The following is a 144,179-nucleotide window of genomic DNA, read 5'->3' as shown; positions in this document are numbered from 1 at the left end:
ACAAGAACTGAATATATTTCTGGAAAAGAACAATTGAACCTAGTGAGAACAAGCTGCATAACCAGATGAGGATGAAATGTTAGCAGTTGACAGCAAAAACATTCCATTTCGGAGACTTGCATCTCAACTCTAAGAAGCTATATAAATTGTTTATTAGGTAATAAGATTAGCTTGTGTGATACATTAGAAATATGTATTAACTAAACAATCAAGGGTTAGAAGCCCACTGATGAAGATGTAATTAATTACCAAAAACAATTTGGAAACAATTATTTAAGCTTACTTAATGGTCTACCAATATCAAATGAACTTATTGCAGAAAGTAACTCACCCTTTCTCTAAGTCTAATCATCTTCACCAAATCATGAACCAAGGAGCACCTCACTAGGCATCAGGTTAATGTTAAGTTTCAGTGCAATTAATTAAAATGTCAGCCAGAAATGAATTTTCTTTAGTAAGATAAATCTGGTGACAGATGGTTCAAGAAAGATAGAAGAAATAAAATCCAATGTCCATTCAGTATGAACAGGTGTGATCAGAAGCCCAGCTGGTCATAATATTTAATTACATAAATTTAACTAAATAGGTTACTCTGACCCACATCTCACCATTTTTACTTGCTTTTGTTTTGAAATGTATCAAGCTAAAATTAAGAGGTCTCAATATATATTTTTTAAATGTTTAGTCCTCGCTGAGGATTAAAACTAAGTTGGTTTTCAATAGTGGCAATGATGGGATTTATGCCAGCTGGATACGGTAGATGCAATCGAAATCAAATGGTGATTAAACTTTTACCCTTAATAATATCTCAATCATCATACTATTACAAATTTGCAGAAAAAATGAAATATATTGTGTTTCATTTTGCCAAGGAATCAATCATCATTGATATAAAATGATTGCACATATCCATCAAATCCAGTGATTTGACAAAATAATAATTATTACCTGCCTCCAGATCCATTTAACAAACTTTGAAAAATTTCCACACTTCAATATGTGTGAAATTAACTTATTTAATGATAGCAAATCAGTTTAATACTTATCCATTATTTCCCTTATTTGTCTTGTTCAGTTGAAAGGGTTGATTCTCTACTTGTAAGGATGGGTCCCACTGGCAGAATACAGCCACCCAGTGACCTGCAAATTGGATGACCAATCACATTTCAACACAATATCCTTATACCAATTCATTACAGCAATTTGTCTGTTAGGTTTCATGGTGTCACGATTTTCACTTGCATATCCAATACAAGATCATCTTTGGCCTGTTTGAAAGCAATGTTTCTTCTGTAAATGTTCCAAGCAGTTTGATATAACATGCCACTTCTTCAATACATATCAACCCCCTTTTGCCACCTACCACACAGCAACATATTGTTGAGATGTCAGAAGTATTAGGAGCATGTAAGGAGACACTTCTTGACTGTTGTGGAATGGGCTTATATACAAGCATCCATGTGCATCAAAGAATTACATTTTGTTGGTAAGACATTTTTGGTTGAAACTCTTTTATGGTGTTATTACGTTTGGTGATTAAGTGAATGTTATGCCTCTTGAGTAGCCTGCAGGACCTGGGGAAGAAAATTAACTGCTAACTATCCATATCCATGACTATTCAGATGAGTCATGATATGGTTGGCTTAGTTTGAACATATGGGGTGCCAATGGAGGATACTCCTATCTTGTTCTTGTAGGATGAGCATAAACTATGATGAGATCTTTGATCTATGATGTGATGATTCATGTGATCTTTGATCTCCAAAATGTGCAGAAAACACAGTATGTTCGATAGAATATCTGAAGATTCTTCTGAATTGAGTTTCCTTTAGTCAATTCCACAGATGGGAGTTAAGGTCCAGTTTGAACAAGGTCAGGTTTACTTCAATTTTGAAATCAAATCAAAAGGCTGGAATTTAGCAATCTGCACCAAGTTACAACCAATTCTCAGTAAACTCCCTTTAAGAAATAAGTACTTAAGCTATTACACTCTGTGCAAGACTGTTGCATTATTGAGCCAGCAGTTAATTTAAACATACTTCAGCTAAATTAATCTAGCATACCCCAGGTATGCAGTGTTCAGGATAACAAGTAATTTCCAGCTATGTGAAGCAAATCTGTAGAAGAGCTCAATTTCTTGTATTTTTTTCTCTACAGATGCACATCTGTTCTCTTGGTACCATCTAGTCTATTATTGGTGCTAAGGATCTATTTACCAGTCAGGGAGATCAGATGGTATGTATTGTACAAAGGCCAAACAATCCCTTGCAGCCATACGTGCTTTGTTGACATTACTTCCTTAGAATTGTTTGGCAGGATGAATTAAAAGGAATCTGCAACTAAATGAGAAGAGTGCTACAAATAGGCATTCATCTAAAATCAACAGCATGATATATGCAAGCTTTCAGGGGGATAAGGAGAAACAGTACTAATATTGCCTGAAATTTCCTTGGAGCTTTGCCTATATAGTTTCAACAGAAGTGTAGCAGCAACCATAATTACACATGGAACAGGACCAACAACAAAAAATTCCAGTAATAACCTTACTTACAGTAATGATCAACAGAAGTCTACAGGGGAGCATAAATGCTCTAAATTAGGTGGGAAGATATTTCAGTTTCAAAGATAAATCAGGTCATATGTGTTTGATTCTGACTTCTTAAAATTCAGCTTGGATCTCCTCACTTTTTCAGAAAAGCTTGTGCTTGTTGGCTCTTTACCTCAATCTGCCTCGAGCAAGCTTTGGCTTTTTCACTTCTTGGTCCAAAATCTTTTTCCATTGTTTTGAAGATTTAGACATTTTGATTTTAGTTTCTTTTATTTTAAATCAAATCTTTTTCCTTGGCTGATTCCCTTTTCACTGTGTCATGCTTCAAGTGCTAAAACATCTGTAACTTGATTTTAATCCACATTTATTTCTTATTTGTCATTTTTTGCATCTTTCCTTTTCTTTACAGTGCCACTGTTGGTCCAGCTTTGGGTTCCTGCTTTCAATTTTTATTTGATTGGTTCTTTATTTAGAATTTCACAACTGACTGCTAAGTTATGAGACTTTTCTGCTCTTTCTGTGTTATTCAGTTTACTGTAATTTTTTAAACCTTATCTTTGACTGCTGCCTGCAGAAGCCTGTGGTCACACAAGATCACAAGACAAGGGAGCAGATGTAGGCCACTCGGCCCATCGAGTCTGCTCCAAAGAAAAGGGGAAAAAAAAGAAATGAGAAATGGAGGGGTGGGGGGCAATGAGCAAAAAAAACCAAAACTATTCTAACCCCAATTTCCGGCCTTATCCCCATATCCCTTGATACCTTGACTAATTAGATATCTATCTATCTCCTCCTTAAACACCTCCAATGATCTGGCCTCCACTGCTGTACGTGGCAAGGAATTCCATAAATTCACTACCCTCTGGCTAAAGAAATTTCTCCTCATCTCTGTTTTAAACCTGTACCCTCTAAGATTGTGCCCTCTGGTCCTGGACTCACCCACCAAGGAAAATAGCTTGGCCACATCTACTCTGTCCAGTCCTTTCAACATTTTAAATGTTTCTGTGAGGTCCCCCCTCATTCTTCTGTACTCTGGTGAGTACAGTCCAAGACCCAACAAACGCTCATCATATGTAAGCCCTTTTCATTCTGGGAATCATCCTCGTAAATCTCCTCTGAACCCTCTCCAACATTAGCACATCCTTCCTAAGATATGGGGCCCAAAACTGTACACAGTATTCCAAATGAGGCCTCACTAGTGCCCCGTAGAGCCTCATCAACACTTCCTTACTTTTATACACTATACCTCTCAAAATGAATGTCAACATAGCATTCGCTTTCTTTACCACCGATACGATCTGGTGGTTAACCTTTAGGGTATCCTGCACGAGTACCCCCAAGTCCCTTTGTACTTCTGTACTTTGAATTTTCTCCCCTTCTAGATAATAATCTGCCTGTTTATTTCTGTTTCCAAAGTGAACAACTGCACATTTCTCAACATTGAATCTCATTTTCCATTTCCTTGCCCATTCTCCTAAACTATCTAGGTCTCTCTGCAACCTTCCTGTCTGCTCAATACTCTCCACTCCTCCACCTATCTTAGCATCATCCGCAAACTTAACCTCAAAACCATTTACTCCATCATCCAAATCGTTAATGTACAGGGTAAAAAGAAGCGGCCCCAACACCGACCCCTGCGGAACACCACTAGAAACCGGTAGCCAACCAGAACAAGATCCTTTTATTCCCACCCTTCGCTTTCTGCCAACCAGCCAATGCTCCACCCATTCTGTTATCCTACCTGTAATTCCATGACCTCTCGTCTTATTAATCAGTCTCTTGTGCGGCACCTTGTCGGAGTGCTCTTGAAATTCTAAATACACAACATCTACCGCCTCTCCCTTTCTTCAAAAAACTCCAATAGGTTGGTCAGGCAGGATCTTCCCTTCATGAAACCATGTCGGATTGGACCTATCTTGCCTTGCACCTCTAGGTATTCCATTACCTCATCCTTGAGGATCGATTCCAATAACTTTCCCACCACCGATGTCAGACTAATAGGTCTGTAATTTCCTTTATGTTGCCTCCCACCTTTCTTATACAGCGGAACTACATTTGCCACCCTCCAGTCCTCTGGAACCATGCCGGAGTCTATCAATTCCTGGAAAATTATCACCAATGCCCCCACTCTCTCTAAAGCCACCTCCTTCAGAACCTGGGGACGCACCTCATCCGGTCCAGGAGACTTATCAGTCTTTAGTCCATTTAGTTTTCCTAGCACCTTCTCTCTAGTAATCTTAACTGAACTCAGTTCCATTCCGTGAGACCCCTGACTAACTGGTATATTGCTGATGTCCTCCACAGTGAAGACCGATGCAAAATACTCATTTAGTTCTTCTGCCATCTCTTTATCATCCATTATAATCTCTCCCGCACCGTTATTGATTGGTCCTATATCAACCCGTGTCTCTCTTTTACTCCTTATATATTTAAAAAAACTCTTAGTATCCTTTTGAATGCTATCTGCCAACTTCCTTTCATAATTCATCTTTTCTTTCCTAATGACCTTCTTAGTTTCTTTCTGCAGGTTTTTAAAAGTTTCCCAGTCTTCTGTTTTCCCACTAATTTTTGCTTCCTTGTATGCCCTCCCTTTTGCTTTTATTTTAGCCTTCACCTCTCTTGTTATCCACATTTGTGCCTTTTTTCCATTCAAAACCTTTTTTCTTGGAATAGATCTATCCTGCATTTTCCTTATTTCTTGTAGAAATTCCATCCATTTCTGCTCCGCTGTCCCTCCAGCTAGCTTACTCTTCCAATCAATTTGGGCCAGCTCCTCTCTCATACCACTGTAATTTCCTTTGTTCCACTGAAATATCGATACACCAGTTATCAGCTTCTCCTTTTCAGATTTGAAACTGAACTCAATCATATTGTGATCACTAGTTCCTAATGGTTCCTTTACCTTTAGTTCCTTAATCACCTCTGGTTTGTTACACAGCACCCAGTCCAAAACAGCCGATCCCCTGGTGGGGTCATCAACAAGTTGCTCCAAAAAGACATCCCGTAGACATTCCACAAACTCACTCTCCTGAGATCTACTGCCTTGCTGGATTTCCCAGTCCACCTTCATGTTAAAATCCCCCATAATTATCTTAACGTTTTCACTCTGACACGCTTTTTCTATTTCTAATTCCAATTTATAGTCCACTTCCTGACTGCTATTAGGTGGCCTATATATAACTGCTACTATTGTCCTTTTACCCTTGCTGTTTCTTAGCTCCACCCATAAGGATTCCGCCTCTTCTGACCCAATGTCCTTCCTTTCTATTGATTTTATATCATTACTAACCATCATGGCCACACCTCCCCCTCTGCCTACCCACCTATCCTTCCTATACACTGTGTACCCCTGGACATTTAGTTCCCAATCAGGTCCGTCATAAAGCCATGACTCAGTGATTGCCACAATGTCGTATTTATTAATCTGTAGTTGTGGCACTAGGTCATCTACTTTATTCCTAATATATAGTCCATTTACTAACAGCCCACCAGGGGATCGGCTGTTTTGGACTGGGTGCTGTGTAACAAACCAGAAGTGATTAAGGAACTAAAGGTAAAGGAACCATTAGGAACTAGTGATCACAATATGATTGAGTTCGGTTTCAAATCTGAAAAGGAATTCCTAATATATAAATATAGTACATTTAGTCCAGTATCTGCTATTGATTTTTTTGTATTTCTATTGTTCAGCAAATTATCCTGACTTTTCACCCGCCTGTCCTTCTTACCATCCTCACTACACACTTTGGAGTTGTTTCTATATACCTCATCCTCTATCCTAACATCCTGTATCCTGACATCCTGGTTAGCTGTACTTCTATTGTTCAGCAAATTATCCTGACTTCTCACCTGCCTGTCCTTCTTGCCATCCTCACTGCACACTGTCTTGGACTTGTTTCTATAAACCTCTTCCCTTACCCTAACATCTTGTATCCTAACATTCTGGTTTCCATCCCCCTTCCAGATTAGTTTAAACCCTCCCCAACAGCTAAATTAAACATTCCCGCCAAGATATTGGACCCTTTGGAGTTTAGGTGTAACCTGTCCTTAGTGAATAGGTCATGTCTCCCCCAAAAAAGGTCCCAATGATCCAGAAATCTGAAGACCTGCCCCCTTCACCAGTCACTCAGCCATGCATTCATCTGCCAGAGCTTTCTATTCTTACTACCGTTGGCACTTGGCACAGGTAGTAATCCTGAAATTACCACCCTTGAGGTCTTACTTCTCAACTTTCTTCCTAACTCCTTGTATTCGTCCTTCAGGACCTCTTCTCTTTTTCTACCTATGTCATTGGCACCTACATGTACCAAGACTTCTAGCTGATCACCCTCTCCCCTCAGAATATTCTGGACCTGGTCCATGACATCCCGTACACTGGCACCAGGGAGGCAACACACCATCCAGGATTCATTGTCGGTTTCGCAGAGTCTGTTATCCATTCCCCTCACTATAGAATCCCCAGTAACCACTGCATTTCTCTTTCCCCACTGGACCACAGTACCAGGCACAGTGCCAAGGTCCCGGTTGCCGAGGTCTTCCTCTGTCATCCTCTCCAACGGAATGTAAGATGAGATACCGATTTTCGAGGGGGACTGCCACAGAGGTACTCTCTACAAACTCTCTATAACTCCTGTTTGTTTCCTGCTCGCTCTCCCTAATCAGTCGAAGGTCATCGAGCAGCTGCTCCAGACTGTCAACACGTTCCTTGAGGAGCCGCATCTCGGTGCACTTTGTGCAGATGTAGTTATCGGGGAGGCTGGTAGTCTCCCAGGGTCCCCACATCTGGCACTCCAAACATAAGACCAGCCCCAGATGCATACTGCTAAAGCACTGTCCAATACTATACTACTGAGATAAATAAACTAATTAACTAATAACTTACCCCCTCTCTATAAATGTCGCTTCTTACCTGGTCTCGCCGAAGCCCGTTGAGCCAAAGCCCAAACCACTCTGCTCCCTCTCACTCCGCTGCCCGCTCCGACGCTGCCCGCTGGATATGGCAGTCTTCTTTTTAAATCGCCCGCGCACTTCCAAGTGACGTCACGCGCCTGCAAAACATTAATGCTTTCCTCAACATTCAAAAGCTTGGAGATTGACTTAAAGTGTGCTTAATATAGCTTGTAGCCAAGTGGGAAGGAAAACTGCCAGGGATAGAACCTGGAGGAATATAGCTCCTTCCCTTCATTTATAGGGAGAGACTGAGTTTGTTTCCTTAGGAGTAGAGGAGGCTGAAGGGACACCTGATGGAAGTACGCAAAATTACAAGGGGCATAGATAGAAGGTAAGACATGTTTCTCCATTGTAGAGGACATGCATTTATCATAAATGCGAAATGTTTAGAGGGCAACTGAGGAGGATTTTTTTTATTCCAGAGGATGGATTCTGGAATGCTCTGCCTGGATGGTGGTCAAGACAGATACTGTCGAGAAGTATCTAGACATGCACTTGACTCGCCAAGGTACAGACGGCTATGGACCAAGTGCTGGTAAATGGATTTAATATAGATGAGTACTTAATTGTCAGCATAGGCATTGGGGCAAAACAGCCTGTTTCTGTGCACTGTGCTCTGACTCTATGATTCTAATTTAAGCTGAAATATGAAACTTCCCTGACTGTTAACCACAACAAGGGAGATATGCAAATTACAAGGCATTTTGTTTTATTTATTAATTTATCAGGATAAGGGGGGCCTTAGCAAGGACAACATTTACTGCCCATCTCAAATTACTCTTGGAAAGTGGGGATCAGACACCTTTATGAACTGCCATGGTCGTTCTGCTATTGTTCCCATGCAAAGATTCCCATACTGCTGTTGGATATGGAGTTCCAGAAATAAGACTCAGCAACAATAAAGGACCAATGACATATTTCCAATTCAGCATGTTGTGCGACTTGAATGAGTACTTGTAAGTGGTGGTATTCCATGCACCTGAAGCCCCGATCCTTCTTGGTGGAAGAGGTCATATGTTTGGAAGCTGTTGTCACAGTAGCCCAATGAGTAACACAAGTGCACTTTGTAGATGGTACACACTGCATCCACAGTGTGCTGACGGTGGAAGGAATAAATGATTAAATTAATAGATAGGATATCAATCAAGTGGGCTGCTTTGTCCTGGATGGTGTTAAGCTTCTTGAGAGTTGTTGAAGCTGCACTCTTCCATCATACTCTTGACTAATACTCTTGGTGGAAGATTTTGGGCTCTCTGGAGTTGAGTCACTTGCTACAGGATACTCTGCCTCTGACCTTCTCTTCGATTCGAGGTATTTAACAGTGACCTTCACAATGTTGTTGTTGGTGGTGGAGGAGGGCGGAGATCTCAGCAATGGTAATGCCACTGAATAGAAAGAATAACTGTTTCCCATGTGGGACATGGTTGTTATCTGTAACATTTTTGTGGTGCAAATGTTACATTCTAATTATCAACCCATGCTTGAATGCTGTCTAGGTCTTACTATGTACAAACATGGATTGCTTAACTTGCTGAGGATTTCCGAACAGAATTGAATATTGTGCAATCATCAGATATTATGATAGAAAGAAGGTCATTGGTGAAGCATCTAAAGATGGTTGGACCAGAGCCATTCCCCTGAGGAACTCATGCAGTAAGGTCCTAGGGTCGGGAAAATTGACCTCCAACAATAACAAAGGTTTTCCTTTGCGCAAGATGCAATCCCCACTATTGGAAAGTTCTCCTTCTGATGTCCACTTATTTCAGTTTTTCTAGGTGATCCTGGTGCCACACCAGTCAAATGCTGCCTTGATGTCCAGGGAGTCACTCTCATCTCACCTCTGGAATCCAGCTGTTGGTTCCAAGTTTGGACCAAGGCTCTGATAAGGTATGGAGCTGAATTGGCCTCGCAAAACCTAAACTGGGCATTAGTAAGCAGGTTATTGGTGAGGAAGTGCCATTTGATAGCACAGTGGACCACAACATCCATCACTTTACTGATGAATGAAAGTAGACTGATTAGGTTGTAATCATCTGCAATTGATTTGTCTTGTTTTTCGTAATGAGAAATACTTTGGACAATTTTTCACATTATTGGGTACATGTAGGTGTTGAGAGTGTAACGGAACTGTGTGGAGCTTAGCTATGAGGTGCAGCTGGTTCAGGAATTGTTGTGAAACAAGTTCGAGGTCTCGAAAGTAAAGGACTCCGAACACAGCCTTAGAGTTAAATGATTTATTTACAAAGGTAAACGCGGGGAAATGGTAACAGGAATAACACACTCACACACACACACACACACACACTCACACACACACACACACACACACACACTCACACACACTCACACACACACGCACACACGCACACACACACACACACACTCACACACACTCACACACACACACACACACACTCATACACACACACACACAAACACACACACACACACACACACACACACACACACACACACACACACACACACACACACACACCAAACTGGGTACAAACAATCAAGGAAAAGCAATATACTACCCGCCACCCCTTGACAGTGCAGGCAGGGTTCTATGCTCCCGGGGATACTTAACCAATTTCTCTTAAAAGTTCATAGCTTACCAACAGGGCATCCCTTGGAGACAAAAGAGAGAGAACCTAGCACATGTGGCACTCTTTATAGTGCTGGAGGGCTAGGGATGTCCCAGCCCAGGTAGTTCAAACAGGCCAATGATCCAAGGCTGGGTACGAAGGTGCTTAAAGAGGCTAATCGTTAGGTGTGACCTGATGGGCGGGGTGGAGCCAGGCCTTGATTAGCAATGGTGTGTCTTTCAACCAGGTGCTGGGCCGTGCTGTCACGTGACAGCCCCGGCCCTCCACAATACAGGAATGCAGATCTTCACTTCTGCAGCTGGGATGTTTTCTGGTCCTGCAGCTTTGCTGCATCCAGTGCTATCAGCTGTTTCTCAATTTCACATTGAGTGAATCAAATTCGCTCGAGAATGGGTTCTGTGATGGGGCGATATCAGGAGGAAACCATGGTCATAGACTTGGTACTTTTGACTAAACATGATTTCAAATGCTTCAGCCTTGTCTTTGGCCCTCATGTGCTGGGCCCTACCATCAGAGAGGATGGGGATTTTTTGGAACCTCTTCCTTTATTCGCTGTTTAATCATTTCCCATCATTCACATCCAGAGGTGGTAGGATGACAGAACTTAGATCTGATATGCTTGCTATGAGATGGACTAGGTCTGTCTATTTCATTTTGTTTGTGTTGCTTAATGCATGTATAGTCCTGTGTTGCAGCTTTACTAGATTGACACCCAGTAGAGCAACTTTTGCTCTGTCATTTAATGAAGGTATTGCATTATCATGGTATTTATGGTGTCAGCTTGATTTGGGATATCAGAACCCTTGTACCTTTCCTTTAACTGATCAACTGACAAGATAAGAGAAAAAGGGCAGAATTTCATGAATGGAATTTTTGAACAGAAGTGACAGCAAGCAACAGTACTAAAGCAAAATAATGCAGATGCTGGAAATCTGAAATAAAAGAGAATGCTAAAAAGAGGAGATTAAATGGGTTCTTCGGGGAAAGAAACAGAGTTAATATGTCAAGTTCAAGACCTTTCATCACTGTTTATTTCCAGCATTTTATTTCAGATTTTGGACATCAATGGCATTTTCCTTTTGACGATTTAAAAAGTAGTATTTCTGAAAGACAAACCCACATCTGCTGGCACCTTATCTTGTGTTTCATCAGTTACTGTTGAGCTAGGCTTATACAGTATGTAAAATGAGTTATATTATCACTGATTTTTTCTTTCTATGAGTGAATGGTGGACTATTTTCTCCTCTCAGAACTAAGCTAATTTTCAGTCATTTTGCAGTTCATCATTCAGCAGCTTCCAAGAAAATACCAACTTAAGTTCAAAAACAATCATTAAAAATCTTTATAATAGTGTAATACTTGTATTTGGAGGTATATTATCATGAGATTCAACAAATTAAAATGATTTAATTCTAACATGTATCCAAAGTTACTTTTGCAGTTTTGACAACAAAGCTATAGAATTTATCTTCTTGCATTTTAATGTGTTTGTATTACATTTCTTTCTCAACTAGTCGAAACACATTATCATAAATAGATTGACATCTCCTTTTAAATAATAAAAACAAAAAGAAAACTAATAAGTTTTAATTAATTCTATACATTTTAATAGTTTTGAGTGCCAGTAGGATCAGGAAACATTCATTCCAATTGAATGGCTTTGACAGCTGGCTAAGTCAAAGGGCATGGTTCCCTGACAAAGATGTTTCCAGCAGTTTCATAGGTGGAATTTATTCTGGTCATCCCATCCCCGGTCCCCAGCCCACTCCACTACATAATGGAATTTATGAGTGGAAGAGTCTGCAATGGCATTTGATTTTTTTGCCTTCTTAATACTTTGTTGACTTCTTTGATAAATGTACAAGGACTTCGCAATTCTTCCGAAAGTCAATATTTACTTTGTTCCCATCATTCAAAAAGTAATTCTATTTTTCCTTTCTTCCCATTAAAATGGATAATTTCCGATTTTTCCACAACATACTCCATCTGCTACCTTGCAGTTCGATTGCATAACCTGTCTATATCCCTTCTTAGCCCTTTATGACCTTCTCATTATTATTTTCATACACAATTTTGTATCCTTAATAAACAGACAAATTACACTGGAACCCACTTACCTAGGTCATACAAATGGATTATAAAAATGGTCAAGGCTCTAGTAACCAATTTCTATGATTCTATCATTCTGTTCAGGGTGCAGAGGAGGTTTACGAGGACGCTGCCTGGATTAGAGGGCATGTGCTATCTGGAGAGGCTGGACAAACTTGGACTCTTTTCTCTGGAGCGGCGGAGGCTGAGAGATGATCTGTTGGAAGTGTATAAAATTATGAGGGGCAGAGATAGAGTGGACAAGCAATATCTTTTTCCCACTATTGAGTGATCCAATACCAGAAGGCATGCATTTAAGGTAAGAGGGGGTAGGTTCAGAACACACGTGAGGGGTACGTTTTTTACTCAGAGAGTGGTGGACGCCTGGAATGCATTGCCTGATAGGGTGGTGGAGGCAAATTCATTGGGGACTTTTAAAAGGGGCTTGGATGGGCACATAATGAGAGGAAAATGGAGGGATATGGGCATTCTGTAGGTAGGAGGAATTAGCTATGTCGGCACAACATTGCGGGGTGAAGGGCCTGTTCTGTGCTGTACTGTTCTGTGTTCTATGTTCTTCTGTTCACCTCCAGTTCTTATGGAAGTTCTTTTTCCAAGGATTGTGCCCGTTCAGCTTTCAGGCTTTTCTACTCTTTTACCATGTTGTAAGCCTATTTCTATTCCCTTTTGCTTTGTGTTTATGTAAAAGAGAACCAGGGCTCATGTACATCTGGCCACTCCAACACTTCACTGGATACATCATCACATGCTTTTCCGCACATGATCATTGAGCCAGATATATAAACACTGGCGGAATTAGGGAGCGCATTAGAGGAAAATATATGGGTGGAAGTACCTGGCATGAGTGGCAGCAGAGCTGGTGGCAGTGGTAGAGGAGCAGGAACTTGCTTACCAGAGTTACAGTTTGCATACTGCAGCAGTTGAAGAGCTCGATATATCAATCTCAGTGAACTGTGGTTAAAACTAGGGATGGTTTCAGAGCATGACGTATGTACAGGACACAGGGTGGACAAAATAGAGGAAGGCAGCTATATGGGAATAACTTTCTTGTAAGTACTTATTAGCAGGTAGTTTCAGAGCTCAGCCAGCAAGTCGTAAGTTTTCTCAGCGTAGAAAAATAAGAAGGAAAATCCAGCCTTCTATTTGTATATTGTCTTTTTGCAAATTCCAAATGATAAAAAATTGGTTAATTTTCAGAAGGTCTGACATCAGGAATGGTTCAGAAAACTGAACTCTTCAGCATCACTTTTTGATGATATGAATATATACAGATGTTATCATCTTTGTGCAATTGCTAGAGATAAGATTGTGACTTAATAGTAATACTGCTCGCTCAGTGAGAAAATGCATAGTAAAAAGCATTAAAAAGTGACTGATACGTAATATGTTCAGTCTGTAATTCAGACATTGTTAATAGTTATTGATCCTTCATTTGCAGACATTCTTTTCATTTATTTCTTTGCATTCTTCGATGCTCAGTTTGGGACACAAGCAATGGATAACTGGTTTTTGATAATCATTTGAAAATCTTGGATTAATTTCAGGCAAACCATGTCACTGTTAGCAACAGATGTGCAAAAGTCAGTTAGGATTTCTTATTGGCATGATGGTTTAACATGATGAGTAATCTATAGAAATCAGAAGAATATCATGGCTATGATAATAACAGTGGAAGAGGAATTTGAACTGGCCCCAGTGTCTCTGGATTAGGAGGGGTTAATTCACCAGAGCCTCACATCCTGATTTCTACCACACTAGTTGTGTATGCCGTTAAGGGGATTCTTCTCCTGACTGGCAATGGTCCCATTCTAAATTCATACATGAATGGTCACTTGAGCAAGGTACTGAAGGACATCTTGAGTCAATGGCCTTCAGAACAGGAGGAGGGAAAAACAGAAAATTGGTGGGAAAAAGAGGACATAAAATCAATTATTCGCCAACCACATGGCTGTCACTGCATTGTGATTGATTATTCTGAGATTAAATATGAACCACTGAATGCAGCTGTGAGGATATTGATAAATTCGGTGAGCTAATAATGGTCTATTCACAATTCACTCTGAAAACAATCAATTTGTTTATTAGTTTCAAATCAAGCACAGCTGGTTGGGGGAGTTAACATGAGTTTGTGAAAGGACAGGAAAAGACCATTCAGTGCTCAAATGTTGCATCAACATGACATGGTAAACCCACTCTGACCGTTGACCCATCCTCAAATCATCCAATTCCCTTGGAAGAGCAAAGAAAACCTGAAAAACAGACTTTGTAATGAGTTTAGAAGAATTGAAAAATCCCACTGTGACCTCCTAATGTACTTTCTTGAAGTTTCAGGAGACTGATGGAAGCAATAAATCATTAAAGTCCCAGCTAACCTGAAACTTGGCTCTCAGCCTTTGTCACCTAACTGTTGTCCAGGACTGTGGATACACTTCAGTAGTGCAGGTGTCTATTCCCATTTCTCAGAAACCAAGTAGTTTCATGTACTGTATGAATCAACACTCTTCAATAATCTGGATAGTCTTTCTAATATTAGATCTTACTCTTCAGCTAAGCAGTTTGCTCACATGCAAGATAGAGACTTAGTGAGATTGAAGGCTGGGCAATATAATTCGAAGGATATATGGTGGCTGATTTGTAGGTAAACTACAGGTGCTGATATTCTCATACATCTGTTGCTCTTATCTTTTAAGGTGCTGGTGGTTGTGAATTTGTGAGGTGCTTTCATTCGTAGCCAAGGCAAGTAACTGCAGTGCATTTTGTAGATGGAACACACTACGGTCAAACTATAGGGTGGTGAATAGAGCATCAGTTGAGAAGACTGTTTTATCCAAAGCAATGATGAGCTTCTTTAGTATTTTTGGAGATGCACTCATCTGAGGAACTGGAGGGTATTCCATCATTCTCCTTACTAGTGTCTTTTAGATAGTGGAAAGACTTTGGCATGTCAGGAACTGAGTTGTTCAGTCTAATCTACCATACCTCTGTTCTGCTCTTGAAGGCATCATCTTCATATGGCTGGTCTGGTGGTAACTGTCAGTGTGTTGATACTCAGGGATCAAGTGACGTTAATGCCATTGAATAGGCCGCATGGTCAGGCTCCCTCAGGCTGGGTGTGTTCATTCTCTGGCATTACTGTGCAGCGAATGCCAGTTACCACTTTTCACCCCTGCATGAATGTTGAATAGGTCTTGCTGCATGAAGGCATGGGCAGCTTTATGTTCTAAGCAGCTATGTATGGAATTGCAAAATTATGCAATAATCAGCAATCATCCTCACCAGTGAAAATCAATTTATTGATAAAGAAACTGATGAAGTTTTGGCTAATGTCACTGCCGTGGAGACTCCTGCAACAACGTCCTAGGGCTGAGGTGAATGAGCTCCAAAAACTTCCTTTGTACAAGGTATAACAGTGGAAAGTCTAATTTTGAGCAGTTTTATCATGGGTTCTTGATGCCTAGTTCAGTTAAGCCCTACCTTGGAGACTAGTGCAATCATTCTCACCTCACCTCTGGAATGCAGCATATTTGGACCAAGCCTGTAATGAGGTTTGGAGTTGAGAGGTCCAGAACTAAACATTGTGGGCAAATTATTGCCAAATAATGCATTCTGAGATCTTGCTAGCAACTGAAGAGCAAAGGGAGAGGAATATATTTAACTGTTGTTCGTATTTCATGGTACTTTAAGTGTTTTCATTATCTTCAATAACTTGTAATTTTTAAATTATTTTTATCAGTATTATTCATTTTTAATAGTTTCTGATTAATTTACAATGCTTGCGAATGTCAGAGACATTCACAGACATTCAAAATCATTTTCCTGTTAGATAGCCTGTAGGCCTGTGAGTGTAACTTAACTGACTGTTAAAGCATTTCTATGCTTCTGGTTCCAACCATGAACTACCTCCCAATTATGCAGTGTAGAATGGCTTCAATAGGCAACAGCCAGCTTTTGCCCTTATGAGCTACTCAAGTGATATGATCATGTGGTAACCCAGTAAGATTGCAAATAGACAGCTTACCATTGGCTGCCAGTTAAACTTTAGTAAATAAGGTTGTCGCACAGCTTTTGTGTATGTTCTGCACCAGGTGGAAAAGCTATAGTTTAATCCCTCATAATAATTGCGATACCCATTTTAAAATACTATCCAATCTCAAGCAAGATCCATACATTGAGCAGTTTAAATTTGGCATAAAATTAGGACAATTCCCATGTTGTTGCAAAATATGCAAATTTACCAAAGATAACTTTAAGTGATGTATTATCAGGTGGTTTGGAATAATAAGTTCAACTAAGATATAATTACAATAATAAAAACTGATTTATTACATTAGCTATGCAGTATTATGGTACACAGACTTCAGAAAATCAGTGCATCAGTGACATGTAATCGCATTTGCTTGGAGTAATGAACATAAGAAATGGCTGATCTTAAACCTCAGCACCCGTTTTGTGCACTAACCCTATATCCCTTGATTCCCTTAATAGCTAAAGATCCATCAATCCATGTTGTGAATATACTCAGTGACTGAGCCCCAACAGCCTTCTTGGGCTGAGAATTCCAAAGATTCATTACCCTCTGTGTGGAGAAATTACTTCTCAGCTCTCTCCTGAATGGCTGACCCTTTATTTTGAGATTGTGAACCCTGGTTCTAGACACACCAGCTAGGGGAAGCATCATCCTCATATCCACCCTCAAGCCCTGTAAGAATTTTGTAGACTTTAATGAAATCCCCCCTCATTCTCTGAATTCAAGGGAGTATGGGCCTAATCTGCTTAGTCTCTTCATACAGGAAGAGGATATTTCACAGTCATTCACATAACAAACTTCAATTACATCTTGTCAAATGAGACTTTAATTCAATCCACTTTGTGGGAACAGGATGAGGTCAAGTCTGACACCTGTTTGAAAGATTGCTCAACTTTATGATCCATTGGAACTAATGGAAAGCACTGTGGGGTTTAAAATGGATTTCTTACCCAAACCTGTGGCACTCCTAGTGGGCAGAGTAGGTAAAAATTCACATTGATTCTGAATATTCAACATGTCAGTACTTTCACTTAAAACGATCCCATTGTGAGTTTTTATCCACAACCATTGATGTATTTATTTTTTTACAGCGTGGTAACAGGCCCTTCTGGCCCAATGAGTCCATGCCACCCATTTTAAACCCAAATTAACCTACCTGTACGTCTTTGGAATGTGGGAGGAAACCGGGGCACCCGGAGGAAACCCACGCAGACATGGGAGGACGTACAAACTCCTTACAGACAGCGGCGGGAGTTGAAACCCGATTGCTGGTGCTGTAATAGTGTCGCGCTAACCGCTACGCTACTGTGCCGCCCTTATTAAGAATACACAGTTCAACTGAAAACTCTAAAAATCCTGCTCTGTGATCAGTATCATCTGATCAAGCAAAGACCTTCAAAGTCAAAGTCAAAGTCAAAGTCAAAGTTGAGTTTGTTGTCATATACACGAGTACACATGCAATGAAAAATGTCCCTGCAGCAGCATCGCAGGCATTTAGCATCAGATAAGCAACATTCGCAAGAAAAGCATAAATTATGCACAATTCTTACAAGAAAGAATACAATTAGAACAAATAAAAAACAAAGTCCATTGTAGTGCAAAGTGATCAAAGTGGTCATATTGTTGCTATACTAAGGTAGTGTAATTCTCATGTCTCTGAAGTAGAGAAAAAATATTCTGAATATAAAGGCAGTGTGATGAGTGAAATTTTAATCTCTAATGAAATCCATTACAGGGTATAAAACTGAGATTGAGAGGCATGAAGAGCTCAAACCAAGTGTGTGTGGTTCATTCAAAGGATCTGCTCAGGTTGCTGGTAGAAGTTTCTATGCATACTGTATAGTTGCTGCCCAGAGAGCAGTTAGTTGTATGTCGCATGATCCATCCTGAAGTGCTTGACATCATTAAGTTAACCGCTGTTGTTCACAACTGATATTACATGTACCACACTGTTTCCCTTTTCACACAAAACACAGCAGATTTAACATTTTGCAAGTATAACCAAATCTTAACTTTTTGCATGGTTTGTGATCACTGTTGTTAGTTTTGAACTCCCAGATTTATCAGATGTTTTCAGGTTATCAACCATGCCTGGACTAAAAAACATTGTCACATTTTGATTCTTGTCAGAAATATTATGTGTTGGTTCCTCTTGAACGACTGAGATTCACTTCGGGAACATTTTTGTTCTCACAGCTGTCTTCTCTTTTCTCCTTTATGTCATGAGTTAGAATGAAGTGGTTCACATGAATTCTGCTGAAGTTCTCGTCCACCCTTTCAAGGTAATTCCTACAGCCAGATACTCCCACTATTTCCCTAATACGCCATCTATTCAGGAGACACAAGAGATTGCAGATGCTGGAATCTAGAGCAACAAACAATCAGCTGGAGGAATTCAATGGATCGAGCAACATCTGCAGGGGTAAGGGAATAGCAATGTTTCAGATCGAAACCTGATGCAGGGTTTCAACCTGAAATATCATCAACTCCTTTCCCTCTATGGATAATGCTTGACCTGCTGAGTTCCTCCAGCAGGTTGTTTACCTGCTCTTCTCATTTCTGACCTGTGAGGAGGTTTCCAATATGCAGATGGAACCTCTTATTCTTGCAGCTGATGTAGAATGTTTACTATATTTCAACAACTTTTCCTTATAAAGATCTCAGCTGTGTCCTAAATCTTCTGAACATCAGTATTGCTGCAGGTGTGTGTGGTGTTGTTCTGTAGGTTAGCAGGAATGCTGCAAGTTGAAGTTCCATCATCATGTCTCCTGCATCATGCAGTGTCATAACCATGTGCCAACATTTTATGCACCATTGGTTGGTAGATGTTTCACAGAGTCTGTGATAAAACGTCTGTGATGTCTCAATTGGAATGCCATTGCCATCCTGGTTTCACAATCAATGCTGGGCTCCCTGCAACATCTTATTCAAAGTTGCCTGGAGTATATTTGGTGATGATTTTGCCGCATGTGATAGCTTGCTCTATGATTATAACACCCTTTCCTCCACCCCTGAGAGCATTAATTGTCAAGCAATGTTGGCTTTCTTGTCTATATTAACCTGGGTGTGAGAACAATGTGATTTAGTGAAGAACTTAGTTCCTGGCAACACAGCATATAGACCTTGAGATCAAGATAGAGGGTAATTTTGTCATCCATTGCTCATTTTATAGTCTCTTCAGAGGTTGTTGGTCTTATCTACCTTAAATACCATCATGATGCTTGTCACTAAACCATTCTGTGACATTCTCGCCAATATCCCACATGAAGCTTTAGTTTGCTTCACTCTTCTTACATTTGAACTCTCAGTACACATGCTGAAAGTTTAGGTTTACAGTTTATTAGTATGGCATTTGGTTTGATATTTACCTGAGTGTATTACTCTTTAATGCCTGTGTATGAATGCATAAAAGTACCTTCATATAGTTTCATAGATTTCCCTAAACATATATTCATGCTAAGTACATTCTTTTAAACCATCCCTCAATTCTTTCTACCAATTTTTAGGCATTTTTAGCCTATTCACAAAATCAGGCTCCTGTCATAAACACTTCCAGTGTTGCAATTCAGTGCAAGCAAACTTAATGTATTCGATTTCCATATTGATCATATTGGGTAGAAATGTATAAGTAAGGATTTTCAAGTGACCTCCAGAAGCACTTCTTTTACTGCAGTCGGAGTTGCTGTTTCCCGTGCTATTCTTCAATTGTCAGGCTTTGCAGCTTTGTCTATGGTGATTAATGATGGAGTAGGACCATGCAGTAACCCGATATTTGGACTGAAATACTACTGCTTTACCCCGTGCCTGTGATATTGCCTTTGTGGATGGTAGTCTTTGCTAAAGGTCATTAATGTTCATCTGAGTCGAACATATTATCTTCAAAATGTTGCACACATGCATTCTCTTTGACTCTGATGTCAAAAGCTATTTCAAAAAAGGTTAGTGTGATGTCTACTTCAGACATGTGGTTATCCTCATGAACCTTTGCATTTTAGCCAATCAATTGAAGTTCCAATACAGGAGGCCATATATTTGTTTATAATTTTACTTTACAGGTACCTTCACAATGGAAAAATACAAGGATGCAAGTATTTTTTAATTACATGAAAAGCTTTGGGAAATAATACTTCAGGCCAAGAGAGAGCAAAGCAATTTGATATATACAAAGGAATTGTAATAAATCTTACAAATCTTTGAATTTTTTTTATGAGTAAGGAAATTAAAGAGAATTGTGATACATCATCAGTGCACTGAATGTTTACTACTAATCCTGGCCGCATTGCATTCAAGGATAACTTGGATACATACACTTTAGGATTGATTCCTAAACAAAAATAATGTGCATGAATCGGAGTTTGTGGAACTACTCTGGATAAGTGGGTTAATCTATAACAGAGGCAATTTTCCTTTATGGTTTTCTTGTTCGATATCTAAAACATTAGGGAAAAATTCAACTTGTGCCAGCCTGCATTGTGCATGTAAACTGTGCATCAGATCTTTAAAATATGTGCATTGACTTGGTTGTCAATCTGTTCCAGATTGCAGCACTGGAATGTAATGCTGACTGATTACCTAAAACATTTAAAACAAAAGTTAGGATTGTTTAATGTGAAAATTGATGTCCAATGCTAAATGTTGGCATTTGAGTGTGAAATTCAGGTACCAACAAATGAAACGTGTGCTATCTGTCCAGTTATACCAATGATCCAGATGGTGGTCTTTAAGGGAATATTGTACATTTAAAACAAGGCCAGAAAAATCCTACGAAAATGTGTTCATTCCCAGGATAACACCTACTACAAAGCCTTGGAAATGATCTGACCTCCATAACCTGACCTACCTATCCAGTTATGTAATCATCCATGAGATTTCTTAGCCTTCCCAGTTGCTGAGCTAAAGAAGGATATCTCTTGATACCTGCAGATTATTGGTCCCATTTCATTAAGGTCTAAAGGCAAATAAGGCTCAAACACAGCCCAATAGAGACCAGTGGGCAAACAAGTTCTTCTATCAACTTTGCCAACTTAAGCATTGAATATGGTGATTTTTTTGTGTGTGTGCGCGCATGTGTTATATTGAGATCCCAACGGACAGCAGAGTGCTCTGATGCAACTACTTCTCGAATAATATAACAGTTTCACATTCAGTTTTGTGGCAGCAGCTCAGAAACTCAACATGTGCTGATTTACAAATTATTCTTACCACCTTTATACGTATTATTGCTGTCTACAAGGATGTAGTTTTCCTTGGGGATTACTAAAGGACACTATTGACTCTTACATGGCAAGTTCCAGATGAGTTTTTAGGATTAAAGCTAATATTTTGTGGTATTTGTCTGGTAACTACTGACGTGCAATCTCATTTGTCTAAGGCCTCTATGTGCATTGACTAGAGTGCACAGCCCAAGCTACAGTGCAAAGTGTCTTGTAACTATTCACATGGAATCTCATTTGTCTAAGGCCTCTATGTGCATTGACTAGAGTGCACAGCGCAAGCTACAGTGCAAAGGACAGCAGCATTGACTTGTCACTGGACTATTGCACACAACAAGTTTGCTTTATTACTATTGAATTGGAGGTGAAAATGTTCCTGCACCAACTTGGTATGACCAAAACCTCAAACTGTATGACCAAGCTTGGAAACCTGTCAGCTTGTATATCAGACATTGGAGACTATAACCCTAAATTTTACATTTTTATTACTCATTTTCAATTGCAAGCTCTTAACCATTCTTTAAGTTGTAAGGCTGAAAAGAAGTTGTTTGGTCTTTTATCTGAATGTTTGGCTGAAGTCACCTTTCAGATCCATATTTTTCTTCATAATAAGGTGGGGAGATTGAATTATAGACAGGAAAGAATTAAAAACAGAATGAATTTTCATGGGTTTATAAAGGAATGTTACTGAAACCATAGAAATGTATTTTTGAAGCTCACAACCAACACAATATTGTCTCATCTCATGTTCAGTTCTGAAAATAGCAAATATCTTATTTAACACCGACACTCCAGAAAAGATGAAGTCCCGTGATGTGTTACTGACAGGTTGTCGAGTGAATTGCTGCAAAAAGGAAGTCAGTACCTAAGCCCTACCTTAGTTGGAAATCAACAAGAAGACAAATGGGTAGTCAACAGATTGGTTGGCCTTGCCGTTGATGGCAACCAAAGAGAAACTTTCTTTTCTATTTGCCCAAACTGATCAGGATGAGAAGCTGAACAGGAAATGTTAACAAAATTACTCATCAGGATACCGTGTACTTTTCTAACGCTTGAAGATAACTTGTGAATTAGATGTAAGGCATGATTCTAAATCTTATGTTTAGAGCAACTTCCAATGATGGTTCATATGGGGAGAAAGGATCATCAGTCAGTTGCCCACCTACATTTGAACCATTTCGGCTCTAGGTTGAAGCACACATGCTGCACACACTTCCCTCACCAAAAGCAGACAGCTATGTTTTTATTCATTCATAGGACGTGGATGTCAATGGCAATGCTAGCAATCCTTTATTGCCCCTGAAGAGAGGAAACCACTAATAGTCAACCATATTGGTAGTCTGGAGTCACATATAGGTGAGACTGGGTGAGGATGGCATATTTCCTTCCCTAAAGGACATTAATGAACAGGATGGATTTTTTTGATAATTTAGTGGTTTCATTGTTAACATTACCGTGACTAGCTATTTATCTTAATTTCGGATTGATTTAATTACTGCCCTGGCTCACATCTCTGAATCAATGGCCCAAATATCTAATTGCTAGTCCATTAAGTGAACCAGTGTGCGCTGCTGATCTGGCCAAGAAGCCAAACCACTTGTGGCAATGTAAGTGAATGCACTTATGTATCTCTTCCAATTGTAAATTGGTTGTTTCACGGATTCATGTTAGTCATCTAAACAGAATTAGCCAAGGAAGCAGGTTTTCAGAAGTTTTCAGAAGATGTATGAACGAGTACCACATGTTGCAACTGCATTTAAATTCAGTCAGTGGCAAAGTAGGTCTTTTATTGGAGGATTGACTCAAAATAACTGATGCTGCTGGGAAAAGTACAATATATATCCACCATGCATGAGTTACAATGAGTATACAAGACAAATCTGTATTTGAATGCCATATCAAGATGTCACTTGTGCACATTACCTTCTGTATCATGAAGGAATCAAGTGTTACCACAAAATAAGAATCTGCATTCCTTCAATCTTGTTTGTGCCTAAAAAAATATTCTTCCACCCAACATATTGATTCACCTCAGATCACAGAGTGCAGTCCACTTCCCTAGTTGGCAGTTTTGCAATTCCAAGCACCTTTTTACTATTCCGAATCCATTTTCAATTTCTCAGGAGTGTTGATTAATAATACAGGCTTTCTGTGGCAGATGGAAAATGTGACATCATCGGCTCTCAACCCAAGAAAGACTGATCAGACAAGTTCTTAAGTAGTGTGAGACTAGAAGCTGCAAAAGGTTTAGGTGTCCATGAATTTGGCATTGAGAGCTGGTGCAGTGGCCCAACACAAGAAGTACATTTGCTGATGGATGTTTGCCTTCATCTCAAAGGAGATGGAATTAAAAAATGAGTAAGTGCTGTTTTGGTTGCACAGAGCTTTAGCTGGACCCAGTCCAGAGTACTGTGATCTGTTTGTATGCTGAACATCAGGACAAATTCAATTTTGTTTCCTTCATTTTATAATAGGCAAGATGATATTAGGGCTTGAAGAGTTAAAATGAGGGGATGGATTACGTCATAGATAGGATCATAGAGTGATAAAGCATGGAAACAGGTCCTTTGGTCCACTGAGTCCGCAACAACCATTTGCACCAATCCTACACTAACACATTTGTTTCCCCACATTCCCATCAGCTACCCCTACATCCTACCACTCAGTGACACATTATGGGCAACTTACAGTAGCAAATTAATCTACTAAACTGCACATCTCTGGGATGTGGGAGGAAACTGGAGCACCCATTGGAAACCCACGAGGTCATACGGCAAATGTTCAAACTCCACATACGCAGTGCCAAAGGTCAGGATTGAATCCAGGTCTCTGGAACTGTGAGGCAGCAACCCTACTAGATGTGCCACTTGACACCAAAAATTGCATAAAATTGTGGCTTGTACTTCTTTGATTTTAGGATATATATCTCTATGTTTGAACATTTGTCATATGACCTCATGGGTTTCCAATGGGTGCTCCAGTTTCCTCCCACATCCCAGAGACGTGCAGTTTAGTAGATTTAGTGATATGAGTGATGGTGCAGGAAATGGAGTTGAGGTGGAAGTTCAGCCATGAGCTTGATGAATGATGGAGAGGCTCCATGATCCACATGATCTGTTCATGCTTCTTATGTTCTTAAACAGCTGACTTACCATGACTTTATAATTATATTGCAACTTCAATGTTGCACGGGAGTGCTTTCAAATAAAACACTGAGCAACCCAGAGAGGGGGGCAGATCCAAGAGGTGGGTTGAGAATGGCTTAAATTAGGAAAGAACGGTAAGAAGGTGAAGCTAGGAATTCAAGTACTTGGGGCTTTAGTAAATGAAGGCACGACACTGTCGTCTTCTGTTGCCCAATGCATGGCGTAACCATTACAAGCCTACAGCCTAGCTCTCTGCACAGCAGGGACAGAAGGCAGCAAACGGTAACAAATAATGAAAATTAACTGTCCATTTATTGACTACATCATTTCACCCTATTAGAGACTTTCCTTTTGTTCTACACATTGCCCTCCTTTACCATCTCTGCCTCTTAGGCTAACTTGTTTTCTCTCTTTTTCAGTTCTGATCAAAGGTTTTCAACCTGAATCATTAACTATTTCTCTTTCCACAGATACTGCCTGATCTGTTGAGTTTTCCAGTATTTTCTGGTTTTATTAGTGGTAACAAACATCGTCTGGATATGCACCCTGTTCCACAAGGAAGGGGGACTATTTTAGAATACCACAGGACCTCGTCACCAGGTGGATTTGAAATGATATGTTGCAAGCTGCCATCTTAGCAGAACCTGGCAATGACCATCAGCACCAAGTGAAAGTCCCACCATTTCCCCTTGACCTGCCATAACATTGCTATTGCCTGTATCCACGATGCTAACCAGCAAATTAATGGAATCAGGTTGAAAAGTTTAGTTTGAAATTATGCTTTGAAAATCACAGTATGTGCAATTTTCCAACTAGTTGGCAAAAACCTATGAAAGCTTCCTACCCTCACAAATAGAATCCCCAGCCTAGAAAGGTAAGGGCAGCTGCTAATTGGGTACTTTAGTACAGGCAAGGTGCAAATCATGTTACACAATGTTCTTACTTGAGAATATGTCTTCCTTCTACTATGTGCTCTCTCTCATTCTGCCCCCATTACAGCAAAGTTGGAGTTCTCTAACTACAAGAAGAAAGATTTTGATTTATATAACACCTATCATAATGTCTCAAAGTGCTTTGCAGAAATGAAGTTCTTTTGGAGTGTAGTTACTGTTATAATGTTGGAAAGCTGCAGCAAGATGAGAGGAAGGCTCTTCCCACTCTCAATGGCGAAAAGGAATAATCAGTATCCATTGGCTCTTTTCTGTTGCTGTTCCAGAGGCAAGTAACAAAGATAGAACTGTCAACAAAGTATCCTTTATTGAAGGTAGTCAACTCTCAACCAACAACAGTGGCTGGTACAACTATCTATCAAAAATGTGACCCACAGGATGCACAGTTTTTAAAAGTACACTCCCACTCCTATATACTACAAGCTATAAATGCCCAGCAACCAAGAATGGTATTGAATTAAAAGAAACTCAGATCTTCAAAATGTCACAGTTCTGGCAGCCATTCCTTGATTTATAGAAGGGTTGTGTTCCTGGAAAATATTTTGGTAAGTGAATTGGAAAAGCCAGGCAAAATAGACTATGGGTATTTTGGTGCAGTATATTCCTATAGATGGAGAGTGGCACATTATTCATTATAGCAAAAAATACATTAGTAAATTATAGGGACATACCTCAAGGTCATTAGTATTATAGTGATAATTCATCAATCAAGTGCTCATGGATCGAGGAATACCTGTATTCAATTAAGCCCATATCATTAATGCCACAGCTAAGCAATTCAACATGTTAAGCAGTTATACATCTAACTCAGAGCAAAGACAAGCAATCATTGATTAATCACCCATGTGCCAAGTTGTGGATGGTTGCTTCTTTGGAGTGGAGGGATTGGACGTGACAGGTAAATTTCAGGACACTGTGAAATCTCATCCCTTTCTCAGGAAATTAAGAGTATTAGTCCATTTATTGCCATTGCAATGTAATTTTAACTTTACATTTATTTTAAAGAGAAATTGATTTTTTAAATTTTTGAAATGTCATTTAATTTTTTAGATTTTTTAAAATATAAAATAACTTAATTTAATTTAAAGTCATTTTAATTTTTTTAAATTTTTAAAATATTGTGTGTACACTAAATGGAGTTTTTATAAGCAACATAACTGGTAAAATAGACTTAAATTGCACTGGAGTCTTCATCCATTTTTGTATGGGATGCTCATATTTCTGTAATCATTAGCATCAAATCAAAGCATATAAATCACCTGTGAGAAAGCACAATCCAGCAACTGGTTTAATTGTAAACAATTTGTGACTCAAAGGATTGCCGATTTAAAAAAAACTTCCTTCAACTTATCTGATTTAATGCTCATTGTTGAGTGGTTTATTCCATTGGCTACTGAATGCTGGCTGACAATTATTGTTAAAAATTGTCACCCAAGTTGTTTAGGACCTGCCAGGATGTTTTTACTGAAATGAGTATACACTACTAAAATGGTGTTTCTGCAGCCTGAACCTATGACTTGTTATTGGATATCACTGCCCTATTTTTCTTGCATGCCCTTCAGCTATTTGCAAATCTTTCTGCATTACACAGAACAGCAGCATTCCCATTTTTATATTCTATTGATCGGGATTCTGCCTTTGAACCAGCAATGATGCAGTTCTTGCACTGTAATTGAATCTTTCATGACCACTGTCACCCTTCTAAATATTATTTGTAAAAGTTACAAACAGGAAAATTAAGTCCCAAGACCTTTGATTATCTTGCATTAAAGCAGGTAATGAGTTGCCCAGGGAAGTTTGGAACTTTATTCAGAGTGATATCATTACCTTTTGCATAGTGACATGATCAGTGGAAATAAAGGACAACATACAGCCCTGCCACTCAGTGAAGACTGCATCACTGGGGTCCACAGCAATTGTTATACAGGAGCCTTAAAAGCCATAAAATGTGTAGGAGTATTCACTAGAATGGCACTATACTGAGAACTTGCACCATCTTCTTCCAGGATCACAAGTAAGTGATTTTCTTAAAGATGTTATGTGCAACGAGTCAGATGCATAATTGTGTGAATCTCAATTCTTTACTGTTATGCACAGTAAACACATAATTTCAGGAGGCATGAGGGAAACTTCAAGTAACCTGTGAATCTCAGACCATGATAGATGGTGGGAGCTCTTAAAGCAGCAGTTCACAAAGGGAAACCTTATTTCGAGTAGTGACTCTGCATGGGACAACTTTGCACTGGGAATGATAGGTAGGGCACAGGAATGGGAAATTTGTTTCTGACGGGCCATTGGACGTATTGCCTTTGGCATTGGACACTGGAAAGAAGCATTCCCAAAGAAAGCAGAATGCTTTCCCTGGAATATTGGAGAAATCTGGTCCATTGGAGAAGTTGCCATAATCCCTTTCACTGCAGATACCCTACTGGCAATGCAAATAAGAACTATTTCTTTCTGGACTATTTAGAATGCCTGCATCCTTTGGTAAATTTGTGGTGAGCAACTGAATAGACTCACAGACCTGTGCTGAGCACATCATAACTGTTCATTTTGAGGGTCTCTCATAACTGCTTTGGAAACCTCTACAAACAACTGTGACAATCCAGAGAGCAGTTGATCACTTAACATTGAATTTAACGAGTTAATAGCCACAATCATCCTTTATAGCCAAAACTAAAAATACTATAATTTATTTAACACCATCAAATGTTGTTGAATATCTTGGCAACACTGCTACAAGACCTAAAGTCTTCCGACCATAGGCACATCATACACAGAGAAACCAATGATTGGATTTTCACACTGCATATTATCCCAGTCACCTTTTGTGATTGACTTTGCACTTTGAATCAATAGTGTAGCACATAAAGAAAACCTGCATCAAGCAATTGAATTTCTAGGTCAGGGTGTCTAATTAACGGTTGTGAAATATGCATCATTGGAGAAAGGACAACTGAGGGACTATATTGTGCACTGTAGGTTTTAGTGTTTTTCCTTCTCATAAACATGGATCTTCAAAAGGGTTGTATTCTAGTGCATTGATATTTAATTTGATTTAAATACGCAAATACATTTCTGCAATAAGGGTGCAGCATTTACCTAACCTACATATTTACCAGCGAGCACTGGTTTAGAGTCCTACCTTTGGCTTATGTCCAACTATAGGCTTTCTTTTGACAGTATTCCTAATCAAGTGTGGTGACTGCTCAAGTGATACGAAAAAGGAAAAATTATAAGGTGACAATTTTGAATTCATTCACTAATTTCTCAACCAGGATGAAGGTTTCTGAAAATAAAACTATTTTGTAGTGATCACTGGATGAATTGCAATTACCTGCAGGAAGGCTGAAGCAATAGAGGAAGAAAGAAGCAACCATCATCCCAAGTTGAATCAAATCATAACTATTTTCTTTTTAGTTATTTATTCGCATAAAATAGGTACCATTGCTCAGATAATCACATTAATGCTCAGTTTAAAGTGCTCAAGACAAAGTATTTGTAAGCCACTGTTCTTGACTACTGAAGTCCTCTTGGTGAAGTCCCCTCGATGAAGTCGATGCTGGTGGTTGAGTTTCAGGATTTGACGCAGTCATGCAGGAGACTGGGAACAGTTAGAACACATGGAATTGGGGGTAACGTAGTAACGTGAATTGAGAATTGATGAGCAGATGGAAAGCAAAGAGTGTGAATAAACTGTTCTTTCTTAGCTTGGCAAGATATGTCTCATGGAGTACCATCGGCATTGTACGTAGGCCCCAGCTATTCAGAATCTATTTCAAGACTTCGGCTGAGGAGACAAAATATTGTATTTCCATGTTTGCTGATGTTACGAAACAAAGTGGGATGAGGCAGCAAACAATTAGAAAGGCAAATGGTATATTGGGTTTTATTAGGAGAATTTGAGTAGAGGAGTAAAGAGGTCTTGTATAGGTCTTTAGTGAGACCATTCCTAGAATATTGTGTTAAATGTTGGTCTCTTTACCTAAACAAAAAGATTATATTTGGCATAGAAAATTTACAGAACTGGTTCCAGGATGCTGGGTTTGCCATATGAGGAGAGATAAAGCAAACTCTGGATGTTCTCCAGAGTTCAGAAAAATAATAAGATAAGATATCTTTATTAATCACATGTACATCGAAACACACAGTGAAATACACCTTTTGTGTAGACTGTTCTGGGGGCAGCCCCCAAGTTTCGCCATGCTTCCAGCACCAACATAGCATGCCCACAACTTCCTAACCCCTACGTCTTTGGAATGTGGGAGGAAACCAGAGCACCTGGAGGAAACCCATGCAGACATTTGGAGAACATACAGACTCCTTACAGACAGCAGTGGGAATTGAACCCGGGTCGCTAGCGCTGCAATAGTGTTACGCTAACTGTTGCACTACCATAATAGGTGATCTCATTGAAAGTTATAAAACTCTTACAGAGCTTGACGGGGTGGATGCAGGAAAGGTGATACCCCTGGCTGAGGAGGCCAGAACCAAAGACCACCATCCCAGAATAAAGGAAAGTCCATTTTGACTGAGATGAGGAGAAACTTTTTCATTAAGAGGGTGAATCTTTGGAATTTGCTACTCTGGAGGAATGTTCAATTCAAAAACTGAAATTGATAGATTTCTGGATAGTAAGGGAATCAAGGGATAAGGTGAAAATGCAGGGAATGGAATTGAGGTGGTAGATCAACCATCGTGATGAATGGTAAGGCAGGCTCACAGAGCTGGATGGCTTTCTCCTGTTCCTGCTTTTTATGTTCTTCACGATATCGTGGTACTTTGAGGAGAATTTATGTACCCTATTTCCTCTTAAACCTAGTTTCCAACCCCATATACTTCCTATCCACTTCTACCTCCTCATCTTGGTAATTGGTTTATTATTGTCACATGGACCAAGATACAGTGAAAAACATAGTTTTGCATGCCATCCAAACAGATTATTCCACACATAAATACATTGAGGTAGTACAAAGGGAAAAACAGAATGCAGAATATAGTGTGTACAGTTACAGTTACAGAGAAAGTGCAGTGCAGATAGACAAGTAAATTACAAGAGCCATGATGAGGTAGACTGAGAGATCAAGTGTTCATCTTTATCATACAAGAGGTCCATTCAAGAATCTCATAACAGTGGTAGTGTAGTGTACACAGTAGTGTAGCCGTTAGCATAACGCTTTACAGCGCCAGCGACCCAGGTTCAATTCCCGCCACTGTCTGTAAGGAGTTTATACGTTCTCCCCGTGTCTGCATGGGTTTCCTCCAGGTGCTCCGGTTTCCTCCCACATTCCAAAAGATGTACAGGTTAGGAAGCTGTGGGCATGCTATGTTGGCGCCGGAAGCATGGCGACACTTGGGGGCTGCCCCCAGAACACACTATGCAAGAAGATGCATTTCACTGTGTGTTTCGATGTACATGTGACTAATAAAGATATCTGTCTCTCTAGAAGCTATCCTTGAGCCTGGTGGTACATGTTTTCAAGCTTTTGTATCTTCTGCCTGATGGAAGAGGGAAGAAGAGAGAATGGGCGGGTGGGAGGGGTCTTTGATTATGTTGGCTGCTTTCCTGAAGCAGCCGGAAGCGCAGACAGAGTCCGTGGAGGGGAAGCTGGTTTTCGTGATAAGCTAGGCTGTGTTCACATTCCTCTGCAATTTCTTGCGGCCTTAAGCAGGTCAGTTGCCATACCAAGCTGTGATGCATCTGGATAGGTGGTCTCTATGGTGCATTTATAAAAATGTACCTGTTCTTGCCCAAAACCTCATCTAAGCTTTTCATATTTAAATATTTGACTATTCCAATTCTCTCCAGGTTAGTCTCCCACATTCTATAAACAAACTCATCTAAAACTGTTGTCTTTATCCTGACCTACAACTCCTGCTCACCCAGCGTTCTAGCCCTTCAACCCACAGTAGGCTCCAGTTCATCATCACCTCACATTTAATATTCATATCAAATAGTTGCAATCCTTGCGAAGGATTGTGTACCACCACACATAATCTCCAGGAACTCTCGTTCCTCAAAATTTGGCCTTTTTGAGTTTCTAACCCCATTCGGTCTCTATCCACTTCTACCCTGGTGAATAGGGTTGAAGAGAACTGGTTCCTGTCTCCACGCCCTACTTTCTTCACCCAGTCTTGGCCTTCATGGCTTCTGCTGCATGGGTTGAAAGCTGTGGAATTTCTACTCTGAAATCCCTCCACCCCTGTATCTCTCCTCGTTTAGAATCAGAATTAGAACCAGAATCAGAATCAGATTTACTATCACTGACATATGTCATGAAATTTGTTGGTTTGCAACAGCAGTACAGTGCAAAACATATAAAGACATAAAAATTACTATAAGTTAGAAAAATAAATAGAATGCAAAAGGAGAATAATGAGGTAGTGTTCATGGGTTCATGAACCATTCAGAAATCTGATGGTGGACGGGAAGAAGCTGTTCCTGAAATGTTGAGTGTGGGCCTTTAGGCTCCTGTACCTCCTCTCTGATGGTAGTAATGTGAAGAGGGCATATCCTGAATGGTGAGGGTCCTTAATGATGGATGCTGCCTTCTTGAGGCACTGCCTTTTGAAGATGTCCTTGATGGTGGGGAGGGTTGTGCCTGTGATAGAGCTGGCTGAGTCTACAATCCTCTGTAGCATCTTTTGATCTTGCACATTAGAGCCTCTATACCAGGCGGTGATGCAACCAGTCAGAATGCTCTCCACCGTACATCTATAGAAATTTGCAAGAGTCTGTCGTGACATACTGAATCTCCTCAAACTCCTAATGAAGTAGAGCCTCTGAAATGCCTTCTTCATGATTGCATCAATATGTTGGGCCCAGGATAGATCCTCTGAGATGCTGATGCCCAGGAACTTGAAGTTGCTCACCCTATCCACCGCTGAACCCTCAATGAAGGCTGATGTATGTTCTCCTGACTTCCCCTTCCTGAAGTCCATAATCAATTCCTTGGTCTTGCTGATGTTGAGTGTGAGGTTATCGTTGTGGCACCACTCAACCAGCCGATCTATCTCAGTCATGAATGCCTCCTCATCGCCATCTTAGATTCTGCTGATAACAGTGGTGCCATTGGTGAATTTATTGATGGCGTTTGAGCTGTGCCTAGCAGTACAGTGCATTTAAAATACTACACCTCCAAAACCACCTCATCCCAACTTCTATACTCAGTCAGGGCATTAAGTATAGAAGTTGGGTGGTTATATTGCAGTTGTACAAGAGGTTGCTGAGGCCGTATTTGGAATATTGTGTTCAGTTTTGGTCACTCTGCTGTAGGAACGATGTCAGTACACTGGAAAGAGTACAGAAAAGATTTACACGGATGTTGCCAGGACTTGAGGGACAGAGTTATAGAGGGAGGTTGAGCAGGCTGGGACTTCATTCGTTGGAGCATAGCAGAATGAGGGGTGATCTTATAGAGATGTTTAAGATCATGTCGGTGAATGCACACAGTCTTTTTCCCAGGATTAGGGAAGCAAGAACTTGAGGGCATAGGTTTTCTCCTCGGAGCGACGGAAGATGAGGGGGGACCTGATAGAGGTATATAAGATGATGAGAGGTATTGATTGGGTTGATAGTCAGAGGCTTTTCCCCAGGGCTGAAATGGTGGCCACAAGAGGACATAGGTTTAAGGTGCTGGGGAGTAGGTATAGAGGAGATGTCAGGGGTAAGTTTTTTACTCAGAGAGTGGTGAGTGTGTGGAATGGGCTGCTGGCAATAGTGGTGGAGGTGGATACGATAGAGTCTTTTAAGAGATTGTTGGATAGGTACATAGAGCTGAGAAGAATAGAGGGCTATGGGTAAGTCGAGTAATTTCTAGGGTAGGGTCATGTTTGGCACAGCTTTGTGGGCCGAAGGGCCTGAATTGTGCTGTAGTTTTTCTTTGTTCTATGTTCTATGTTTAAGGTGAGAGGTGAGAGATTTAATAGGTACCTGAGGGGAAATGTTTTCAGCCATTGGGTGATCTGTAAATGGAATGAGCTGCCAGAGGAAGTGGTTGAGGCAGGTACATTAACAGCATTTAAAAGACACTTGGACAGTACGTGAGTAGGAAAAGTTTAGAGTGATATGGGCCAAACGCGGGCAAATGGGATGAGTTTAGATGGGCATCTAGATTGGCATGGATCAGTTAGACCGAAGGGCCTGTTTCCATGTGGTATGACTTTATGATCTCATACCTTAAACTTTGCCTGTGTATGAATTGGTGTTGGTTTACTATTGTCACTTTTACTGAGGTACAGTGAAAAATTGTCTTGCATATCGTTCGTACAGATCAATTCATTGCACAGTGCATTGAGGTAGTACAGAGACCATTGAGGTAGTACAGGGTAAAACAATAACAGAATACAGAGTAAAATGTCACAGCTACAGGGAAGTGCATTGCAGGTAGACGATAAGGTGCAAGGTCAAACAAGTCCATCTCATCTTATAAGGGAACCGTTTGATAGTCTTATCACCGTTGGACAGAAGCTGTCCTTGAACCTGATGGTATGTGCTGTCAGGCTCCTGTATCTTCTGCCTGATGTTGGTTGTTTATGCTGCTTTTTGAAGCATCTGGGGTCATTTTTTTTAACTGTAAGTGCAGTGTATGTGGGTGTTTGTGTCCCTTTAACTACCATCTGTACCATTTATTATGACTTTTATAATGTTGTTTTATCTGGCTTTTTGTTAGCTGTGAGTTGACTGCTCTCAATAAAGGATATGCAAAGTGTTGCCCTTTCCTTATGTTTGCCTTAATAAGTAGCAACAAAAGAAGCATACAGACACTATGCTGATATTGAATTTGGAGTGTTGGTACTTGAGGAAGTAGCGGGGTAGTAGTTAAGTATGAACTAATATAGAATGATGTTCACTAAGTAAAACGGTGCTGCTGGCAGACAGTGGATATGGCAGATTTGTCAGCAAACTTGAGAACCATTAGAGATCTCAGCCACTTATTTTGTGCATGGACTGAATGGTGACGTTCCTGAGAGACAGCAACATCATTGAAGTTTTGGGACAGTATACAGAACCAAGAAACATGGTTCTCATGCGCTGTAATTATGAAGCATGACAGCGGCCATATGAAAGAGAGCAGTAGTGACAATAACTTGTTCTTTGTCCACAGCATCGTGTGAGGTGGTCACGGGCAGGGTCTTCAGCAGGGAATCCTTGAGCTGTAGGAGCCTGACGAGACCAGAACCACTGTGATGCTGTGAGCCCATGGGGAAGTCTCTGAGACCAGTGATCCTTTCATTGCTGTAGAAGAAGGCTGACAACATGGCAAGGATCATAAGATCACTGTTATGGTGAATGGTCATCGTGTGAGAATGGTGATTGTCTCATGGGCAGATCACTCATTGATGAATCACAGCAAATACGAACATAGTTCAATTGGGAAGATGTAGTGTTGTTTTGCATTGAGTCTCCCTGGAGATGCTGCAGATCCTGGGTGAATTGGAATGCACTGTCCAATACTAGGACATGGTGAGAAGCTGCAAATTATTTTTCTCAATTACAGAGAAGCTTATTATTGATTGAAGGACTGGCTAGGTCCATTGGCTGGGTAGAAATCTTTAGTATTGCACAGGACCCGTGAGTCTATTGAAATTTTAGCATAGAACAAGCATCTTTCTCACTGACGATTGGGGTTGTGTTGGGGTTTATTAGATACTAGGCTAAGGGTACTAGGACCCTTCCCAGGGTCGGGGAGTCTAAAATTACAGGAGAAATATTTAAAGGGGACCTGAGGGGCAAGTTTCTCAAACAGAGGGTATATGGAATAAGCTGCCAGAGGAGATAGTAAAAGCAGGTACAATTGCAGCATTTAAAAATACATTTGGGCATGGACATGGATAGGAAAGGTTCAGAGGGGTATGGGCCAAATGCAGGCAAATGGGATTAGCTTCAATAGGCATCTTTCTTGGCATGGACGAGTTGGGCCGAAAGGCCTGTTTCTGTTCTGTACAATTCTATGCGTCTGTTAATTTGTTTTTGCTGGGGATCAAGTTTATTTATTGTTGGCTGGGATCGCAAGAGGAGGAGGAGCTCTGCAAATTAGAAAAGAATGGGGCGTTGGCGACGACTTAAGATAGTGATTGGCAAAGCAGACTGAGTTATCTGGGGACTACATATCTCAAGAATGTTGATGATGAGTATATCCGCTGCTCACCTTGCAAAATTTACTTGGGGAGGTGGTGGGTTCTCAATATTTCTGTAAGCTGGATCTGCGCAACTCAGTTCCAGGAGTTTCTAGTTGGGTGACACTTCACTCTTATCATGAATCATAAACTGCCAATGGCTATCTTTGTGCCAAAGCCAGTCACTCCTCTAATGATGACTACATGACCACAATGATAAGCTATCTTGTTATCTCATTTGGATTACTCCACTGAATACCACACGTCAAGACAGAATACTGTGGTAGATGCATTGTTTAGGCTGCCTTATGAGGAAGCAACTGCTAATTTGGAATGGGGAATATTTGAATTGCAAGTTGTTGGAGCTGATTTGCCGATCACAGTTGATGAGATTGCCAAGGCCAGTTGTACACATGTTCCTTTGCAGAAAGTGAATGTCAGAGTAGAGTAATCAGACATGGGAGTAAGTGATCAGATCAGACCCTTCAGAAGAACCTGTCCCAAGCTGCCAATGTATCGGGATTACCTGAAGTGAGGCCAGAGTGTAATAGTTCTGAAGGTACTACAGGTGTGCACACTTTAGGATATCTGTGCTCAGAATATGGGCATTGTTAGCCAGAAGGGATAGGTTTTGGCCTGGGATGGGTCTAGTGAGGTTCTGCTCAATGTATCAGGGCTGCAAGCCATAGCTGCCTACTCCTCTGGTCCAAACATAGAGATGGTTGGCTCCTCCCTTCCGACAGGCACCTGTTGACTTCTTTCAGCTGGAAGTGGAGAATTTTCTCTGGCTGGTTGGCAGCAGATAAAGTAGTTTAAGGTGTCACCAGTTGGATCAAATATCTCTACAGAATGGACCATTGAAGCTCAGAGGTCAGATTTTGCTACACGTGCCCTCCAGGAAAAACTGATTTCCAATCACGTCTTCAGTTTAGTTTGTCAGAATCTGTCACATTCCTCCACTCTGATGGAATTCAACAGACTTTAACAACACCGCAACATCCAGCATTTAATGGAGTGGCTAAACATTTTGTCCACACAGTGAAGGAGACAATTAAATGGAGCTACAAACAATCTGCTGGAGGAACTCAGCGGGTAGGGCAGCTTCTGTTGGGGGAAAGGAATTGTCGATGGTTCGAGTCGAAACTCTGCATCAAAACTGACAGTGGAGAGGGTAGATGGCCAGTATAAAGAGGAGAGTGGGAGTGGTGAGACAGGATTCAGAGGTGAATGGTGGACTGGGGAGGGATGACAGATGATGGGCGGCTTGGGCCAGGTGGGGTGGTGTGGGGGTGTGGAGTCAGGAGCTATTGGATGAGGAGTCCATAGTCCATCAGTCATTGGCTGGCATTGTTTCTGATGAGGTATAGACCAACTCACACTTCATCACAGTATATTCTCCAGCCAAATGGCTCACTGGTCACTAGTTCACCAGTCATAGATGCTATTGAGCCTAATTTGAAAAGACAGATGGAGAGAAACAAAAGGAACCAGAAGGATGGCATAAATATGAAGGCTGGGAGAGAGTTTCAAGTAAGAGAAACTGTGAGAATATTTTGATCAGCAGGGCATGGAGGATTGTCAATATGGAAACATGGGGAGTGTGTAGAGGCAAAGGGAGTCAGAAACTATCTGGTCAAGATGGGTGACAGATGCCAAAAGGTGCAGTTTGATCTGATAGTGCAGCTTATGATTCTCTGAAGGTTGGTTGTCCGGAAAAGATTAGCAGGATGAGCCTGGGGTCAAGTCAGGATTGATTCTGTAAACCAGCCATTGCTGGACAGTAGGCACTGAAGACATGAAAAGGAGCCTGATGATTCACAGCCTGCAAGAGAAATGGGGACATCTGCAGTGGTTAATTTGGGAGTGACAACATAGAACTGCAGTCGAAGAAATCATAGAGGTTAAGGAAATCTGTAAATTGAATACACTTAGAGCTGTTTATAGTACACTTATACATAAATAACCTAATGTATAACATACATATATGAAAATACTTAATTGACAATATGACAATATATAAATAACTGTCATTGGTAAGGATGAATTATGTGTATTGTGCAGCATATATGGGTGAACTATGTGTATTGTATGATATAACTTTTGAAGTGTTATTTTATCAGTCATTTCTGAAGTTGAGAGTGACTACCTTCATAAAGGATGTGTTATTTGCAACACTATCTTCGTCAATTGCCTTACTCAATGGCAACACAAAAAAGCCCACAGACAATACCAAAAAATGTTCTCCAAATATTTGCTTGAAACATAGACTTGTGTTCTAGTGGTCACTTTCATTCAACTTGGTGACAATCTTTGGAAATTTTCACTCCTTTCATCAAAGTGAGGTTAGGCTGAACAGTTGAAGAATAAAATCTTAAATCTGAGCCTTTTCTCACAGTATTTTTATTTTCAAATTCTTTCAAGGCATTTTAGAGATCATCATTTCAGACTTAATGAATTTAATTGCAAAATGTGCCGTTGACTTTAACTGAAAGTATCTAATACTTTGGCATCAATAGTTCTCTACATTCACAATAAATTTAGATTTTTTGCCAATCTCTTCTCAATATGTAAATAAGTTGATGAAATGTACAAAGGAATTGGCAGTAATTAAACTGGGCTATATAAAAGACAGGGAAAACTGAGAGCTTATCCATAATTGCTCCATGTCACATCTGACACTGGCCAAAGCTTTGGAAACAGGATTTTTCAGTCATTCTGCATTTATACTAATTTCCCACAAAAACTATTTAATATTTAGATGAAATAATCAAAAACAAAATTTCTCTCCAATGTTTTCTGTTTGGTCCATGCTTTAGGTCATGAACATAAAATGAACTTCAATTATCCTGGGATTATTTCAGTTTTAGATTGTAACAGATGGAGAATATTCAAACTGTAAAACATGAAATGAAGCATCCAAAATGGAATGCCAATGGATTTAACTAAGCTAACAAAGAGCAATTGCATCCTGCTACAGATTTTCAGTTTTTCTATTCTAACCTGTATTGTGCTTTTGAAATTTCTACCATTTGAATTTCCATTTTTTTTGCACTTCTTGTTTGTTGAATTTTCAAGATCTTTCGTCATACTTTCTTCCTCACACTGTCCATGCTGACAGAAGTGACTTTTACCAGCAACATTTACAAATCTGCAACCTGCTTGACTCATGCTGGCACTTATTGAGCAAGTTGCCAAATATAATGGAAAGTGATCAGATATCTCGATTCATGGGAGTAGTAGTCTTCATTTGGTTCCCTAGCACTCAGCGGGACCTGGCATCTTGCCTGAGTCAGCCTATGTGAGACTCCAGTCTTATTCAAATCTCATGGCAGGCTTTTAATGCCTTTGCCAGATGCAATAAATTCTGCCGTGTCAGTGTCATCCACATTTGAAACAAACTTTCATTTATAATCCAGTTTTGAAATCATATGTGCAAAGACACTGTTGTTTTCCTTCAAGTCACTTGTTCTTGCAGAAATCATTTAATTTGTGTCTGTGTGAAAGCACAGAGCCTGTAATATATGGACTTAGCAAAACATGTTGCTGCTTCCCCAAGGATAGAAAAGTAACAGTGTAATAAAAGCTTGTCAGGTAGTTGACCCCATCATACAAGAGTGCATTTGATTTGAATCATTGTGTGCATTGTGCACACATTGTTCACTCTCAAAATAAAATTTACCATAACACCTTTCACTAAGCACTGGCAGATCAGGTTGGGAGAAGGCTTGGTTTAATTTCCTATGATATTAAGTACAATCTGTAAAAACTTACTTGATTCCAAGTCAATTTCCTTCAGTTTGTCATTGGATTGGTTGCTATAATCACAAGATATAAATTACCCACTGCACAGTTTTTCAAATCAATTTTAGTTTAACTGATCTGTGACAAAGGAAGTATACTGTATATCTTAATGTTTAAGTATAATGAATACAGCATACTAATAAGAATCAGGTAGGCGTTAACTCTGAGTTGTGTTGCCAGTTCTTATCTTGCATTAAAATATGTTTTATTAACTTCCTTTTGTAACATGGCTGCTCACTATTTCCCAAGCTGCCAAAGGATGATGATGTGCACTTTGATGCAACAGGTGCTATTTGCTCCTAAATTTGTGTGCAAAATGTGTGATTTGCACATTTTAGTGTGATTTGCACTACTTGGTGAATTGTGTAGTTTGTGCATTGCATACATGCTGGAAGAATGCAGAGATGGTAACTGATGATATCAATCTCTGTGCAATGCTTCTGGCAACCTGCCAGATTGGGCTCCATTGATCCAGTAGCTCAAAATGTTAACAATGTGTGGGAAACTTGTTATTGAGTGGCAGGAAAATTCTATTGATAATGGTCTGCTTTCTGTTTGGAAAAGGCAAAGTGGAATCACTTGCTATCCGCAGATATTGAGTTAGTCCACGGTCCCATGCAGCAAGACCTGGACCATGTTCATAGAATTACAGAATCACAGAATGGTTACAGCATGGATAGGAGCCATTTGGCACATGGAGTTATAAGAGGAATTCAACTACTTCCATTCTGTTGCCCTCTCCCCATAGCTCTGAAAATGCCTCCCTTTTTAGATACTTGTTCAGCTCCTTCTTGAATGTCACAACTGAATCTGCCTTCCCTCCCATCCTGGCAGTGAATTCTAGACACTAACCTTTTAAACAAGATCTTTGTATTACCTTTGCCTCTTTTGGGCAATCACTTTCATTGCATAGCCCCTGTTTCTTGACTGCTCTGATAATAAGAACAGTTTCTCTTTATCCACATTGTTTATACTCTTCTTGGTTTTAAATATTTGCCTTCCCCCCTTTCAAAGAACCATGGAGATTTACCCCCATTGTCTTTGTTCTTGCAGTCATTTTAGAATTGAGTTTTCTAGTTTATATTATTATTCCTTTAAGACATAACACTTCAATTTTCTCAGCATTAAATTCTACCTACCACCAACCAGTCCACTCCACCAGCTTGTCTGCCACATCACCTTGAAGTTTATTACTGTTCTCCTTGAGGCTCACAAAGCCTTTACATTTTATATGTCATCTGCAAATTTGGAAATTTTGCCCTGAACACTTGAGTCCAAATCATTAACATGTATAATAAGAAAAACAGCAGTCCAAGTACCACCTGCTGGAGAACTCCGTTGTACACTTCCTCCACTCCAGAAACATTTTTGCCACTACCCTCTGTTTCCATTATTGGGGAAAATTTCCATGCACACTGCTACAGAAACTTTTTATTCCACCATCTTCAATCTTGATCACAAGCCTGTTATGTGGCATCTTATCAAATGTCTTTCAGAAGCCTTTTTCCCATTGAGCTTCTCTGTTACTTCATGAAAAAAAAATCAAGTTAATTAATTGCAGTTTGTGAAATATCTGTGCTTTTGTCTTGTAGCTGGGTTGATGTCCTGTAAATCCACACTTAACAGTATTGTGGACACAAGCTTCACTACAAGTTTGACAAAATTTGAAGATGGCACTACCCCATCATCTTCTCAAAGGTACTCATTTAATGAGACCAGGAAGGAGATAATGTGGGGTTAGGGTGGAGGGAGGCAGGTGGGGATCTGGGGTAGAGGGAGGCAAATGGTGTGGAGGTCAGCAGTAGAGGGAAGGTGGTAGTGTGGGAATCAGGGGTGGTGGAAGGGGGACCATGTGGTAGTCAGGATAAAGGGAGGGAGAGTGTAGGGTCAGGGATGGAGAGAAGTAGATGGTCTGAGGGGTCAAAGGTGGAGAGAAGTAGATGGTCAGGGGGTCAAAGGTGGAGAGATGTAGATGGTCAGGGGGTCAAAGGTGGAGAGATGTAGATGGGGTTGAGGTCAGGAATGGAGGGAGGGAGATAGTGTCGGGGTCAGGGATGGAGAGACACAGTGTGGGAGTCGGACAGAGAGAGACAGTGTGGTCAGGGTTGGAGGGACACGGTTGGGGGTCAGGGATAATGGGTGACAATGTGGGGTCAGGGGTGGAGGCAGGGAGACGCTGTGGGGGTCAGGGCAGAAGGATGCAGAAATGAGAATAATGCCGGGGAAGGAGTTTGTGGAGGAGGATTGGGGGAAGGGAGGATGTGGGAGGAGGGAGAGTCGGACAGGGAGTGTGGATGGAGTGAAAATTTGGAGAGACGGAGGGAGAATGTGGAGGGAGGTATTGCAGATAAGGAGAGATGGAGCGGTTGGGGTGGAGAAGAAATAGCAAGGGGGAAGTTTACAGGGATGGGCACAGGTTGAAAGAGAGGCAGTGGGTAGGGGTAAAGGGAGGGGACAGGATTTTGGTAAGGTGTGAGAGGGAAGGAGACATTGGTGAAAGGGGAGGGTTAGAGAGGGGAAGACAGTGGGAAGCAGAATAAGAGAGGGAGATAGGGATATGAGATAGAACACAGAATGAGGGAGAGAGAAAGTACGTGAGTGACCGAGCTGTGGTATCTCTTCCATCCTCTATTTCTCTCTCTCACCCCTCTCCTTTTTCTTTCTGCCACTCCTCCATTCTTCTTCTTTCTCCCTCCCACCTCTCTCAACTTTCTCTTGCTCCCACTCCTTTCTCTCTCTCCCATCCCTCTCTCCTTCATTGTCTCTCTTCTGCTCATCTCCCCCTCTCGCTCACCCCTCTTCTTTATACTGATACCAATTTGGTAAAAGGAACAGAAGCTCATTATCCAGATGGTGAAGGACTGCAGAGTTATGAGTTGTAGAGAGATCTGTGTGTTCTAGTGAATGATTCAGAAAAGACTATTATGCAGGTAAAACAAGTGAGTTGCAAAGTTAACTTAATATTTTGCTTATTGCTAGAGGAACTAAATACAAAAGTAGGGAGGTTTGGCTTCACCTATTTGGAGTATTTTTGAGACCGCATCTGGAGTATTGTATAGCACTGGTTTCCTTATTAAAGGAAGAATGCAAATGCATTGGAGGCAGTTCACATGCCCTCTTCTCATTACTACCATCAGGGAGAAGGTACAGGAGCCTGAAGACCCAGACTCAATAATTCAGGAACAGCTTCTTCCCCTCCGCCATCAGATTTCCGAATGGTCTATGAACCCATGAACACTACTTCATTATTCCTTATTTTTGCACTACTTATTTATTGTTGTAATTTATAGATTTTTATGTCTTTACTGCTGCCTCAAAACAACAAATTTCACATCATATGTCAGTGACAATAAATCTGATTCTGACAGAAGGTTTACTGGACTTATACCTGGAATAGACAGGCTGTCTTATGAGGAAAGGTTGAACAAGCTTGGCTTTTATTCACTGGAGTTTAGAAGAATGAGAATAAATGTATTAAAATGCAGAGGAGGTTTTGACAGGGTGGGTGTGGAAAGGATATTTTCCCATGGGAGAATCTAGAACAAGAGGTCACTGTTTAACTACAAGAGGTCTGAGACTGACACTCACTTAAGACTGAGATAAGACAAAATATTTCCCTCTTAAAGCTTTGTGAACATTTGGAACCCTCCATCTTTGGGTGGTGGAAGTAGAGGCTTTGAACATTTATGTCAGATTTAGATAGATTTTTCATGAGCAGGATGGTAAATGGTCACTAGGGGGCAAGGCAGCAATGAGCAATTGAGGTTCCATTCAGATAAACCACTATCTTATTGAATGGTGAAGCAAGTGTGAGGGGCTGAGTGGCCTACTCCTGCTTCTAACTCATCTGTTTGTACTTCCCACTCCTTTCCCACCTCTCTCTTCTTCTTCTCTCCTGTCACATTCTTCATTTTCTTTCACCCGTGTCACTCTTTCTTTCTTCCAGCCCTCACCACCCCCTCACCACCTATTCTTCCCCCCTCGCCACCTGTTTCGCTCTCCCTCTCAAACTCTCATCCAAGTGTCCCCACCAGTATCCCCTCTTTCACCTCTTTCCCCCCCCCCCCCCGACTGCATTTCTCTAACTTGACCCCTCACTCTCTCAAGCACAGGCCACCTCTCTGGCTCCCTGTTACCCTCTCTCTTGGGCTCTTCACTTTTCACTTCTAGCAGTATCTAATCACAAATACAGCTTTTCTTGTAATGCAACCTTAGCGACAAGTGTAACCAATGACTGCATTAGGATAGTTCAGTCACCAGTGGCGGTGCAAGGAAAACCAAAGGATATGCAAGAGGGGAGAATTGGAGTGAAACAGAGCTCTGAGGGCTACAGGGACAAAGATTTGAACTGTATGAACATTAAAATTATGTTACTTGATTAGTGAGACAAAGCTTCTTCCATTAGACTATTCAAAAATAATGGTAAAATATTTTCCCTTGGGCCATTCAGAAATTTGCTATTCTGTTCCTGTTCAACAGTGTAAATAAAACACTGCTTAATTCCCAATTACTTTTTTTTAAAGAAGATCAGCCTTCCAAATAAAAACACTTAAAAATAAATCACACGCCATCTGCAGTTCACCTCTTCAGACTGCTCAAGGTAGTTGGTTCTTTCTTCAGTTCATGACAGATGTTGTTACTGATACAGTGGATGTTTTGATAAATAGACTGAAAATATCCTGAAGGTATAACTCTTCCATTAACATATCTTAGTAATGATGGCCAGCAGATGTAGTTCATTATTTTCTTCAAGTAATGAGAAAAATATTTTTGGTTCCCAAGCAATATCTAATAACATTGTTTCTTAATTTAATTTCCTTGCTTTTCACTTATTACATCAGCCAGTGTGGGATCTTTCAATTTTGCTGCTCTTCAAACAAGAAACAATTTTTATAAATGTTTTCAGAAGTCCAGAATTTTATCGAAACATTGCATTAAAATGTAGTTTGGTTAATTCAGCAGCAACTATTAACTCAATGGTTTCAATTAAACAGTATTCTTGATTGGTACCAGTGAAGAGGTAACTTTAACGTTACCTTTCTAGACTGTAACAGAGTTGCTTTGTTTTAGTCCTGGGATATTTTAAGCCTTTTTGAAGTCACTGTATAAAGTGAAGTAGTTGTTTACCTAGTCCACGGCAATCCATTATCTCCTGTCACCTTCAATAATCTCTATAATTTTCTTAATATTTGACCAATGCTGAGTGCGGCCAGGCTTAGGTCAAAAGATCTTTCCCCCGATCAATGAAAGTTACTATAACGAAACTGAGCGAATTAGTTTTACGTTCTATAATGAATACTTATAGGAAATAATGGGCATATCTGTGCAGAAATAACATTACAAAAGATCAACTCCCTTCACAATATTCTCACCAACACGCGAAAATCATCCCCCTCCCGCCCTTCCTGATATTCCATTTAGCTTGTATACCAACACCTTTGAGCGTTTTTGGAAATCTAAAACATTCCGTTCAATTCCTACAGATAAGAAAATTATCAGCTATTTCATAATAAGCAAGGTTTTAGTAAGACAGGGCTTTGCCACTAAAACCAAACAGAGGGACTGATAAAAGAAATCCAAGTAGCTCTAGGCGTTTATTCGAAGACCATTTGCTTGAATTAAACTGTGGAAGTTCTCCGACTTCAGCTTGTTTACAGCGCAGCATCAAACGGTCCGAGACTCACAATGAAGTTTATTACTAGTTAGCACTACCTTCATTTGCTCTTTCGGTTTACAGTTTATCGATAGCTTCATGATTTAGTCATAGTTGCCATCTGGGGACAACAAAATAAAACAAATGTACGGAGTTGCCTCTGCAGGATCTAAAGCCATAGGTCTCATTGGCTCCTGAGTTTATCAGACGTGCTATTGTAGAGAGCATGGGGATGGATTTTTTTTTATTTTGCGTACTTGATGACCAGAACCACGATATGTGCTCATAAATAGCGGGAGTCGAGGATTCACACAGTCACTGTTGAATTCTGTATCTACGGGTAATGTTAGTGGCGTCCCCTCTGCATTGCCTGCCTCCGAGCGCTCCCTTCACCGTAGCGTGCAGCGGAACGGCCCAGCGGAACGTGTTCCCATTGCCTGCAGTGTGCCGGGGAGGTGGGCTGTGTGTAATCACCAACAGCGATGGCCAGGGTCGGCTCCAAGAGCAATGGTCTTCGGCACGGCTCGTTTAATATGCGCATCACATTGCACTGCCCATAGCAGGCAGCTTATGATGAAAGAGAGAGAGCGCTAGGGAGCTGCTTCTGGTGAAGAGCACTAGCAGCTGCGGTCGTACAGTGCTCTGCCTTTCAGTGCTACTTCCAGAAACTACTACCGCCCGGAGGAAGAGGACGCCACCCCTGGTGTCAGCTTTATAAGGACCCGCTGGAGAGGTGATCACATCTGGCAAATCCAGATGTGCTCGGCAGTGACCTACTGACAGAGACTGCGAGAGCCTCCGCTGCAGCCGCTGGAGAGTGGACGGTTTAGCAGTGGCCGGCAGAGTCAACAGTTTAGCACAGGTAGGTACTCCAGTGCTTGAGACTCCAATGTTAATCGGGAGGTGCAGCGGGTGTTACCTGTCAGTCTCCTGCTAGACTGATACCTGTGACACACTATTGTGTTGTGTTGGTTGAGCCTTAAAGCTGTTTTTAGCGCTGGTGTGTGAACACTGAGACTCATTTGGAGTTTGATGGAATCCGTCCAGCGGTCAAGATTTAAAGAACTGCGGGCAGCTGAAAATTTCTTCTCTTCTCAATCAGGTTGGCCATATTTATTGCTGCAATTTACACAAAAATAGCCCCGCAGTTGTTCTGATTTACTGCCGTTCTCTCTAAATAGCCGCAAGCCGTGCGATATTTCACAGCTGCAGAATGCATCAATATGCCCCGGCTGCAGGTTTGTAAATAACACATGTTTCAGTGCGCCGCTCTGCCAATACTCCCTCCTGTGCAATGAAATATGCCGCCGGCTGTATTACAACAGAGCGGCCGACGTTCCCTCCCCCGCCCGCACCCAGCATTGGTCAATAGCTGCTTACCTGCGGCAAGGTCATCAGTGAGATCGGGATGCCTTGGTCAGCTGGGAGTGCTGCTGCCGGGTTTTCCCCTTGCCTGTCAAGTCTCTGGTCTCTTTTTAGAAATAGAAACTTTTCAGATCAAACTGGACCTCTCTCATTTGGAGACTTTGCGTCAGTAAACTATCTCAGGTAATCTAATAATTGCATGAATAGAATATGCATTCAGATTGTATACCATATTGTCACTTCTAATTTGCCGAAGTAACAAGTGAGCAGGGGGTGACAAAGGACAAATCGGTCAAGTGTTTCACTTTCTGGGTGAACCGTTCTCATTGACTATAATTGATGGGAATCCTTATTGAAAATTGTGATCTACGGAAGTTATGAACACGTGTCTGCCTGATATGGCAGAAAATAATTTACAAAATGCACGTGTCAATTTTCAATGTAAATGCCTCTTACAGTGAAATTGTCAATATCTTGCGATTTCAATTAACTAATGAAAACCCCAGAAATAAATCTGAGTACTCGGAAAATCCCATCAAGCCAACAAAGCAATAAAACGTGGAATAAAATGTCTTCATGTTTAATAGAACCTCTAGCCCAATAAGCCTGACATATTAAAAGCAACATTGCAGATATTTACTTACAGCTCTAGTGAATGGTGTTATACAAAATTAACGTTTCAGAATAAGTACTATATTTTGCACACACAGCAAGCATAGTAAGTGAACAATCTGACTTGCAGCACTCACTCACAGCTCCTAATCACTGCTGATATAACAAAATGTTTTATGGTTCCCTTGGAAAACTGATCTACTTTATCAAGAGCTTTATACCAAGATGAATAAGTTTGGATGGCTGGAATCAGTGCCAAGTAAATGGGCTAAAACATTTTGACAGGTTACCAGATGACAGTGCCATAACCAAATCATTGTGAATAAATGTAATTTTATTTAGTTTGGTGATGTTTTTGTTGATGGTATTCCATGTTTTATCAATGATAACTCATCATTCTGTGGCAGACCTGAGCACTTTCAAATACTGTTCACTACCTCAACAAGCAGACTGCAGGAATAGTGTTGGACAGCCATTTCCAACAGTATGATGATTTCATTATCTGTCATTATTCAACCAAAACGAGGTCTCAGTGCTCCTTGTTCAATAATCAATACCTGCCAGTGTGCTGAATGTACAATATTATTTTCATTATATTACAAAACCAAGAGCCAAAACCATATAACCTGTGTAAGCTCTGATGAACACTCCATGACAAGTGAAGCTATATATGAATTCATTTGGTGATTGGGAATGGGCATTAGGTAAACCTTCCTCCTCCGGTGGTCAAGGCTGATTTCTGTTAAGAGAACTGATGGTGAAGCTACTGCTGTGCATTTGGCATTTTCAGCAGAGCAAGGCAGCATCGGAATATAAATAGGGGAAAAGAAAAATATTCTATTCACAGAAAGCTGCAAACATAATTGAGATAATAGGTTCAGACATTTAAAAAAAATCTATTAATCAGCTCATTGTAATAGACTTAATCAGACAGCCGTAAGCATTTTATTGAGTCTTATGGGAAATTATCACTTCAGTGCGGAGAGGATTCCTGCAAATCACAGGTCTGAAATGTGGCAACCCCACAGAAATTAAATTTCTTTGCACATATCTTATACTGTGGTTCTTTTAAAAAAAAGATCTGGAGGGATATTAACCAACTTAAATCCAGTTTCTTGTCTTTGTGATTTGGAAGCATTTACCTGGGTACAACAGGATCCATTTTATGAAGCATAGTCAACAGTTGTTGCAGGAGACTATGCTATGAATTAGGAATATTTAAAGCAATTCCCTGGATGTACAGAGGATGAAAGACAACGGTGTTGCCAGGACAGAATTATAATATAAATTATGAAATATATTACAGTTTGCATTTATTCTGTCTTGAGTAATAATTCCTCTTAGTATAATTGTTCCAAAATGTTGACACACTGCAACATATATTTCTTTACTGAATTTAAATAATTTTTTAACAAGCTAATTTCCTTTCATTTTTTCCCTGTCTTTTCATAACCTAGTTTGTTGTCTTCTTCTTTCACACATGCTTTCAGCTGGTGAAATACATTGGTCTGGTCTTTGACTGTCTGCATACCTGTTGTCAATTACTCTGCATGTTGGCTGGCATGATGCAGCTCTCTTGATGAACTTTCATTTAGTAATCTGACTGAGGGTCATTGTTGATTGACATTGTTATCTGCTTTGGGTTCCTGACCAGCAAATAGACTCATAATTGTCATTAATACAATTACCTTTTATGAAAGGAAAATATTTTAATAATTGTGGCAACAGTAGTCAACTTCAATGGTTTGCGTAAATGCCAAACTATCAATCCAGAAAACACTGGACAAGAATTCATGAACCTTGCAATGAGACCGGAGTCTAATAAACACTCATTAGACATATTTCCTACCTGGATTTCTTCATTGAATGTAATACCAAATATTTTTAAAGATCTTAGAATCCCATGTAACCAAATGAAATTTCTCCTATTCAATCACAGTAAACTGACAAGCATTGTTCAGAAGTAGAATCTGTGGTAGTCACAAAGATTATTTCAAAGGAAAACGAAGAGCAACTGGAAAGACAAGGAAGTTACAGAACTCCAGTGACAGCTGTCAATTCAAATTCTCTTGCATCTTCAAAGCTATTCATATCTCAAAATAATTTTTTTTAAAGAAGATGGCAACTTAATAAAAGCATACACTTTAGAAATGATTGTGTTGCAGTAAATGTTAGTGATGCCTATTACTCTTTGACAGAATCTTATAAACTAGGTCAATAATGAATTATACATGATATGTTGTTTAGATCTTTATCATAATTGTGCTTTCAAACAATATAAAAAGTTATATTGTGAAGAGTTTTATATTTCTTGAGATTGTCTGAACTCTTAATTTCATGCTGAATAAATATTCTGAACTTAATAGTTTTTTTCCCCCAAGTTCTCCCAATAAGTCTTATCTTTTTCATCATGAGAACTTATTTGTGGCCTTGAACTATCACTTTATAAAGCTGTTTGAGGAGCTGAGCATTAACGATAGCGGGATTTTTCAAATGATTTCACTGTGAACAAAGTATCAGGTGTAAAGCATTTTTCTTTCATGTATGCTCTGTGAACTTTGACTAAACCAGGATTTTAGTTGAGCAGCCTGGAACAGTGGCCTTGGTCACCTGAAAATTGCCCCTGTTTCTCAGGGAGCATGTGGACAAGTAATAGACATGAAGGCTGTTTGTTGGTATATTTATCATTCAAATTGATCTTAGCAGCTGCTGCAGGGAATTAATTTGTAGTTTACATTTTTTAAAACAAATGGCACCATAAAGATTTATTTGTAGGGTTGTAGCAAAATCTGTATATTTAGATATAACTGATATGTGACAATTAATGACCTGACCAAATAAATGCAGCTCAGTTTACAGACCTCAGAATATTTTGTAGAACACAGGGAAAACCTATTTTTGAGGCATTTTGTAGAACTTAAACAGAAGTATTTGAATCACTGGTTGTGGTACCAAGATGAGCTGAACCATTTTAATACATTGTTTACAAACATGAATAAGTTCAGATCTGGAAGCATTGGAGTAAATTATTGTCATAATTTTTCTGGGCTATTTGCTGGGGCATTACATTGCAAACTCTTTGTAGAACCTGCCGACTTTTCAATCCATTAATTTCAATGGAATTAATACAAAAAGGAAAACACTGAAATTAAAAATGAAAATGCTTCAGATATTCATAAGGACAGAGGTAAGGGAATTAAAATTAATATATCTGGTCAGTATCCTTCGATTAGAACAGTAGACTAAGGCTACTCACTGATGGGTTCAGCAGTTCAGATTCTGTTTACGTTTTGCATATCCTCGATACCTTTAAAAACAGCTTCGGTTTCTATAAAGGGTTCATAGTGATATCCAAACTACCAAAGAATCTTGCTGACATCAGTGACCCCAAATATGGTTCTCAATGTCATTGTAACAAGTGGATTAGATGTTTCAGAGCTCTTCAGATTTAAAACCCTTTGTAATAGAGGAATAGTTAAAGTCTTGTTTGCTCAGTACACTCGTTCTTGCCATTATATGACTTGGTGGACTTTGGTTTGGTGTTGGGCGAAGCCAGATGCATCTTCGTAATAGTCTCCCATGCAACCTTAATGCTGCAGTTGGAAATTAAAGACTTGAATTTCATATGAAATATGAATTCTAGCTCCAAGTTCTTTGTCACAGTAAATGAGAAACACATTAAACCAATCTCACTTGGAAGGAATAAGAAAAGTTTTCCATCTCCCTCATTTTTGCAGGTAAGATTATGTTGGTGTTCTCACCACTAAACCTCTGATCACCACATGAAACTGTGGGATAACTATTGGGAGTATAAGAGGTAGATGTCTCTCAGAAAGTATTTTTACTTTGAATGACTTAAACAAATCTGGAAGAAGTTGCTTGGAATATAAAAGTTGCCACTGTTTTATATATTGATTTATATTTGTTGTTGGGGTCTCAAGGGATGTCATCTTTACCCTGAGACAGGTCTGCTCAGTGTGGAGAGGAAGTGAATAAAAATTTAGTGTTGTCCTTCACCAGTCATAATGCAGCTTAAAATTGTGCCATTTCTGATCTGTCCAAACAATTCTTAAGCTAATTTGTGGATTTACACATTGCAATCCCAAGTCAAATCTTTTTGAAATATATATTATTCAACTTCATTAATGTTTGCGCTAAATGTTTACTCACTTCTCTCTCAATACTTGTTTTCTTTATTCAGCTCATTACCATTTTCATTACACTATTGAGCAACGGTATTTGAATACATGGATGCTTTGATATTTGAATGCTAGTTCTTGATCACCATCATCTTTGAATAGACAAAATTGAATCATTTCTGTAACCCTTCGAAAAGGAATGATTTGTTTTGGATTCAAAGGCAGAATTGCAATTGAGGCAAATGCTGAAAATGCATGAAGTGTCTGACAAAATAGCATTCCTTAAGGCAGAATATGCTCCAGGGATTATAAAAAAAAATGCAATCCTCTTCAATAGCCTCCAAATCATCTACTGTCAAAAAAGCATTGTATTTTGTTTTTTTGTCCCAACAGTAAATAGTGCAGAAAAATGACAACATTGATTTTATACAACAACAATGTAAATATGACAAACAGAAAGCACATGCTGATCTGTGGTACAATTTCAAATGAAAAAAAATCTTTGTTATAAAGTTTTAAAGCTGTTTTCTTTCATTTTTTTTCCTCTTGCAATGAGCAAACATTGAGAGAACTAGTCTGGGACTCCTCATCCACTCTATCAACTTTGTGAAAATTGTTTTGCAGAAACAGAACATCAGAATTGCCACACATGTTGACAGGATTGCTAACCAATTCTGGCATTTTGGGATTCTAGTTCTTGTTTGTGGAACCACAAAAGATCTGGATCTGACTGTGAGAATGAAGGGACAGATTGTAAATGCCAAACCTCTCAGAACATCACAAGACCCAATGTTTAATCTGCTAATATTTTGATGTTACTGGGTTCCTGGCTAGGGTATCAAATTTTGATCTAATTTTATTGAATGAAGCATTTTTTTCTTTTCTCAAATTGATCAAAGATTTTTTCTCTGTCATTCAAATTTGAAATGGACATTTTACCTGAATTGAAAGAGGATGATGATGATACTTAAGCATTCTAGATTATAGCTAATATTTCATAAAAACCGAGAAGCAGAAAAAGGAGCTGAAAATTCTGGAAATGTATAGAAGGTCAGGCAGCACCTGCTGAGAGAGAATCAGAATCATTGTTTCTTATGGAACATGATCAACTTCTGTTTCTCCCTCTACAGGTACTGCCTGGCCTGCTGAATATTTCTGGCATTTTCAATTTTTGTTTCAGGTTTTCAGCATTTGGGTATTTTATTTGCTTTCTGAAATAGAGGTAGAAGTAGGATTTCTAGAGTCTAGGTTTCTAGAGTCAGCTCTGGCATTCAATAACGTCATGACTGATTTCAAGTTCACGTTGCTGCCTGATCCTTATCTCTTGAGTGCCCAAAAATCTATACATTTCTGATTTGAATGTGGCCAATGACCAAGCACCCATGGACCTCAGACAGAGAATTTCAAGGAGCTACAGCTCTCCGTTCCTTTACTTTCCAGCTGGAGAAAACAACCTCTTGCCATCTACTCTGCTAGTCCCACTCTGAATGCTATGTCTCAATGAGGTCAACTCTTTTCCTTTAAGACTCCAGGAGGCATTGTCCAGATTTACTCTGTATCTCCTCATTTAGCAAACCTCACATACCAGGTATCAACCTGATGAATCAATGCTGCAGAGTCCCAGGCAAGGACATCCTTCCTTGAATATGGATACTAAAACTGCCCATAATATCTTAGATGAAAAACAAGCCAGAGAGCAGAGGAGATCACAGAGGGGGAGCAGTGAGTGAGGGACTCACGAAACTCCCATTGAAGAAAGAGATTTTAGATGTGCTCTTACCAAAACCTTGTGCAATTGCATCAAGACTTCCATACTTTTATATTCCAATCTCTGCTTGCAATAAATATATTGTTGGTATTTCTAATTGCTTTCTGTAACTTCATTTTTACTTGCTATGCTTTATGAACCAGAACACCAAAATTCCTCTTACACCAACATTTACGCTGCCTCACTGTGTAAAACTACTTTGTTATTCAATTCTTCTTTCCAAAGTGAATAACCACGTACTTTCACCAGATTTTACTCAATCTGCCATTTTCTTGCTCACTAATTTAATCAGTTCATATCCCTTTGCAAACTTAAATGATCACCTACCCGTACTAATATATTACCTTCAACCTGTGAGCCCTTACATGGTACCTTTTCATTAAATGTCTCCTTAATTGCAGCACTGCATTTCAAAAACTGGAAGCTCTGTTGATCATGTGAAAATACACGTTGAGTGCATCATTCTGTACTTCATTATGGAGATTGAAATAGACTTATATTCTTGCAGTCATAACACTTAGATGTCCAAATTATTTAAAGAGTGTTGAAGGAATAGCCCAGTTTGTAGGAGTGGAGCAAAATATTTTACCCAGTAAACTAATGGAAATGCCAGCTGATAACTGACTCTGGGACCTTGGTGAATAATGAGATAATCCTTTCACCTGATTTACATCATTTAAGAAATAAACAGACTGAGAAGGAAGGTAAATTAGAGGGGTTGAACTCAATGCTGAATAAAGCAAACACCTTGTCCAAATATGGACAAAAGAACAAAAATTTTGGGGAGGAAGTGAGAGTGACTGCATTTAGCTCCAGACTGGCATTTAAAAGAATGCAGTGCCAAAGACCCCAAGTAAAACTGAAATCACTGGGACTCAGGAACAATCTCTGCACTGGTTGATTCATGTGTACCACAAATGGTTGTTAAAGGCTAATGACATCAGCCCCAGGAGTCCTCAGGGCTGTGTCTGAAACTCAGACATAGTCAGCTGCTTCAGTGAAATTGCCTTCATCATAAATTCAGAACTAGGGATGTTTACTGATGATTGTACTGTGTTCAGATAAACCCTCAGATAACAAAGATTTAGGTTATGTAACAGGACCCAAACACAACTAATATTCATCAAAAGCAAATTCTTGGCGACGACCATCTTGATTAATAATATCAAACCACTTCCCCTCAATGTTCAGCGGCACTGTCATCACAAAATCACACAGTAAGTAGCAGGATCCCTAGGAGCATTAATCTACAGAGGGATCTTGCAGTGCAAATCTGTAGCTCGCTGAAAATGGGACACAAGCGGATAGGGTGGCTTATGGTATGCATGCTTTCATCAGTTGGGGCATTGAGTATAAAAGTTCAGAAGTCATGTTACAGCTGTATTAAATGTAGGTTAGGCCACATTTGGAGTATTATGTGCAGTTCTGGTCCCCATAGTACAGGAAGGATGAGGAGGTTTTGGAGAGGGTGCAGCAAAGGTTCATTGGGATGTTGCCTGGATTGGAGCGTATTAACTATAAAGAGTGGTTGGACAACCTTTGATTATTTTTGCATCAGAGGCTGAGGTGTGACCTGACAGAAATATATGAAACTATGGGAGACATAGGGTTGATAGCCAGAGTCTTTTTCCAGGGTGGAAGCGTCAAATACTAGAGAGCATATATTTAAAGTGAAAGGGAAAAAATTTAAAGGAGATTTGCAGGGCAAGTTTTTTTTACAGAGAGAGTGGTAGATGCCTAGAAGGCACTGCCAGGGGAGATGGTGGAAGCAGATATGACAGCAACATTTAAAAGGCATTTTATACAGACACATGAACAGGCAGGGAATAGAGGGATATAGACCATGTGCAGGCAGGTGGGATTAGTTAGATTGGCATCATGGTCTGTGGGTTGAAGAGCCTGTTCCTGTGCTGTACTGTTCTATACTTCATGTTATATGTTCCTCTGTCCTCATCATCCTGGACCAGAAATTCAAATAGAGCAGTGGCATAAACACTCTGGCTACAGCAATAATTCAGACTGCAGCAAGTGTTTTGTTTGCTAATCCCAAAGCTTTTCTAAGACCTGCAGGACACAAATCAGGAATATTCTGGATTATTCTCCACTTCTAAGAACAGTTACGTTTCCAAAACACCCAAAAACATCCACAAGAATAGCTCTTTACCATCCAAGATATAGTAGCATGTTACAATTTAAGCATTCAATCCCACCAGCATACAGTGATTGCAGACTGCAAGATGTACTCCAGAAACTTACCAAGACTCTTTCACCAGCACTTCCCAGATGCACAAGGTACCAAATAGAAGGGCAAAGTTTGATGGCACATGGAAACATCAGCACCTCCAATCTCCTCGACAAGTCAACTGCACACAGTGAATCAAGAAAAATGGTTCTTCACCACCATCTGCTGGTGATACTCACATCCCATCAATTAATTTAAAACTGAGACAAAAAGCTCAAGTAAGATTACTTAAATGTAAATTTGACCCTTTTCAAAATCTTTAACAACAGTTCACAACATGAGAGAAAAAGACTCTATCTTTCCAATTGCTGACCTTCAGGGTGAGAAAAATGAATTGGCAATATTAACAATTATCAGCATTAACAGAGTATTTACTGCTAATTACTAGACTTAACTTTCTGTGGCATGTTTAATGGGCAATTAATATACTAATGAAAGAACTTCATCAAAGACATTTCTCTATCATCATTATGATTGCAAAATCCAAGCCATTATTTGGACCATCAGTATTTTGCTGCTGAATATATACTTTGCACCATTATAACTGCAGAGTGGAGAGGGTTTTGTACTTCTGAACTTGACAGCTAAGATTTTCTTCCACTTAAAATGAATGTAGGAAGCGCAGGAGTGGAAAATTCTTGTCAGTATTTTGCGAAAATGATAATAATGAAATTTTTGGGTATTACTCCACCCAACTTTTTTATTTCAAAAATAAACTTTATGCTTAAAACATATACAGGAAATACTTGTCTTTCAAGTACTTGTCACAACTTGTTTTCTTTACATTTATTGTGTCATTAAACCAATGCATATTCTTATATCAATGCCACTCATGTTTTCCCTTCAAATGATATACCATGAACTATTTGAGAAACTGTCACTCAGGACCCAGCCCCTCAGTGCTCAGTGGTAGAAGGACGTTAGACTGTGTTCCTTCTCCACAGAGCCTTTGTGGTGGCTGCATCGAGCTTCAGTCTGTCCCTCTGTGCGTGCCGCTGCACTTAGGAATGTGTCTTTTTTTAAATTTCAAAAATAAACTCTATCCATAATAAAAAAAATACAAAGGAAGAAACAGTCCAAAACTTTGACATTCATGGTCATTACATTCAGTCGTATTAACTTATTTTTGAAGCCAAGCACCATTGCCACTTATGTGGCTCCCTAGAGTGATACACCATTTCAAAGTCTGAGGGGCTTCCCCACCTGACTCAGCCCCTCATGTCCTGTAGCAGAAGGAGCTTAGACTGTGATCCTTCACCACAGATCCTTAGCATTGGCTGCACCAAGCTTCAGTGCATCCCTCAGCATGTACTCCTGCAGCCTGGAATGTGCCAGTGGGCAGCATTCCCTTACAGACATCTTGCTGTGCTGGAAGACCAACAAGTTTCGGGCAGACCAAAGGGTGTCCTTCACCGAGTTGATGACCTTCCAGCAGCGCTTGATCTCTGTCTCAGTGTGTGCGTCCCTGGGAACAGCCCATAGATCACAGAGTCCTCTGTTACTCAGCTGCTGGGGATGAACTGAGACAAGGACCCTTGCATCCATCTCCACACCCTCTTAGCAAATCCACAGTCCACAAACAGGTGGGTGACTGTCTCTTCCCCACCACAGCCGTGCCAAAGGCAGCGTACATTGCGGATGCTATGTCATCTGTACAGGAAGGATCTGAATGTGAGGGCCCCTCTCACCGCCAGCCAAGTGAGGTCATGGTGCTTGTTGGTAAGTTCTGGTGATGAGACGTTCTGCCAGATGATATGGACCATTTGCTCAGGGAACCACTCCACAGTATCATTAGAATCCCTGTCCCGGAGCGTCTGCAGGATGTTCCGTGCTGACCACTGCCTGATGGACTTGTGGTCAAAAGTGTTTGTTTGGAAGAACTCTCCCACAACAGACAGGTAGTGCAGCAACGTCCAGCTGACAGGGATGTTGCGCAGCAATGGGTCCAGACCCATCCTCCACAACACCAGGGACAGGTACTCAGCACCCAGGAATGTGTCAGACTATTTTTTTTCCAAAAATAGACTTAATTCACAATAAAAAATATATACAAAGGAAGAAACAGTGCAAAACTTTTACATTCATGATCGTTACATTCAGTAGTGTAAACTTATAAAGAAATAAGACACAAAAAAACATAGCACCATTGCCACTTGCGTGGCTCCCTGAGGTAATACCCCTTTCATTGCTCAAGGGGCTTTCCCACCCTGCCTCTCCCTGTGCGGTAGTGAAAGGAGCCTACACTGTGGTCCTTCCCCACAGATCCTTAGCATTGGCTGCACTGAGGTTCAGTGCATCCCTCAGCATGTACTCCTGCCTGGAACGTGCCAGTCGACAGCATTCTCTTACAGATATCTCGCTGTGCTGGGAGACCAACAACTTTCGGGCAGACCAAAGGGCGTCCTTCACCGAGTTGATGACCTTCCAGCAGTACTTGATTTCTGTCTCAATGTGTGACCCTGGGATCAGCCCATAGATCAGAGAGTCCTCTGTTACGCAGCTGCTGGGGTTGAACCGGGACATGGACCCTTGCATCCATCTCTACACATTTCTTTCCCACTGCAGCCATCCCAAGGGCAGCATACATTGGTGGTGATATGTCATTTGTGGAGGAAAGCTCTGACTGGGAGGGCACCTCTCACTGCCAGCCAAGCGAAGTCTTAGTGCTTGTTGGTCAGATCTGGCAATGAGGCATTCTGCCATATGGTTTGGACCGCTTGCTCAGGGAACAAACCCACAGAATCCATGATGTCCCTGTCCTGTAGTGTCTGCAGTACGTTCTGCGCTGACCAGTGCCTAATAGACTTGTGGTCAAAGGTGTTGACTTGGAAGTACTCTTCCACAAAGGACGGCAACGTTGCATGGTAACGGGGACAGGCCGATCTTCCGCAACACCAGGGACAGGTAGAACCCAAACACGTAGTGCCCACGTACTTTGTATCCTCACACTGCCTGATACAGCCACACATGAAGGTGGTCATCAGGATGAGGGCAACGTTGGGTACACTTTTGTTCCATTCTCTGGGGACTTGTGCAGCATGACCAGTCTGACTCACTCCATATTGGACTCCCAGATAAACTGGAAGATGTCCCCGGTGATTGCTGAGGCAGAGAAGCGAGGAACAGGCCACACCTGTGCCAAGTACAGCAGCCCTCAGAACATATCACACCTGATGACCAAGTTCTTCCCAGTTATTCACAGAGAACGCCATTTCCACAGACCCAATTTTTGTTTGATCTTCCCAATCCGCTCCAGCCAATTCTTGTTATACGCCTCGGCCCCTCCGAACCAGAGCCCCAACACCTTCAGGCAGTCAGACCTGATGGTGAAGGGGACATTGGATCAGTCAGGTCAGTTGCCGGAGAGCATGGCCTCGCTCTTCCTGTGGTTGACTCTGGCCCCCGATGCCAAGTTGAACTGGTCGCAGATGCTGATTAATCTGCAAACTGACCATGGATCTGAGCAGAAGACGGCGACATCGTCCATGTACAGGGAGGTTTTGACTTGTGTGCCTCCACTGCCTGGCAACGTCATCCCTCTTATGCTCTCGTCCTTCCTGATGGATTCGGCAAAGCGTTCTGTGCAACACACAAAGAAGACAGGGGAGAGTGGACAACCCTGCCTGACTCCAGACTTGATGGGAAAACTATCTGTATCCGACCCATTGATTTGACCTGCACTGTGGATGTCCGTGAAAAGCAGTTGGATTCATTTTCTGATTCTCTCCCCAAAACTCATTTTGGAGAACATGTCCAACATGTACGTGTGGGATATCCTGTCAAAGGCCTCCTCCTGGTCCAAGCTGACCAGGCAGGCATCCACCCCTCTGTCCTGCATGTAGGTGATGGTATCCCAGAGCAGCACAAGGCTGTCAGAGGTTTTCCTGCCTGGTACAGCGCAAGTTTGGTCTGAGTGGATCACCTGTCCCAGAGCAGACTTGACCAGGTTGGCAATGGCCTTGGACAGGATCTTATAGTCCATATTCAACAGTGAGATGGGTCTCCAATTCCTGATGTCCTCTCTCTCCCCCTTCTGCTTGTTGATGAGGGTAATGATGGCCTTCCTATTGAGTCTGACGTGCTGCCCCCCTGGAAGTGTAGTGTTATACACTTCCAGCAGGTCCGGGCTCATCCAGTCCCATGGAGCCAAGTACTACTCTGCCGGTAAAGCCATTGCTTCCAGAAGTTTTATTCATGCCAAGGGAATGGATGGAGCCAGTCAGCCCCTCCTGGGTCAGCAACTGATTCAGATCCTCCCGCTTGCTATCATCTAACACCTCCGTGATAGAGGACAAGAAGTCCTGGGAGGCTGTGCTGTCTGCAGCCTTTCTGTCATACAGACCAGCACAGAAAGATCTGCAGATCCTCAGTATATCTGTCTGTGAGGATGTTACTGAACCGTCTTCTTCCCTAAGGTTGCAGATGACAGCGTTCCCGCTGTGGACCTTTTGCAAGAAAAAGTGTGAGCACGTCTCATCCTGCTCCACAAAGCGGACCCTGGATCGGAAGATGATCTTGGAGGATTCACAGGCAAAGAGCGCAGCTTGCCAGCCCTCCACCTCTTGGAGTTCATCTCTCACATCCACCCCCCTTGACTGCAGAAGGGGATGTTGCTGCAAGTCTGTCTGAAGTTGGCGCAATTCCCTCTAACTCTGTCTTGCTTTCTGAACACCTTTGAGAATGAAGAACCTCTCGATGTTCTCCTTGGTTGCTTCCCACCAGTGAATCAGAGAGTTAAAGAGGGGTTTCACAGTTCTCCAACCTGCATAATCCCTCTTTAGTTCCTCAATGTTTTCTGGGGTCAGCAGCTTGACGTTCAACTTCCACTTCCCCCTGCCTGCCTTCAGGTCCTCCTGTAGGTGACAGGAGGCATGAAGGAGGCAACGGTCAGAGAAGTCGGTGGATCTGACTGTGACTGCCTTCAATTTGAAGAAGAAGTCAAGTCTATCCGGGACCGTAGTGAGTTGACCGTTCTGGTCCAAGTGTATTGCAGCTGTGCTCCACCTGCAGGGGTGGTGAAGGCTTTGTACAACTTTGCATCTAGTGAACATCACCAATAGCCTGTCCTGGTCCAACCAAGTAGATGCCACAACCAAGAAAGCTCACCACCGCCTCTACTTCCTCAGGAGGCTAAAGAAATCTGGCATGTCCCCTTTGACACTCCTCAACTTTTATCGATGCATCACAGAAAGCATCCTATATGGATGTATCACTGCTTGGTACGACAACTGCTCTTCCCAAGACCGCAAGAAACTGCAGAGAGTTGTAGACACAGCCCAGCACATCAAGGAAACCAGCCTCCCCTCCATGGACTCTGTCTATACCTCTTGCTGCCTTGGTCAAGCAGCCAGCATAATCAAAGACCCCACCCACCCGGGTCATTCTCTCTTCTCTCCTCTCCCATCAGGCAGAAGACACAGGAGCCTGAGGGCACACATACCACCAGGCTTAAAGACAGCTTCTATCCCACTGTGATAAGACTATTGAACGGTTCCCTTACATGATGTGATGGATTCTTGATCTCACAATCTTCCTTGCTTGACCTTGCACCTTATTGTCTACCTGCAATGCACTTCCCTGTATCTTTGACTCTTTACTCTGTACTCTGTTTTTGTTTTTACCTGTACTACCTCAATGCACTCTGTGCTAACTCAATGCATCTGCACTGTGTAATAGATTGATCTGTACCAACGGTATGCAAGACAAGTTTTTCACTGTACCTCGGTACAAGTGACAATAATAAATGAATACCAATACAAATAACCATTCCCATCAGGAGTCTGGAGCTGCTGTCCAGTCTCCTGTCGGCACTGCCAGATTGTCCAGCTGCATCGATGATGCAGTTGAAGTCACCGGCCAAAATGACTCGTTGGGACGTTGCCAGCAGTGGTGGCAGCTGCTGGAGGACAGCATGGGCGAGGCATACACATTGATTAGCTGGAGCAGATTGTTACGGTACTTTATGTCTGCCACAAGGAACTGCCCTCCTACCACCTCTTTGACTTCAGTGAGAAGTTGCCTGCCTGCAGCAGAATCCCCAGGCTGGATGCGCCACTAGCATTGCTCCCCGACCATAAAGACAATCCCTGGGTCCACCATCGCGACCACCTCCAATAGTTGTGAAGATGTGGTAGCCCACGCTCCTGTAGAAAAGTCACGTCTGCCTTGGTGTTGGCCAGGTATTGTAAGGCATTAACACATCACATGGTGGTCTTCACACTGCGCATGTTTAGAGATGCCAGTTTTATCTCCATAGTTGTTTGAGTTCAGGATTTGGAAGTACATTTGCGTTGTCAATCAGCCTGAGCCCTCATACCCACAGCCTTGGTGAATTGCTTCACTGTTTTTGGGCTCAGGTACTGGGAATAGTCTCCCCCAGGGTGTGGCGATGCTGGTGATGTCTCTGGGGGAGATCAGTTTGTGTTCCTGTTCCTATCTCTGGCTCCGATTGTTCTGTACCCTCCATCTCTCAGAGCTGAGGCGTGTCAGGTACTGTGCTGCTCCGGGTCTCCTAGAGCTGGGGGCCGATGGTCTCTGTGCTGCTCCCGGTCTCCCAGAGCTGGGGGGCAGCAGGCTGAATTTTCACTTCGACCGTATTTGTCTATAGGCTCCCCTCCTCTTTGTCCCCTCCGTTTTGATGCTTTCTCTGCCTGTGTCATTGGTTTTCCATATTTACTTCATCCTCCAACGAGGAGAGGTTGCTAGTGTCTGTCTGTTGCATTGCCCTATTCTTTCCATTACTTTTACTCTCAGAAGCCCATTGTCTCTTGGGTGGTGTCTTCTGAGGCTTCTTTTTTACCACCTGCCATTCCCCTTCTTGTCCCTCTGCCCTTCCCTCTTCCATTGACTCCTCCTCTTGGGGAGGGGCCTGGGGGCTTGTGGCTGGGGTTTGGGAGCTCGAGGTGGTTGGCCTTTCCTTGGTCCTGGTCTCAGTCTCTGCTGGGACCTCTGCACTGGTAGGGGGTGCGCCAGCATTTCTCTGTGTCAGCTCCCCCTCTTCTTGCCTGTGCATAGGTACAGGCATGTTTGGGTCAGGTCTTGCAGAGATGGCCTGCCTCCCCACACAGGTTGCAACTTTTGCTCTCCCTGCTGTCCTTGGTCTGGTGGCCCTCCTGCTTGCAGTTCCTACAGATGACTGCACTGCATTGGGCCGCCACGTCTCCAGGTGTGTTGCAATTACGACACACCCTGGGTTGTCCTGCATGTACCATGTACCCGCCGTTCCCTCCGATAGCAAACACTGAGGGAGCGTGGATGACGGCACCATTAGCATCCACCCTTCACCTGGCACTTGCTGGTCCAGGTCCCAAATGGGTCCTTGATGCCCACATGGCTTCCTACTTCCTCAACATAACAAGTCAGGAAGGTGAGGACACCCACAACAGGCACATGTGGCTTAAACATGTGCACCATTATCACACCCTTCTCCTGGGTGAGGAGGGTGAAGAGTGGCTGTACCTTCGACAGTTACAGTGGAGCTTGTTCCCCTTCTCCCGAAAGTCCTACAGCTATCCCACAGGGTACTTGAAGGTAACGTCAAAGAATCCATTACCTGGGAAGTCCTGGAGGTAATAGATGTCCTTCACCTCGAACTTGCAACACTCCAGCAGGATCTTCCTGGATGAAGAGGTCCCGAGTGAAAGGGTTCCCCTCACTGAGGTCCTTCACTGCCATCCTGACAGTGTTTCGAATCCCGTGTCCTCCTCCCGAGGTGCTCGTCGCTGCAGCCATCCTGATGGAGCTGGTTGGTGATCGCAGGTTTGATTGCTGGAAGGAGGTGTTAGATTGGTTTCCCAGTCAGCATTCGGATCCACCCCTACATCAGCAGGTCAAGCTCTCTTCAGGCAACCACTTGATCGTGAAGAGTCGCCATTGACTTCCTTCTTCTTCAATCTCAACTTTCGAGTTTGCCCACGAATCCGCTTCGTAGATCAGTCTCCGTGATTATCGTCCTGGGAGATCGGCCCTGGTGATCACCGATTCTCCCTTGCCAGACAGTAACATGTAACAGTGTTTGCATCCATGTCAATCTCACGAGAGAATTAGCACCAGCAATGCACTTTCAGCTTGAGCTGAGGTTACTAGGCATCGGTGAAATGTTGATGAAATAACAACAAGATGCTGGAGGAACTTGGCAGGCCAGGCAGCATCCGTGGAGAAAAGCAGGTGGTCAAGGTTTTGGGTCAGGACCCTTCTTCAGGACTGAAGATAGGAAAAGGTGAAGCCCAATATATAGGGGGGAGAACAGAGCAGCAATATGTGGACAAAAGAGGGAAGGTAGATGCAGGTAAGAGATAGTGATAGGCAGGTGCTGGGAAGGAGGGGAGAGCGGATCAACCGGGGGATGGGTCAAAGGTAAGGAGGTAGGCGCCCCATGGGAGGAGGGGAGGAGAGGAAGAAGAAAGCCGATGAGAAAAAAGAGAGATAGGCTAGGAAAGGGAAGGGAAGAAGAGGCATGGTGGGTGGTGGTGGTGGTGGGGTTACTTAAAGTGGGAGAATTCGATGTTCTGCCATTAGGCTATAAGGTCCCAAGATGGAAAGTGAGGTGCTGTTCCTCCAAGTTTGCGTTTAGCCTTCTCCTGGCAGTGGAGGAGGCTAAGGACTGACATATCAGTGATGGAGTGGGAGGGGGAGTTGAAGTGACTGGCAACGGGGAGATGTAGATCGTGGTTACAGATGGTGTGCAGGTGTTCTGCGAAACAGTCACCTGGTCTATGTTTAGTCTCACCAATGTAGAGGAGGCCACACTTGGAGCACCGAATGTTGGGCCACAGAGAGAATTTGCTCTCTATTTTGTGAGCACTGTGAGGTCTTTATTGTACATGAGCAGAATGCCATTTTTAATTTTACAGTTCTCTTCAGTACTGTGCCAAAATGTCAGTTTAACAATGAACGTAAATTTGAATGTGGTCCTTGAATGCCTTGCTTCTGAGGTGAGAATGTTGTCAACTGAATAGAGCTGACATATAATTGCTTTGTATTAAAAATCCAATTCAGTTGATTGTTTTGCAAATGACTTGATATTTGTCACTTAAAAATGGAAGTACTTTGCACTTTTTTTGCACTAAAATGATATTTCAAAGTATTTGTATTATTGTTGCAGAAGCAAAATTGTGACTGGACTACTAATCTGTGGCCCAGAGTAAAGCATGAGTTCAAGTCATACCACAAAAATTGTGGAATTTAAATTCAATTAATTAGATAATACTGGTGAACATGAAGACACTAAATTTTGTTAAAAGTCTACCTGACTCACTCTTATCCCTTTTACGAAAAGAAACCTGCTGTCTTTTTGTGACCTGGCTTTTCTATCTCCCAGCAATGTGATTGAGTTCAAACTGCCTTTCAAGATGTCCCATCAAGCCATTTAGTTCAATAGTTGGGACAGGCAATAAATGCTGGCCTAGCCAGTATATCTACATCCTATGGCTGAATTGTAAAGAAGTATTTCAGTCCAAATACAGAGGAGTCATCATTCTGTCAAAGGGAAAACAGCTGTGGGCATAGAAGAGGACTGTTACCAAGAAATCAAGTGGCTTACCTTCTCAAAGATATATTACCTGGCAGTGCATAAAGAGCTTGATACAGTTAGACAGATGTTATTAGTTATGATAAATATCAGCTCTGGAGTAGACCATGGCTTGCAATATTCTACCTTTTTCGTTGTGAAGGTCACTACAGGTGTTAATCTTTATCATACACAATGAAGCAAGTCACCTGACCATCTTCATTGTGATAATGATGAACGTGCTGCTGTAAACTGCAGACAAATTTGAGTAGCTTTGCTAAATGCTGGAAGAACATATGGCAACTTCTACCATATCAGTTTCTCACCAAGTTCTGTTCATGTTGCAGAACCCACAAAATGATATATGCTCCTCCAATTCTTTCGTAAGAACATAGAAATGTAAAACACGGAATCAGGCCCTTACAGCCCACCTTATCCATGTTGATTGTGATGCCTATCTATGCTAATCACATTTGCCCGCATTAGGTCCATATTCTTTCCTATCCAAGTACCTGTCCAAATGCCTTTTAAACATTGTAATGGTATCTGCTTCCACTCGCTCATCCTAAATATTCACCACCCTCTGTGTGAAAAACTTAGCCATCAGACCTCCTTTAAATTTCTTCCCTCTCACCTTGATGTTGTGCCCTCTAGTTTTAAATTCCCTTCCCTGGAAAAAAGATTCTGACTATCTATCCTATCTATGCCTGTTATACTTCTGTAAACCACTGTAAGGTCACCTCACAGCCTCCTACATTCCAGAGAGAATAAACCCAGTCTATCCAATCTCTCCTTATAACTGCAATTCTCCATTCCAGACAACATCCTGTAGAATCCCTTCTGCACTTTCTATTGAGACCAAGTCCTTCCTGTAATGTGGCAACCAAAACCATACACAATACTCTAAGTCTGGTCTAACCAATGTTTTGTACAACCGCAACTTTTATTTTAACACTAACGTGGTCAGAAATGTTACTTTTCTCAAACTGACACAAGCCCATGATATAGAAATGATGAATTCTGTAGTGGAATCTCACCTTTCCTGCTCTGGAATAATGATCCATAAATATGACATTTGCTGTCTAGTGATGCAAACACGAAAATTGATCAGTGGATGAGCTGTACTGCAAACTACAGTGACCAAAATAATTTTGATGACAAAAACTTAATATGATAACAAGTTTATAAAATTCCTGAAGCATGTGCCTGGAAGTCTACTAGAAGGAGAAAATGTTGTTAATGCTAGAATTTGGGGAGATGATGAAGACTGGATTAATTCTTTGCTGTAGAGTTCAAGCGTGTGCCAACTATTCCTAAATAATTCTAACCTTCTTTGGTAATTCTGGATCTTTTGTGCTTCATCTCATATTGTTAGGTTGTATTAGAAAACCACATGTTGCTTCATGTACCTTTGCTTCCTGTAATACTGGCAAAGAAACTTGAGGTTTGAGATTGCTTATACACGTTTGAATTTCAGAAAACTGGGCATTTCTCATGGAGCTCAGCGGAGTATAGATCAGTAAATGACATCTTGATAACCATAATACTTAAAGTACATATTTGACATGCATTCACTGTACAAATGCAACTGTTTGCCAAAGTCAACACAGGACCACTTATTTAAGTGTATACGAATTACTTTGTAGATGTGACTTCGCATAATACAAACATTATGATAAATACACAATAATACAAACATTACTTCAAAGTAATGCTCACTTCGGGAAAATCAGTAAGGAAATCAGTTGAGATGTTTTGCACACCAAACACTGCAATGAACCCCTCTGTTACCAATTGTAACTAAACAGAAATTGAAAATTGGTTAAAATAGGGCTAAAGTGTTTGGGGAGTGGAAGGACAGAATATCACGCTCGGTCTGGGGTTCCTTCCAGCTAGGTTTTCCAGTTAATCCAAGTAAGTGAAAGCAGTTAATTTAATTAGGTTTGTGATTGGATGACTTTGCTGATGGAGGGTGCGTGTGGTGGGGGTGAGAAGGGGGAAGGGAGGGACAATGGTGCTGAATGGAAATTAGTAAATTGCAGTTGAGACCAGAAGTTAATAGAATGTTTTCACTTGTTCTGTGTAGATGTGATCAATATGATTGCTGTCGATCAACTTTCACTTGAACTGAATTAATATCACTTCAAGAACAGGAACGTATTAGATTGGATCCAGTATCTTTACATACTGTGCAGTCTGTTTTGATTGTGGAATGAAATTAACCTGAATGTTGTTCTTAGTGGCAAAATATTTAACAAAGCTCAAAGGTTTTTGAACATAAAACTGATGATGCACAGTGGTCTAAGACATGTCTTGGGTATGGGGCCCTTACTGTTATTATACAATTGTCCATGAGCCCCAAGGTATCACCTGTAATAGAATTAGTTTTGCACAAAATGACATTGTGGGGTTCACAGGGGGACTTGGGTTGCTGTCGCGGAAAGTTCAGATTAACTTGGAGGTGGTCAGACCACTCAGGGATGATTAGGGCTGTGAGCATTTTGTCAGAGTTTTCTGGGGGGAGACGAGGAACTTGGACGTGCAACCAGCAAGATGTCAATTGTGGGTAGCTCTGAGGAGATCCTGCAGTGAGGGTGGAGAAGGGTGTCAGGTGTTATTTGGAATTTATTTTTCAAAAATAAACTTTATTCACAAAAAATATTTATACAAAAGAAGAAACTGTGCAAAACTTTTACATTCATGATCATTACATTCAGTAGTGTTAACTTACATTTTTTAAACCATAACACCATTATGTCTTATGTAACTCCTTGGGGCAATACACCCTTTCGTTTTATTTGGGATTGGGGAGAAGTAGAATGGTTAAAGGTGAGCTTTAGAATGATCCATGCTTTGGTCTCGATGGCTGTGAACCAAGTCAGACAGTCCCCTTTTAAGCCAGAATGAAGGAAGCTTCTGTCTTTTGAATACTTGTGCATGTGGTTGAACAAGGCTTCTTACTACTGTTCACATTCAAATGTCTTAGTGCATAAGCATGTCGTAAGCAGGAGGATCCAGAATCAAACTGGTTCCTTGCAAGAACAGCATATTAAAAAGTACCCAATTGTGCTTACCTTGTGTGATTAAATTTTGTCATGCGGCGTACAATGGTATTGCACTGCGCAGAAGAATTTCTTGGCCCAGATTATTTTTGTTTTGTCCGGTTGATTGCTCGGTCAGAAGTCCGGTAGGACAGATTCTGAGATGGGAGAAATTCGGTGTGCTGAATGTGTAGAAAGAATAGGCTTATTGCCAGTTGTCCTTTTTGTTATTTCACACTTGTATTCTTAAAAGTTTTGAGACTGAAAATTGATCAACTGTCTTCTATTGACTCTCTTCAGCTCACATTTCTTGTCTGACATTTGAGTGAAATCTTTTCTTCATTTACTTTCTATTATATTGAACATTTTCTGATACCATGCCAGCACAGCTTACTATAAGATCTCGTATTCAATTGATTCCAAATATCATGTTGAAGCCCTTGTCTTGATCCCAAAAATCATAACCCCACCTATCACAAGAACCACTTCTAACTATGAGATTCTGCCCAAACAAACTTTGGTCTTTTGTTTTTAGTTCCAGTCATCATTTTAGCCATCTGTTAACATTTCAACTTGATAATGCAACAGGTCAAAGAGTTCACTTTTGACTTGGGTTGCATAACATCAATTATCACCAACATGCTTGCTAGAAATTATAGTGATGCTGGCCTGAGTGTGTTTGTCTGTTTCAATATGCTTGTTAAAATGGCAGATGGTCTGCCAATGGAGAATATGTTTCCAGATTCATTGTGGGGTGTGTGTTCAATCATAAAGAGTGTAGATTGTACATGTATGATTTAGTTTTGACATTTTGCAACTTGTAAAGTTGGGATATTGGACCAGAATATTATATTGTTGAATAACTCCATCATCCCCATTGGGTCTTCTGGTGTTTCTTTACCTCCCCTTCCTCCCAGTGTGGCTATCAAGTAAGGAGCTCTAAATCCTGCCTCATTTATACTTTCTATGCCTGAGGCAATGTGAGCAGGGGTCATAGTCCAGTGATTTTAATGACAATTTCCTATGGCAAGGTTTGACTACCAAACCTAGATTTATTGATGTACTATTGTAGAGGGACTGCATAATTGGCCTCTGTGATATATTAACCATGTCAGAGAAAATTTAATGAAGGATTGGTACAAGGACAAAATTCTTGTTTTGTATGTTGGGGAAGCCAACAGAATTACAATTGAAATGAACAATTCATCAGTTAAGGTAAATTTCAGTTACTGATTGGTTGAAGTCAAGCTTGTGGACAACATGTAAGCAACAAAATAATTCAAGAACTTGAAAAAAATCCTAACCATATAGCAGTTATGTAGTAAATTTGTGGGTATAGCGTGTGTTTCTTTAAAACCTCATGATTTAGACTCTTATCTTTTGAAGGCAATGTTATAATAAGAATTTTCAGTGCTAACGGTGTGCAGGATATGACCAATGTAACAGTTACCACTCTATTCTGGGACTATATCACCTTGTGATTGTGAATCTGACTCAAGGTTCCAAAACACTTCTTGTTATGATCAAAATCAAAAATAAAAACTGCAGATGCTGGAAATCTGAGGTAAAAACAGAAAATGCTAGAAACGCTCAGCAGGTCAGGCTGAGTTTGTGGAAAGAGAAACAGGTTAGGGACCCCATGTTACCTGGGAAAGAGAAAAACAAGTTTGTTTTAAGTTGCAGAGAAGGTGAGCAGGAAAGATGGACAAGACATAGGGAATATTTGTGATAGGGTGCACCCAGACCAACTGGGATAATAGGGGCAATTAGAAGGTGACTGTCCTTCTTTTTCTGTATGATATTGCTGATTTCAATGCTGAGGGACATGTCCAATAGGCTGAACTCTACTAACAGAGAGAAAAATTGGGTCCACTTCACATATGGATGATTTACAGCAGAAATGGCCAATTCTAATACAGGTAGATAAGGCAAGATATCTAATGGTAGAGAATTTGATATTATGTCCAGAACACTGCACTTTGCCCAGACAGAAGATGAGGTGTTAATCCTCAAGCTTGCTTTGTACCTCATTGTAACAGTGCCGGAAAACACAGACAGATACACCAGAGTGGGAGTGGGATGTAAAATTAAGGAAGGAAGCAAGAGGAGGCCTAGGATCACTCCTGCGGACTAAACATCGGTGCTCCACAAAGCAATCACCCGTGTTTCGTTTCTGTATGTAGAGGAGACTCCATTGTAAAAACAGAATGTATTCCTCCAGATTGGAAGAAGTGTAAATGAATCACTGCTTCAGTTACAAAGGCTGTTTGGGTGCTTGGATGTGGGAAAGGAAGAAATTAAAGGACAGGGTTTGTATCTCTTGCTGTTGCATGAGAAGGTAAATTATGTGATCACAGAAATAAATCAGAAAGTCATGCAAAGAAGACAGTAAAAAACACCATAAAAGTAAAGGCTAATGAAAGAAACTCAACCATGAGACATTTTTTGTGTGTGCTTTTATATTTACTGTTATGTATAATGTGCTTTTGAAGATGTTGCATTAAGGTGGCTTAAATAAGTACATGTTTCCTCTTCTGAGCCTGGAATCTAGAAATTGCAAAGATCTGCCAGTCTGTAACCATTGTGCAACCTCAAGATTCCTTATCTAAAGGTAAAGAGTAGCTGCAACAGAGAAATATATTGTTCATGTTAGGAGGTAATATTCCTATTGCTCATAAAATGGCACATTATCCATCTTAATATGAACATAGCCACAGGGCATCCTCTAGTATCAAGTAAAAATCCACCAACTTAAATGCCCACAGATGCTGTGTGTCAGGAACTGAATATTAATTTTCTGCATTTGTACTAAATAATTACTGACTAATTTGACTACTTTCCATTAGCATGACAGACCTGTGTGTATTTGTTTTAAACTGTATTATTCAATTGCTTTTCCCTGAGATGGCTAAGCCATTATCCACAACAGTTATTGTATTGGACATCAGTGGTTAATTACAGAACGCTTACACAGACAGCGACACAGAGGCTGAGTGACTGGCTTTTCCTTCCCAAATTACACTAATAGCTTCACATACAAACATAAATTAAACCATTAGACAGCTAAGATTGTAATGACTGCAATTAACTTTCTACTTATATAGTTCAAAAATGTTTTAGGGGGTCCTATTTAATAAAAAAGATAAATTACTTTTGCTGTTGAAATATACTGAGGACTAAGGGCCTTACTTTCTGCCCACATAAATTTCCATCAGCTTCTCATTTCCTTGGCCTGTTGAGCCTTTTGGGAAATTAAGTTCATTATTTTTCGACTTATGGTGATATGAACAATCTAATTTTTATTACATGAATGTGCCGATAATTATTCTATTGCTAGAAATTCACATCTTGCAGACACCAGCATTGCCAATGAAGATATTATTTTCTGCTGGACTGGGAATTATCCATTTTCCGTATCATTTAAGATTTCCACCTTGTTGTTCATCAGGAATCCATAGCCGTCACACAGTGAGGACTGTTGAAGCAGTCAGAAATATATATTTGCAATATCAATTTATGACAGATGTATTGCAGAATTCCTTGTGCTCCACGAGTACAGTATTTTGAGAATCCACCTGAGTATACTTCTGGTGTCCACTGAGGTATTTGAATGATTAGTTAATCCAGTGCAAGCACAATTCATTGGACAGTGGATGAAAGAAAAAGCTAGCATCAGATAAATTCAAGCATTCCATGACCAATTACCCATTAAGTGTGCCTATTAATACTTCCAAAGACATGCAGAATCCAGTGGCACACAGAATCTCAGCAAATTAAATGAATGATGGAATAGAAATTCAGATGGGCATCCTGTTTCCTTTTATCTGTCAACCCTGGTTGAGATTCTCTCTCACAAATCTGAAGCAATTTCCGCATTGAGTACAGATGTGCCGAATCATAGTTTATCCCAAGCAGCTGTGTAACAGAGATTTACAGGCTGATTTACAGGCTGTTCCCAGGCACACACAGAGAAGTGGATATCAAGTGCTGCTGGAAGGTCATCAACTCAGTGAAAGACACTCTTTGGTGTGCCCAAAACTCATTGGTGTGAATGCCGCTCTTTGGTCTGCCCGAAACTCATTGGTCTTTCAGCACAACAAGATATCCATGAGGGAATATTGTCAACTGGCACATTCCAGGCTGCAGGAGTACGTGCTGGAGGATGCATTGAACCTTGGTGCAGTCAATTCAAAGACTCTGTGGGGAAGGACCACAGTCTGGGCTCCTTCCACTACTGGACATTGAGGGTCTGTGTCCAGCGGGGAAGCCCCTCAAACAACAGAAGAGTATATCACCCACGGGGCCACAAGGTTGGCAATGGTGCTTGGCACAAAAAAAGATGTGCTATATTGACCAAATGACACTAAGAATGTAAAGAGCTTTGCACTGTGTTTATTGTTTTGTATATATTTTTTATTAAGAATAAAGTTATTTTTGAAATAAAAAAAGATTTGTGTCAAATGAAATAATTCCTTTTGCAATGTTCCTTTTGATGCACATTGACCCAGAAAGGACTGTCAATGGACACACCTGGACCTTTTTGTTTCATTATTGCTATTCTAAATTGGCATCCCATTTGGGTGAATCCCAAGTTGTCTCTTCTTCTTCAGAGTCTTCCCTTGCTGCTTCTCCACCCTATCCATTACTCCTGTTTGTACGTTCTCCCCCTCCCCCCCCCCATGTCTGCGTGGGCTTCCTCCGGGTGCTCTGGTTTCCTCCCACATTCCAAAGACCTATGGGTTCAGAAGTTGTGGGCATGCTATGTTGGTGCTGGAAGCGTGGTGACACTTGCGGGCTGCCCCCAGAACACTCTATGCAAAAGATGGATTTCACTGTGTTTCAATGTACATGTGACTAATAAATATATATATATAGATATATCTTATCTTATCTTCAATCCACCAATCTTATGCCTCACAACAACTTTCTCAAATAAGGCATTGATATTGGCTAGCAGTTTTTACCTTGCCATTGTGGGGTTAACAATAGAACATTTCTCTGGATGTAGCTATAGTTTATTGATGACTATAAGTGAACATAGCCTGACTAGAGTAATATATAGCTTCAGCATTATGGCTTCAGAGCTGTACTCTACCAGTTGAGCAATATACTTCACTGTTTTGCTTACTTAGCTAATTGCTGTTCTATAATGACTGCACATAGTAAATGCTGGGTGAGCTAGCGTTTTTCATCTCCATTGGTTACTTCCAATCCGTTTATTAAATAAATCTGATCCACATCAAAGTATTGAGTTAAAATTATAACCATGTCTTCCCCCACCGCACTCAGATTACTGCAATAGACCATATTCTTTCTTGGCAATCCCTTGTATGTAGCTATGACATGTTAAATACCAACACATTTGCATGCTCCTTCGCTTTCCTAACTTCACCCCTGCACTTTCCCCACTTTTCTGGGTATCCTGCAGTGTTGAGCTCTCAATATTTGTTGTAAAAGCTTCTTTCTTTTCCCCTTTATCCTAACATGAATGTTTCTCAACATCTGGGAGGTGGGGCAGAGGTGTGATGGTAGGTGGAGGGGGTGGTGGGTCTAGTTTTGGGAATCCCACCCTTCCTCTAATTGGAAGCTTATAGGGTCTGAAACTTTCCACTGCTCTGAATGCCTCTCACTATTCTTACTCCGATTTTCCTTCAAGTAGTTATTCTGGTCCACCAAATGTCAGCCTGAGAAAATTGGTCTTGGTCCAATTTGAAACCTTCACCCCCTTGTTTATCTTTGTCCTTTTCAATAACTATGCTAAATTTAACGGAATTATAACCACTACCTCCAGTAGTCCCCTCCAATCAAAACCACCTCTCTTGTTGGGTTTACAGTGCATTGAAATATTATAAAACTCTTTTACCTTTTATTCCTTTTACAATGTTTATACACTAGTTAATTTTAAGCTGGTTGAAATTATTATTACTGTACAGTTATTTTTGAACTTCTCAGAAGGAAGCCTCTCAGAAGCCTCTCTTTGTGTTATCTCATTACTCTGCCCACTCTTGTTTGAAATTTCAGTCCAACTCTCCTATTTCCACGGTGGTCAAAGGTTCTAAACTAGTCACCCAATGATTTTAGCAAAACTTTCTTGTCCTTATTTATGGGCTGCCAGGATAAACAAATAGAGAATTCTCTGCACTATTTTGTAAAATCCAACTCTGGTTTCAGAAGGCAATAGGCCAAAATGTGCTGCTAAATCACAGTGATGCTAATGCCTCTACATATTTATACATAATCTGCACCAACTTCACACAAGAAGAAGATGCACAGTTAAATGCAAGTATCCAGAAATTGCTCTATCATTAGTTTGGGAAGAACAGTGTCTTCTGTGTCTATCTCACTATTAAAATGCATTGAATGTTGTGAAGTTGCTGTATTTGAGCAAGAGCTATGAATGAAACCCTCCAGCAAGTATTTAGAACTAGTAATTACCAGCACAAATCCCCACTTAATGATGTGATAATTGTTAATTAATGTCAATCATCCTCTCTGGCATTGAAAACCAACTGATATAAGGGTAAAATCTCACAAGGTTTGTGATTTTGTGATGAGATTATATCTTTTTTTATCTTTAATTTAAACTAGTTTTCCATTTTCTGTTAATTTCACTTTCTGCAATTGATTTGGCACTAAATTCAGCCACTATATAATCCACTATAATCCACCCTCTTTTTCAGTCATTCTTTCCTTACTTTGCCAACCTTTAAATTTCATTGTTGAGTGAGGTACTGCCATGGTTATCCTGTTCATGCTCATTTTGAGGATTAAAATCACATTGGACAGTTTATATAATGGAATCTTGCAACATAAATGGAAGCCATTAAAATTATCATGCTAGCTTTTTGACAGAAGTATCCAATCATTCTGAATCTCCTGTTCTCTCCTCAATGCCCTGCACCAATTTTCTCTTTAAATATTTGTCCAGCTCCCTTTTCAGGCAGTGCATTCGAGACCACAATTACTCATTGCATTATTTTTATACAAGAAAGAGTTTCACTTTCTCATCTTTAGTTCTTCTGACAATTACCTTAAATCTTTACTTATTCTGTCTTATTTACTCTAAAAATATTCTTGACTTTGAATAGTTCTACTTAAACTGCTCTCAACTTTCTGTGCTCTAAGGGAAACAAACCCAGTTTTACACGTGAAACTTGTCTTACCTTTTATCCATCCCCTGGTGGATCTGCTCTCCCCTCCTCCCCCACACCTGCCGATCACTATCTCTTACCTGTATCTACCTATCACCACCCTGTGCCCACCCTGCCTTCCCTCGTTTGTCCACCTATCACTGCTCTGCTTTTCCCTCCTATATATTGGGCTTCCCCTTTTCAGTTAACGTATAGGTCCTGAACCTATACGTTAACTGACTGCCTGCTTTTCTCCACGGATGCTGCCTGGCCTGCTGAGTTCCTCCAGCATCATTGTGTTTTTCATCCAGTTTTACAAGTACCTATCGTCCTATCTTTGGCACCAATGTAGTAAATCTCTTTTGGATCTTTTCTTTCCAAAGCTCATATTGAAGCCAATACTCCAGCTAAGGCCTAAATACTATTTAATGAAAGGTTTAATATAGCCTCTTTGAAGTGAGATGATTTGTGACTGCTAATGTCAAGGAACCCTTCTGCTTTTATAACTATCTTGGCAACTTGTCCTGAAATCTCCAAAGATCTATTTATTTCTATTTATACAACACGGTGTTTCCTTGTTTCTGCAGCTCAAGCTAAAATGATACAATTTATCTTTTTGCACCTCCACTTTTTTTCCCACCAAAATGTATCATTTCACACTTCTTTGCAATAACTTGCAACTGCCATATGTCTGTTCACTTTACCAATCTATTTGCGTCCTCCTTCACTGCTCCCATCCTCATAATTGACAACCGTTTCTTTGCTCGGTGTCACTGAAAACTTTAAAATTATGCTGCGTACACATCTAGTTTCTTATTTAATATTTAAAAAGAGCACCAGTCCTAACACCGACCACAATAGAAAGCTATTGTTTACCTCCCTAAGATGGAAAACCAACTATACATCTTTGTTTTCTGGTCCTGACTCAAAGATATGTAGGAGGCTAAATTGTAAACAGACTTCAAAGGGATATCGAGAGGTTTAGTGAGTGGGCAAAGATCTGGCAAGTGAAGTATAATGTCAGAAAATTTGAAATTGCGTACTTTGCATGGAAACTTTTTTTTCCAAACAAGCTGATTATCTAAATAGTCAGAGATTGCAGAGTTCTGAAAAGCAGAGGGATCTAGGTATCCAATTGCGTGACTCACAAAAGGGGGAGGTGCACATGCACCTGTCTACATCAATGGTGCTGAGGTCAAGAGGGCTGAGTACTTAAAGTTTCTAGGAGTGGACATCACCAACTGCTTGTCCTGGTCCAACCACGTAGATGCCAAGGTCAAGAAAGCTCACTAGCGCCTCTGCTTCCTTAGGAGGCTAAAGAAATTTGGCATTTCCCCTTTGACACTCACCAATAATACTCACAGCTTGGTATGGCAAATGCTCTGCCCGGCACCTCAAGAAACTGCAGAGAGTTGTGGATACAGCCCAGCACATCCAACCTCCCCTACATGGACTCTGGTCTATACCTCTCGTTGCCGTGGTGAAGCAGCCAGCATAATCAAAGACCCTACCCACCTGGGTCATTCTCTCTTCTCCCCTCTCCCATCAGGCAGGAGATACAGGAGTCTGAGGGCACATACCACCAGGCTCAAGGACAGCTTCTATCCCACAATGATAAGACTACTGAATGGTTCCCTTATACAATGAGATGGACTCTTGACCTCACAATCTACCTTGTAATGACCTTGCACCTTATTGTCGACCTGCACTGCAGTTCCTCTGTAACTCTGACACTTTACTCTGTGTTCTGTTATTGTTTTTACCCTGTACTACCTCAATGCACTGTGCAATGAATTGGTCTGTACGAACAGTATGCAAGACAAGTTTTTCACTGTACCTCGATACAAGTGACAATAATATACCAATACCAATACCAATAATTAGGAAAGTGTTGTAAGAAGTTTTGAGAAGGTTTATTAAACTGATGCCTGGAATGGGCAAGTTGTCTTATGAGGAAAGATTGGACAGGTTAGGCTTGTATCTGCTGGAGTTTAGAAGAGTAGAGGAGATTGACTGAAAGATACAAAATCCTGAGAGCTCTTGTCAGGATGGGTGTGGAGAAGACATTTCTCCTCTTGGAGATTCTAGAACTAGGGGTCACTGTTTAGAAACAAAGGGTCGCCCATTTCAGACAAATGTTCTTTCTCTGGAGAAATGTGAGTCTTTGGAATGCTCTTTGTCAAAGGGCAATGGAAACAGAGTCTCTGAATATTTTCAAGGCCAAAGTGAACGAATACTAGATAAGCAAGAGAATGGAAATATTACCGGGCATAGGCTAGAATGTGGAGCTGAGGTTACAGTCAGTTCAGCCATGATCTTAATGGCTGATGGAGCAGTCATGAGGGATTGAGTGACCTTCTCCTTCTTCTAATATGTATGATCCATTGAGAAATTAATGAAAAACACCTTAACGTACTTTAAAATAATTTTATATACGGTTATCTTTTTGTTGAAGTAAATGCTTACTTAAACCTAATAAATAAAGTTCAATAATTCAAACTGTTGCCACCTACATGACAATAAACTCAACTTTGTCCATTTTAGTCCATTTTAGTGCAAAGTGGTCAGAGTGGTCACCGTGTTGCTTTACTTCAGGTCATCAACCCTATTTAAATTAATAATTTGTATCCATATACCAGTCCTCCTGGGCATCACCTCTGCCAATCTCCTTAGTTCATCAGTGTTTTGCCATTGGACTCAGCGGTCACACCAGTGGTCAAAGTCGAACTTATTGTCATGTGCACATGTATGCACAGATGCAATGAAAAACTTTCTTGCAGCAGCATCACAGGCACGTAGCATCATATCAGCGACATTCACAAGAAAAGCATAAATTAAACATATTATACACAATTTTTACAAGAAAAATATAATTATAACAACAACAAAAAAACAAAGTCCACTTTAGTGCAAAGTGCTCAAAGTGGTCACAGTGTTGCTAAACTGCAGTGATGAAGTGGGAGGCAAAAAGCTCTGGCATATGATCTCCAGTTATCTTGGACTTCTGTGGTTACCTGAGCATGTGCGGAAGTCTGGGGCAAGCTGACAGCTGGTGGAAGAGGTGTAAATAGACAGAGATGAATGAGGATAGAAAAAGAAAGAAAGGAGGATAGAAAAAGAGAAAGAAAAACAATGCTGAAACTATAAGGTATAAAACACTGTAGTTGCTGGAAATCTGAAATAAAATGGAGTGCAGATAATACACAGAATCTGTGCAGAGAGGAAGAACTGAGTTCACAAGGCAGGATGATAAGCTTTCATCAGGACTGGCCGGTTCTGATACAAACTGGAAGGGCTGGTTATCTGCAGTAGTTGATTTCCATGTAAGGTCCTCAGGGGTATAACGTACCTAGTTGGAAGGTGAGCTGCTGTTCCTCATGCTTATATTGGGCTTCACTGGAAGAGTTTAAGATACCAAATATCTCATTTCCAATTGCAAGTGTAGAAGGTTGCTGTAGGTTCCAACAGGACATTGATAGGATGCAGAGCTGGGCTGAGGTGGCAGATAGAATTCAACCCAGAAAAGTGTGAAGTGATACATTTTGAAAGATCAAACTTGAAGGCAGAATACAAGCTTAATGGCAGGACTCTAAGCAGTGTGGAGGAACAGAGGGATTTTGGGGTCCACATCTATAGATCCCTAAAGGTTGCAAGTTGATAGGGTTGTTAAGAAGGCATACAGAGTGTTGCCTTCATTAGTCAGGGTATTGAGTTCAAGAGCCGTGAGGTAATGTTGCAGGTCTATAAAGCTCTGGTTGGACCACACTTGGAGTATTGTGTTCAGTTCTGGTTGCCTCATTATAAAAAGGATGTGAAAGCTTTAGAGAGGGTGCAGAGGAGATTTACCGGGATACTGGAGAGCATGTCTTATGAGGATAGGTTGACCAAGCTTGGGCTTTTCTCTTCGGAGCAAAGGAGGAAAAGAGGTAACTTGATAGAGGTGTACAAGGTGATAAGAGGCATAGATTGAGTGGACAGTCAGAGACTTTTTCCCAGGGCAAGAATGGCTAACATGAGAGGGGATCATTTTAAGGTGATTGGAGGAAGGTATAGGGGGGATGTCAGAGGCAAGTTTTTTACACAGAGAGTGGTGGGTGCGCGAAACGCACTGCCAGCAGAGGTGGTGGAGGCAGATGCATTAGGGACATTTAAGAGACTCGTAGATAATCACATGAATGATAGAGAAATGGGGAGCTATGTGGGAGGGAAGGGTTAGATAGATCTTAGAGCAGGATAGAATTTCGGCACAACACTGTGGGCCAAAGGGCCTGTACTGTGCTGTAATGTTCTATGTTCTAATATGGGCAGCTAACTCACTCCCAGGAATCACAGAAGTGAGCATCTATATATTGTAATGAAGCTACAGGCCTCCATTTAAGCGTCCTGGTTTAACATGGTTGGCTGGTTTTCCTGTGCTTCAGCAATTTCTTCACATATGGAGGTCAGAACTGCTTCACGGATAACCAAGGCTATCTGCCATCTCATCCCCAACTAACCATCTTTCATCCTGCTCACCAATGGACCTTCCCTCCTTCCCCCACAATAGGAGATCACTCCCCTTGTGCTTCCAGAATATTCCCTGCTGTCAGAGAGTTAAATTTGTTCATCATTTCACTGCATGTTGGGGCAAAACTCCCCTCTGCCAATACCCTTTTCTCCCCTTCCCCACCATCACTTCCATACCCTACCACTGCTCTCTTGCCAACTTCCCCACTTGTGAAGCTTGCAATCCCACCAACATCATGGCTGAATAGGTTATCTATGAATCATGGACACGGGTATTTAGATCGCTTCCTCTCACAAGTTACCTGAACATCACAAATGTTTTCTTGATGCTAGATTATCCATCACCAATGTTCTAGGAATTGAGCTGATGTTATAGGAGTACACTAGAATTCACATTTTATGCAACTACTTGCTTTCTAAAATGAATTCTCCAAATTACTTCATGCTAATTGTGACATAAATTAATTAACTTGTGCAGCCCAGTCTGGCCTCAGTTAAGGCTTATAAACTGCTGTAATCTTTCTTGGAGATCTCCCGAACTTAGACTTACGGTTATTAACCCTAGCTATTATAAAAGTCTTATTAAAATGCATAAACTAAATTAATTATTAGCACCCATGAACCATTCCAATTAAAAAGGTCAAAGTAAGGGGAAATGTTGCTGTCACAACTCTGGTCTGGAGGAAGTGAGGCCACTATGGCATCATATTCAATGATAAGTGGCAGTCCAACTCTCAATGCCTTTGGCAAGCTCATTATGTAAGGATTCAAGTATATTTTCCCATGCACTTTATGATAAGAATGCTTCACTGCAATCACATTTATTTGTTTAGTAATTGAAGAAATGCCCAGAAAAAAATAGTAATAAACTCAGTGAACAACAGCTATAGCCCTCAACACAGTACAAATTATAAGGGACAGGACTCTTTTAAGTTTTCCTCTAAGGCAGCTTGCTCTTTGTATCTTAAATTACTTTTGGCCCACAATCTACACTGTAAGCCACATCTATTGACAGATATTTCTCTGTCATACAAAATTGTTGTATCTGAAGCAACTTTGTTATAAATTTATTTGAAGCCCTGTCATGATATACAGGTTATTTGAACATTGTACAGTTGTAAATAATCCTTGTTTGTCAAAATAAAAATGAGGTAGTTTGATTGTGGCACTAACAGCTGTGTCTCTGTGCCTTGGAGTATAGAATAATGTAATGAGATTGGGATCCAAATAAACTGCATTTTGCCTTGCTCTGAAACTTCTAATTGGCTTTGGGTGTAGTCTCTGCCCATTTCAAACAGATCATCAGCATCTGAAGAGATTTGGTTGGGTCAGAAACACCAGACTACAAACACATGCTCTCAGCTTGGCTGGCCTATTGAGTGACAGAGATGGGATTGACAAACAGTTGTCAGGGAAGCTTTTGGTCCTCCTTCAAGGGGGACTGATTGGGAGTTACGGAGAGGAGAGTGGTAGCTGGAACAATGCTGCAGCTGCTAACTTCTTGAAGTAGGCAGGCAGCCTAAATGTTCTGGAGGTTATTTAAATAAAGGGACCTTCCTTCTGTCCCATTAATGCCATAAGTGATGGGCCTGGGCATACCAAAAAAGGTATAATTTTTTTAAAATGAAGCAAAGAATTCAACAATTAAAATTAATAATTTTTTCAGAAATAAGAAAAATAAAATCCACTAAAAGGACCTCTAACTGATTAAAATACTAAACAATCAACAGTTTTTTAAAACTTTCTTATACTAATTGAAGTTTTTGAAGTGTGGATCCAGATCAGATTTTATTTTCCTCCTGCATTTGGCAACATCCAGCCCCATTGCTGGGCTCTGTGGAGAGATCGTTGCCAAACTGCATGGAACAATATGCTTGAAAGATATGTCTCCAATGATCAGTGAGTAAGTCTGGTACTTCTACATTTGACTTCCCACATGTAGAAGTCCTTGACTAGCTGTCCTTTGGCACGTAAATGCTGGTGGGTACTGTTTGGAACCACTAGCATTTACTGGCAAGCTCTGACCCATTGTCATTCCCAGCAAGTGCACCTTTTTCTTGCATAAATGTTGTAACCATTTTACTGCTTCCAGTGCCACAGGCAAATAAAGTAGGAAATCTCATTAAATTTCAACCTTTCTGTGTTGTACTGCAGTCAGATTAATTCTGTTTAATTAGGGCTAAAACAAAGCATTGCACTTCAGCAAAAAGGATTAATGTAAACAATTTTGTAGCTATTTTATGAATTATTTAGCATATTTTATTTTCATGACTTAATATTCAGCTGCTCTGTCCTGGTTACCTGTATAAACTAATTGCTATTTTGAATTTTCCTTTCCGTAATTACTGTGCTTAATTTGCCATTAAATATACATTCATTGTTTGAGGTTTTACCTTCGATATTTCAAGATGAGACTTTAAAGACATTTCCAATGAACCAAGCTTAGCTGCTTTATACATGTAGTAATTCTCTGATTCACACAGCATATTTCAGTGGAAACTGTTGGAACTTATTAGCCAGTTAATTGCTGAAAAGACAAGACTTTGGTCAAGTATTTAAACAGCGGCTGATACTGTCCAAAGGCTATTTTGCTAAAGAAGTTACAAAAATCACTTTCTATATCTGTAACTATTGAAAATGAAATAAATGGCAAGGCACTTAATGAATGGATGGAGAAAGAATGCATTTGCTGTCACCTGCAATTCTATCTCTGCTATGTGAAGGGCAGTTGTAATTTGTAAAAGTAAAATTATTCATGTTACAGTCATTTTAACAGCTTTCCCATTGGATTCATGACCGGTGTTCTTCTTGCTGTCTCTGATTTGTATGCATGTCACCTGACTACACCTGGATCATTCTCTGATAACTTTGTCTCAGATCCTCAAACATCAGTACCCCCCCCCTTTCATATGAATGAGGCTTGTACATTGTCATGTCACAAGAAAATCATACACTGCGCTGGTGATTTCAGCCAATTGTACCTGTCACATTGCTATGCAAGCTATTTACTCTTGTCCTTTTGTCTTTGCTTTGACCATGCTCTCAGCAATGTTTCTCTCCTGTTTATCAAGTGCCCTCCAAAAGGCTATGATTTGATTCTGCTTCAATAATCATTTGTAGTAATTGCTTCTATATTCTCACAGTTGTTAACATGAAAAATGTCCATGTCTCCTGTTTGCTGCTTCATTTCTACTATTTCACCATTCACTCCTTCAAGACTTCAAATAACTTTGGACATTCCTATTACATTCTCATTAACCTGTTCTGCTTCAACAGTGATCTTGTCATTAAAATTTACTTCACAACATTGTTGCCATCATCATGTAGTTGCAGTATTCATGTTGTCCAATCCAAAAGTGCTTATAATACCACAGATACAACCTAATCAATCCCAATTTCTGCTCAGCTACTTGCATTTCTAATCCTCTTAAGTATACATGCAACACTTTTTGAATGGAGTCATACAGCATTGAAACAGGGCCACCAATCCACTGGGTCCACACTGACCATCAAGCACCTATTGACAATAATCCTAAATTAATCCCATTTTATTCTCCACAGGTTCAGCTCAACTCCCCCCGGATTCTACCACTCACCAGCACAGTAGGAGGAATTTACATGGCTAATTAACCTATCAATCTCATGTCCATGGATGTGGGAGGAAACACACATATTCACAGGGAGAACATGCAAACTCCACATTGAGAGCACCAGAGGTCAGGACTAAACCCGCTTCACTGCAGCTGTAAAGCAACAACTCTACTCGCTGGGCCACAGTTCCATTCGTGAACCTGAAGCTACATATTTCTCTAACCGAAGACTTTCATTCTTCCCTCCATTGAGATTTTTCTGGTTATATATGATGCAGGAATGCCCAGAATTATTGCCTACTCCCTAGTTACACTGAAAGCAGAGGAGGCCCTTACTGATTGACACTATAATTGAGTCACTTATATCAGAACTGACCAGTTCTGCTGTAAGGTTATCACCTGTTATATTAGCTAAGTTTTTCTTTCTCCGTAAACACTTATTGATCTGCTGGGCATTTCCAACATTTTCCTTTCAGTTTCAGGTCACAGCAGTACTTCTGATGTGTATTTCACAGCTTTAATAATCTTCATTTGTTTTCTCTTTCCAACTGCCTTCATTAATCTGTCACCTTGGCAGCCCTAGCTGCATCCTTTCAGAATTATTCCTTTTGTCCTATCCATTCCTCAAAAGTTTTTTTTTCTAACTTTCCCAGTTCTGATGCAGGGCCTTTGACTTGAGACATTAACTCTTTTTTCCTTTTCCCTCAGATGCTGCCTGATCTTCTCAGTATTTCCAGTATTTTTTTATTTTTTATTTCGATGTACGCTATCTGCAGTTTTGTTTTTGATTTTCGATGAGAGGCTGGTGAGCCTCTATCAAAGGTCATTAATAGCCAACCTTGCAGTGTAGACTATAATGAGGCATGGACCTGACAAAATAGAGTTTGGCTTATTGCATTCTTTGCCTTATTGATTGGAGTTGAAGATTTAATACCCTACAGTTGCTCGCAACATCATCTGTTTTATAAGTAGGAGAAAATTATGGCTCATAGATTTAGTAGCTTGAGAAACTCTGTGCATTCTGGAATGTGGACTGACCGGGTCTTGTTACTCATCAGCTTTGGTGCATTGATCATTTTTGTACATTTTTATATGTAGTAGTCACCTATGCCCCCTGTGCTATTCTAGTTGTCTTCCTTTATGTTTCCTTTGTGTATTCAGAGATAAAAGTATATCACTGTCTATCTTATTTTATTTTTCTCTGGCAGATCGCATGCATTTGCTAAATCAAATGTCATTTTTAATTGTGTCATCACTGGTATATCCTGTGACTGATGCATGAGATTTCTTCAAGACATACATGAGCACATACTGCTGTGCCTGCCAGTGTGCTAAACCTTGATCAGTGACAATTCTACTCATTGGACTGAATGCCCACTACAGCATTTCACCTGCCAAAAAGGAAAATTACTATGGTGACTTGTATTCCTGCACTTTTCATATGTAGACCCCCTCAAAGACATTTTGAATAGCTATAGTTATCTGAGTGTTCAAATTCCCACATGATAAACCTCTGCAGGGCCTGAAAATGCAGCAAGAGGTGGAATATCAATGGAATATTAATAAGTTGTGGTGGTGTTTACTCTTCAGGTTCTTGGTTTTGATTTGTCTTCCTATGAACATCGGATAATTTATTCAAAGGCTCTGCAGATAGATTAGTGTAACACTAAAGCTACAAGCTCATGTCTTTTGAAGCTTGGATACTTTTGATTCTGTGAGAATGTTTTCATTGCCATATTAGCATATGAGATAATTAGATGGGCTGTCACCTTGGGTCACTTAGTCGAACATTTAATAAGAACCAGCACACTAAACGTTAGGGAATATGCTGTTCAAATAAAACAAATCGTCCTGAATGGTATATGGAAATGTAATCTTTAAATGAATATTAGGTTTTTGGCTAATTGCTGTCACTGTCTTCTGCCTTCTTTATATATATAATAATTTGTAAAAGATTACAGGAGAATATAGAGCAATACTTACCTAAAGCATTCCTATTAATACTTCATGCAGATAATCAGTTGTTCAATAACCATTTCTGAAGGAATTGTCCGGATAATTATCAACTTTTAGTAATATATACTTTGAAAACAAATATCCTTTAACTACCTTACCATCTGCATAGACAGCTTTTCCAGTCAGCAATGTTTTAGTCGGATGCAGTAAACCGAGTCACATTCATACTTTAGAACAGTCTGATTATCTCAAATTTGAATCCAGATAATTAAATAATAACCTACACAATAGAGAATGTTGTGACTGACTGGGCTGCAGGAAGATCTGGAAAAGCCTAGATGAACCCGAGCACTGAGATTTTGGAGAGGGATCTTGAATTGATGTTAGTTTGCCTGTTTGCAAAAGATAATGAAGGGGGTAATTCCTGTCATAGGCCCAGACCATGTTGTATTCGACATATTTCCAAGTGCTATTTAGACTTGGGTGCAGACTCATGAAGTCAACTTTTTCGCTTACTTGTGGATTTAATTTCTAATTGTGCACTTCACTTGATACAAAGTTTACTATTCCTGTCACCTTCTAAATAAATTGAAAACAAAAGAGATTTGTGACTTCAAATGTAAACTTAATACAACATGTGTTTTTCTTCGTTTCATTTATTTATGAGGTCCTGACAAGGCCAGCGTACATTATCCTTCTCTAACTGCCCCTGAAGAGAGTGGGGAGCAACACTCTTGAATTGTTTGTTTGTCTTCACCTATTTCTTTATCAACACAGTAGTCCCAAACTTGTTGGCTGCTCTTCATTGGTGATTTCTTGATTGTGGTCCAATGTTGGGCTCTTCATGAAATCTTGTGCCAAAGCACAAATATGCACTCTGCCCACTAAATGTCTAAATTATGCCTGGTGCAGGAACAGCAGCACCATTCCCTTGAATGGAGAGGAAAGGCACTGTGGAGACAAGGCATATCATTGGTCATTTGCATTTTATGAACTGAGTGTGGTGAAACTTTTTAAATGGTTCTTGTGTTTTAGTTTTTATTTACATTTTAAGAATTAAAAATAAATCATTTTAATTTTAATAGCTTTTGGAATGTTATTGAAAATTGTTAGGAAAGGGTGTGGCTTAGCCAGCTGTCAAAGCTTTTGTATCATGTTCTGGTTATATAATTGAGGATATAATGAGCACAGTGGATAGAGGGGAACAAGTGGATGTTGTATACTTGGATTTCCAGAAGGCGTTTGATAAGGTGCTGCATAAAAGACATCCATAAGATAAGGATGCATGGAGTTGAGGGTAATGTATCAGCATGGATAGAGGATTAGTTAACCAACAGAAGTCAGAGAGTTGGATTAAGTGCATGTTTCTCTGGTTGTCAATCAGTGGTGAGCAGGGTGCTGTAGGGGTCAGTACTGGTCCTGCAACTGTTCACGATATACATTAACGATTTGGAAGAGGGGACCCAGTGTAGCATATCTAAGTTTGCTGATGACACTAAATTGAGTGGAAAAGCAAATTACACAGAGGATGTGAAGAGTCTGCAGAAAGATATAGACAGGTTAAGTGAGTGGGCAAGGGTCTGGCAGATGGAGTACAATGTTGGCAAATGCGAGGTCATCCACTTTGGAAGGAAAAATAGAAGATCAGGTTATTATTTACATGGTGAAAGATTGCAGCATGCTGTTGTGCAGAGGGACTTTGGAATGCTTGTGCATGAATCGCAAACAGTTGGGTTGCAGGTGCAACAGGTTATCAAGAAGGCAAATGGAATGTTGGCCTTCTTTGCTAGAGGGATTGAATTTAAGAGCAGGGAGATTATGCTGCAACTGTACAGGGTACTGGTGAGGCCGCACCTGGAGTACTGCGTGCAGTTCTGGTCTCCTTACTTGAGGAAAGATCTACTGGCTTTGGAGGCAGTGCAGAGGAAGTTTCACCAGCTTGATTCCAGAGATGAGGGGTTAGCCTGTGAGGAGAAATTGAGTTGCCTGGGACTATACTCACTGGAATTCAGAAGAATTAGAGGGGATCTTATAGAACCATATAAAATTATGAAAGAGATAGATAAGAACCCGGAGAAATCTATCCCTGCAGTATTATCACTACTTGCTCAGTTTAGTGTTTTCTCTGGTTATAGATTAAATCTTAATAAGAGTGAACTTTTCCCATTAAATATGCAAGTCCCAATTTATAGACAAGTACCATTTAGATTAGTGACTGATTATTTTTCGTATCTGGGTGTTAAAATTACCAAGAAACACAAGGACTTATTTAAAGTGAACTTTTAACCTTTAATTAATTACATTAAACAATTATTTACCAAATTTTCCCCATTTTCTTTATCGTTGATTGGCCGAATTAATGCAGTTAAGATGAATATTTTACCGAAATTTTTATATCTATTTCAGGCAATGCCAACCTTTACTTCAAAATCCTTTTTCGACACTATTGATTCCAAAATTCTTTCCTATATATGGCAGAATAAAAACCCAAGGTTAAGTAAGAAATATTCACAAAGATTAAAAAAGAATGGTGGTATGGCTTTGCCTAATTTTAGATTTTACTATTGGGCAATTAATATTAGATACTTAATTTTCTGGGCACAAGATTTAGATGCAACTCATTGTCCCTGTTGGGTACACCTTGAGTGTGAATCAGTGTAAGGATTTTCAATAGTTTCTATTTTAGGAGCTTCATTCCCTTTTGCACTTACTAAATTGAGTAAACAAGTGACTAATCCAATAGTTAAACATACAATATGGATATGGTTTCAATTTCGTAAATTTTTTGGATTGAATAAATTTAATTTATCAAATCCTATTCAATCTACCTTTTTCGTTCAACCATCCAGAATTGACTCAGCTTTTTCCTTATGGAAAATGAAGGGTATAACATGTTTTCGAGGTTTATTCATTGATAACTGTTTTTTATCTTTTGAACAGTTGTCTAATAAACACAATCTGCCTAGATCACATTTTTTTCGATATTTACAGATTAGAAATTTTTTAAAAGTTACTTTACCTTCTTTTCCAACACTATATAAAATTGAAATTACGGAAAAAATTTTAGGTTTTAATCCTTATCAGAAGGGCCTGACAGCAATAATTTATGATCGGATTATGAAAATACATTCAGAGGAACTTGAGAAAATTAAGAATGAATGGGAAAGAGAACTCCAGATACTTTTCCCTACAGAGACATGGAAGAAAATTCTTCAATTGGTTAATACATCTTCTATGCGTGCTAGACACTCTATGATACAGTTTAAGGTGGTCCACAGGACCCATATGTCCAAGGACAAGTTAGCCCGTTTTTATCATCATATAAATCCTATATGTGACAGATGTAATTTGAAGGTGGCTTCCCCGACACATATGTTTTGGTCCTGTCCCCTTTTGGAAAAATATTGGAAAGATATTTTTAACATTATTTCATCTGTATTGAATATTGATTTACAACCTCATCCTATTACTGCAATTTTTGGGTTACCAGTGATGGAATCTCGCCATTTATCTGCGTCTGCTTGTCGTATGATCGCTTTTGTCACATTAATGGCCAAGCAATCCATTTTGTTCAAATGGAGGGATCCAATGCCCCCCACCACTTTTCAGTGGTTTTCTCAAACTATAGCATGTTTAAACTTAGAAAAAATTAGGAGTGGTACTGTTGATCCTTCTGTTAAATTTGAGGAAGTTTGGAGTCCATTTATTCAATATTTCTATATGATATAAGCTGACCTTTTTCAGATCCCTCTCAACATCCCTTGAATGCAGAGGAGCGGAGTTGACGACATAGTAATGTTTCTTTTTCTTTTTAATTGAAGAAACATCAGCCCAGTTTTTTTTTGAAGTTTTTGGTTTTTTTTGGTTTATTATCAATTTTTTTTTGATTTTGGGATTCTTTTTTCATATAATTAAACTTCATTTCTTTTCAATCTTACCTTTTGTATTTGTTCACTTAATAAGAGAAAGGGAGGTCTAGATTACTTTTTTTTTGCTCCTTGTGATTATATATTTTAACTGTTATGATTGCTATCTTGATCTCTTAGCACCATATGTATAATTACTAATGTTATATATATTATTTTGTACTAATTTGAAAATTAATAATATGATTGAAAAAGAAAGAGATAGATAAGATAGAGGCGGGAAGGTTGTTTCCACTGGTAGATGAGACTAGAACTAGAGGACATAGTCTCAAGATTTTGGAGAATAAATTTAGGATGGAGATGAGGAGAAACTACTTTTCCCAGAGAGTAGTGAATGTTTTTAAGACAGATTTTTGCATAGTAGGGGAATTAAAGGTTATGGGAAAAAGGCAGGTAGGTGGATGTTAGTCCACGGCCAGATCAGCCATGATCTTATTAAATGGCAGAGTAGGCTCGATGGGCCAGATGTCCTACTCCTGCTCCTATTTCTTATGTTCGTATATCACATAATAAATAGTACTATTGTCATACAAGGCCATGCTGTCATGTGAGGACTTGCCATTGAGGATTGGGTGGCCATTTTACAGAGATCTGAGAATGGTGGATCTGCAGAAGGCGAGTGGGTACTTACCATGAAGAACAGCCGCAAAGGCAGTCAGCTTGCCAAGGGCAGCAAGTTCTGGGCATTAAGGCCAGATTTTCTGGTTGTTTTGTACCATTGTAATGGCACATCTTCATTGGCTGGGTCATGAGGAGAATGAAACATGTTGTGGAATAAGTGACTTATGCCATGGCCTATTGTCCTTCACAGTTTCACGAAAATCTTCTGTTGCTATGTTGTTGCCCTCACTGATGGCATTTATCACAATGCCTCTTCCATTTTAATCAATTATCTTGATGCTCCATAATTAATGCCAGTTTTCATGCCATTCCCAGTTTGACTTAAAACACCGGCATGGGAGATCAGGCTGCAATATGATTAATTGACTTTGATTGCATTCTCTGATTGCATTTAATTGACGGGCTAATGTGTTTGTTGATTGGAATTTGTTGAAGGACACATTCTTAAGCTTTGCATTGTCACATCAACAAAATAATTCTTTGCTTTTAAGCTTTCTAAATTTAAATTTTCTTTATAAGTACTCAGTCTTGCTAGTCTGTTATTTTGCAGGTTTGTTTGTGGAAAGGTCTCAGAAATGATTATTTATAAATACATAAAATGGACAGTTTTATATTAATACATACACAAATGTATAATAACAGGAAAAGATGACCATAAGCATAATAAATGAAGATAACAGGAGTCGCCTATTACAATTTGTTGTCATTTGTTTCTATGCATGTGGTATTTTATTTAATGGAGTGCACAGAGTAAATAATCAATTCCAATCAGTGTTATGAAGGGCCAAGCTCATGTTCTCCAATTTCACAATTGTTTGAAAACCTTGCTTATAAGGTCTAACATAGATTAAAATAATTAAAAATTTCATATCCTGTGCCTGCGTCTAGTCATTGTTGATTTACCTAATTTGTTGCAGGCGGTGTAAGCCACTGGGTACAGTGCCACTGAATTTACTGAGACATAATTAGAATCCAAGAAATTTAGGTTGCAGCAGGAAGTTTGGGAACAAAACAATATAATTCAATGTCTCAGACAGCATCATATCACGAAATGTTGGGTCTATTATTTATCTCAAGTCAAATTGATTTAATTGGTGTCAGATGTATCATAGGGTAAGAAAGTTTTCTATTTTAGGACTTGCTGAGGATTTGATTAAGGAATTGAGCATTACAAAGGTGCAAGTCCACCAGCAAATATAGCCTAATTGGTCAGAACCTGCAGGCTGAGAGCTGCCTGGTGTGATTTCTGTGGTGAGAGCCATTATTTCAACTTCGTGCAAATTCAGTGAAGATGCAATGTATTGAAAGTTGTTAGCAAAGGGTGTGGCTTATCCAGCTGTCAAAGCTTTTGCATCATGTTCTGGCTATATAATTGAGGATACAATGAGCACAGTGGATAGAAGGGAACAGGTGGATGTTGTATACTTGGATTTCCAGAAGATGTTTGATAAGGTGCCACATAAAAGACTTATCCATGAGATAATGGTGCATGGAGTTGGGGGTAATGTATTGCATGGATAGAGGATTGGTTAACCAACAGAAGACAGAGAGTTGGGATAAATTGGGGCAGTGACAAATTATCCATGGTGGGTATAATTTTAGATAGAGCTCCAAGTCAAGAACTTTTCAACTTAGGAGGTTTCCTCAAATTGTTTTAAATAATAACAAGGAGTTCTATGTGTCCTGGCCAATATTACTTACCATTCATTCAGTTCTTGTGCACTAAGTAGCTGCAGCACTTTCCTGGTTACTTGAAAAATAACACATCAGTTGTAAAATACTTCAGTATAGTTAAAAAAAAGGCAACCTATAAGTCTTCATTCATTTTTTGTATGTAACATGTGCAAATATTTTCCAGTGTTTTCAGTGGTGGAAAAGAAAATCTAATTACAAAGATCTGCTAACATTTTGAAAATGGGAGAAGTTTAGGTTACACAAGTAGATGCCTAGCAACTCTAGCACACTCAGATGGACCCATTATAAGTCCAGGACATATTAACCTGCAAGTGGCTGAATGATGGACGTTCCCTATTAAATCTCTGGCCATGCCTGGCACTATTTGGTCTATTGTGTTGGGATCCCCAGTTCATTCCAGTTATCTTCTACTGCTCAAAATAACCACAGTTTTACTGCCCTTGGACTAAGAAAGCTTCATAATCATAAAGTGCAGTCAAATATTAATCTCATCCATTGATCTTCACCATGATAACACTGCAGTTTAATGTTGGAGAATCTGAAATTAGAAGATGCAAACCTAATATATCTATGAGTACTAGGAATACCGAGAACATCTCTAGTATTCAGGCATCATGATAATATGATCATGTTGTAACCTTTGTTTTGGGGGAACCTGGCAATGAATAACTCATTGCTCAGGAAGATTTAGTGTTGCATAAGTGTACATGTAATAAGCTTGTACTTACTGCCACTTTCTCAGCTGAGTAAATTATAGAGTTATACAGCACAGAAGTAGACTCTGTAGCCCACCAGTCTGCACCATTCATCAGGCACCCATTTATACTAATCCTACACTATTCCCATTTAATTCTTCCCACATGCCCCCTCCACTCCCCTCAGTTTCTATCACTCACCCACATACTAGGAGCAATTTACAACGGCCAATTATTCCTACCAACCCCCATGACTTTGGTATATGGGAGGAAACCCATGCGGTCACAGGGAAAACATGAAAATTCCACACAGACAGCACCGGAGATCTGGATTACTGGAGCTGTGAGGCAGCAGCCCCAAGTAAGTGGTAAATTTGAGGGTCAGTCATTCAATCACTCTCAAACTGCCCTTCACAGACTCAGTCTTCTACTCTCTTATCTACTATCTACACCTTGGGACACCTCTCTGACCTTTTCCCAGCCGGCATCCGTTTTATCATTAAAAAGGATATTTGATTTTTGACTATAATGTACAAGTCTCACATGATTACTTTCTGCTGAAGTAGTTTGGCTCTAAGGATAATGTTATGCAGATGCTGTTGGTAAGTAATAGCTTTGGTTATTCAAAGCTGATACTAACATTGCATTACTACCTCCCAAAAGAGGACACTGCTCTTTAAAAATAGATTAGACTTGTATGTTTTTCTGTGTTATGCTGAATATTAATGATGGGCTGCTCAGACTAATTTTCAATTAAGATAGTAAAAATAATTTTAAAACAATTAGCTGAACAAGCTTTGAAACCTGTGGGCTAATTCTGGATATGTAAAAAGGGAATCTGTGATGTTGTGAGGATTTTAAAATTGCTGCTTCTCACAGGTTCAGTGCCTTGGATCATTCTTAGAGGAGCCATTTATTATAATTGCCTGGAGTCTGCCCTTACATGCCCAGCATCTAGTTAATTTTCTACTGTTCTCGGGGATTGAACAGAAAATGTTTTTTTGACTTCCTGGTGATATCACATACCCTTGCATTATCGATTATCAAAGGAGATTACAGAATAAACAGTGCACTCACCAACCCTCCCCCTTTCCAGTTGTGAGTTACGCTGTGAAGTATCAAGTGGATTTATCCATTGCAGTGAATTCATAAGTGGACAGAAGTCATGGCATGTGCAGTGCACCAAAATTAGCATTTAACTATTTCCTTTTTGAGTGCACAGAATAACCAAAGGTCACACCTGATGCAAAGTTTCCTATGGGATGGCCTGACCTTTTCTTTCCCTGTTATTTTTGCCTCTTTCAAGTGATTATATGATTAGGGATCTGAGTTCAGTGCAAGTACCTGCATAATAATTTTAATCTGTTGGATTTAATAGACCTGATGGTCTTTACCCAAACTTGCAAAGAATCAGGAAATTTTCTCTTGCCTTTTGTAAATGTTTGAAATAATTGTTTTAGCTGCGGTCAGTCAGATTTCTTTGCACTGTGCCCAACGATAATATGCGTTTTCTCTCCTGAATAACCACATGGTAATTTATATGACTGTGTTTCAAATTACTCTTCTTCAATGAAGAATGCATACAGGCTACCTCTGAATTATTCAGTTGAGTTTAGCACCCCCTAATGTCTCTGCATGTTAGTAATCCTTTTCCAATCTTTAACACAACAGGAAATTACATACTCCAATAGCTGTTCATTCTGATGCCTTGTCAGTACAAAGTTGCAATAATTATAACTGGAATTCTGCCTGACCTCTGAGAACCACGAGAGAATATCCAACCCACCGTATCTCTACGTTAGCTGAGGTGGTGACTGACATCCTCCTGTTTCCCTCTGTTTTTCCAGTCATCTGTCTCACTTGCACCTCCTGGCATCTCTTCACTCTGCCCCCATTCACCAAACTTGATTGATATAAATATTCTCCCCCTATGAACAAGGGAACACCTGCTTGATGTTAAATTCTTGGTAAGGTATACAATTAATGTAATTCATTATGAATCACAATTCAAGGAATAAACACACTGAATTTTTCAACATTTTAAAACTTTAATTTTGGTTAACAGCTGTTAACTGCCCGGATTCAATGCAAATGAATAAATGGAAAAGGATTTGTTTAGCCTATTGGAGATATTTTGAAAATACAACTACTGAATAAATAAAGGAGACAAGCAGATATAACAAATTTGGATTATCATAAAGGATTTGGTAGGGTGTTCTACTGGTAGTTATTACACAAAATTAGGCCTCATGAGATTGACTACGTTTTTCTGGTAGACTAAGGGTAGGTAAGTAGATAGAAAATGGATAGGAGGGATCAACTGACAATCTTTGGGTTATAAGGCTGTAACTGGCACGGTATCACAAGGATTGTTGTTTAAGCCTCAGCTATTTGCAATCTTTATCCATGACTTAGATGAGGGGATTGAACACAGTATATCTTTGCCACTGATGCAACTAATTCAGAGAACAACTTTGAGAAGGATGCAAAGAGACCAAGAGAGATATAAAGACATTAAGTGAGCGGACAAATGGATGGCAAATAAAGTGTAACAGAGAAAGGTGAAGTCATTTACTTTAGTAGAAAAATGGAAAACTTGAATGTTTCTAAATGATTTGAGATAAGGAGATATTGGTATTCAGTGAGATTTGCTTGCCTAATGTAGTAACTTATCAGGCAACCACAAATTAAGCAGGCAAAAGCTGTGTTATCCAAATTACTACAAAATAATTTGGGACTAAGGCTTCAATTATACAAGGTTCCAGAGAGCTCACGTCCACTGAACTGTGTCCGAACAAAGGGAAATTATAATTGCTTCAGAGGGAGACAGATTCACTAAATTAATTCCTTGGGTGGCTTGATGAGGTGAGATTAAGCAGACTGGAACTATATTCATAACGTTTCAAAGAATTAGCCTGAGGAGAGTTGATTTCAATGAAGCACGTAAAATTTTTACATGGCCTGGCAGGGCAGATTCCTGTGGTTGGCGAGACTAGAAATAAGGATCAGAGTCTCAGGATAAGTGCCATTGCAGACTGATAAGGATGGGAAACTCCTTCACTAAAATTGTGAATCTTTGAAATTCTCTGCCACAAAGGCTGTGGATGCTCGATCATGGAATACATTCAAGCCCAATTTTAAGAAAGTTGTTGATACTCATAGAATATGTGTACATTGAGACTGTATGTGAATGGTAGAGTGGAAGTAGGAGGTCAGCCACAATCATACTGAATGGGGGCCCAAGCTCATGGGCCAAATGGTTTGCTCTCTACTCCTGATTCTCTTATTCTTGCATTCTTATGATCTTAACAAAAGCTTATTTTGGAATTTTAAATTCAGGGAATATTTTATATGAAGAGTTAATTAACAAAAAATGGTTTGAGAAGAAGTGGCATGGAGAGCAATATAAATGAAGAATGCAAGTGGGGACCCTTCAAGCAGTATTTAAAAGTTCTGCTAATAGGAAAACTATTAATGAAAAAGTTTAACATATTTATTTAAAATCGCCACCTTACTTTTCTATCATTAACAAATAGATAAGAATTGAAAACAAAATGCAAATTCAGTCTGACACCAGTGGCTATTACATCAGAACACGCATAAGTATGAAGAGACAAATTAGGATCTGGAGTAGGTCACTCAGGCCCCCCAAGCTCACTTCGCCATTTAATAAGATCATAGTTGATTGTAACCCCATTCCTCTGTACCCTTGATAACCTTTCACGTACTTGCTTATCAAATTCTATCTCCTTCTGCGTTATAAATGCTTAAGGATTTGCCTTCCCCCCCCCCACCCTTTGAAGAAAAGGTCTAAACGCTCATGACCCTTTGAGAGACAAAAAAGCTTCATCTCTGTCCTAAATGGGCAACCCTTGCTTTTAAACTGCGACCTCTAGTTCGAGATTTTCCCACAGGTGGAAACATCCTCTCTACATCCATCTGTCAATCCCCTCAGGATTTTGTATGTTTCAATAAAGTGCGCTCTCACTCTGCGCAGCTCCACCGGATACAAGAGTACCTGTCCAACATTTCTTCATAAAACAACCCTCCTATTCCACAGCGCCAGCTATCAGGGTTCGATTCACTGTCTGTAAGGAGTTTGTACATTCTCCCGTGTCTGCGTGGGTTTCCTCCGCGTACTCTGGTTTCCTCCCACATTCCAAAGAAGTACAGGTAGGTTAATTTGGGTTTAAAATTGGTGGCGCGGACTCGTTGGGCCTGTTACCATGCTGTAAATAAAATATTTTAAAAAAATTTTTTTAAAACCTTTGAAATGCTTCCAGTGCATTTTCATCTTTCCTTTAAAAGGAGATTGATACAGTGCACAGTACTCCAGATATGGGCTTGCCAATGACTGAATCGCCATGACTATAACTGAAGCATATCCTCCCTCTCTTTATAATTAATTCCCCTGCAATAACCATAGCATTCTATTGACTTGTTTAATCATTTGCTCTCCCCAGATATCAGCCTTTCTGCAATCTATCACTGTTTAGATAATATATTTTTTTAATGTTCCTGCTGAAATGGATGGCTTCACATTTACTCACATTTGCCAGGTCTTTGCCCACTCATAACCTATTTATATCCTGTTGTGTAGCCTCCTTATGGCCTTTTCACAACTATTTTTCCTGGCTTCTTTCGTGTATCAGCAAATTTAGCAACCATACCTTTATTACTTTCATCCAAGTCATTTATATATAACTTGGATGAAAGTAAAAAGTTGTAAAAAGTATCCCCAGCAGTATATTACTACCTAAACATGAGCTTTTGTTTTCTACGGTTGTCTTTGTTGTGGCACTTTATCAAATATTTTCTGGAAATTCATGTAGCGTATACCCAGTGGTTTCTTCTTATCCATAGGACATGTTAATTCTTCAAAGAATTGGTCAAATGTAACTTCCATTTCACAAAGCCACTTGACCTTGCCTGAATATCTTGATTTTTTTTCTAAGTGATCTTTTGTAAAGTCTTCAATAACAGCCTCAAGCATTTTTATACATGTTCCAAATCCTCTTTTGCTTTCTTCCCCCATTGTAACTCAGTAGTAAATGGGTAAGGGCTGCTCTACTGAATAAATCAAACTGTCCATTGCTGAACAACAGTGAAGATTGTTTTATTCAGCAACGGCACGGTAGCGCAGCGGTTAGTGCGACGCTATTACAGTGCCAGCGATCGGCGTTCAATTCCCGTCGCTGTCTGTAAGGAGTTTGTACGTTCTCCCCGTGTCTGCGTGGGTTTCCTCCGGGTGCTCCGGTTTCCTCCCACATTGCAAAGACGTACGGGTAGGTTAATTTGGGGTTAAAATGGGTGGCGCGGGCTCATTGGGCCAGAAGGGCCTGTTACCACGCTGTAAATAAAATTTAAAAAAAACTATCTGTTATTCCCTGTGTTCCTTGGGTTATTATGCTGACAGTCATGATGCTTGCATTTATTTCCATGTAATCAGGTTTTAAGACACTCCTTGTAGATGAAATAAAATTTAACTTAAAATATCATACACCCTGAAAGTAAATATGTATACAAAAATTACATTTAATACAGTTCTCTAGGTAGGATGTACCTATGCATAATATGTAAATTTACTTGACTTCAATAGTAAAGTGCTTCCCTTGGTGGGCGAGTCCAGGACCAGAGGGCACAATCTTAGAATTAGAGGGTACAGTTTCAAGACAGAGATGAGGAGAAATTTCTTTACCCAGAGGGTGGTGAAATTGTGGAACTCCTTGCCATGCACAGCAGTGGAGGCCAGATCAGTGGGGGTGTTCAAGGAGGAGATAGACAGATATCTAAATAGTCAGGGTATCAAGGGATATGGGGATAAGGCTGGAAAATGGGATTAGAATAGGTGTTTTTATCCCCACCTCATTTCTTTTTCCCCTTTCCTTGGAGCAGACTCGATGGGCCGAATGGCCTGCTTCTGCTCCCTTGTCTTGTGATCTTGTGAATACAGTATATTTTTTTTCTTTTGAATTCAGTGTGAAACTGTATAGATTATTTTTATCTCCAACCCTAGAGTAACCAACATACAGTACAGATGACTATGGGAAAAGCATTGAGTTTTGATATTAAGGCCAACTTTTAGGGATTGTTCTGTGTCTTTGTTAATGCTCAAGGCAAAACTAAGTTGAACAGGGAACTGAAGATAGATTAGATGGGGTAATTGGTATCCAAGAGATGAAGACATTCTCCCAGTAGCATTACCAATCATTATTGTAGCCTCAATTACATATGGTAGTAATTTTTGAACCGATAATCTTTTGTTTTTGCATAGTATTGGTAAATCCATATTCCTGGGTAGCATGATTGGAGCTCTTTTAGTTCAAGATTATGTGGTGGCACACCAAGTAGTGACAGAGAGTTTAAACATTCAACAGGAAAATAAAGCTTCATCAATATCTGTCACACTGTCAATAAATTTACATTGTACAGGTTGTCTGGGAAGCATTGAAAGAAAGTCCTTATTCATGGCCTGTGCTGTGTCATTTTTGTGCTAAAATTGCTCTTTCATACAACTATTGGTAATTTAAATCGGGTTCGAGGGTTCAAGTTACTGTATTGTCATTCACCCATATGCTATAAAAACACATGGAGGAATGAAATGTCGTTTCCCTCAGACTCACACAACAGAGGACATACATAAAACAGAAGACATACAATAAACGCAAACAAAAAATTTGTGCAAGTACAAATAGTGCAAAAAACTGTATATACAGAATACAATTTAATGCAGAGTTAGTGCAAAACTGAGTTAGACGAAGAAAATACAGAACTCAGTGTGTTACACTAATTATATAAACCTGTTCAGCAGCAACCAAAATTCTTATATGCCGTTGTGCAAACCAGGGCTTTTGACGCGGCATTTGTCTGAAACCGCCTCCAGGGTATTCAGGAGCCTGACAGCCTGAGGGAAAAAACTGTTGTACAGTCTAGTAGTTCTGGCCTGGATGCTCCGGTACCGCTTGCCAGACGGCAGTGGGACAAATAGGTTGTGGGAGGGTTGAGAAGGATCATCTATGATTCTGCAGAACTTGCGTGTGCATTGTGTGTTGTAGATATCCAGGATGGAGGGAAGAGGTACTCCAATGATCTTTCCAGCTGTACTCACAATTCTCTGCAAAGACTTACGGTCAGAGATGTTACAGTTACCGTCCCAGGCAGAGATGCAGCTGGTCAGGACACTCTCAATGGTACCCCTATAGAATGTGGTGAGGGTGGGGGAGGGCAGGTTTGCTCTCTTCAGCCGCCGTAAAAGGTGGAGATGCTGCTGTGCCTTCTTGGCGAGGGAGGAGGTGTTGGTTGACCAAGACAGGTCATCTGCTATATGTATTCCCAAGAACTTATAACAGCTGACTCTCTGTACGATGATGCCATTGATGCACAGGGGTGAGTGGTCAGCCTGAGCCTTTCTAAAATCCACAATCATCTCTCTTGTTTTGTCCATGTTCAGGGAGAGATTGTTGACTGAGCACCAATCCGCCAGCCTCACCACCTCTTCTCTGTAAGCTGTTTCATCATTCCTGCTGATGAGGCTCACCACTGTTCTATCATCAGCAAACTTCATGATATGGTTGGAGCTTGAGTTGGCAGAACAGTCACTGGTCAGCAGCGTGAACAGCAGTGGGCAGAGCACGCAGCCCTGGGGGGCTCCAGTGCTCAGCCTGGTGATATTTGAGATGGTATTTCCAATGCAAACTGACTGTGGCCTTTCAGAGAGGAGGTCCAATATCCAGTTGCAGGTGGAGGTGCTAAGGCCCAGTAGGTGTAGCTTCCTTATGAGGTCCTCTGGGATGATAGCGTTAAAGGCAGAGCTGAAGTCTATGAAGAGCATCCTAACATAAATGTCCTTGTGATCTAGGTGAGACAAGGCCAGATGGAGGGCAAAGGACACTGCATCTTTGGTTGTCCGATTGGGGCGGTATGCAAACTGAAGGGGGTCTAGTGACGGAGGGAGAATGCATTTGATGTGTTGTAAGACTAACCTCTCAAAGCACTTCATGATGATTGGTGTCAGTGCCACGGGGTGGTAGTCATTTAGACAGGTTACAGGCGTCTTTTTAGGCACTGGTATGATGGTGGTAGATTTGAAACATATGGGGACAACTGCTTGGCTCAGAGTCATTAAAGATTTCGGTGAATACATTTGCCAGCTGGTCTGCGCAGTCCCTGAGCACACGGCCGGGTATGTTATCAGGTCTCGCTGATTTCTGAGGGTCAACACTAGATAATATCTTTCTCACACTAGCTGAGGACAGACAAAGTACCTGGTCATTGGGCAGTGGAGATGTCTTGCTTGCAGGTCTGTTGTTAAGTGCATCAAACTGAGCATAAAAGTCATTCAGCGCATCTGGGAGGGGGCATCATTGTCACAAGTGTGAGGTGGGGGCTTGTAGTCCATGATAGCCTGGATGCCCTTCCACAGACGTCTTGTGTCCTTGGTATCAGAGAAGTAGCCCTGAATCTTCTGGGCATAACTCCTCTTTGCCTCCCTGATGCTGCAGGACAGGTTGGCCCTTGCTGTCCTGAGGGCTGCCATATCACCTGACCTGAAGGCAGCATCTCGGGTTTTCAACAGTTCATGTATCTCTGTTGTCAGCCACGGCTTCTGGTTGGTGCGTGTGGTGATGGTTTTGTTGACAGTGACATTGTCAATGTACTTGTTGATGTAGCCAGTCACCACAGCTGCATACTCCTCCAAATTGATGGTATGGTCATAGGTGGCTGCTTCTTTAAATATACTTCAGTCCGTGTTTATAAAGCAATCCTGTAAGGCTGACATTGCATTCACAGGCCACATTCTTATCTGCTTCTGAAACAGTTTGTAACATCTAAGGAGTGGTTTGTATGTTGGGATGAGCATAACAGAGACATGGTCTGAGTAGCCAAGGTGGGGGTGGGGGACAGCTCTGTATGCATTCTTGATATTTGTGAATACCAGATCCAATGTATTCTCTCCCCGGGTTGCAAAGTTAACATGTTGGACAAATTTTGGAAGCACCGATTTTAAGTCAGCATGGTTAAAATCCCCAGCGACAATGAAACAGCCGTCAGGGTGAGCCATTTGAAGTTCGCTTATCACTCCGTAAAGTTCACACAGTGCTTCCCTGGCATTAGCACCTGGGGGGATGTACACAGCCACTATAACAATGGCTGTGAAATCCCTCGGCAGAAAGTATGGCCAGCATTTAACTATGGCGAACTCCACTAGCGGCGAACAATGCTTCAAGACCAGCACAGAGTTATTGCACATTCGTTGTTTATATAAACACACAAACCACCTCCGCGGGTCTTACCGGACACTGATGCTACCCTGTCCGCTTGGAAGGCGGTCAGTCCATCCAGCTGAATAACAGCATCGGGAATGTTGTTATTGAGCCACGTTTCCGTAAAGATAAAAGCGCAGCAGTTTTTCATAACCTGGTGGACTGCCCTTTGTAGTTGAATGCAATCCAACTTACTTTCCAGCAAGTGAACATTGGCGAGCAACATCGACGGGAGCGCTGGTCTAACAGGGCGAGCCTTTAACCTAGAATAGATTCCGCTCCGCTTACCTCGCTTCTGTTTCCTGTCACACCGCCTGCGGTGTCTCCTCACTGGGACAGCTGAGGAGAGCAGCACGTTGGTGGGGTCAAGCTCCGGTCTGCACAACAAGCCAAAGTTACTCAACTCTGCCGTCGGTATCCAGACAGAGTAATGTTTTGCTGCCGATGTTCGACAGTATCTGTCGGTTGTATGAGTAATTCTGTACTTTACAAGTGATCTCTTGTAGTTTATCATTGTTGAAAACATTAGGAATGACACTAACACTAACATTTAAACAATTGTGTGAGTCGGACGAATATGCCGCTGCATCTAAGTGTGCCACCATCTTGTAAATCTAGAATTACTTTTGGGAAAATAACTTGCATCAGATCATGAAGTGATGGCCCAAGTTTTTCATTGAAATCATTCCCGTTGAGTCTTGTTGTTTAATTTCCCCATTTCCTAATTTGAGTAAATTTGATGCAAACTCTCTCACAGATGGATCTCCTGTCAGATGCACTTACATATTGATTTTCAAGTGCAATCTTTTAACATTTTCCCAAATAAATGATGCTTTAATACAAGCTTTCATTTCACCTTCTTCAGCACCTCGTGGAATTACTTGTAACATTTGATGAAAATCTCCAGCTAGCACTAAAGTAACACTTCCCATTAATTTATTATTGTGTCAGAATTCTTGCAATGTTCAATCTAATGCTTTTAATGGCTGCTTTGTGAGCCATTGTGCATCCATCCCTGACAAGAACTTTACAATCTTTTAGAATTTTTTCCTTTGCAGTTTCCTGATCAACATTACATGTTGGAGTCTCCACATTCGTCAAGTTTAAAGGGAGTTCAAAAGCCAAATGGGCAGTTGTACCCGCTGTCAAAAGTGTAGAAGCAATATCTGATGATGCCGCAGCCAGAGCAATCATGTATTGTCTTCAAAATTTCGCCAAAAGTAGATTAATTAAGAAAGCTTTTCCCATTCCATAAGAAGCATCCAAAGAAAATTTGATTCCTTGGTCATTATAAACAGCATCTGTAATTATATCTGAGGTATTTCTTTGGTATCTCACTAAACTTTTCTCTCGGGTATATACATCAACTGGTTTAAATCATAGCTGGTCTCCTACAGAAGCTCAGTGCACGAGGTTTCAGTTTCTCTTTCAGGATTACTGGAATCAAAACTGCTTTGTCAAATTTTATGTTCAAGAAATTTTCTGTGACATGCCTGGATATATTTCATTGTTTTGAAAGGATAAATGCAAGCAGCATATTGCTTTTTATTCAATATGAATAAGCCTTCTAGTTGAGCTGAGTTATTGCAGACAGGCATTTTTAAAAATGAGCAATGCAGTGAACAAATCCTTCAGTTAAATGTGAGAAGAGGTCCATAGATATTGGGTATGTCTGAAGAAGCAGAAAGAGCAGGTATTTTTCTACTTTCTTTAATAATCTGATACCACCTTCCATGTGTTCCATAATGACTATTCTTGTGATTAATTTACAAAAATGTGTTTGGCAATCTAATAATGTCATAGTTAAGATGAAAATTTATAGAAGAAAACTGAAGATGCTGTAATTCTGAAATAAGAACAGAAAAAGACAGGAGCAAAGGTAACTGATAATTGGTAATCGGTTTATTATTGTCACATGGACCACGATACAGTGAAAAAAATTGTTTTGCATGCTATCCAGACAGATCATTCCAAAGCATGTACATTGAGGTAATACAAGGGAAAAACAACACAGAATGTCGAATATAGTGTTGCAGTTACCGTTACAGAGAAAGTGCAGTGCAGGTGAGGAGGTGTAGGATTAATAAACTATAACTGTATTGATATCTTAAGACGGATGAGAATTATGGCTGCTCGAAATATTGATTTAAAAAGTGTCCTTCAGGCCAGAACAGCCACACCACTGCTTACCTGGGCTGGGTGCTGTGTGGTAATTGCTGTGTTTGGAACTTAATTGGATTCCCATTATGCTTGACTATGGAGATGATGGTCAATCTTAACGGGAAATGGGAAGGCTGTCTCAAACAATGAAGGTGATACCTGCCTTTGTCTCACCCGATTGCAAAACGATTAGCTGAACCTGTGGTGTGAGGCTGCTCTTTGTCCATCTGCAGTAGCCCTTTGTCCGTTTCCTGCTCAACCAAGAACTCCGGCACCTGACTCATTAAAGTGTGCGTGACAATACCTGTATAAATCTCTGTCTACCCCTTTGTACTGGGAGAACTCGGGAAGCGACTCTTAGTGAGTGCTGAAGAGAATTCTCCTAGCGGTGCACTGCTAATATGTGATTTTAATTGCAAGAGCATAATTTCAACTAAATTAAACATCTGTGGCATTGCTCTCTCCCATGTAATATCTGGGATTATTCTATGGTGGCACAATCAGTTTCCCTGGATACTTTCTGTTATTGATGCAGTTTAGCAAACATTTACATATAAAAAGATAGTGGAGAATGAGCAGAAAGTACAAGGCTTTCATCCTTACATTTTGAATGGTGGTTCAGTAGACTGAAAAAGTTTCTTTCAGACAAAAAATTGAGAAGATTGGCGGGGCAGGGATGATATTTATGTTACAAAATAGAGGCATAAAGTGTAAAACAAAGGAAGTTATGCTCAACCTATACAAAAATGCTGTTTAGGCCACAACGGGTGTACTAGATCCATTTGTGGTGGGACACTTTAGGAAAAATGTGAGAGTCCCAGTGAGGGTACAGAAAGGATTTACAAGAATGGATCAAAGAGTGAAGGATTTCAACCACAAAATTATTTTTCTTGGAGTACAGCTGGGTGAAAGGAAGTTTGATGGCAGTGTACAAGATCATGATTAATTTACATTGGTAACTTGAGAGGAATGGTTTCATTTAGTGGATTGTACAAGGAGCAGGAGACCTTAAACTTTCGGGGAAAAGATACAAGGAAGATGTGAGGGGAAACATTTTTACTTGGGGAGTAGTTATGATCTGGAAATCACTGTTTGTAAAGGAGGTGGAAGCTATCAATCAGATGTCTCAAAACGTTACTGAATTGGCACTTGGGAAAGAATAATTTGTCAGGCTATGGGGAAGGAACTAGAGGAAGAGAAATAGTAGGATTGCTCTCCTCAGAGCTGGAAGAGAATTGATGGCCCCAATGGCCTCTTGTGGTGCCACAATCTAATGCTTCTACTGTATGATCATCATAAACCAGGTGCAACTCCAGGAGAGGTCAATTAATGGGTAGAAGATTTCGGATTTCTGATTCATTGTATGTTCTGTTTGCATTTTCTTGAAGTTAACTGTTGCTTTTCCATTAAGAAGCTAATTATGAGAGCTACCTTCCATCAGAACCAAAAATGGTCATGTGGATCATGATCCACAATTAACCTGCAACCATTGTTTCTGATGAAGGTAGCATCAACCTCATGCTGCCTACTAATTACAATGGCTGCAGCACAAAGAGAGCCGTGCTGTTGAGCAATTGCATGTCAACGCAAGGAGCTATATCAGGAGTGGTTAGCATCATTTGAAGGTGGCTGCACTACTTAAAGCCAGCCTGTACCTTTCTAAAATGGGTTTGTATTGTCACAAATGGTGCAGCTATTTAAAGACCATGTTCTAATGTGGCTCCAAGGTTTTTCAATACTGCACTGGATTTGTTAGTGAAGGAGAAGAGAGATTTTCCATTGAAGTGGAGCTAGGAGGACATCCAGAAGCAAGCAATGGGAACAGCTTACTGACTGCATCGTTTCTCTCCTTCTCTTCTGCCATGAGAATTGTACTTATCCTCCTCCACGGTACTTGTTTTGAGAGCTGTAGTCCTTGCTCACCCATGCACAGTATGATTGGAGCTCTCTCCCCTGCCCACACTTGCCAGTCCTTGCTCAGCAATAGCCACTCAACTCCAGCAGGTCGCAATAGCCACCACTGGCAGGTTCCCATCCAAGTTTCACGTTACCCCCAACTTGGAAGCATATCACCATTCCTTCATGTTCTCAGGGTCTAATTCCCAGAATTCCTTATCCAATAGCACAGAGGATGTACCTTCATTGGGAGGGCAGCAGCAGTTCAAGAAGGCAGCTCACCACCACCTTCAGAGTGGCAATTAGGGATGGGCAATAAATGCTGGCCTTGTCCACATCCCAAGAAACAAATAAAAATAAGTGATTGGATGTGTGCTTTGTGTCCACAGGACTAACCCTGAACTTCCATTTGCCTGTCACTTTAATTCTCCATCTTGCTCCCATTCTGACTTCTCTGTCCTTGAACTCCTGCACTGTTCCACTGAGGCTCCATGAAAACTTGATGAAAGGCCTCTCACCTTTTCACTAGACTACAATCTTCAGCATGGTTTTCAAAAATAAAAGGTAACACTCTGGCCAGTCTTGTGTACATTTCGATCCACCGTTTGCATGTTGTCCCATGACACCCTCTTTCATCTTGCTCTATCTACAGGGTTAGAGCAAGATGAAATAATTCATACATATTTTGAAAAAGATTTTTAACCTAATGGTATCCTTGAATATGATTTCTGCTCTGTGCTAACATCAGGTTGATCACAATTGTACTTTTCGACAGCGCCACTAAACCTGAAGCTTTATCGGCACGTCTGCATTAGAGTGAAACGTGCCAGTTCAAAGTATATTTAGACAGTGATTAGTTGTCAAGTGGATAGTCAGGATTTGAATACTAACTTGAATAAGACTGGCATTTATGAATTTTCAGCAAGCTTTGGCAATGGGTTGAGAGATACAGGGTTGCACCGTGACACAGCTGGTAGAGCCTCACAGCATCGTTCCTGTCTTTGGATGCTATCTGTTTACAGTTTGCACATTTCTGTGAACGTGTGGGTTTTCTCCATGTGATCCAGTTTCCTCCCACATCTCAAAGTTGTGGATTAGTAGGTTAATTGGTCACTGTAAATTACCCCTAAGATGTAGATGAGTGATAGAATCAGGGGAGAATTGATGAGAATATGGGGAGAATTAAAAGAAGGGATTAATTAGGATTAATATAAATAGGTCAGCACAGACTCAATGGGTTGAAGGGCCTAATTCCATGCTGTATTTCTTTATGACGCTATCTATACTTTTGTATATCTATCTAATTTCTCTTCCCTTTCACCTGATCACAGACCTTCCCTTTTGTTCTCTCCTCCCCTTTCTCCTCAACTTAAAACTTTTGACCTCCAACTTTTTTCATTTCTGATGAATAACAGAATCTAAATGTTGCCTTTTTATGAACATTTCTATTTGATCATATCAGTCTGGCTCACACTTCTGTATCTCTCAACCCATTGCCAAAGCTTGCTGAAAATTCATAAATGTCAGTCTTATTCAAGTTAGTATTCAAATCCTGACTATCCACTTGACAACTAATCACTGTCTAAATATACTTTGAACTGGCACATTTCACTCTAATGCAGACGTGCCGATAAAACTTCAGGTTTAGTGGCGCTGTCGAAAAGTACAATTGTGATCAACCTGATGTTAACACAGAGCAGAAATCATATTCAAGGATACCATTAGGTTAAAAATCTTTTTCAAAATATGTATGAATTATTTAATCAAAGAAATATGACCAAACGTGACAAAGAAATACGCTTACATTCGCATCAATATCTGAACTAATCTGCTTTGTGTACAATTAAATCTATATTTTTCTCTCTCTAAATTTTTCTTCTTTGTCTGCACTGTATGAATTGGTTGTTTACATTAAACTTGAGTTAAAAGTATGTTGAATATAAGGGAGCAGTGTACATGGTAAACAGAATATTCTTACTGTTCCCATCAATGTAATTCAAATACCAAAGCACATACTATTGAGAAGGCCAAAATTTTGATATTTTTATACATTTGAAGTTTCAAAATGAAGAGAAGATATTGTGGGTGAACTTGGACAATAGTAAACCAGCTTTTATTTCACATTAATGTTACTGAGATAGGAAGCCATTGGAAGAGCTGAATTACCCATGAAGTGCCAAAACTAATGCTGTAACATCTGAACCCTTTCCAAAATGTTAGTGGAATTTTGAAGCAAAGATATCTGAATTGGTAATGGAAGCCAGTGGTTTATTAAAGTGTAGTGTTCAAGGGGCTTTTGGACTGCTGGGAGCAAATTAGTCTCACATCAATTCCATAGTGTTCACAGCAGGTAAATAATTACCTGCTCCATGTCCAGAAAAATGACAATGATTTTGCTATATTTTGTTGTGATAGGTTTCTTCAAATAGAAGGATTCTTTTGTGTAATTTTCAAAGATGTAGAACAGTAATCATCTCAGTGTTAGAGTTGAAGCTCTCAAAGCAAGGTCTGGAAATTTCACTATTTTTCTTTAGTGAGGGTTTGGTTATGGTTGATTCTGTCTTGTGGTGCATTGTGTAAGTTTAATTTCATGATACTCAAAATAGAAGATACTTGAAAATAGAAGATTTATGTAAATCCAACATGCTGTTAGTTGTTTGTTTCTCTGATTTTGGTCAAAATTTTCACAGCTCTCAGGAACTCATATACAGCCATATGCAATTCATATGCGGTCATATTGCAGAGTAAACCACCAGCTCATGAGAATCAAAGTGGTAAACACAAAAATGCCTCTGATTTGATGAGGAAAATGATACTATGGACACTGATAATAATAGATGTTCATTTATGATTTTGATGTAGGGCAATAGAGAATGTTCAGGACCAGATTATTTCTGTCTTTCAACTGAATCATGCACCGTGACAAATCAGATTAAAAGCTGAATACTAATATTCATTGAAGATTTTGATGTCTTCTGGCTCTTTTTGACACATCCTAGCTCTTGTTACTAGAAATTGAAATGCCTGTCAAGTTCTTCCTATAAGCATTTGTGTATTTAACTCCATTGTTGAAATACAAATTGTTTATTGAAAGAAAGTTTCTGTCTGGATTTTTAAGTATTTGTTGGTTTTCTTGCCCCATAGCAATTTACTTATTTGTTATCAAAAAAAACTTCAGATGCTGGACATTTGAATTAAAGCAAAAATAATCAGCAGATCAAGCTGCATCTTTGAAAAAAAGTTAATAGATTAATGACTTTCCAACAGAAATTGGAAATCAATCAGGTTTTGCAGAAAAAGGGAGCTATAGAGAGAATAAAGCAAACGTGTGTTCACATCCCTTTCTATTTACATCTCTTCCCAACAGATCAGCTGCAACACACAAGCCTCACCATTGTCAGTCAGCTTGCACTGCCACTGCTCATGTCATTCACTTTTTATTGGTCTCCAACCTATTACAGGCAATTCCTATTCCATTACCTTTCGAATGACCGAAGTTGGCTGCATTGGAACCTTGCACCAAACTGAAGTGGGACCCTTGAACAATGATACTTTCTTGGTGGAGAGAATCTTTTGCTTATTCGCTCTACTTCTATCCCATTTCATCCATTAATAATCAACGTAATCTCTCGGTGCTGGGATCATCCTTGTAAAACTCTACACTTTATCCAGTGCTTCTGTGTCTCTTTTTTTGGTATGGTGAACTGTGGCCATTAGTCAGTTTGACCTAGCCAGAATCATCAATGCTAACTCCAAGTCTACTCTTTCAGAGTTCTATACCCCTCAGAAATCAATCCCATTCTTGCTGGTATTTTTAACTGCCTTGTTAGCTTGTCACATTCCCTTTAAGAATTATTCACATGTATTCCTAATGCCCTTTATTCTTCTGAGTCATGTAGTTTTTTTTTACAAAATATTAATAAAGAACTGCGAGATTTTGTTAATGTATTTCTAAAGAACTTATCAGAGCAGGGTCAATGTGGTTTAAAATGAATTCTTCCACTCTTGGATTTTTCTATCAGCATTCAATATTTCACAAAAGATTTTGCCGTTGTGGAGCATTTTATGGTGGCTCTGGTTCCTTTGACTTGTCCTTGAACAGTTCAGCTGGAAGTTAACATGGCTCAATGAGTTATTGAAAGTGCTTATTGAGAAATAAGCTGTAGAAGGTGGGTGAATTAAAACAGCCAAAGCAGGCACAAGAGGGATACATCAAGTAAATGCAAGATTGGATTAAGAGGAAAAAATGGGTAGGAAAAGTAAGTTAAACATTTTTAAAAGTATGAAACTTGATCTGTTAAGAAACTCCAACAGCAATTCACAACCAAAAGCTCCCCATGTATAATAACCATTGGTTCCAGAGAAATTGATTGGCAATCATTAATGCAAGTCACTACTACCCCAAATATCTGCTGCAGTTCTTGTTCATCGCAAGCAAATACAGCAACTTTATGTCAATCAAAGGTGAGGCATGCAATGAAATGCAAAGTTAACGGTGGAGGGAGCAACTTGAACAGCGATGCTTGGATACTGGCATATAAGCAGTCATATGGTCCTCATCTGAGGTTGCTGTTCTCTTTCCATATAATTAAAGACAGCCATCATTAACCACTGTTATTTTGACAAGATCTGTTGCTTCTCTCTAATCCTGCTCCTTATTTTTTCCTCTTTTTTTTCTTCCTCTACTAATTTCTCTCATTCTCCTCCTCCTCATTTTTCTCACTCTCTAGCACAAACCTGAATTGACATCACCTCAAATATCAACACAAAATGCTTGACACACTCATGCTGGTTAGAAGCATCTGTGTATGCAGAACTTGAAATAACTTTCCAGGCTAATGCATTTTCTTCAACCTCTTTGGAATCATACTTGTCTTGAGTTTATAAGATCTGCACTGGAACAATCAAATCTGGTTGCATTGTGAGGGTTTAATACAGGTGTGCCATTAAGTCACCAGAAAACAATTATATGGAATTAATAATCAATAATTTATATATATATTGATGACAAACTGTGATAGTTCAAATAAGTCAATTTGTTATTATAATTTTTATGTATTGACAAATTGATACTATGGGCTAGAAACTGTATAGCATGTAGAAATGTGTTTAAATAAGTCATTGAACGTACGTCAGTTACATAGGCAGCTAAAGGGAATTGATTTTCCATTCCCAATAAGTGCAAGGAATTGTGTGTACAAGTTTTGTAAATCCCAGATCTTTAATGCAATTGTACAAAATAAGAGCTCACAGTTACAAGAGTTGTACAAGGTTGCAAGTATGATCTCCCTTAAAATAAGTGGTTCTCAACAGGGACGTGTGGTATTCCTGAAATGGAATATACAAGCCAGAATTGGCAGATCAAAGATGAAAGTATGTGGCCCATGTCTCTGCCATGATGACTGAAGCGAAGGGATACCCAAGATAGATCAGAGTGGTTGATTAACACTTCTGCCACATCACATGGTTTCCTCAGCATAGATATGCACTCTATTTCCCAGCAGTGATGCTGAATATATGTTGCACACCAACTAACTTCACTGTTGTGTCTCCTGTGAACTCTGTGTGTAGGTGCATCACATAAATAATTGTCAGGAATGCCTTCACCAGAAGGGCGCAGAAGTTCAAGAAGGTGGTTCTACCATGACCATTACCTCACTACCACCTTCTCAAGAGCAATTAGGGTTTGGAATGGGCACTAAATGCTGAGCTTGCCACTAACATCCAGATCCTGAAAGATGAATAAATAACTAAAAAACCCATACAGGCTGACAGTTCAGTTTTACATTTGCATTTCAACTCAGATATCTAATGCATGAAAAAATATGTACTGCTTGATCAAATTTCATGGCGTAACTCTCAGTTAGTATTCAAAAGAAGTAATGTTATTATTGGAATGAATGAAGACTCTTTTGGAATTTTTGGGTGCATTCTGACCTTCTGTCTTTTCAAGATATTTATTGAGTTAAGAAAAGGATATCCAATTAAAGGAACATGAACCAGTCACCATGAGAACTGTGCAAGATGACCAGGCACTAATAAAGCTAAATCAATCCATGTTAATGTGTCACAAGGCCATTAATTGTGTAATGCTGCAGGGTCATTAATATCTCACACTGACAACTCTTCTAATCAACCCATAAATCTATTTATCTGTTACCTCACATTGACAAAAAATCAACAATCATGCCAAAATAAATGAATAATCATTGACTATATTGTATTTTAAATATAAAGCCCTTCCTAGGAGGGACTTGTTAGTTTGGTATTGCAAAACTAATCTCCATTTCCTGTACATTTTCTCCTGCCAATTTGGATTTGTCTGCTATTTTGTTGAATGCTCTTCACTACTTCTTGACATGTAATGTAGGTTTTCTGAAACTTGTTGATTTATCAATGCTTGATGCTTTATTTTTAACATGTATTTCATCTTGAACTTTACAGAAGCTTTTTTTGGCAAAGATAAAATTTTAATATGGATTTTTAATATGAATTTTACTGCTAGCAGCAGGTCACCCACGAAGAAAGCGTGTTCTCAACTCACATGGAATTCCTGAAGGTGGTATGGCATGGCCTTCAGGGAGAGGGAAGAACAGGCCCCTCCCATACAACTTTGATAAGCATCTAAGCTACATCCACTGATTCAGCTTGTAGTGAGATGTGTCTAACCAGTTAATATTTTAGAAATCCATGATCATTCAAAATGTTCTAAAATATTAGAAATATTCAAATTGTTAAAATATTTTGAATTGCTAATAAAGCATTTTTAAAGTGTTTACATCTACTGAAACAATGCAAAGTTCTGAAATGTGGGCTATTACAGCTCTCTTGCCCACAAATGAATGGAGAATGTCTTCTAGCAGCCAACCTAACCTGCTGCAGGTTATTCAGGGAAAATACCCTGGCATGATTTGTTGTGACTTCTCTCTCCGCCATGTACCTGATCGGCAGTTCTACATTGGAACAGGCTCAGGAAAATGCTGGTGAGCAGCAGCATTCTTGTGCAAAATGTGGGATTTCTAAATTTGCTTTTACAGATGGAACTGCGAGCATTGCCTGCAAAATTTGATACACATGTTTCTTTGGTAGACATTTATCTTGTAGCACTATTCTTTCCTTTTGAATTATAAGATCGAAAGTTTAAGCCTCTTGGCAAACAAATAATGCAACTCATGTTTGAACATGGCAAAGGTGTTTGGGGATGTTTAATCAAAAGTGATGCCTCTCAGCTGAAGATTTAAGCTCAGATCATACATGAGGTGGAAGTAGAAGGATCAAATGGCACTTAAAGAGGGAGATATAGAGTTGCATTTGCAATATGTTTTTCATGACCTCGGAACATCCCAAAGACCTTCGTAGCCAATAATGTATTTATTGGATGTATCCTCACAGTCACACAGGAAACCTAACAGTTCGCAGACAGGAAGCACCCAAGAACAGAAAAGACTAGATTCCCAGTCTGGAGCATTAAATGTTCTATATCGTAGTGACAGTGCATCTTTGTCCTTGAAACTGAATTTCTGAAGCAGAGTACAATGAATTGTTGTTACTGTATAGTGTGTTCTATGTTGCCGACGGAGAATGAATTTTCAGGCAAATTTTTTTTCAGTGATGTTGATTAAGAATTAAATATTGGCTATGATACCTGGGATAACTGTCCTGCTTCTTCAGAGCAGTGGTGTGGAACCTTTTACATCCATCTGGGAGGGCAGATTTTTGCCTCTGTTTCATGTCTTGTCTGAGAGATGTGGCTCTGATGCAGTTTTCTTTCACTTGGGTCATCCCTTAGATTTATGATCATCTCTCTGAAGGGGGAGATGGCCAGTGCTGAAGGAGATATCTTCAGGTTAAAGAGTCAAGTAGTGAATAGAAGCAGTCCATTACAGGATGGGTTGGTGGTTGATGAACAGGACACACATATGATCTGATGGAGGATCTGATGGAGCAGATCTAGAAGTCAAGGGATGTCTTGTAACTGTAAGGGGAAGGGTCTGCCACTGTCTCCTTTGTTGCTTTGTCCTGCGCCTACTGCCCGACCCTGAGTTCCCTTCACATTCTTCTTACAAACCAGTGGGCCAGATGCTCATGATCAAGCATTTCTGTACATGGTCACCTCCATGACGGTTGCATTGTGGCACTAAATCACAACACATACTCTTTTAGTGAATTTCAAAAAAATAAGTTGACAGCCTGGAAAGTCTTTGTTTTAAAAGTTCTCTTAAAGCCCCAAAGCCAAGTGAACAGGGAGCACTGAAAATGACTTAAGGAAGGGCATCCTCTCTGCTATAAACACATTGAACTGAGGACTCATGGGAAGTGGCTGTCAAGGTGACCATGGACATTAACTTCTGAGGCTGGTCCTTTTGATGGTAAAACAGAAAATATTTGTAACAAAAGCAAAAATTGCTGTACATATTGCATAAAACATTGACTCTTTCTCTCCCCGCAGATGCTGCCTGACCTGCTGAGCATCTCCAGCATTTTTCATTTTTATTTCAGATCCAGCACCAACAGTATTTTTTTTCACATTTCAAATAGTTGTAATACCTCTGTTCACTAACCTTCCCAATATCTTGTCAGCAGACTCCCCTCTCCTTCTCCTTTGGCAGAGAACAGTACCCAGAGTGAACACGTGTTTCTGATGATTACGGGTGGACCAGTGAGCCTTCGACTGCGTGCAAGGCACACATCAATTGAGAAATGTCACAACTCAGTGATTCCACTTCCCCAAAATCCAGGTGGCCGAGCTCCGTAATCAGAAACCATAACTTATATTTTGTGCCAATCAATAGTGCCACAAAATTATTAAGAATAGGAGCCAGAATCAGTCATACGGCCCCTTGAGCCAGCTCCACCATCCAATAAGATATTAGCTGATCTGGTCTTGACCTCTTTCCTGCTTGTTGCCCATTAGCCTCTGCAACCCTATTAACAAAAAAAATCTATTTATCGACAAAAGAATCTATCACAACCCAAAATGTCTTGATTATACTCAGTAATTCAGCTCTCTCAGATAGAGTATTTCGAAGATTCACAACTGTCTGAAAGATGATCTTGTTTCCACCTTAAATGAGCAACCCCTTGTTCTGAAGCCATGTCCCCATTCCTTGATCACTCCATGATCAACATCTACCTTGTCAAGTGCCCTCAGAAATTTATATGTTTTGTTCATCTATGCTCCAGTGATTAATGGTGCAAGCTGCTCAACTTTACCTCATCAGTCAATACTTTCAATCTCTATCTTATCTGCCACTTCTCTCCAGCACTGCGTCAGGAATGTTGAATATATATTGGAGGAGAAATTGCTGTAGTGTTGCAACAACATACACCAGTATCCCAAAGCTATGGTAACAGATGGCTCAGCTGTCAGGAAAGTTAGCTGAATTGTCATTTCTGCAATAGAGATTGGTTGGCTTCCAAATGTGTTGCATTGGAAACTGAGGCAATGCCCATTAAATACTGCATTATAGCTAGCTTCCCAAGAATAGTATTTGATGGTTCCCAAAAGCACGAATGGAATTGCCTACTATGCAGCAGAAAATGGGATCAGAGGGACAGCAGATCTCTGTTGGTCTGGTCTCCTCAATTCTCCTTGAAATTGCTAATAGGCTTACCAGTATGCCTGAGTACAATTCATTGTGCGAACCAATCAGCTGCCCCGTTGAAATCTTCATCTCTGGTGGAGATCATGGGTGATGTCGCTCTCCTGGGAGCCAGCATCTATTTCATTATCGGCAGAAACCACTTCTCAGGCAACCTCTTAAAGGCACATGGTTTCAATATCAGTACTGGTGGTTGTGAGTGTTAAATTGAGTGATTTTTTTCCTCTTGCACCACTGCCTGACCTTGCCATCTGAAAGAAAGTTAGTAGAATAGGACTGTGATGAGCGAAGGGTGAAAGCAAGAGGTGCAAGTTTATAGTATTTGTAGCTTGCAAACTGAAGAAAAAATAGATGGGTGACATAGTGGTGCAGCCAGTACAGCTGCTGCCTCATAGCGCCAGCAACATGGGTTCAATCCCGACCTCCAGTGTTGTCTGTGTGGAGCTTGTACACTCTCCCAAATCTCATGGGTATCAAAGACATGTGGTTGGTGGGTTAATCAGCCTCTCTAAATTGCCCCTATTGCGTAGGTGAATGGTAGATTCTAGAGGTAGTTCATTGGAATATGGGGAGAATAGGTAGGGAGAGAATTCAGAAGTGAATGGGATTGCAAATGAGATGGAAGCAGTATGGTTAGGTGTCAAGATATAAGCTATTGCTTTAGTGTCATCACTGGCAACAACCTCAGCAATGGTCATTCCATTGATGGAAAATACTCTGTCCTCCCCATGACTAAGCTAATCCTTCCATAGTTCCCTTCTTTCAGTTGATTGTTGCTTTCTCTGATTAGTAGCTACCTTACCCCGCAGGAGGTGTGTTCATGAACGTTACACAATATGTGTGTAGGTGATATTCCCGTGATATTTGAATAACTGGCAGTGTGAATATGAGGTACACCACAGTGTATTGAGTGTGAGTGTGTGATGGAATTTCTGAATGTTGGGTGTGAGTCGTCATGCTTTGTTTGGCTTGTTGAAATCACTCATTCACAGATTAGCCTGACTCAACAAAATTATTTACAGAACAATCAAAAAGAAATAAATGGACTGCAGAATAAGCTCCGATGATTCACTGACATGGCGAGAGTAATAGCAGGGGCATTTTCTAAGGCTAATGCTGCAGGTGATGGAATATGGCATTTAAAGAAGCATTCACAAGGTACTGGATTTGGGTCCTTGGGATTTGGCTCCTGACATTGATTGGCAACCCTAACCGCAGACATTTCCTGGGCAGAGCTTGTCTGAAGGGCCTCCTGTTCCCCTCTCTGTATTATCACATCCTCCTCTTGCCCTCTCTGAATTAATGTCATTGCTTAAAGAATCACAGCTCAGACTTTAAAAAAGTACCCCATCACTTCTTAAAATTGCTCGTAAAACCAAGACATAACTTTATTAAAAGATAACGGAATAGATTTTCAGCTTGCTGCTACGATGTGAAATTGTTGTTGTGGGTCAATGACCCACCTTAGAAACCTCTAATTTTTATTCCAATCAAAACCAAATACTTTCGAATGGACATGGGAAATGTTCCTCTAGTTTGATCCCTCTAAACCCCCCACTATTACTCTCACCATGTTAGTGAATCATCAGAGCTTATTCTGCAGCCCATTTATTTCTTTTTGATCGTTCTGTAAATAATTTTGTTGAGCCAGGCTAATCCGTGAATGAGTAATTTCAACAAGCCAAACGTTGCAAAAGTAAAATCACTTTTGACTTTATACACCAGCTCTCAGGGAAATGGACTCAAAAATGATTCCACTTCCGTCACTAATGCAATCACGTGCTCATAATATGTAGATATTGAAGGGGATATCACTATTCTGAGGTAATGTTTTGTCAGAGGGTGCAGTTGGGTATATTTGATGAGAAGTAGAGTGAAGCTTTGGTGTCAAACTTTCCTGATGATTATGGTAACAGAAGGAAGAAAAGGCAGCCTGACTATGCATACCAAGCTGAGTCATGGCGTAAATTTTTGGGAGAAAGTGGATGTTTATCAGGGATATCTTGGAGTTCTTTTATGGGAATTTTGGTCCTTTTAAACAGATTGGTTCTCTGGAAAAAAAATTACAGGATATAATGTAACTGGAAGCAAAAGCAGGTCATTTGGCCCTTCACACCTGCTCTCCTGTTCAATGAGATGATGGCTGATATGTTTTGTTTCAGTGCTACTTTCCTGAACCTTTAATCTCAGGTATTAATAATATTAATATTAAAACTATTATTGTACAATACTCAGGTATTAATAAAGGATCTCAGATCCTTTAATTGCCTTAATATCCAAAAAATTGGTCTGTCTTGAATATAGTCAGCGACTGTACATCCACAGTTCTTATGGGTAGAGAATTCCAAAGATTCACAACCCATTGGGTGAAAATATGTTTCCTCAATTCAAACCTAAATGACCCTTATTTTGTGACTAGGAAACACTTTCCCTGCATCTACCTTGTTAACAAGAATTTTGTTTGTTTCAAGAGTAAGACCAGCCTGCTTTAATCTCTCCTCCGATGACAAGCCTGCCATTTCAGGAACCAGTCTGGTGAGCCTTTGTTGCATTCTTTCATTCACAAGTATATCCTTCCTTAGGTAGGGAGACCAAACCTCCATGCAACATTCCAAGTATGGATTCTGCAAGACCCTAAGTAAATTCAGCATTTATTCCCCATGTCTGGTAGCCCTTAATAGGGCAGTGACAAACCACCTTCTTGAACTGCTGGAGTCTTTCTGCTAAAGATATTCTCTACACATTGGGTAAGGACTCTCAGGATTTAAACCCAGCAACAGTGAAGGAAGGGCAATATATTCACAAAGCTGGATGGTATGCAAATTGGAGAGGCACCCGCAGGTGTTGCAACAGAAGAAAAAGATGAAGAATATGCAGTGAACTGATCATTGTTCTTTCAGGAAAGCAAAACAACTTTATTCTTTGCTATCAACTCTGTTTTTATCAATGACATGAAGACGTGTTTTAGGATCATGTTTTAACTTGTGTTTTAAAAAGAAACTAAAAGGTTACTTGATTATCAATTGCTAGTTGTGTAAGAAAACTACATTTACTTTGGTATGTTCATTGGTCCTTAAGCTTTGTTGAAACATTGCTTTGCCAAATTGATTCAAAATATGATCATCCACTGAAGGATGAAGAGGAAGTGTTGGGGTAATTAGTGGGTAGCAAAGAGAAAACTGTTCTTTTGTAAATGATTGAATTGTCATTATGATGGTACAAGCATTGTTTTAATCAAAGTTTTGTGCTTAGATAGTACAAAGTGTCATTTGGATTCACTTAAATTAATTTTAGTAAAGGAAGTAAAAGAATACATTAAAATGTTTCAAGCATATAGCTATTGCTGGAAAGCTTTATTTAATAGCCAAGCAGGGGTTGTTCTGAGACGTGTGCTGCCTTCATGTTAAAAGTACTGCTACGTTGCTGTTGGTTGGCAATTTAGACCTAGTGACAATGAAGAAACAGTGATATATTTCTGATGGATAAGTAATAGGGAGGGGAAGTTGAAAGTAATGTTATTCTCACAGTGTTGCTGCACTTATCCTTGGTGGTAGAAATTGCTGGGCTGGAATGTGCTGTCAAACCAAGCTTGGTGAATTGTTGGAATTCAACCGGCAAATAGAATATACCGCATCAGGAGTGAAGGGAATGAAACGGACTCCACTTACAGATGTGTCAGTAAAGCAGGGAGCTTTGTCCTAGATGCTAACACATTTCTTTAGTCTTCCAGTTAGGGAATCCAAGACAGTGTTGATTATTTCATCACACACCAAATTTAAATCTTAAAGGAGGCAGGAGAAGACTTGAGATATTGGTAGATGAACTATTATTGCACAATACTCGACAACTATCCAGTTGCTGTAGCCACACTGATGATATGACTGTACCAAGTCATCTTCTGATCAGTAGTGACACCTTCACAATGTTAAAATTGGTTTTGTCATTGAAAATAAAGGGGAGTGATAATTATTGTTAAGTACTTGTGTTGCATGAACATTTTTGGTTGCATTATAATACTCAATACAAATCAAAATGTCATTATTAATAAATTGAAATGGAACTAATTGTTGTGGGAATCATTACAAAATAGTGCAGCCGAAATCTTATGATGATTTGATAATGATAGATGATCCAGGGTTCTTTACTGAGGAGCTATGGAAGCACAGTCTGAGTTTTGTAATAATTGATTGGATTAAACATCTTTAAGCATCTTTCTTAGGTTCAGGTTTGACTACATCCACTGAAGAGATTTCTCCTTGATTCCCATTGATTGAGGACTTCTATGTGCCAGGCTTGGTCAAATCCAGCCTTGACACCCAAGGCTGCTCCTTCAGTCTCCAAAAGCACGTAACCCTAGGCTTAACTCCAGAATTAGTTGCATCTGATCTTAAAAACTTGAGCTCAAAATTAGTTTCAGCATAAAAAGATCCAGCTGGGTTGGAAAGGGTTATCTTGTGATGCATAGAAAAGAGATTTTTCTTGAAACCCAGGATCCTCGGCTAAAGTAACAAGATTCTTCTTTAGAAAGCTGAATCCCACAGTTGTTCATCCTTTGAATGTAGAATGTAGATAGTTGGCCCAGACCCTCAGCCTTGTCACTTTCAGATGCCCCAATGAATTCCTTTTCCTCACCTCAAAAATGGACAGGTAGCCATGTCCCTTAGAAAAGCCATGTTCTTTTCATGTTTTTACAGACTGAGCCATTTAGTTTTGACACTTTTTTACTTCTCTGGGCACCAATCATGTTTGTTGTATATGTTCTCTATTCTTGTGTGTGTGTGTGTGTGCGTGCGTGCGTGCGTGCGTGCGTGCGTGTGTGTGTGCGTGCGCGCACGTGCGTGCGTGTGTGTGTGCGTGTGCGTGTGTGAAGGGACAGCAGAAGCAAAATTCAGACCTTGTTTAACTTCTGTTACTTCTAAAAAATTCTTAGTTTTCCGATTGGCACTGATTAGCTGCTCAATTCTTATTGAACAGTAAATGTAGCAAGTACAACCACTATTGACAAACAGTTACTGTCAAAGTGTAATTTCAAGGAACATTATGAAGTGACAGAATCTTTGAACCAACAATTTCTTTGCATTAGAAATACAAAACCAATGTGTTAGCAATTGTCTATAGATAAAAATCCAGGCAGCATTAGGTAATGGCAATAGAGTATAACCACTGATTATTTGAAAATGTCCTGATGTTTTCTCCATTTGTTTAAGTTGGTGCAGTTTTCTTATAGAAACAATGCTTTCTTCATTTAAATGATCTAGGTATAGCATTTAACAGCAGCTTTATGAACCTATTTTTGTTTATTCTCTTTGATGTGTAAGAAAAATCACTCTTTAGTTGAAAAGAAATATTGTTGCCAGAGTGTACTGGTGCCATGCTTCTTTTTCAACTGCTGGATGAAAGCAGTTTCTGTTTGTAGAGGAAAACCTGTAGTATGTTAGGAATTAAGCAATGAAAAACAAAGATCTGTCAAGGTAGCTCAGGAATCAATCCTGGTAGGATTGCATATTTTTATAATGATATAAATAAGCATATTTTTAAGTTTTAAGGTTTAGTGTAACACTGAAGAGGAGGATTTCCACTGCAAAGCCCATTAAACAGATTGCAAAAATCTATCCTTGTTACATCCAACTCAGCGAAGATAATGCTGTGAATGGTTTCTGATGCAGGTTGGGAATTCAGTATAGTTATTTTAATCAGCTACAAGTCCGTGCAAGTTGATATCTTGAAGAGTTAGCATTTAGTAAGTCTATAATTCACATTGAACTTCAGGTTACAAGTATCAATGAATTTGCTAATGCTTATTAAATTTAAAACTAGCTTATTCAATTTGTAATTTTATTTCAATGCCATTTAAATAAATATGGAATTGGTTATTGTGTAGATCAAAATGCCAAATAAAACATTTATTATTTCCTCTTTGCGTCTTACTGTACATGAAATAACTTCCCCTCAACCTAATGATATACTTAAACTTCAGAGAGTAGTCCAATAACACCAACATGATGATGTACATTATATCAGCTTCCTTTGTTGGAAAATATCATTAATGAGATCTGTCAAAGGACATATTTCACCACTTACTTAACAATGAGTTTGCTAGCATTGATGATGATCAGTAATGGGTTAAAAGAAATACAGTAATTCCTCAATTTGTGAAATTTTGCTATCATGTATTGACTCCTTGACGTAGATGTCTTTGATTTATGAAGATATATTTTACTAAAATGTAAAGCACACCACTCTTCACGCAGGGTAGTCCACTGCATGGAAAAGCCCAAAATGCAATTTGTGCAGCCTTTTTGATTTGAGAAATTTTGCTTAACAAAACATTTTTCAGGATAGTACCTATTTCATATGGTGAAGAATACCTGTAATGGGCTTAGTAGCCATGCATCACATGAAGGTTTTCTTTGGAACTTTCAGTTGTCTGCAGTCCAAGGCTCAGCATGTTCTGCTCAGCATGCCAAGATCTGCTAGAGATTAGATGCTGGTACATGTTAACTTCCATTCCACTGTGTATTCAACAGTGAGTCCAGTGGGGCATCACTGACATGCTAGAGAGAGGGTCCAGTTGCAATTTGTATTTGGACCCTCAGCACTATGCCAGGGCTAGTTGGCATTTGAACTGCAATAGGAACCACTGGCTTTGTAAAGAAGTAAAAGTTCAATGTTTAATTACTTTATTTTGATTTTTTAATTACTTCATAACACTTTATTTACAGTTTTTTTTATTTTCTTCAATTTTTGTACAAAGGTTTTTTGTAAATTTAAATATATTTGAGGTTTTTTTTTGCTTTTCCAATAGCTATCAGTGTTTCAGAATAGGACCTCAGGGTCTGATACCTAAGGTGTCCTCAGTGTGGAGCCACTTGCAAGACTCCTTTCAAGTATGGATGGCCACATTAGTCAGCCCTCCATAAATGGTTTAGTGTGAGTGGGAAGGCTCCATAGGTGGCAAATTCAGGCAGCAGGTCAGATCGAGGATGATCCAGCCAACTGAATTATAGGCAAAATTGTAAAAATAGAGAGTGGAGCTCAGAAGAGATGTCCAAGTCAACCATCCTGTTGCCTCTACAGAAGATGCTTGACCTGATGAGTTCCTCCAGCTGTATGTTTTTTTTGCTCCAAGTCTTCAAGGTTTATTTCACTTTGGAGCTCTTTGAAGAGAATAAGTGTATTTATTTGGATGAGATTCATATCTACCTCTTGATGTTAAATCCTACCATAGCTCAGAGCCCCCAGATTGAACATTTTTATTGTAACTTTAACTTTGAATGAAAATATCTTGCTGCATGTCAAGTTCTGATCAGCTTGAGAATCTTAGTACTTAAGTAATTAAAAAAGAACTATTAGTCAATGTTTTTTGGAACATGATTTGAATGCAAGACACTTTTTATTGTTGACCCAGAATTTGAAATTATTTCATCATTTTAAGGATCTGTGCAAACTAATTTTGCACTAATCACAATAATAATTTCAGGAGGGATGTGCTTTAATCCTTCTAAAGCTTGCCCAGATTATCTTTGCTCACAGCAGATAAATAACTAATGCTATTAAAATTGAAGCAGCTATTTCTTGATGTGATGCATGTTTAAAGTCTGCATAAAGACAAGTTCATTAAGTTGAGATAACATATTAATAAAGGAGTGAAAATTGAAATGGCTTTGCATCTTTTACAATTAAAATGTATGACATAGCTGTCCTGAAATTGATAATGAAGGAATTAGTTTGACACATTTTCTGGAAAAAGCATTTGAAACCTATACAGACACAAGCCATACTGCAATGTGTTATTTGAATATTTCTCTATGATATGAATTTTCTTTTGTTTCTTACGTGAAATATTTCATTGAGCTTTATGTCTGAGATTATTCTTCTAGATGCATCTTGTATTTTCAATGAACCAGACTGGTCATTTAGCTATTCATCAGACAGAGAGATGCAGGCATTGACCAGCAAGCCTACACTATACAAGCCACTGGAATACATCATGTACTGGAACATGATCTTGTCACCTCCAAATAACAAATTCTATAATTTTTCCTCAAGGTCAAAACAGTAAAGATGCTTCTCTTGCACTAACACTCAATATGAAATTTTTCCTTGAAATATACCCACACACTTTTTGCAAGACAAAATGCTACATTGTCATCTCTTAATGACTTTACACTCCAGAGGTTTTGAGTTGATCCCTTGTGGCCAATTTATAGCCAGCAGTCATTTGAATAAAATCATTGACAATCAACACTGTATATTTTCTCTGTATATTGAAAAGTCAACCACTTTCTTTGACTTAAGCTTGTCTTTATAGCAATTAATGCCAGATTTTAACAATTTATCCTGCCTACTGTGATTAGCACTGCTGCAAGAATGACACAGAGGATGAGCACACAACTTGCCACACTAAGCAACCTTAAATTAATGGATATAGTGTCAGAATTTTCCAAAAATAATTTTTTAGATAAGCAGTTACAACAGATTGATAGTAAAGCAATAGCATGACCAAGACGTAAGTTTATGGATTGGATAGACAACTGTCTAATTGTCTATCTTCCTCTTGAGTCTTCTTTGAACCAACCTGTGTCGAGGCAAAGTTAGTATTGGGTCCACTGAGAGTCTCCTATCCATCATCATCTGCACAGGTGCAGACTCAAGCTGGATATTTCTAATTATTTTTGCTCATAGTTTTATTTTGCAATGTGCCTACATTCTGTTTATTTTGTTAAAACAATGTCAGAGCTTCTTGCTTTCCATGTATCTTAGTAAAACTAACAAATATCATAAAATGTGTCCCAGATATATAACAGTTGTTATTCGTTCTATGAAATTTGCTTTTGGCCTCTGCTAACTTTTCATTCTGACTCCCACAAACCACTTCCTGTAAATAGAAATTTTGAGACTTTAAACAAAACCTTTTCATGTCCTTCACTGTGGTAACTTATGGTTCCTGAACTTTACTCTTTATAGAATCATTTTTCCCTATTTTGGTTCTATTTCATATTCCTCTGTTTCTTATCTACAGTTCACATATGGTTTCCCATTGAATTATTGACCCCTCCACTGTGTTCAGTAATAATAACTTTAGGGAGAGGGAAATGTCTATCAATAGGATCTTACTACCTAATGTAAACAATGGGACTACCCTCTTCCCAGACTAGGATGCCACTTTTATTGGCTTAAGAGTATGATCCATGTTTGAGTATTCTAGAAGAAATTCTTTATTAACCATTATATCATTGTTTTTCATTTAAAATCTCTTTTGTGGCCTAATTTCATATCATTATAGTTCTTACAGTTGTTTTATTAGCTATTTTTATGTATTCAATCATTCAGCCACAATACGGTTTCAGATATTGATTGTACTTTGTTTCCAGTCTTAACAATAATCCTTAATTACCCTCACATTATACCTAATATCCCATTATAAGCAACTCAACACCAAAAGGTTTATCCTGACAACAGACCACTAACGCATATTATCGCCTTTGGAACGTTATCCCATTTTTTTTTTCCCAGCAATTTAGAGAGTTAAAATCAGTAACCAAAATCAGTAATTCTTGTGCATGCTGTGACCAGAAAGGTAGCATCCAATAAATAATCAAACATAGCCAAAATACTGGGGATTATTGGTGTCACTTTCATTGGGATTATTTTCTACAACTGGGATTATTTTCAATGGGATTATTGTAGAAAAGAATCCCAAAGAAAGTGACATCAACTCCTTATTTTGCCATCTCTATAAGACAGGGTAATTTCTCCCCACCAGCTTTTATTGAAAAGACAACACCCATTTAACCGTACTGATTTATTTTACATAATGGTTATTTTCATGAGTAGGATTCATGGAATATACAGCTAGTACATTTGTGGATGCAGTTGGCAGTGGTTTTGCAGGATGCAAGTCAAGTAGTTCAGGAGCTTCTAGTTGCAATTAAATTATTCCTAGAGCTCTGCCTCTATCACTTTAAGTCATTACCTTCAGTTGTTCAAGTTTGACTTCCTAGTGAGGGAGGAAGAAAAGCTCCGCAAATGTGGAACAAGGCATAATGGGAAAAATACTGGATGGTTTGGTTGAAGTTGGGTGGTATTTCTGTTAAAAATATTTAACAGAACTACTACCCTTGTGATATAAGTGTCTTCTCTGCAGGTTGCAGAGAACCATTTCAAGCACACGTATTAAAGATTTGTTTGCATACATTGCAGTATAATTTCAGGATTGGTTCACCTAAACAGATGTTCAAAAGCTGTTAATTTGGATATTGTTAAATTAAGACCTTAGGTGGTTTATAATCATTCATGACCTTCTCTCTGACAACACACTTGTCATAGAGAATTTCAGTGACTTCCACAAGCAATTTTACAGTGGGAATCTATTGTTATTTTTAATTCACGCTGAATTATTGACAGCTTTGAATGCAATTGCTGCTTCAACCAAATGCCTCAGAAATAGAATTTTTTAAAGTACTTTTTCAGTATCTCAGCATTATTGGAAAGGCCAGTGTTTATAGCCTAGAGCTAACTGACTTGCAAGGCAATTCGAAAGGCTTTTAAGGGTCAACGATATCAAGTAGGCTGGAGTTGAATATATGCAAGCTCTCAAGTTCAAGTTCAAGTTTTTGTCATGGGTATACATACCCTGGGTGTAAATGCCATGAAAATTAGCTTTTTGCAGCAGCAGCATGGTAAAGTACAAACATGACTAATATAAATTATTCATAACTTACACAACAGAATAAACAAAACTAAACATAACAGCATCAGTGCAAGTTGAGGGAAATATAGTCTGAGGTAGAATTAGGGTTTTTCAGGTTGGTTCAAGAACCTGATGGCAGTGGGGAAGATGCTGTTGTTGAACCTTGAGGTGTGGGTCTTCAGTCTCCTGTATCCCCTGTCTGATCACAGCAGTGAGAAGAGAGCATGACCCGGATGGTGGGAGTCCTTAATGATGGATGTTGCCTTCCTGAGACATCGTATCTCGTATCGCAACGAGCTGCCAGAGGAAGTGGTTGAGTCAGGTACAATAGTATCATTTAAGAAGCACTTGGATTGGTACATGGAGAGGCAGGGCTTAGAGGGAAATGGGCCGAACACAGGAAATTGGGACTAGCCAGATGGGCACCATAGTCGTCATGGACTCATTGGGCTGAAGGGCCTGTATCCATGCTGTATTGCTCAATAACTTCATGTCCTCCACGGTGGGGAGAGCTGTACCCATGATGGAACTGGCTGAGTCCACCACTCTCTGTAGCCTCTCATATTCCTGTTCTACCAAGCCATGATGCAACCAGTCAGAATGCTTTCCACTATACATCTGTAAAAGTTTGTCAGTCTTCGATGACATGCCGAATCTCCTTAAACTTATAAGAAAGTAGAGAGTCTGGCACACCTTCTTCACGGTTGCATCTATGTGCTGAGTCCAGGGTAGATCCTCGGAGATGTTGACACCCAGGAACTTGAAGCTGCTCACCTTTTCCATCACAGAACCTTCAATGAGGATTGGTGTGTGTTCACCTGACTTCCCCTTCCTGAAGTCCACAATCAGTTCCTTGGTTTGCTGACGCTGAGTTATGACACCACTCAGCCAGGTGATCTGTCTCACTCCTATCTCACTGACTTGATCAGGATGGCAGATTTCCTTCCCTGAAGGACATTATTTTACAGTCATCATTAGCAGGACTAGTTGTTAATATTCTGTTTGTTAATTTGAATTTAAATACCACATCTGCCATGGTGGGATTTGAACTCAGAACTCTGGATTTTTACTTTTTCAATATTTTTATTAGTTTTCAAATTAATACAGATTAATATATAACATCAATGTTTACAAGGAGATCTGGATAACAATCATAGATAATCATAAAGAACAATAAGATATAAAAAAAATCTGTAGATCCAACAATCTCTTAGTAAATGAATATAATATAAAAGAAAGGAAAGAAAAAGATTGGAACTCTGGATTTTTAATCCAGGCCTTTGAATTATTAGTCTGCCAACTCAACCACTGTGCTGACACTATGGCTATATATAGTGCAGATATACAGACGTGTGGCCCACATTTAACTCACTTGCTTAAAAAGGAGATAGCTTAAGGTTAGACCATTATTTATGCTCCACCTAATTTTATGTTGCATTGCATTTAAACAATAGCTGGGACATAAATTTCATTACTGCCTAGAACCCTCATCATCATATTGTGCTACTCTGACAGACATGGAGTTGTATTTTGACCTTTGCTCCCATCTGTCAACACCAGGTTTCCCGTGGGAATAGATGTTCTTGTATCATGTCGATGTCCTCAGTCAGGAAATCACAGTGCATGTCAGGCCTGCTGCTGCTCTCCAGTACCTGGGACAGCAGGAAAGTCTATTCCATTGCTTCAATAATTGTGATATTGTGTTCTTTATTCAATCATTGATCTTGCATAATAGCATGAGGTCTTTATTCTACCATTTCATTGCTTGACCAAAGGGCTTACAAATATCTGGCTTTGAATCAGTATTTCATTTGCAAACCTCTGGCCTCAAGCACACCACAGGTAGTTTTTCAGATATCATAAAGGAAAATATGAAAATATGAAAATCTGCTAATTCACAATGTGAATGCTGTTACAGCTTTTGCTTTTGTTCTGCCTCCTCTTCCATTAAGTACTCAAAATGATTTTAACAGTAAAATCAGAAAATGCTGGAAATTCTCAGAAGGTCAGACAGCATCTGTGGAAAGAGAAACAGAGCTAGCATTCATCAAAGGGATCTTTGACTTGAAACGTTAACTCTATTTCTTTTTCCACAAATGCTGCCTGACTTTCTGAGAGTTTCCAGCATTTTCTATGTTTATTTCAGATTGTCAGCATCTGCACTTTTTGATTATTACTTTAGCAGTATCCACAAGTAGACAATAACACCAGATTATTTTGCTTTCACATTGCTTCACAAAAATCAATGAAATTCTTGCCTAAGACTTTTTTTTATTGTGTGATCATTGCAGTCAATTAATGACGGTAGGTACTTGTCTTCTGCGAGTTTATGATTTTATGAATTATTTCTTGAGTTAAAAAGTCCGCGTCAAAAATAGTACAGTAAATAGCATTGTTTGTCATTCTTGCCTCCAAAACTTTCTGCTGGACAATAATGATCTTTGTAATCTGTCTTGCAGTGAATGGAACTAACCACCATCTGCTAAACAGGGATTTAATTCATGTACCTGCTGCTGATTTCCCAGTATAATTGAACCTTCAATTAAATATTAAAATTAAATTTTAAAAAAATCAAATAAAATAAAATAATTAAACTTTAATTCCAAGCAACCATAAGTTTTAACTTCGAGAGGTGCCTGTCCTGTTTGATATTTTTTTCTACACACTGCTGTTCTGCTATCTGCTGCAATGCAGCTGAGTTCACTTCAAAAAGATCTTCTGTCTATTGTAGAAAAGGAATTACAGGAAAGAGAACAAATAACATTCTGCTTGCTGAACAATTACACTGCTCATCTGTAAAATATGTTTATCATGGTAATCACATAGAATGATATAAATAGAGCAGTTGATGACCTCAAGCCAAGTACTTTCAATGCTTGTGTTTTTGGCTAGTTCCCTTATATTAATAATGCTCTAGGGTTACAGATCTTTTATACTGACTTACTATTTGATACAGAGACTTGACTGATATCTGACCCCATTATTTCTGCTCCAGGAATACATTTTTTAGCAATTTGCATATGTCAATAAGAGAAGCTATTTTTAATTATTTTGTAATCCATCACTTTTGTAATTCATTTTAATTATTATTCAGTTGATGAACAATGACTATTTTCTCACTTAATATGCATAAATTAGAAAGTTAGCATAATTAACATGCTCTCTAATGATATTGTAGCTTGTAATTTTGATTAAGATGGGGATTAACAGTTTGAGTAATGGAAGTTTCTCTTTCTTTATTTTCTAATTAGCTTAATGTATATATGCAGATTAGATTATATTATCATAATTTATTTTCTCTAATGACCTGATGTTTATACCTTCCAATTTTCATAAAAATGCCAGTACAGGTTACCACCAGGGAAGTGCTTTGAATGAAACTCGAGAGAAGGAACTTACATTTCGATCGTGCTTATTGTAAAATGGGGCTATTCCAAAGTATCCAACTCCTGATAAAGTACTTTTTACTGTAATGAGGTTTAAGCAAATAATTCTATCTTCATCCTTTTTAAAAGGCTTGTTTTTGAGTGCAGCAGGTTCAGAATTTTGGTCCAAGCTATTTTAAGTGGAAGATTAAACACTGGTGTTGAAAATAGATTTCCTAGAGTTTTTGTGCTGGAAGATGACTTAATTTGAAATTACAGCAAAGTCAATTTATTATGGAATCTGTTTTGAGGGAAGAGGAAACAGAACATATGATAGAAACTATAGTAATTTCTCCCAATAAAAGCATGGTCAATTCCACACAGAATTGTAGTGAACGAGGGATTGTTACATACAAACTATGTAAATGAAGCCAATCTTAGTTATTTATAGCAATACAGCCAACAGGTAGATTGACAGGGAAATTACCCCATCATCTCCACTCTGGAAATAGCATTTGAGCTGTGCATAGTCAATAATGTAAGATCTAAAGAGGAACAGAATCGGGGTCAGGATCAGAATGCAGTCTTTTTCAAGAATTCTTTCTTGATATGGTTGTCTTTATATGGAGGTACGTGTTTGAGGAGAAAGATTTTAGTTAAGAGTGGTGTAAAAGTCAGGCAACAGAACAGAGAAAACAGTGAATTAAACATGTAATCAATAAAGAGCATAAAAATTGATGCATTAATTTGAAAATGCCACAAGAAATCTTTAATCATAAAATTTACTCAAATATCAAGAGTAAATAGTGAATGATATTGAAGATGCAAGCCATTCCAATTTTTGTAAAAATAGCTTGAACAAGGCATTGCAATGCTGTCTATTTTTAGCACTGAAAGATTTAGAGCTGACTTGTTATCTTGAAACCTATCACTTTGATACTACTTACTATGACTTTATAATCAGGGGATGCTTCAGACCATTTGAGATCTCAGCAATGGGTGGACCACATTTCCTTGTGGAAATCTCTTAAACATGGCAATTTCTTTAACTTGTCACTGTTTGACATTTGCTTGGTATTAAACGAATGTAAATAAATAAATCATCCTGACAACTTTAATCCCATGACCAATTATCTAATACTTTAATCAACATTATTCATTAGAAAATAAAACAGTATTCATTTTTTCCATTTTAACTGTGTCTGACATTTATTTTAAACCAGACTTGAGTTCCATCCAAGGAGATTGCGAACCTGGTGGTTCAACAACTAATTAAACTTTGATAATTGATAAAAGAAAATTGATTACAGAATTGCTTATAATCATTCCATTAATAGTAAATATGCATTATACCAGCTAACACTCAGAACATTAAAAAACAAGGCAATTCAGCTCCTCATGCCCACTTTTGTGCACTATCCTGAAAACTTTTGATTCACTGAATATCTGCACTCTATCAGTCTCTGTTTTGAATATACTGAACAACTAAGCCTCAACATTCTTCCTAGTGGAGAATTCCAAAGATTCTTTACCCTCTGGATGAAAAAAATATTCTTCTCATCTCAGTTCTGAATGGCCGACCCTGTATTTTGAGACAGTGACCACTGGTTCTAGGTACTCTTAACAGGGGAAACATTAGAACTTGGTATCTTTCAATGGGATCAACTACTACATTTCTCTTGCTACTGCATATTAAAAAGCTGAACATAATTAGTCTGTGTTTTTAGGCAATTTTTGTTGCCCATTTTGGTTATTGGTACCAGGTTAAACCATGTTTAATAATAGACCACCCATAGTTCCCTAAAACCAGTTTGAAAGTCATGATAGAGACTGTTTTGTCTTGTTTCCTGATAAAAATGAATGTTATCTATGTGGTGGTTTCCTCCTCTAGACCAATTGTTTAAGTATATGAAAATGCACATCCATCATGGTGCATTGGTAGCATTTTTATCCCCAATTCAGAAGATTGTGTTCAATGCCCATTCTGAGACTTGAACAAAATGCACCAAGGCTGATGGATTTCTTCATTGCTGCATGTGCCTTCTTGTGGATTAGATGTTAAACACAGACCCTAAAAGATTCTGTTGGCTTCATTTAAGAACAGGTGAATGTTCACTGTATTCTCGCCAATATTTATCTCCAAAACAGATGATATAGCCACTTATTTGTAGCATTTTGATTAATTGCCAAGCTTCCTGCATTACCACAAACACACACTCAATAGCACTCATTGACTGATAAGCATTTTGGAACATCAAGAGGTTATGAAAGTCACTAATCAAATGCAAGGCACATTCACAAACCATTTAAAGTAAAACTCTTCTGATTGGTTGTTTATAATTAATAATTCTGAATTCTACAGGAGATGAGAGTCAATATAAATAACCTAGCAACATCTATACACAATTTCACTGTGGGCCAGATACAGTGCTAACAATTCAGAAAGGCATATTGAAACTGTGCAACATCAATTTTAATTTCTTTAGCAAGAAAATAGATGAATTAGATAATCTGTAATTGTTTCAGTGAGTTCACTTTTAAGAGGTTCAAGCAGGCAGGGATGAGATTAGTCAACAACAGCTCATCATGATCAAAGCCAAGTGTGTGAATGTGCTGTTGTGAAAGAGTCAGGAAGTGGAACTGATGTTAGCAAGGAAGTCAAAGTTCCAGCTAGAGGTATGTTTCGAGAAGCTATTGCTAATAGCTCTGCTACTACTATTCATTAAACACAACAAAAGGTTAGGACTTCACATTGTAGTAAGTAGAATTTAGTATAAATAAAGTCCATGATGTGATCAGTATTCTTTAATTGAGAGATTAACTAAATAGTTTAATTTAAGAGTAATTTATGGCAGGGCAGCTTAGACCTGTGGAAGGCTCCCCTTGCAGAATAAAGGAAGTTAGGCATGCTACCGGTGTCTGTGATGACCATGTATGTAGGGAGGGTGCAACTGCTGCCCAGCTGCACTATGGATCTAGAGATATGAATGGATTCACTGCTTTGGATATCTTTGGGAAAGATGCTTCCTCAGGTGAATGCAGCAAGGCCTAACTTTGCTGAACTGGAGGGGAGGTAAAAGAATGGGATTGTAGAGAGGTGTTTCTGCCGCAGCAAACATGGTACCAGGGTCATGTACATCAAAGAGTTGTAGTAGAGCATCCTGAAGGGGGGGTGGGTGGGGGAGTGGATGGGGGTAAACACCAATGGTTGTGGTAAATATTGTTAACAACTACATTGGTTTATAAAAAAGGTGATGAGATCCAGCAAGATGAACCTAAAGCAGGGCCTCAAAGATGGAATGCACAGGATTATTTCCAATGCCACATGCTAGTGGATACAGGAACAGGAGAATCAACCTGATTGATGAGAGGCTGGAGAGATAGTGCAAGAGGGAGGGATTGTGGTTCCGGTTCTGAGGAAAGTGGGACAGTTACACTCAAGCACCACTGGGACCAATGCCCGAGGGTTGTTGGGGAGGGCTAAGTTTAAAATAGCATTCGGGTGGCAACCCATACAGGGAGACAAAGGAAGGGGAAACTAAGATAGAAACAAAGGACAGGAAGGGGAAAAACAGTAATAGAAGGCAGAGAAACCAAGTGTGAGAAACAAACAGGGCATTCATGCTAAATAATGCAAAAGAGATTAAGAACATTATAAAGTCAAGACTAAAGGCTTTGTGTCTTAATGCACAGAACACTCACAATAAGGTGGATGAATTAATCACACAAATAGATGTAAGCAGGTATATAATTAGGGCTGAGTTATGGTGGCAAAGGGTCTAAGCATAGGGGAAGAAGGCAGGAGAATGGGTTTGAGACGGAAAAAATAAATCAGCCATGATCGAATGGCAGGGCAGACTCGAAGGGATAAGTGGCCTAATTCTGCTCCTATGTCTTATAGTCTTATTGCATGGGAACTGAGCATCCCAGCATGTTCAATATTTGAAAGGTCAGGCAAAAGGGAAAAGCAGGTGGCTAGCTCTACTGGTTAAAGAAGATATTAATGCAATAGTGAGGAAGGATAATACATAGCATTAAAGCTTACATACAGAACACAAGGGTGGGGGGGAAGAAAGAATTGTAGGAGAGCGAGAAAGAAAAGAGAAAATGGGAAGACAAAAGGAGAAAGAGCAATGCAAAGAAAATGGATCTACTCTCTCTTTCACCATGAGAGCCAGACTAACTGCTTCAAAGGTGGTTATTCTACTATCACTACATAAGCTGTTTTTTAATTTTGTTGATTGAAATTTTTCAAATGCGCTGACTGTACTAATTGTAACATTAATCAAAATTAGGAATTGGTTTAATTGAGCCTACATTACTGATTGAAGCAGTCAACATAATTGACAGATATGCAATGAGTGATTAAAAATGTCAGATGGCCTGATGTTTGCTGAATCCGAGGAGCAGTGGGGTGGGCAAGGAGTTATTTTTCATTTTGTCATGTGATGCGAGCATGATTGGCAAGGCCAGCATTTAATGCCTGTCCCCATTTTACACTCTAATGGTGCTGGTGATCTGCCTTCTTTTACCACTGCTGTCCTGTGGTCAAGAACTTTGCTTGATTTTCCATTTCAGAAGGCAGTTAAGACTCAACTACATCGTGTGGGTCTGCAGTCACATGTAGACCGGTATGTGGAAGGGAAGCAGATTTCTTTTCCTGGAGGATGCTAGTTGAACTAACACAAGAACATAAAAGAAAGAAGCAGGAGTAGGCCATTCAGCTCCTCTTACTAGCTCAGTCACTCAATAAAATCGACTGATCTTTTATGTAAGGACCATTGTCCTGCACTAGCTCTGGATGAAGGAATTTCTTCTAATTTCTGTCCTGAATGGCTGACCCCTTATTTTGAGACTGACCTCTGCTTCCAGACACACCAGCCAGAGGAGACATTAATTTCATATCTACTTGTCAAACCGATAAGAATTTTGTACATTTCAATGCAATCACCTCCCTTTGCTGATAACACAAGAATAGGTTTGAGGGTATACGGAGATTAGGATATTAGGATTCTGCAACTGAGCAAAAACTTGAAAAATAGAGTTTAAGGTAGGAAAGTGTGAGAGGAATCTAAAGGTGGACTATTATCTATATGGAGAAAGATTGCAGTTGAGCGAAGAGAGACCTAGATGTTCTTGTGCATAAATCTCAAAAAGACAGCAGGCGGGTGCAGCAAGTCATTAATAAGGCCAGAGAGTTGGAGTTTAGAAATAGGGAAATATTGTAACAAGGGTACTGGTGATGCCACAGCTGAAATACTGTGCACAGTTTTGGTCCCCCTATTCAAGAAAGTATATACTGACACTGGAAGCAGTCCAAAAGACATTTACCAGGCTAATTCCTGGAATGAGAGTGTTGTCCTATCACAAGTAGCTAAAGGAATTAGATCTATATTCTTTGAGGTTTAGAAGAATGAGGGATGATCTTATTGAAGCATTAAAGAGGTGGCATGACAGGATATCTATTGATGTTTCCACTATTGAGAGAACTTCAAACAAGGGGACATCGTTAAGAGATGAAGCAGGGGTCATTTATAACTGAGGTACATGGGAACTCCTCGCAGAAAATGATGAATCTCTGGAATTCTCTATCTCAGGGAGTTGTAGGGGCTAGATTTTTTGGGATATTTAAGGAGGAAGTGCTTAAATTTTTGACAGATCAGGGAATTGAGGGCTAAGGGGAACTAGCAAAGAAGAGGACCTAGGACAGATCAGATATGATCATATGGAATGGCAATACAAGCTTGAGTAGTCTACTCCTGATTATTTTTTTAATATATTCATATGATTCTATTCTCTAAAATCAAGAGAGTATAGGCCCAGTCTGCTTATTTTTCTGTGTGTCAAACAAGCATACCATCTCCGGATTCAAACTGGTCAATCCTTGCTGCACTCTCTCTCTTGCAAACACATCCTTCCTTAGGAAGGAAGACCAGAGATATGTACATTGGAGGTACAATCTCACCCAGAACACATATAACTGGAGCAAGACATCTCCTCTTCTGTATTCAGTAAATACATATGCCTTTCAAATTGCTTGCTGTACTTGATGACTGTACAACAATGCGGTACGGTACTGAACTGTGTCTGAACTAGTTGGGATTTATGTCAATCCAGTAATTTCATGGTTGGCATCACCAGGACTAGACTACCTCTGTAATATCATCTATCCTCACAGCTCTCTGAAACACTTGTATCCATTTCTGACCACTTAGACGTTGCTGGCCATTCCAGTCCTTCAGCTCCTCATACCCCAAGACAGTGGTGCACAACTATTTTTCTGGGAAGGGCCACACTTATAATCCAAACCACTTCTAAAGACCAGTAAGAGAGACACATTTTAGATTACAACTATTTATAAACACATTTTTCTTGAAAACTGGATACAGATTATTTTTTGTCCTGTTTGAAGACACAATTGTAATAGTTCTTGCTGCCCCAATCACTGCTTCCTCCCTCACCACTCACAGTTCCCTCCCCCACCACTCACTGCCCCGTCACTGCCCCACTCACTGCTGCATCGGTACTCATTCAATGCACCCTCTCTGCCCATTCACTGACCCCAGCTACTTTACTTACTGCCATCTTGCTGCTCCACCTGCTGCCCTCTTGCCGGCCAATTCCTACATTTCTCGTGCTCCTTTCCCTTTCATCAGGCTGTACTTTACTGCACCACAAGGTCAGACGGTGACAGCCCCGTATGCACCTGCACTGTAAGAATTTCTTTCATGACAGATGCATGCCCACCAGTACTATATCCCAACATTATACCATGATAGTACTGTTGTCCCATGTTGATAGGCTTTTATCCGCAGTACATAACTGAAGCATCCCGTGGGATCTTGACAGGGTGGACGTAAGAAGAATATTTCCTCTTGGAACATAGAACATTACAGCACAATACAGACCCTTCGGCCCACAATGTTGTGCTGACATTTTATTCTGCTCTAAGTTCTATCTAACCCTTCCCTCCCACATAGCCCCACATTTCTCTATCATTCATGTGTCTATCTAAAAGTCTTTTATTTGTCCCTAATGTATCTGCCCTCACAACCTCTGCCGGCAGTGCATTCCATGCACCGACCACTGTGTAAAAAACTTACCCCTGACATCCCCCTTATACCTTCCTCCAATCACCTTAAAATTATGCCCCCTCGTGTTAGCCATTGTCACCCTGGGGAAAAGTCTCTGACTGTCCAGTCGATCTCTGCCTCTTAGCATCTTGTACACCTCTATCAAGTCACCTCTCATCCTCCTTCTCTCCAAAGAGAAAAGCTCTAGCTCACTCAATCTATCCTCATAAGATATGTTCTCTAATCCAGGCAGCATCCTGGTAAATCTCCTCCTCACCCTTTCTAAAGCTTCCACATGCTTCCTATAATGAGGTGACCAGAACTGAACACAATACTCCAAGTGTGGTCTAACCAGAGTCCTATAGAGCTGCAACATCACCTCGTGGCTTCTGAACTCAATACCCCGACTAATGAAGGCCAACACACCATATACCTTCTTAACAACCTTATCAATCTGCATGGCAACCTTGAGGGATCTATGGACATGGACCCCAAGATCCGTCTGTTCCTCCATACTGCTAAGAGTCCTGCCATTAATTTTGTATTCTGCCCTCAATCTCCTGAAGTGTATTACTTCACACTTATCCTTGTGGGAGAATTTAGAACAAGGGGTTACTGATTAGAAGTAAGGGATTATTCAGTTAAGACAGTGATCAGGCAGTCTTTTTTCTCTCGGAAAGTTCTGAATCCCTGGAGCTCTCTTCCTCAAAGGGCATTGGAAGCAGGTTCTTTGAATGTTATTAAGGTGGACGAAACAGATATTTAATAAGGTAGGTAGGGGTGAATGTTACTCTGGATAGACAGGAATGCGGATCTCATTAAATGTTGGTGCAGGCTTGAGGGGCAAGTAGCCTCTCCCTCCCCGAGACCTAGGACTCAACACCTCCCTCTGTAACTGGATCCTTGACTTTCTGACCAACAGACCGCAATCAGTGAGGATAGGCAGCAGTACCTCCAGCATGATTATTCTCAACACTGGTGCCCCACAAGCCTGCATCCTCAGCCCTCTACTCCCTATACACTCATAACTGTGTGGCCAGATTCTGCTCTAACTCCATCTACGAGTTTGCAGATGATACCACCGTTGTAGGCCGTATCTCAAACAGCGATGAGTCGGAGTACAGGAAGAAGATAGAGTTTAGTGACGTGTCATGACAACAACCTTTCCCTCAATGTCGACAAAACAAAAGAGCTGGTCATTGACTTCAGGAAAGAGGGCGGTGTACATGCACCTGTCTACATCAACAGTGCTGAAGTCGAGAGGGTTGAGAGCTTCAAGTTCCTGGGAGTGAACATCACCAACAGCCTGTCCTGGTCAAATCAAGTAGATGCCACAGCCAAGAAAGCTCACTAGTGCCTCTACTTCCTCAGGAGGCTAAAGAAATTCAGTTTGTCCCCTTTGACTCTCACCAACTTTTATCGATGCACCATAGAAAGCATCCTACCTGGATGTATCACGGCTTGGTACGGCAACTGTTCTGCCCAGGACCGCAAGAAACTGCAGAGAGTTGTGGACACAGCCCAGCGCATTCCGGACACCAGCCTCCCCTCCTTGGACTCTGTCTTTACTTCTCGCTGTCTTGGTGAAGCAGCCAGCACAATCAATGACCCCACCCACCTGGTCATTCCCTCTTCCCTTCCATCGGGTAGAAGATACAGGAGCCTGAGGGCACGTGCCACCAGACTTAAGGACAGCTTCTACCCCACTGTGATAAGACTATTGAACAGTTCCTTTGTACGATGAGATGGACTCTGACCTCACGATCTACCTTGTTATGACCTTGCACCTTATTGCACTGCACTTTCTCCGTAGTTATGACACTTTACTCTGTACTTTTATTGTTTTTACCTGTACTACATCAATGCACTCTGTACTACATCAATGGACGCTGTGCTAACCCAATGTAACTTCACTGTGTAATGAATTGATCTGTACGATCGGTATGCAAGACAAGTTTTTCACTGTACCTCGGTACAAGTGACAATAATAAACCAATACCAATACCACTATGTACTGTACCCATTTGCAGTGACAGACCTGTGCCACCATTATAGTAGACCTGGTCCAGACTTAGATTGGAACCTTCATCTACATTGAATCCCAGAAGATCATGCTGGTCCCAATATGGTCCTGATTACTGGTCCCTCAACATTTGATCCTTGGGTCCCTGGTCTGAGTCAGGCATTGGGAGGAGCCGGAGACTAAAGGAATAGCATGTGTGGCCCAGACTGACTCATCCTGGAGGCCATTTCTTGTCCATATGAGAGCGGTAAGGAATCAAGCAGTTTGAGGCCAATCAGTCCTTTATGCCTACTCCACCATTCTATAAAATTGTGGCATCTTTGAACCAATAAACAGAAATGCTGAAAGAACATAACCAGTCAAGTAGTTCTGAGGAAGGGTCCCTGACCTGAAACATTAACTAGTTTCTCTTTGCACAGATGCTGCTCAACCGGCTGAGTTCTTCCAACATTTCTGTTTCTGCTTCAGATTACAGCATCTGCAGTTTTATTTGTTTTCCATGACATTTCTGCACATATCCATTAGAGTTTTAGGGTCATGAAGTTGTACAGTACAGAAGCAGGCCCTTTGGTGCACCAAGTCCATGCCGATCTTTTTGCCCATCAGATCTAATCCCATTCGTCCACATCAGATCTGTATCCTTCTTCGTCTTGCCTATTTAAATGGCTGTCTAAATGTCTCTTGATCATAATAATTGTATCTGACATCACCTCTCCTCTGGCGGTGAGTTCCAGATATCAACCCCTCTCTGTGTAAAAACACATCCTCCTCAGATACCCTTTAAAACTCCTTTCTCTCACCTTAAGCCCATACCCTACCTTGAGAAAAAGATTTCATCTTCCCTATCTATACCGCTTATAGCTTTATGTACCTCTATCAGGTCAGCCCTCAGCCTCCTTCACTCCAGGGAAAACAAACCCATCTTTATTCAATCACTCCCCGGAACTAAATCCAGGCAATACCCTGGTAAACCTCCTTAGCACTCTCTCCAGTGCAACCATATGCTTCCTATAATGGCACATAATATTCCAATTGTGGCCTAATCAGTGTTTGTAAAGTTGCAACATAATGTCCCAACCTTTATATTCTATGAAGGCAAGCATGCTCTATGCCCTTTTCATCAACCTATCTACCATCTTCTTTTCATTCTGTTAATATCCAAAATCTCTATCTTGAATATACTTTGTGACTGAGCCTCCACAGTCCTCTTGAGTTGAAACTTCCAAAGATTCACAACCCTCTGGGTGAAGAAATTCCATCATATCTCAGTCTTGAATAGTCTTCCCATTCAGGGGAAAACCATGTCTCTCTCTACCATGTGTTGCCCAGGAAAACTCTATATGTTTCAAAGAGATCATCTTTCATTCTTCTAAATTCTAAAGAGTGTAGATTCTTAATTTCTCATCATATGACAAACCCCCTACCCACAAATAGTCTGAGTAACCTCTGTGCAGTCTGTCCATCACGTTTATATCCTTTCTTTGGTAGGAAGACCAGACTTGTAAACAATATTCCAGGTGTGATCTTACTAGGGCCCTATGCAATTCCAGTGAGTCATTTTTATTCTTATCTCAGGTTATCTTGCAATTAAAGCCATCTTACTGATTGATATCATAATTGATTGATTGTTGTATCTGCAGGATAACTTTCACTTATTTGTGTACAAGGACACCTAGGTCCCTCTGAATTCCAACATAGTTCAATCTCTCACCATTTAAAAATACCGTCCATGTTTCTATTTTTTTTTCTACCATTGTGGATTACTCATCATTTTTCTACATTATATTCCACCTGCCATGTCCTCATCCATTTACTTAGCCTGTCAGTATTCCCCAGCAGTCTCTCTGCATCCACCCGACAACCCATTCTGCCACCCAGCTTTGTATTGTGGCAAACCTGGATATTACACTCAGTCCCTTTATCCTGATCACTAACGTAGACTGTGAACAGCTGAGACCTAAGCACTGATTCCTGCGAGTGTCCTACCGGTTACAGACTTCCAACCCAAGAACAACCTGCTTCCTCCGATTCTCCATTTCCTATTCTATTCCTCAATCCATAACAGTAAATTTCCCTCAATCATACATACTCTAATTTTGTTTACTGACCTCTTCTGTGGCACTTTTTGAAAGACCAAAGACACCACATCTTCTTGTTCCGCCTTGTCTATTCTGCTAATTACAACCTCAAATATCTCTAACAGATTAGTTACGGAGCATTTCCTTCTCATGAATACATATTGACTCAGCCCAATCCCATCATTATTTTCCAAGTGTCCTTTTGTCATTTTCTCAAAATAGTTTCTCACTCCCACTCTTCCATTGGCATCAAGCTAGCTGATCTGTAGTTCTCATTATTTCCCTACTCTTTTTTTAGTTCATGGGGATATTTTTGCTATCTTTCAGTCTGTGGGAAACACTCTGGAACACAATGTGTTCTGGAAGATGACTACCAGTGTATCCACTATCTTCATATCCTACTCTTTTGTAACTTTGGGATTCAACTCATAAATTCTGGAGATTTATTGGCTTTCAGTCCCATTAATTATCCCAATACGTTTTTTTTTGACAAAAACTAATCTCTTACTTCTCCTCATCCAATCTCTACCTGTTGTTTTCAATCATTTCCAGGAGATTTTCTGTGTCTTTTTCCATGAAAACAGACACAAAATAGTTGTTTAATTGTTTGCTCCTCCTTTTCCCTAGTAGAATCTAGTCTCTTGGGATTTGCATTAATTTTTACTAATCTTTTCCTTTTTACGTCTCTATAAAATCTCTCTTGTTTTTCCCTTAGAAACATAGAAAAACTACAGCACAATTCAGGCCCTTCAGCCCACAAAGCTGTGCCGAACATGTCCCTACCTTAGAAATTACTAAGCTTACCCGTAGCTCTCTAATTTTCTCAGCTCCATGTACCTATCCAACAGTCTCTTAAAAGACCCTATCATATCCGCCTCCACCACCGTTGCCAGCAGCCCATTCCACATAGTCACCACTCTCTGAGTAAAAAACTTACCCCTGACATCTCCTCTATACCTACTCCCCGGCACCTTAAACCTATGTCCTCTTGTGGCCACCATTTCAGCCCTGGGGAAAAGCCTCTGACTATCAACCCAATCAATACCTCTCATCATCTTATATACCTCTATCAGGTCCCCCCTCAACCTCCATCGCTCCAAGGAGAAAAGGCAGAGTTCCCTCAACCTGCTTTCATAAGGCATGCTCCGCATTCCAGGCAGCATCCTTGTAAATTTCCTCTGCACCCTTTCTATGGTGACCTTGATTACTCCTTTGTTTTACTTGGTGCTCCTTTGCTGAATTCTGAAATGTTCCCAATCTTACTACCCTTTTGACAACATTACAACTCTTTCCTTTCATCTAATAATATATTTAACTTCTCTTGTTATCCATGACTGGACAACTTTTCCAGTTAGGTTTTTATGCCTTTAGGCAATTTATATTTGTTGTCAACTATATATCAATGTTTTAAATGTCAGTCATCATTCATTTACTGTTATAACTTTTAATGTAGTTTCCCGATTTACCCTTGCCAACTATGTTGCACCTCAGCTCTGGAATTTCCTCCCAGAACTTGCTTCATGTTCCTCTTTTTAAGAAAATCCTTAAAACCAAGCTCCTTGAGTACTTTTTTTTGCTACTTGTCCTAATATTGCAGAAGCAAAATACTGCAAATACTGGAAATCTGAAATAAAAAGCACAAGCCAGAAAGAGTCTGTGTGACAAGCAGCATCTGTGTAGGGAGAAACAGAGTTACATTTCAGACTGATGTCATTTTATCAGAGTTAGGAATAACTGGGGAGCCTCGGGTTTTTAGATGCAGAAAAAGTAGGGAGGGAAGTGAAAAGTTGCTGGTGAAGTAGGAAAGAATGGATGGTAGAAGAGATTAAATAACAAAAGGGATGATAAGGCCAGATAGCAAAATCCTAAAACAAGTAAAAATATGGAACAAGATCTGAAATTACAAAATTCCTGATGAAACATGTTTAAGCTGAAGTGTTAATTATGTTTCTTTCCCCTCAGATGTTGCCTGACTCATTGTTTTTTCCAGTATTTTCAGTTTCTTACCCCTTATCATGTGGCTTGATATCAAATCTTATCTGTCACTGCTGAGCAGAAAGATTATATCTTTTCTTGCTTAGTTTCTTGGTCATTGCTCATTCTGCAGCTTCCTCACATACATGGCGGACTTTTTTGGGCGGCAAAAAAAATTAGCAGCAGAAATTAAGAATTGGGTCTAACTTCTCAGAGAGCACTGGAACAAGAGATACAATCTTTGCACTACCTCAGCTTCTCACTCTACAATGATAATGTTTTGCATTGCCCAATCATTCTTTTGGACCTCTAAGGAACGGTAAACTTATTTTTGCAATATATTTAATGTTTGCTGCAGGGTGCTGCACATGCATATCTTTGAATGACATACACTCAAGAAGTTGTACGAGCAGATCCAAGTCAAGTGTTAATTCATTCTGTGTTTATGTAGCAGGATAATCCAGAATTGGCATATCCCACAAGGGCTGAAACTGCTGCTTGCAATATAAAACAGAATAAATCTACTGCTTAATCTGATCAAAAGGTTTTAGTATTATTATGTTTTGCCATTTGCATGAACTAGCTAATGTTGGGATCATTCAATTCAAAGCTTCTTAACACCATGAACATATCCTACCTATTCACAATTTTTATGAAGCTGATGGCAGTAGAACAGCTGAATGCAATTATACCTGTGAATCAGTTAAGTTACAATTCAGATGAGGAGTAAGCCACCATAAACCATAGTTCTCAATGCCATCTGAAGCTTGAGATTGAATTACAACTTTCATTTTTTATTTAGATTTTTATTGAACAAGGTTTATTGCGCAATAAAGGCTCAACTGCCGATATTGATCTTCACTACAACCCGAAAAATCAAACATTGATAAACAAGTTCATGAGTCAACCTTGCAATTATCAAGTCTCACACAAATTTTGACTATTAGGAGAAAGCAACACAATTGTACTCTACTCTGCCTGTCTTTTCTCTTCTTCTTTCACATCATTATTTTCTCGAGCCATTAGAGAAAACAAAAGAGCAACACTCATTCTGTAACCTTCGCCATCTTAATAATTCACTGAGGTTTTTCTTTTGAGATCCTTGTGAGGTGGAATTCAATGGTTTTGGATTTAAATTGGTGACAGTCTAATATTAACCTCTGACATTAAGACCCTTTACCAATGGAGAAAGTCGTGTTCTTTTCGTTGAGATCAAAAGCTCCAAATAAAGAATCCAACTCATTTACTTTGCATGTGTCCTCATAGAGTATTGAAACTAAATTAGTTCTGAAGTTGTATTTCTCAATTGAATCTTATGTAGGATTTTCCATGCCCTTCTAAATATAAATGGATCCAAGATTATTGTCTAATGAACTAAATTGCCACCATCAGGAAATTAAAATTAATTTACTGACTTTTAAGTTGTTTAATTCCTATATTGTACTCTATTCTCCAATTTTTACACAAAGCATTATTTCGATAGGAAATTAATGGGAAGTCAGATTGCATGCAAGCTCTTTCTTTACCACAAACAGTGATGTGACATTAAATGCTGAATTATGCAGCAGCTGCTCAAGCTGCAAGTATGCCTCAAAAGGCAAAATAAACGAATCCAGTCCCTCTCACTATAATGACAGCCTGCAGGGTTTGAACCTTAAGGGGTGAGAAGTAAGTAAAGTTTCCATAAATGAATGAGTTTAAAAATAATTTGGTGGCAATGGAATGAACCCAGATTTTTATCTTCTGTGTAAAGACTAAAATATGTAATTAGATCCTGTATCTATTCAGCTTGAATGGGATTTGTCTACAAAAAGTTTGCAGTGAGATATTACCAATAAAAAATTTCTGAATCATTCATTGGAGTAAGCACAGTATACATTTTGTTCCTCAGAGAATATTTTATTCTTGAAATGATATACATTTTTATCAGTTAATGAAAATCAAAAAAATTGCAAATGCTGGAAATCTGAAATAAAATCAGAAAATGCTGGAAACACTCAGCAGGTCAGAGAGCATCTGTGGAAAGAGAAACAGACTTAGTACCCTCAGGTTCAAAACTCTTCATCAGAATTGAGAAAGGGAGAAAACAACAAACAATCTGCTGGAAGAACTCAGCAAGTCAAGCAGCATCTGTGG

Source organism: Pristis pectinata, chromosome 11 (genome assembly GCF_009764475.1).
Source record: "Pristis pectinata isolate sPriPec2 chromosome 11, sPriPec2.1.pri, whole genome shotgun sequence".
In the NCBI taxonomy this organism is placed as follows: domain Eukaryota; kingdom Metazoa; phylum Chordata; class Chondrichthyes; order Rhinopristiformes; family Pristidae; genus Pristis; species Pristis pectinata.
This window is presented reverse-complemented; position numbering follows the sequence as displayed.